The sequence below is a fragment of the Pithys albifrons genome, chromosome 8, assembly GCF_047495875.1.
Source record: "Pithys albifrons albifrons isolate INPA30051 chromosome 8, PitAlb_v1, whole genome shotgun sequence".
Taxonomy (NCBI): domain Eukaryota; kingdom Metazoa; phylum Chordata; class Aves; order Passeriformes; family Thamnophilidae; genus Pithys; species Pithys albifrons.
The window spans coordinates 30,343,527-30,487,705 of NC_092465.1; the positions used below are offsets into that span (position 1 = coordinate 30,343,527).

The 144,179-nt window shown below is 39.4% G+C and overlaps 1 long non-coding RNA gene across 1 annotated transcript; it reads left to right on the forward strand.

Annotated features, from left to right (window-relative positions):
* Positions 1-35,270: 35,270 nt before the first annotated feature.
* LOC139675301 (uncharacterized) lies at positions 35,271-83,588 on the forward strand. Its single transcript, XR_011698468.1, has 3 exons — positions 35,271-35,319; positions 66,740-66,813; positions 83,536-83,588. It is a non-coding gene; the product is annotated as an uncharacterized lncRNA (long non-coding RNA).
* Positions 83,589-144,179: the final 60,591 nt, after the last annotated feature.

Genomic DNA, 144,179 nt, shown 5'->3' on the forward strand with positions numbered 1-144,179 from the left:
TGTGCCCTTGAGAACAGCTTTCCCAAGGCATTTCTGCCATGGCAACATGGCAAGGTAGCAGTGAGGACACTTAAGAGAACCAGCAGCAAGGTTACTGCAGGTGAACCCAGAGCAGCTGAGGACCTCATTTAATCCATCTGCACTACTGGAGAGCTGGCACCAGCCAAGCCCCGAGTGTGCCTGGGCTCAGGGATGGCTTTGGGACAAGCTGAGGAGCACCAAGAGCTCCTCAGTGCAGTCAGTGTGGTGGAGGAATGATTTAGAGAAACTTTCCCTGTTTCAAATGTAGAAAATATTAATCCTCTGAATAAATCATGAGTACACACTTAGAGAAAACATGAGGAAGAGTATCAGCCACTGTGTTCAGAAGAAGAGAAGGAATAAGTGGCAGTAGGTGAAGTAACGGTCTAAAATCATGAGGGACCAGCCAGTTGGGTGCCAGAAGGCACAGTTACAATGGAGAGATCTTCATTTTTGAGGAATCTGTGCCTCTTAAGGGCTCAGCAACACTTGTAGTGCTTGGTATGCTGACCTAAATCAAGCTGACTAGAGAAGTAAATTTACTTTAGTTTGGGTGGGGAGAAAGGACATGTTTTCATATACAAACCTCTTCAGGGATCTGAAATATCTGTCTTTCCTTGCAGTTCAGAGAAATATGTGGTCATTTCTTATACCTATGCACAGTTAGTGGCTCCTTAGGGAAAGAAAATGATGTTATTCTTGTTGCCTGGCTAGAATTTTAGGACTCCCCAGTGGTGTTCCACTTCTGTACATCGTCAGGAGGGCAATTTCCACATGTAGGCACAAGCTGATCAGTTGAAGCCACTATTCAAAGGGAGGTGAACATTGTCTTCATCACATGCAGGACCTAGAACAGCTTTTGCCACGAAGATGCAAACTCTATAACTTTTGGAAGGAAACAGAGCCACAAAGAGGTTGTGCTAAATACAAATATGACACCAGTCCTGCAATAGGGGTGATAGCACAGCAGGAACAGAAGAAAAGTGCAAGTTTCAGTATTTCTTCTAAAGAAATATTTAAAGGAAAAAGAAGAGGCAGAAATGTCAAATAAATGTCTATTAATTATGATAGGGAGAAAGATTATAGTTATATCTGCATGGAAGATGTAAAACCTATTTTACAAAAGGGATTACTAAAAATTTGACTTCAAGTGCAAAAATGTTAAAAGCCTCTCCCATTTCGAGATTTTTCTATAAAAAAGCTGAGAGGAAGTTTTGTTTAAGAGCATAAGGCTTAAGTGCAATATAATTGAAAGAAGATTTAATTTCTAAAAATATAAAGGATAATCAAAATTAAAGAAATTTCACCAATCTCTTAATCCCTAATAGACCTAATAATTTCAAAATATATCTTCCTACATCACCTTTCTGCCCTGTCCTCCAGTATTGATATGACCTACTTGCAAAGGCTATGGAGACGTCAGTAAAATCACCTCCTCTGATCAAAACAAAGGATTCCCAGACTTTCCATGTCTTGCTCTGTCCATGGTGGTAAACAGACAATATAAATAGACTGAGCCCTTTCACTCTTCCTCTCGCTAACTAAAATGCAATCAATACCTCATCATCCTTTCCCCTGCACAGCAGTCCACAGGTTATTTAGCTTCTAAACACAACTATTGAGACTGTCAGTGTCAAAGGAAATGGCAGGATTGCCTTGCACTAATGTGATTCTGCTCCTAATGTGATGGCCTGCAAAAACAGGTTGCCTCCATCCTCGTGATATTCAGGTTGCACCAAGCCTTTAACAATGCATTCCTTTCTGTCCTGCAATTGTTTTCTTTTATTGTGGGAACTGAAGAGGCTCAGTGCTCCTTTAATAATGCCTAATTTAAGATTTCCAGGAGTTATTTGGGCAGCTCCTGTCTGAGAGGATCTCCTAGGGGGATCCACTCAATGCATCACTGCCATAGCTGTAGCAAAGGGAAGAGGGATTTTGGGGCCATGTGCATCCTCCATTGTGCCCAGGGGAGGCACATGGGAGAGGAGGATCTGAAGCTCAGACTCCTTTTAGAAAGCTTTCTATGATCTCCCTTCACTGAAGACTAAGTGACAATTTTTATGGTGTAGGGATTGGTATCCCACAGATCATTGTGTGTTCTTGGAAAAAAGACGAAGGTTTCCACTCCCCCCACTCCCCCACCCTCTCTCTGAGTGACTTAGCCTTAACTAGATCCTCTCAGTTTCACGATGAAAAAGGAATTTAACAGGTGCATGCCTGCTTGATTTGATTCAAGCTCTTTCTTAACACTGCAAGATTTTCACTAAAGACCAGCTTTGTTGTGCTCTGTCATCACAAAGAACAGGCTTTTCTGTTGTTTGGTGCTATTAAACTTTCTGGCAGTTTCTGTGTTCTCCAAAACATCTGCAAAACAGGTCAGATGATCTTGTCCACAGTGTGAAATATAATTGTAAGATGCACAACTCAGAAGCATAAACTCATGTTTAGAGAACCTCAAATTTTGCATGATGGCACTCTCATACTCTGCAAAGCTGTTGACAACTGCCAAATACATTTCATTTATATTGAAGTCTGAGAAAAACATAATTAGCACCTCATATTAAAAAGAAAGCAGCATGCTGTTGACAGTAAGCCAGGAAGTTGATAAACACAACTTCCTCAAATTAAATTTTCCTGAAAAACCTAGATGAGGACATAAATTCTAAAGAGGCTGGTGTTAGCAGCTGTGCAGTGCAATCACAATTAAACTCCAAACCCTAGCATTACCACTTACTCTTACAGCATATATTTTCAGAAGATTTTCAAATTATATCAAGCAAATATAGTGTTTTGGGTTGGGGGCCTCTGAGTAAGGGATGGTTTGCTAAAATAAACACCACTCAAACAAGAAGCATGTGGTTGCTGAAAAACTCTTGTAGTTCCAGAGTTGAGTGTCATCTATTTGTACTGCTTGACTTTCTTTTTGTAACTATATGGAAATGTAGGTTTTGAAAATAGAGATTCCCTTAACAGGTACAGCATATTTAAAAACAGGAAAAGAAATGTGCCCTTAAGTTAAACAGTGCAGATTTCCCTGCTTCTTAGGGGCTGGGGGAAGCCCTGGAAGGCAGGGGGATGTGGCTCTGTGACTTCCCCCATCCTGGCTCTGTCACACCTGCGTGAATGCAGGGAGAGCAAGACTTGAAGTTGCTTGTTTCTCTTCCAGACCAGGGACAAATTTTGACAACTCAGGGGCCTCAACCTTGGTATGTGCTGTTCCTAAACCTTTTTGCAATGTGGCATGACTTTCACATGCTACACATTTTCTTCAGGGCTTATCCTAAGAAACTCACAATTCAGTCTTCCACCAGCTGGTCTGCCTTCCCCTGTCTTCCTTCACTGCCTCAGTCTCCCCTACTTGCACACTGCATTCTTTCTTCCCATGCATTCTTCTTCCTCCTGTTACAACTTTCAAATTGTTTCCCTCTTACTGTGTTTATTTTTTGTTTCATATCCTTGCACTTTATTAGTCCTTTAGTCATTGCACAGATGTATGTAGGTAATTTTTATGTATTTTGTGCCAAGCTTGCCCTTAATAAATATTAAAAGACACACACATGTATGCTCATAAATCTGTGAGAAGATGAAGGGATTGATTTCTAGAAGCACACCAGAAGGCTGCCTGTTTTCTTTGACTTGGTCCCAAATGTTACACCCCCTTCTACCAATGTAAGATTATAGTGGGTGCAACTGCTTCTGGTGCTGGCAACTGCCCTGGCAGTATGTGGCATTTCTTCTGCAAGTGACAGGTGAAAGGAGTAAGAGAAATGTTAAGAACAGAAGCTGCCATTATCATTAATTCCAGCAGTTTTTGTGGCTACCTAGGCATACCTGGTGCAGCTCAGCAGTGATTGCACAGAGCTGTCTGTCGGCAGTTTGTGCAGAGGGTGAAGAAGGATTTTTCATTTCATGCATCATTTGCAACTCCCTTTAATAATTCAGCAAAGTCAATACATAGCCTTGATGCACAGTTAAGAGAAAAAGCCTGAAGCAAACAAAAGTAGGTAATCCAGAGAGTGACCAAGCATAGCTAAATCCTTTTAAGCTTTGTTCCTCCCTGCTCCCCTGCTCTTTTGCTACATCCTACATGAGATCATGTAATTGTTTGCACAAAGTTCATTACAGTCACGAAAAGTTATTGAAATAAACACATAAGGATCTGACCCCCTTGCAGCCCACAGTGATTTCAAGGGATTTTGAAGTGCCTCTGTTTGCTCAGACCATTCATAGTTCAGACGGCTCCTTCCCCCGTGGCAAAAACCAGACACTAGTCTTGGGAGAACATTTAACTCCCAAGAGTAAGAAGAAACTGTCATTCAGGCAAGTGTGTTTACCCTGACCTCTGCTTCCCAAAATGGAGTGAGAGAGGTCAGGAAAAAATGAAGTAATACAGAAACCAGAAATCACTGCAGAATGACCCCACAGCCCACAGTCTGAGGTTAAACAGGTCAGGATCAACTTCCTCAGAGTGACCAAAAGCCCAAATTTGATACATACCCTACTCCTCAGGTGTCAAATTCCATCTTCAAGTTTGGGCAGCCATGTAGCCATCCTAGAGCAGACAAAGGTCTGAACTGAAAAACCCAGACTTCCTACAAGACAAAATACTTCTTTATCCTCCATGGATATTTTCCTTTTAAAGTCAGGAATGTGATATTCAGCCTGCCATAACATCAAGTAAATAGATAAAGTCTTGTGACCTTGACAGACTGCGTGACTCTGCTGAGAAAAATACTAATGTTTCAGGCTTAAAAAGAGAAACAATCATTCCATTAACCTGACAAGAAACCCTAAAAACCCCATAAAACATGTGTAGAGAAGAAGAGGAGTGTGTCTGGGACACAGAGGGGGCAGTGGGGCCAGCAGATTGATAAGAACAAGCTTTCCTGAGAGTGTTTTACTCAAGTACCAGGAATGGTTGCTTTGGGGACTGGGCAACAGGAATAGGACATTTGTTCCCATGCCACTAGATCATTGTGGTTGCATTTTTGTGATAAAGCATATTACTTGCAGTAGTAACTGTTTCTTTGGCCACCCCATTCCTCTTGGACTTGGCACTGGGACGGGAACACCAGACAGCATGGGAGATGAGCAGTGCTGCTCTTCAGTGTATGGAAGCCTGGAATGAAATGGAATAAACACAAAAGCTGCTTCTATGTGCAGAGAAGAGTAAACTTTCTTACTCATCCCAGCACTCCTCAGTTACTAATGGCTTTCATTCCTAACCTTCTTTCCAGACACTACTCATAAAACAAGTCCTCATCAGTTGTGTGTGTAAGGGAGCAAAGGCATTCCCTGCTGGGGCAGTAGAAGGGAAAGCCTTGGCCAACTACTGCAAGAAAGAGGCATGGCTGGACTTGGAAACTGCTTGGGAAAAGGCTCTTGGAGAAAAATGTGGGCAGTGTTTTGGGGGTTAATTTTCCTGAAGGTTTTCTTATGGGAGAGGGGTTTTTTCCTGCTAAGAATTCAGATTTTTTTCAGCTCCTGCTCTATTCTCTTGCTTCAGCAGAACACAGCAAACACATTTCATTTCCTTTCCTGCCTAGTGGGATGCTGAGGAGATGTGATCTCTGAATTGGTATATGTTTCTGCTGGCCCATATTTGCAGCAAAATTTATGACACATGCCAGTGCCTCCACGAGCTGATTGGATACAGCCAGGGAAATGGAGAAAGCCTCAACTCGCTGAGCTTCAAAAAATGAACTTCACTTAAATGATGTATTGTTGTTTTGCAGAAAAAAGGAACACCTGGCTTGTACAGTGGGGAAAAAGAACAAAATGCAACATTCATAAAAATGACTGAAAGGGGACTAGAGAATATGGTTATTTTTGCTTCCACATGAGATAACGTGCCGCAAAACAGGGTTTGCAATTATAATCTGGCATATCTGTTGCTTTTGTCTGACATGATTACATTGATATGTCCACTAATTCAGTTTTAATCTTCATTAACACCTCCTGTATTTTTCAGAACAGATTCATATTGTCTGATGCTTCCCATGTCACTTGGAAGAAGCATTAGGAAATTATTATTGGTTTTCTTATGACACTGGATAATTACTTCTTCAGACATAAAAGTCATTTATATTGTATGAGTGAGATTTTGGTTTTGCTTATCCCATTGTACATCTTCAGTGCAGATGTGCTGGCTATATTCTCAAATAAGTATGAGTAGAGCTGACTCTAGAAAAAAAAGATCTTTGTATGTAGCTTCAGTGCAAAAGAGAATTGCAAATATTTTTAGGTGTGTTAGAGTTTAAAATGCCGAGAATGAAGCACAGGTTTAATTCAGCTAAAATAGAAGTTAGGCCAACTTGCAACTGGACAGAGAGAAGCAGAGGGGAGTGGGAGGAGAGTGAAAAACCAGAGAAGACCCAGAGGTAATCCTTTATCTATTAAGCTATAATGAGAATATCAAATGCAAAGTCTGCATATGTTTGTGTATCTGCAGGATAGACAAGATCTATATTTATGTATACATACACAGAAGAAACATGTAAATCAAGGGATATATTTTTAGCAACAGGATATGCAGTGCTACAACATGCACTAATTTGCCTTTTCCTAAATGCTACAGAAAAGCAAACCCTGTAGCAGATTCAGCATGAAGATATAGATTCCATATCATTCATTAAAGCCAGACCAGCTCTTTGCTAATAAGCAAATAAACACAGCTGAATAAAACACTTCTTTACATGTACTCCTGCACTCTGCATTGAGCAATAAAATTTTTGAGTCATTTTAATGCTTAGTACATGTGATACCGGATCCTACAGCAACATGAGTGAGGTTTCTGGGAGAGCAGGGCTAACTTATGGCTGTCCATTACAAGCATGTAAGTAAATGGCTCTGGCATACGAGCACTGATGTAGAACTACTGCCTGGGACTGTTAATAGTGTTAGTGCCCAGCAATCCTAATTGCAAATGAGCAGCTTCACCTAATTGGTCCAGCAGCGCTAATACAATCAAAGTGTACTCATCTTCACTGGGAAAATGTGATGCCCATTTTGGTCTGTGTTGTTCTTGGAAATATAATTTGGGTCTTTGTTCTTGGGAAGCAGAATCCATTATGATGTATATCTTTTAAAGAATAATTGCTTGCCAGTAAGTGCTGGTCCCAGAAGAAATATATTCTGAATTGATTAGTACTCAACCACCCATTCCTCCACAGAGTTGAGGAGTTCTGTAATATCTTTCATAACTTTTCAATTAGATTGTGATTTGGGAGCACTTTTGTCTCCTGCCATGGAGCGCAGTGAGCAGCAGAAAGGAGCTGTGAATCCTCCCAACCCACTGCTGTGTGGGGATCAACACCACAGGCTTAAAAACTGATAACATGGTATTTTCAAAATAAAGTGGAAATTAAACAGTGTTTCTAAATATATTCCATTTCATGTGTCTCTTGGTTTTTAGTTTTAAATATTTGGTACATGAGTTCCTCAACATTCTGGTGCTTGGAAAGACACTGTCACTCTTGCAGAGATAATTCACCAAGTGCAAGCATCACTGCTCTCCTATTTGCCTGCCTTCAGTTGAATGATCTGCTAAGAGCAATTCCTGAGACTGTTGTGGACAATCCCACCCTGAGCATTAGTCTGCCACTCAGTATAAACCAGCAGATGTCCAAATTCCTGTCAGTTTGAGCTGTGGGGCCAATTATTTTACTTGTGGTCAAACCACAGTTTCAAAATGATTCGCCAACTGCAAAATGAAATAAATTAGCTGGATAATTTGTTCACAAATAGTAATTCCACCAATTTTACCACTTAATTTCCTGTCTCTCAAAATGGAAGTCTGGACAACTCAGTGTATCAATGTCCATACTTTCTGAGAAGTATTAAATGAGAAATTATCATCATAACATATCATCAACAGTTATGAAAGCACCTTGAATTGTATTTCAATGGAGGAGAGGGTCATATGCAAATCACACAAAAGTATAATAACAGTGATTTCTTTGTATTATAGAGAAAACTAAGACAATTTCAAGAGGCAATTTGAAAACAGGATGCTAGGCACACTGCTTTCATCAAACCAAAGAGGAATTGTTTAACAAAGGCCTGATGGTCAGACCAACAATTAGGCCCTGTATCATAATAATAATTATAGTAAAAAATTGGAAAAAACCCAAACAATCAGTACAGGCAAAGAAAATTCCTGACCTGCTCATTCCAAAATAGTACCCTATTTCTGTCTTTTTGAAACAGCAACATGGTGCAGGACGTTTTCAGGACACTTTCAAGACATTTTCAGAATAACAGCCTGTTTCTTTCAACAGCAATAACAAATATTCTATTAACTTTGGGAGAGAAGAAAAAAAGAAGGACTACTATTTTACCTTTAATTCTATCTCTGAATTGTCTACAAGAGCTTTAAAAGTCCCTTTCAGATGTGAAGAAATTTGGCTAAATAGCATGATTCCTTCCCACAACAAGGTATTGTATTCCTTCCCACAGTCTCCCTATGATGTGGATGTGCAGAAAGATAATAGAGCATGTGAAAACAGACTGGAAAACAGGGCCTGTAAAAACATCTCAGGATGCTCTTTCATACAAACAGGTTACAAGTGAAACATCTTTGAAAGCAGCTTTCCAGTTTAATTTAAGACAGGGTAATTTTGCCTCTGATGATTTAATGATGACCTCAAAGTGTGTTTGCATCATAAGGCAACCCTCTTGAGTGAAACACAGAGCTGCGTTTTGGGTTCCAGGAAATGCTTCAGTACTTACTGACACTCAGGAGGTGCTGGACCTTATTTGCTTTTCTCTCTGCTAACTCAGAATTCACTTGCACAAACTCTCTCACGTTCTTCAGAAGAAAACAATTTCTGAAAAACACATCCAAATCAGCTCTTGCCAAAGTTAGTCAGTATGAAAGATCAATAAAATAAATAACAAACAAGAGAGACACCAAGAGTGTCTGATTGTCCCATGGCACTGCTCCTGAGGAGGGGTAACACCATACTGCCTCCTCCTGAAAGCCACATCTCCAGTGGTGCCCAACAGCACGGGCCTGTCCCAGAGGAAGAACTTGCAGGTCACAGGTGAGCACTGTCTGAGGAGCTGCAGCAGCACCAATGGGTAGTGGTGCTCTCAGAGGAGAGGACCCTGTGCTGGGGCAGAGCACCCTCCACTTGGGGATGACTCATGTCACTATGTCACTTCATGCAAATTTATAGCTACCAGTGCACGGGCCAGGGTCTTGCTTACATGTAATTCCCATTTGATTTTCTCTGAGACTGAAAGATTACTTTCAGGAAAAAGCAAACTCCTTATCACTGCCTCCTGCAGCTCAGCTTGGCTCTCAGAGAAGTGGCTTTGGACTTCAAGCTGCTGGTGTGGGACAAACTTCTGATGGGTTGCTTTGGGCTCTTACTAGTAACCACAAAACCCAACACCCACAATACATTTAGCCAATATCAGCGTGCAGAGAAAATCATTTTATATGATCAGCAAACAGCATTACAAGCCCTTGCAAAAGGAATGGAGAGGAATCTTCTGTGTCTTTCAGCTTGTTGTCTGGGTTTTTTAATAGCAGTGCATTGAAGATGCATTAGGGGTGGCATGTGAGATTTTTACAGTTGAGAAAGGATGAAAAAGTCATAGAAGTGGCAACTTGTGGGGGAATTAGAAAAAAGACAGAACTCACATATTGCATAGAATGGGAAATATATTGTTCCACTTCAGTCACTTAACTAAAAGCCTAAACCCAGAATCAAGACACCTTCGTTCCTTCCAAACTCTAAAACTACAAGATGTTGTCCCAGCTTTGAGGTCAGCAAATCCTTGGGTTTTTGTGGCAGTAGTCCCCATTGGCCCCTGACGTGCTCTGTGCAACTGAATTGTTCCTTGGTGTTATGGGTTTAACCAAGTAGGCCAAGAAGTTAGGCTTTAAAGTTCAAACCAGGCCTGAAATTGTCAGCTGACTTCTTCTAGCCAATAATATAATGTATTCCATACCATACTACATCATCTCAAAAGGTATGAAATCCAGTGTGTGAGGGTGGCTTGGTCAGTTCTGCTATGGCCGAGGTACAAGCCAGACGTGATCCAGCTTTTGTCTTGGAGCAGGCTTTGCTCCTGCCCCTGCTGCCTCTGCTGGCATTTTGTTTGCCTTCAGGGAAGTAGAAACATTTTTGTTGTTACTCTTTCTGTTTCTTGCTATGTGTCTCTTAGAGTACTTACAGATCTAGTGTAATAGACTTTGCTTTGTATTAATTGGGGAGTGGGAAGTTATTCCTTCTTATATATATGTAACTTGTGTGAGTGTGTGTTATATTGTAGTTTCCTCTTAATTTTCTTTTTTCTGTATAAATACATTAAGTTAGTTTCAGCATAAACCTGGTTTTGAGGGTTTTTCTTTCCTCTCCCTCTTCTTTTCCCCTTAGCTGGTTGGGGGGGGGAGGAACCCTTTTCACTCTGTCCTGGACAGTTGGCGTTTTGCCAGCTCAAGCCAGGACAGATAAATGGTGCGTTGGCTGGGAAACACTTGGATTGCTAATGCTTTCCCAAGGAAAATATTAAAAGTGCAATAATCAAGATAACTTGTTCTACAAGCAGTAACGCAAGCCTTTTTCTCTATTTGGCATTCAGCTTCACGGCCTAATTAATTAGCATTTGTACAGCACTTGGAAAATATGAAATGCAACTGAAGTGCTAAGTATTATTATTAGGATTAGCAGCACCACCATTTTGCTCTACTGAATACATTTTCCAACAGACTTGCTACAGAAAAAAGTAGTCAAGCCAGCTGAACTGACATGCTACAGATCTGAAATGCACTTAGAGCTTCTTCACCATATTTGATTACAGTAAGCCAAATGGCTGAAACATCTGCATAGCTGTGCAAATTGTTTAAGTCTATTAAAAAAATTGAACCTCGTATAGTACCATTTGTTCTGAATCTGTCAGCAAGGTAGATAGATATTGCTTTGCAGGACAATTTTGGGATTGTTTATGAAAAGGATTCTGAGATGCTTGACTGCCATAGGCTACCTCTCATTTGTATGTAAACAAATACACCATCCAGGGGGAAAAAACTGCTTCCGGAGCTCTTGTAATTGTGTCTTTCTCATTTAGCACAGAAACTGCTGATAGTTAAAAGCCACAAACACTTTAAAATAGGCGACTGATCCTGTTGCCCTCAATTTAAAATATAGCTGTAACGTGTAAACGCAGGAGCTCCTGGGGCACATCTTTCTCGATTTCCATTTTGGTAGCTGCTGTTTTTGGCAGTGCCAAGAGGATATCTGACCCTAACCTTCTGAATCAGTTTTATTTCAAAATCAATGACTTTTACCCCATGCTGGCTATTTGCTACTCACACACTTGCTAACACGTGCATGGGTTAGTGGCTGCAGTCATCATTTCTTCACCCAGCTGCTTAGACCTACTGGATTTTTATTTCTGAGCAAGACAACTTGTTCTGCTCGAGGTAATTTGCAGTAGCTGAGCGCTAACTAGCACTTGGCTGCCTTAGGCCAAAGGGAGTCTGCAAATGGCTGTGGAACTAAATCATTAACTTCCTGCAGTTTGCTTCTCGTGAAGGTCTCAGCAGCTGTCACAGAACAGGATGTGCACCTGAGACACTGCTAAGGAGGTGCACTGGCTCACCTGGGGCAAACCTGGCTGCACAGGAGGCAAACTGCAGCGACCAGGCTTAGTGCAGGAGCAGCTCAGGAGCACTCTGGGAATCTTTTCTGACAGTCCTGCTTGGGAGTGTTACCCACCTCTAAGGGCAGAGGTGACTGCTGGCAGTGCTGACTCACTTTGGAGTCTACTTTGGTACTGCAGTGCCCACACCTGCCTGGGTTTCACAGTGGGAAGCAGAACCCATGGACTTGTAAGAGCTGGACCTCCCAAAGCCAGCTCAGGTATGCTAATGCAAGACAAGGCATGAGGAGAGAGCAGGGGACTGAACAGACACCTTTTTGGACATTTATAGCACGACTATATCTAAATATTTGCTTATTGTGCTGTGAGAATTTCCATGAGTATTGACTCCTACTTCATGGTGTATATTTGTTAATTGAAATAAAATAATAATTATTCAAGTTTATACTTGTCAGTTCCCACCTAACCACAGTTGCTATTGCCGTATTGGTAGGAGAGAGGAGTTTCATTGTTGAAAGGAAGCAATAAATGCCATTTAGCTCAGTCACAATGAAAATGGGGCACCAAGGCAGAAAAACCTGGAAATCATGATGCCACAGAAGTCATTGGGCCCAAGATTGCACCCTGAGCTGTAGAAACTGCCTGATGTAACAGTCAGGTACATATCTCCAGCGCAGGCAGGAGATGGCTCCAAGAAAAATCAGATTTTTTGGGATGAGTCACTTAATGGATATGAGTCCAGGAACAGGAAACCTGACAGCAGCTGTTTCACTGAAAGTCCTGAACATCTGATGGATCACTACAGAAAGATAATGTCCCTAACAGCAATAGCAAGGCAGTGCAACCTTGAACTATGAAGAGCGGACAATTTTCATTAAAAACATGATATTCAATCATAAAAATACTTTGTGGTTTTAGTTCTTGTGAGTGTTTCACCCTCCCCTTCCAAATCCCTTGACATACAGATAACACATCCCTTCAAGATGCATAATAGTGAAATACAAAGATCTTTCAAATATCAAAGCTTTGTGTTGCAGCATGCAGACGGCACTAAAGTGCTGATGAAGATTTGTTTGATAGCTTTCTGAATTCTGGGATATTTCCTGAGCCAGAAGATATATTAGAGAGGCTGATTCATAAAGCAAAACCAGGTTCTTCATTCATTTCATGTGCAGGGTTCAAAGGAAAGACCCTGTGAAAATGTTACAAAGTACTAATAGTACAAACCTCATGAAAATGAAGGAAAAAAGAGAAAACATCCAAGAAACAAAAAGCCTCCAGAAAAACACATAATAGAACTTAAACCCTGCAAAGCTGGTCTTTGAATACAAGATTGGCATAATACATTTTGAATCTTCAGTCATACAAAAATGTCTTTTTGCATATGAAAGGTCTTTGCAATTTTTGCTATCATCACTATAAGCCTCAGATGCATTTGCTTTGATTTGGTAAACAATAAAAAAGAAAGAAAAAAATCCTAAGTGCTTTTCTACAGATGTGTAAAGATGGTTTAGGAAAAAAAAGTTATTGCTTCCTCCCCCATACCAGTTGCAGAAGGAACTGCCTTCCATGACTGGGGTTTGATTGTTCTTTTCTTCCTTTTATTTTTCATTAAATAAACCCTACAGACCCCACACTTTTGACCTGTTTGACTGAGCCTTTATGGAGAGAAAAGGAAGGAAATACAGATAGAAGTGAAAAAAAAGTTAAAAAACTCCAAAATGCCAAACAAGGGCAGTGGAGTACACTTAGTGGGAGACTATGTATCAAAACTAAGTAATAAATTAATAAAACAAAGCATATGCTACTTCCAAATTCAGCCATGAGGAACTATTAATCATATTTTAAAAGACTGTATTTTGAAACAAGCAAAGAAGTGAGTAGGGTTGCAGTTTCCCAAGGATACAATACTTTGAAAATTTCTGATATTTGTAGTTGTTCAATAACTTTTCTGGGGAACTATTTTCCAGTGATTTGCATTTATTTGGTGTTTGGAAAGGGCATGAAAAGGCTGCCCAGAAGAAACGCAGGTCAGTTTTGTGTTCCTTTATGAAAAGTCTATAAAATCAGAGCCTGAACTTCAAGTCCCAGCAGAATTCCACACCAGGTCCCAGCAGCCAAGGGCAGCCAGGTCCCCACATTGCTCCTCCCAAAGCAGCAGCAGCAGCAGCAGCACCTGCCATTTCTGAGCCACAGGATGCTCTGCTCTGCACCCTGCAGCTTCTACCTGCTTCTCAGGCACGGAATGCCATGACTGACACAAGGGGAGATCTGGAATTCAGGTGGAGCAGCAAATGGATCCAATGCTCTCATTCTGCCCAAATGCCATAGCCATTACCTGAGGGGCCTTGCCTGTGGTGTGATAGAAAAGTTGGACTGTAACTATTTTATGGTCAACCACAAAAAATGGCTATTATGCTTGTTTAATGTGTTTTCCTTCCTTGATATGATATCTTAAAGACTAAGCAGAGTTCAAAAAGCTCATTTAATTTTAATGTATTTTATCCCTCTAACCAGAACAATTTTTTCTTCAATTACCTTTAGCAGAAATCTAATCTAGCAAACAAGAACAGCAACAAAATATGTCATTACAAATGATTTTTACAATTTTGTTGTTACTCTGATTTATTATGGTGTCAAGTTTTCCTAATTTTGTTTGCTGATTGCCCTTTTAGGAAAAAAAATGTCTTTGAATTTGCAACAATTGCCAGCAACACCTATGTAAATATTCGGGTGTAAAGAGGCAATTTCAAAAGACATTTAAACAGGGTAAAATACCTGCTTAGATACACAGAGTAATGAACTTGGGTCTGTTTACCAATGGCTTACAGAAAATAATACAATGCTCTACAAGACTATTACAATGTATAGCTGATAGCCAGAATTTAAAGTGGGATAAATACTTTCTGGCAAGGTCATAAAAAGAATCAATGCTGGAAATTTAGTCTTTCATCACAGAACTGTTCTGATAATTGCCAGGCAACAAACAATATGCTGGCAATGACCATTTTTTATGTCCTTAAGAGATACAGGCGTATCTACACTTGCCAGTGCTGTAGTGCTAGAGCAAAGGGTCTATGGAGACAAGGAGCTCCTGGACTTAGTGTGCACTGGATTTATGTTTAGGTTGTGCATTTCTGCCTGTGTTTATCTGGACCTTGGATGTGGACGAACACTCTTCAGGGATGTAAGAGCATTGGGTGCCCTCCTGGAGGATGCCTCCCAGGTCAGCTCACCTCAACAGGGACTTGCGTGGTGCAGCCCTGACTGCCTGATGAAGTGAACCAGACTGAGGCAAGAGGGAATGATCCCACAATTTCCTTCAAAGCCACTGTCTTGATCCAAAACCAGACATGAAGGAAAGTGCTCCTGCCTACAAAGCTAACCCTGCCCAGCACTGCAGTGCCAAGGTGTGACAGACAAGCTACCTCTACAGATGACAGCAGCAACATGCTCATTCCTGGACCATTCTGGAGGGAGGAAAGCCCTGCAGGATCTGGGCAGTCACTTTTCTTCCTTGATTGCTCCTTCCAGACGTGCACAGGGATGGAGGTACTCACATATACTTCCAGCATATTCCCCTGTGCTTGGTCTCTCACATAGCCCCATGAACCACTCACAGTACACTGAACTTTTTTTGGTACCATTTTTGGGGTTCCCAGTGGATAGGCTAATCAGTGTGGCAGTAAGCTCCTATTGCCCCCAGTGTGACCACCAGACCGGAAACATCTCGCCTCCAGCCAAAGAATCTTCTTTTAATTAAAAGGAAGATTCTAAAAATATAATTGCTGTAGGGCATCTACTAGATGCAACCTCGCAGGTTTTTGTCTGGCCTTGATTTCCCTTATTGTATCTCAACACAACTGCAATAAAAGTAATATATGGACTTCCATTTCAGATCCTGAAGAAATACAAAATGCAAAAAACTAGATATATTAGCTTTTCTTCAGACATAAGTTTTGAATCAAAGATGTATACTGATAAATAGAAAATATTTCACTGCTTTGAAATTTTACCCCACAGGAAATGCTATTTTCAAAATAGTAGAGAGTATACAGTACAGGAGGGGAGAAGCGAAAACCATGGAAAGCTCCAGAAACTGGCTGCTTCCTCTGAGGGTGACATCATATAGCAAGTACTATCCCTGGATGATGTACCACATGGTGGTACACATGTAACACATGGTGGAAAATGGTCTTCTAAAATGTATCTGTTCAAGGCCATGTGGTTTTTTTGCCATTACAACTGCCATTTTTTATATTCTTCCAGCTGTATGCAGCTCTTCAGCTCAGCTTAACAGCTTTCCCAACTCTTCCAGTTCAATCCAGTTAACTGTTCAAGTAAAATAAAATACCAAAACAAAACAAAAAACTCCACAATCATTTATTTAGAGTTTTAAGTTACTTAATTTGTGTGATGGCAAAAGTCGATGAAGAGGAATGCTGTGTTGATTGCCAAAATAAATGCGCAACACTTGCGGTGAATAGTCAGTAAAGAGCAACTCAATTAAATTAAACAAAATCTGCTAATCACTTTTTGATGACTAAAAAATTCTCTTTGTAGCAAATAAATGATCTTTTCTTTGAAAGATTGAGGGAAATGATTAATAAAATCAGTTGGAGCTTGAATTTCTTTATTAAAAAATGCCTTTGATTGTATCAGGGCTAAAAATCAAAGTTTAAATCCTATTTCAGAGGAGCCTTTGTGTTTCTACTTTTAAAATTAAATTAAAATAGTGGTAGTTATCAAAATTCTGCTTCAAGTAGTTGTCAGGAATTGTCTCCATTCTTCCTCAAACGTCCAGAGGCAGCTCCTAACTATCCACACTTGGTAAATAAGTTATATAAACAGTACCAGATAGTTTCCTGATGAATACAAATATTTTACATTCAGATGGCTTTCTTTTATTTCGACCCAGGTATATCAAGGTCATTTTATCCTGTATTTGTTGATAAAACAATTGTAACTAGTCACTTGGGAGCAGCATTGGTAAGGCCACACTGGAGGCTTCCTAGCAGAGGTGAAAAAAGCCAAAAACAAACCTTAAAGCATCTCGAAAGTTTCTGCTTTGTTTATTCCCTAAGTGAAAATGTGGGGCTAGAAGCCACGTTTCTGAACTGTGCTTGTTCTCCTTAAATCAGATGAATGCAAAGGCTTTAGAGAAATGTTCTCATGGGAAACAATTCATCTGCAGTCTCTCTGCACTCTCTGAAAATTGCAACACATGAGAGAAGAAGGGTGACAGAAGGCCAGCAGATACATTTAGCTTCTTTTTCAGATTCAGATAATGCCTAAACTCATTTTCTCCAGGGAAAAGCAGGAGAAGAGGGTGTTTATACACCATGCAAAATAGGGTAAGAGAGTTGTACTTTCTAGAGTCTCCACAACCACCTGCAATGGTAAGCACACATTTGGTAAAGTAAAAGGGTCTTTCATGTCCCACTTCTTGGCGATAAACCAAATTTCCTACAAATGCCCTTAATTAGGAAAAGAATTTTCAGTTCATAAGCAGAGACCCTGGACATGAGGTACCACATTCTCCAAGGCTCATACATGCCAAAGCAATTTAGTAGCTTTTCATATTCATTAAAACCCACCTTTAAGTACTTTTTCATAGTTACGTTGGATTTATTACTACAAGTTCCAGTGCATGATTTTTAAACCTTCATAGAGTAAAAAGGTAAAAAGAAACTAGAAACGTTCTTTAGAAAGAAACAATAAAATCTGATGAAATTGTAAGCTACAGATTTTTACTGCTGGTCTAATGCCTGCTTTTAACTGCTAAGCAGCAGGAGGGTAGTTTCTGTTTGCTATCCAAAAGCCAACTGTCCTGCTTAATCCTGCAGTCTAGGGAACTGTAAGGCCTTGGGATACAGCATCATGTGCTTTTGCAGCTAAAAATAATATTTAACAACACAGCTTCCAGTTATTAACAACAAGCTTCCAGTTAACTTTTGGTGAAGCTCAGATGCTAGTCAGGGGATGGAAATTTCTACCCAGTTTTGCACTTGCTGTTCAGCTTCCCAAAGGGAGGTTCAGCACATCCAGTATTTATTGCCCTCAAGGCAGAAAGGCCCCTAGATGCCTTTTGTCCCTTCCAATTAAGTTACCTGCTGTGCTCCCCACATATATGCAAGGAAATCAGTTAAAACTGCCTCTCCTCTCTGCTGCTTTTGTGTTGCTGTCTGAGCAGGCATCATGCAGAGAGGGCCATATGTTGGCCCTTTTTCACTAAACTCAGTTTAATGCTCCCAGTCTTTTCTTAAAATGCGCTGAACAAAGATAGTGCAGAGGACATTTGGAAATGCCTGATGGCAAAGTGGGAGTGTTCGATCCTTTTCTGCTTCACACTGTGTGTGTGTGATATTGATGCCACTTCAAATAACAGATTTCTTTAAGGATCATTTTTTAGAGGGGAAGGCCTCATTTTCCTTCCCTTTGCAGTGGTGTTCTTGTAAAACAAATATACATGACATACACAGACTCTGAAATTTAACAGTATTGCCTGTGATCTGGATGCTGTTATACAGAAGAAAACAGGTAGAGGCAATGAACATGTTTAGATATTTTGCCTTTCAAAAAGTGATCTGACCTTTGAATAAATTTTCACTTGTAACATTTTCAGCTGCAGCTTGTAGCCAGTGATGATGAGCTTGACTTCTCCATTTTGCTTAAAGAGAAACAGAATGCTCACTCGCATGGATTTGAACATGTATTGTATGAAAACTACTAAGATGACCTGAAATACTGTTTTTCTTCTCTGAACTAGAGAATCTAAGCCCTGGTGAACACATACAAGGACAGACTTGATGGGCTGGTGTTGAGTGGTTTTAATCACAGTTCCATTCTCAGAGTGTAATGAACTTTGAAGAAAATAATTTCATTCTGAAATGATATCAAGAATTTGTGGGTTTGAGGGAGATAAAGAAAAAGAAATCAGAAAAATAAAAATGACATAATGTGACCCAACACATCATCAATTGCATAATCATGAAATGAAGTTATGAGATGGGCATTGCATTTGAAACAAGCACTCGATCAAATCTGTTCTGCCAGACCTTATTAGCAAAGCAAACACTCTGGAAATCTGAGATTTAAAATTACTGAGAAATAGTCGTATTGTGTCTCAGCTACATTTTTTTTAAGCTCAACTATAGACAGGTTGTAAGCAGTGGGTTTTAATGCCATCATTTGAACTTGACAGGTAACTGCCAGGTAAAATGAAAGGAGATTACCTTTTGGCAACTGCCCTCTCCATTTCCTAAAGTAAATGACCTTCAACCAGAGCAGCAGTGAAAATCACAGCAGTTTAATCTTAAATGTGAACCCTGTGGTGAAAGAGCAGTGGTTCATGTTATAAGTAGGATGCATAAATGCTTTGAATCATCAGCAGATTAGATGAAAAATGCCACTGTGTTCAAAAAGAACAATTCTTCATAAAGAAATGTAACAGAAAAAGACTTAACAATGTCACAGAGACAAGCTAATGGGCTTCCCTATTTCACTCAGATTCATGAAGATATTGTTTACTTTGTTCACTTTCTCAATGCAGATGATTTTCCATAGATTAACTTTTCATCTACTGTAATTAAAAAAAAAGAAGGCATATATTGGCTGATACTTAAAAGAAAGAGCAATCCCTGTGATTTCTGTGTAGTAGCTTCGCATATCCCTCCCGCCGTGACCTGTACCTCTTCCATGATGTACATCATACAAATTGAAATAATTTCCTTGACATGCTTTTTCCAATTCTCCTGACGATCAGCCACAGACAACAGTCATCCATTTTTGCCTGCTTGCAAATGAGTTTTAGGGCTTTCACCTGCCATCATCCTTTCATCAATTGTTTCAGGGTAGTAGGAATTTTGGGGTATCTCTGTTCAGCCTGTGAAGCAGGATGGTTCACCCTCTTAGGGTTTCAGTCTCTGCTTCACTTTGGGGCACCTAAACCCTTCCTTGCTGCTGGAGAGTTTCACAGCCAGCTGGAAACCACTTCTTATTTTACTGAATTATAACCCATCTGCTGTCAAATGAGGCAGTGGTTGATAAGGTTTGTTGCAGTAACTCCAAAATGCTCCCACATTTTTTGTTTGTGGAGACCAAGTAACTGTTGTTTTCCCTCTGCAACCACTGTTAATAAGGCTGGTGATTCCCTATTCCCTTCCAGGAGATAGGTATGTCTGCTGTATAACAGCTTAAACTAGCAGACCTGGCCCCAGCTGGTCAAGCAGAAATCTTGATCCTACAGCCACCCTAAGGAGTTACCGAGGGTAGCCATGTGCATCATTGCTTTTACAGGAACAGTTCATTCTTTTTCCGAGTTAAATGATCCCTGTGCTTTTGGGGAGCTTGGATTTGAAAGGCAGAGCAGGAAGCAGTGCTGCATTCTGTGCTGCATCTCAAAGCATCCCAGGAGCTGGTGTGCAGCAGGGTCTCTCCTCTCTGCCCTCCCTCCTCACATGTGTGCCTTCTAAATCTGTGCAGCAGGGAATGTGGTTATTCTCTGTGTCAGCGGAACAAATGCCCTTGTCCTTGTATATCCCTCCAAACATACTGACATCCCACCTTTAAGTCAGAGCATGACCAAATTTTTCCTCATGTGAAGGGCAACAGTGAGTACTTGAGTAAGAGAAAAACAGGGCTGCCTTCTGTTCCCAACTCTCTGCCGAACTTATACACGGTAAAAATTAAAAGATGGAAAGGGGGTTATTCCAGGGTTTAACTTCCAACAGCACATTAATGATCAGATTAAGACTGAACAGAGAACCTGGCACATCATTAAAATGTTAATGATGTCACTGAAAGATGTAAAAGACAAAGGATGCCCATTTTGTGTGTGGTTCAGTGATAGATACACTGACAGAAACAATACAAAGATGTCAGTGTCTTTCTAATGTGGTTTTAAATGCCTGATTTTTTTTGGTAGGATCTTTCTGGCTCTGTTCTATGTAATAGGATCTTGATTTTGTACAACCTGATTGCCTTTAAGTCCTTCAGCACAGAAGACTACATTTTGGTGAAGGCAAGCACAGCCTATCAAGGGATGTTAGTGGAAACTGAGCTGTGCCAAGGAACTTCCAACACTGACTGTATTTCTGGGGAAAATTCATTGCATGGAAAGGGCTGGTGAGAATTGGGAAGCTCCTTACATTTCTCACCCCTCTCTGCTACTTTGTGGAACACAAGGCACAAGTCTGTGCAGAGGCGGGTTTGAACAGGGATGTAAATCCCCCCAGAGTCAAAGCAACACTGTGAGTGCAACAGAAGGTGGAAGTCCCGGCACAGAATCTCTCAAAGCACATCTGTAGTTGGCTGTGAACCCGCATCTATCAAGCTGTTCTTCGACATTACAAAACCAATGCACTGCTTCAATTTTGCACTGCAAGCAACTGAGAGCTCAGCTACTTATCTCTGCACCATCAAGCATTTTAGAGTTAATGGCATAACATCTTCTACTGGGCACCTGATCTGATGCCATGCTGATTATACACTTGAGATGAAAGCTCCTTCTGTGAGCCTGCTGATTTCTTTAATGCAGGTCAATATATCATGGACAGGCAGTGCATTGCTTTCTAATCCTGTAGCTACACAAGTTTTCTGGCATTCAGAGTGGCCCTTGCCCAGGTGCTGCTGCATGCTTGAGGAATTCAAGCTTGAATAGTCATAGACAAGCACCACATGGCAGAAAAAGGTTCCCTGTCTGGTACCTCTGCTACAGTAGCACTGAAATACCATCTGCAGCACTTTTTGCTTGAAAAGTGGTGAGGCAGTAGGAGAGGTTCAGTGTGGAAAGAAATAAAAAGCCAGAGTAAAATTATTCAGAGTATTTGTGTATCTATGGCTATCCTGCCTGTGTGTGGGGTGATGGATGGTTACGTGTGCCAAGCCCCTACTTACCTGTAGCAGGAGACCCTTTTCCAGACCTGCTGCAGCAACAGCCCCTGCCTCTTGCAGAGACACCCATTAAATCACCTAATTAAGGTGATTTCCCCAATTTGTTTGACTCAGACAAAAAGCAGTCAGGGATTTTGGTCTCAAACCCGACTGGATAAAAAACAGCGACCCGGTATCAGGCATCAGCCCTTTAGCTGCACATAATCATGGCACTGTGAGACTTACTTTGTACCAAGTCACATAAGTGCTTTATTGGCAGGACAAAGAAGGAATGCAAAAAGCTTTATTTCCACATACTGATTCCCTAAGAAAATTACTTCCTAGTACTTCTTTATTTTCTTTGAAAGGAGTTACACATATTTTTTCTTCATTACAAAAAGCTAAATCTTTCTATCCTCCCAGCTTCAGATAAACTCTCTGGAGCAGCAACTGATAAAGGATGCTCAGAAATTAAAATAAGTGACTTGTATAAATACATAATGAAACAATTGGCAAAACATTACAAAAACTAATATTCCTACTGATAGAATATAGAATCAGAAGTCCCCTTTAATAAAACTGAACATTTGGTTTATGCAGAAGACAAAGCTTCTAAGAGGCTTAACAGCATTAAGAGAATAAACTATTGTTAACTTAATTTACTTTAAAAAAACTTAATCCTGCAACAGTCATTTATTTTTTCTGACTCAAAGGTGCTACTATGATTCACTTTTGTTCCCAACTCCTTTTCAGTATAATGGAGTTTAGATGTGCCTCTGAGACTTTTGATTTACCAAGCTGTAAGTTATATGTTTTTCATTTTTAGACCAGTCACTTAAAATCTTTGCAATGGTATTCTGTGCTGTGAGTGAGTCTATTTTTTTTCTCTTTTTGGAAAAGCAGAAGAAACCATATGGCAAAACTACACACAAGCCTATCTTAACTGTTCCAAAAAGCACAGGGACTTCTCTTGTGATCTTTTTAGTTTTTTAGTAATTGTAAAAGAGTTGTCAAATCCACTTTTCCAATGCTGTTGCTGGAAGCATTACTAACTTTTCCAAGGAAACTTCAGCTAAGCAGTGATTTTTGGCTTGAATTTTTTGGCTTACAAAGACCCACTACCTACCAAATGTCAATCTTTTAGCTTTTCACTGTTAAAAATCACAACTAGTGGTTATGGACTTTGTCATATTTCAAAGTATGAAACCACTACAAAATGGCTATTCAAACTTGGTGTGTGGCAACAGGCTTCAGAAAGCAGAAAATATTTTTTGTATTGTTGGCTTCACTGCTGCTCCTCACTTTCAGATCAGTTGGAATAAGCAACTAGTTTGTCCACAGCATAAATTGAAATTGCAAATTAAATAGTTTCATATTTGCTCCATCTTATGCTACCCATATAGACTTAGAAATTTATTGCATTTAAACACAAATTTCTCAAGTTATCTACAACAGCTTTTAAGAGATACCAAAAGATACTTTGCAAATATCATGTTACTTTTGAGAGAGAAAAGAAACCTACTCAGTGGAATAATTTGCTGAGACTCAATTCAGAAAAAGAATCAGCAGACAAAATCCATTACTACCATCCAAGAGATGTACTGCATCTGAGCCTCTCTTATACATCTTGGTAAGTCTCTTTCTTTCATGACATAACCCAGCACTCCTACACTTCACAATAAATGTGGGTTTTCTTTTTTTTTTTTTTCTGAATGTCTGTTCTGATAAAAGTGTCAGCAAAACTGTTAGTCCTTTGTTACCTATCCAGCTGTTATTCAGGACCAAAAAACCCTCAACACCCCACAGGGTATACATGTATGTATGGCCAGACTTCATGAACAAAGATTTGGGCAGGGCTCTCCCCACGTGCCCTTCCAGCCTGCTCAGTGAATGTTTTAGGTGAGGCACAACGTGCGCAGAACTGGCCCCACTGTTTAAGTCCTGAGGTCCATCTGCCAGGGCCAAATGAGCTTGGACAGTGACAGGGAAGTCCTCGGGACTGTCACAGCACCCGGTACTAACCGGGGCTGACCCTGCTGAGCATCTGAGATCTGACAGGATTGGATGGCAGGGAGGCTTTAACTGCCAGGGGATGGTCCCACTGAGACTCGAACTCAGGTCCTTGGGATTCAGAGTCCACAGTGCTGTCCTTTACACCATGGGACTGCCCCAACCCCCAAGGTATAGTAGAAACATACTAGCTCATAAGGGTCTGTCTTCCTGTGCAGAACAACACGCCCTTTGGCATGCAGGCAACCTGCTGCCATCTCTTGCTCACCAAACCAGCTTGTGCATCTGGGTGACTTGCAGATCCTGAGCTACTTCACAAACAACTGAGAAAAGCAAGTCACAAAAGAAATGAGATCACACTTCTGGCAAGGCATATATGAGTACAAGGATCTACTGCCATTAGCAATTGCTTCTTCAAAACAAGTAGTACTATACTTTAAAAGCACTTCATAGCTTGATCTGAGCTGGAATACACAAGCCATTACCACATGGACTGTGACACACAGTACAGTCCATCAGGGGTCTCTCCTCAGCCTGTGCATCTTGGGACCAATGCTTATGATTAGTTTTGGGGTTTTCCTGGTGGCAGAGCTAACACAGATCCCTTTCACATTTTAAGAAAGGTACACTGGGATGTGATGTTGCTTTTCTGAACTCTGGATGGCCATCCCAGAGGTTCTCATTTGCTAACTTATTTTGTTCCACAGGGAAAATGTACTTGGTAATACATCTAGCTCTTATCTCACAATTTCAATTCTTCTCTTCCTCTTATCTTACAGAAAGTATCCTACAACTTAGATCATTCAGCAACACTTTTATGGCAAGTGTAAGACAAAGAGGAAAGGAGTGAGCCTAATTACAGTCTTAGTGCCACAAATTCAGGCTTTTGATTTCTTTTTATACTTTTGGAACAGAAGCCAGAAAAAAAGGTTGGAAAAATGATTGTGGTATGGAACACTTCAAAGTGCAATTCATATACAATCTAAATAAAAATTAAAAATAAAGCAAAGAGAATATTTGACTATGAGAAGCAAAATTCCCTCACTTACAAGAGTGATATTACGCTGTAACATTTAAAAAATGTATAAATATGTAGTTTCTTGAACACAATGGTGTTATTAAAGCCTTGTTTTTTCAGTCTTCCTGCATACAAGGAGGCCATGCTCTGCACGAGGCAGGAAGGGTAGAATTTGCTTAAAAAAAGACCCTTCAGAAAAACCATAAATAGGAAGATGTCTCTGCCAGTCCATGTCTGGACTAGGATGAGCAAATCTCAACTTTGTTTCAGAAATTTCTTGTATTCTCCCTCCAAATGTTTACTTTCCAGAGTAAGGAAGTTTTGCCAGCAGCTCCAACCAAATTATCATCTGGCTGAAGAGTTCATCCAGAGAAAGTTGGTGATGGACTCCGGAACCCAGAGCAAAAACCTAGGAGTCTCCACATAGAGACAAATGCACTGCTACACCAGACGTAAAGCCCACAGAGAATTTCCTTGGATGGTGCTGTAGGGACATGGCAGGAGAAGCAGCACATACAGGTTTGCCAACCCCTCAACAGTTTGAATCATGGTGGCCTTTGGCTTTGTATGATACACTCCCTCTGGGCTATCTGGTGAGCTCATTCTCTACCTCTTTGCTCTCCACATGTGGGTTTGTGCAGTGCTCCCTTCCCAGCTTTAGTTCACCACTGAGGTGCTGTGGCTGTATGGTGCTTTTTGTGGTGCTCTCTGATGGTGACCTCAGTCATAAACTGGTGAAAAAAAAATCAAAGAAACGCCGTGCTGGCAATGCGGTTTCAGAACTGCTCTGTTTTCCTGAACTGCTGAGAAGCAGGATGCCAACAGAGCATTAGTCCATTAGTTTTAAGTCCTGATCAACATAATTTGTCTTTTTTTAAAATCATCTTTAATACTTTGCCTATAGCAAAGAACCTGAGATAACCACTGGTGAATCAAGAATGGTGGGAAAAACTCAGTTTACTCATACTTAATATTTCAACTGATCACTTTATTCAGTTGTAAAGTTACAACATTTCTTCCTCCTTGACAACTGAGGGAAAAAATTTCTAGCTCTCCTAAAGGCCATATAAAAATTTAATATGGCTGCTTCCTGAGCACCCACCTGCCTCAGTACAAGGAGTTAAAATGTGAGCAGGAAAAAAAAGTTGTGATGCTGCTCCTGTTTTGATTTAAACGAGATATTTATAATAATAATAAAATCAGTTATAACCTGGCCTCTGCAGTTTTTTGTTTCACTTTCTGAACAGATGCACCACTTAGGCTTTTACATATTAAGCAGAGACCAAAAATCTTTGATCTTATCACTGGAAAAAGGATTTTTCTTCAATTATGTTTCCATATGTTTCCACTTCTAATAGTCCATGCAGCTGTATATTAAACAAAAGGCTGTGAAACCCTTGACTAACTCAAACTAAGATGTTTCATTTTATATATCCTAAAGATCTGGCTGTAGCAGCTTCAACTTTTGAATTTTGCCACATTCAGCTATTAATTCTTAGGGAAGACAGAGAGGTGTCTGCACTCCAATTCTAGCTCAGGGCTCTCATACAAGTCTTGCTTTCAGAAGGATTTCTAAATTTACATCTACATGAGAACATTTTCCTTAAATGAAGGAAAAACTGAGATTAACCTTAAATTTGACAACTTCCCTAGATAGTAATTTTGTAGGACGTCAATCTACCTTAAGTGTTTCAAGGAAAACTCTTCCATCTTCCCATGTTAGAGAATCTTCTGCCCTTTGGAGTCAGAGAATATCTAAAGCCTTGAGCCCAGGAAGTCTTAAATGAAGACAGAAAGCAGTACTGTCCTTGATAAACAACATTTAAAAGAGTTTTGTGGGGGGTTAATTATTTTCTAAAGGAAGAAAGATTAATCCAGTTACTAAGTCAGTTCATGAACATGAGAAGAAGAATGTCCAAACCCAGGGAAGAACAGGCAGAGAAAAGTTAATCTTCTAAACCACTTAAGCTTCAAGCTACTACTAAACTATAAATATAAAACTCACAGAAAAAAAGAAGAGACCTTCAGTCAGAGAGAAGGGAAAGCCATTCCAGTCTACATTTCCAGTACAAAATCTCCATCTTTTCCTGTATCTGCTCTGGGCAGTCAACCTTCTCTTAGGCTCCTTTATGACCTGTCAGCTCTCAGAGTTCACATACTCATGTTTAACACCTGGTTTCCCTCCTTCTTGCAAACCAGCAGCAGTGACTTGCCCTCAGGTGCATATATTTTCTTGTTTGGGTTTTTACTGTTTTTTAAGGAGGAATCACCTTGGTGAGTGGAGTCAATAAACAAGTGAATCTGTATCTGGCATGCTTATGTTAACAAGTTTTTTCCCTTTTTATTCTATTTTTTTTTCTTTTAGTGGTCAGGACAAGTAATTAACTATGTTGTGTCTAATTTTCACTTGAGTTGGCCTGTTTTGTATTTAACTGGTTATGATTTCTTGTAGAAGGCACCTTTCTTCCTCCTCACTCCGGAAATGCATTTCCCATTTCCCATAGAGATAAGCGCTCTTCTGTTCCAGCTTTCTTGGCATGCTTGCTGCAAACTTCAGAATGAAAAATAAATGACTATGATAAAGCACAATGCACTGTTTCTGACACATTCCAACAGTTTGCCCAGAAGCCCTTGTGTGCTGTCCCCAGGCTGAGGCCACACACCGCGCCAGGTGAGAGCCACCTCAATTCTTATTTCTTGGAACAGTGTTATCTTTACATACTAAAAATTTCATTTTGTTTTAAAAGCCCCTCCCCTGCACCAGCCTCCAGAGAAGATAAATTTTATCAGCCCAGCGTCAGCAAAGTGATAAATAAGGGCACAGCCTGTTCCAGCATGAGCCAGACACTGAGGCTTGCTTAGCAGCGCAGCCAAGTGCTTCAGCAGCTGATGATTGAAAGTGGAAGCTTAATGGAGTGAATGCGAACAAAGAATTAGAATAAATGCCACCTTTTGAAATAGAAAGCAAGCAGCTAAATGGCTTGGGTGAGACAGGAAAGCAGATGTAGAGCAGAGAAGCAGTTCAGCAAAGCCAGCCTGGATTCCAGATTACGGTTGAGTCATCTTCGTCAGCCAGCACAGTGACAGCCTCTGTCTGGGTGGCCTCCTGCGTGTCAGCAGGTGATGGGAAAAACACATGGTCCTCTTGCAAGAGCTGATTTACTTCAGAAAAGGGTTGTTTTCTGGTCTCCTGAGTAAATCTTCTTCTAATTAAGCATTTTCTATTAGAACATACCACCCCAATTACCTGTAGACATATACTAATCTTCAGACTGATGGATCTTCAGGCTTTGGCAGGATAAGTGTAATCATCTATGAAAGCTTTTCCCAGATAAAGGAGAAGGGAAGGATTTTGTCCTTCCACAATTAATGTAGCTACAAAATCTAGGAAGAGATTTTGCACTGATGCAAGTGAGTTGAACCATGAGAGTACCACACCACTGCAAATCACATCAAGTGATACAAAAATTATGGCACTTTAAGGGAACTGATGCATGTGGTTCTGTACCTCCTCCCACAGGAGTTCTGACCTGGTGGGACTATTCCCTGACCCCACACAGCCAAAAAGGATGACTGGGAAAGAAATGAGTTAGAGAGACTGACCCCTAAAGTGCTGCAATGTGAAGCAAGGGTAAGGTTGCTCTGAATATGGGATTAGCAGCAGGCTAGATGGGCATGGGAGTGGGTGAATTCTCACTGCCTTTGCCAGAGGAGGTTGTAACTTGGCAAGAAGAATGAAAGGTCATAATGCCTAAGGAAAAATCCAGGGGAAAAAGGGCCATTGGTTATGATGGAACGAGCATGAGGAGTCTGACTTGCAAGTCTCAATGAGCCTTGTAGACTAAATACCAGCACTGAGACATGATGTTGGATTTGTGCAAAGGGAAGGACCAGAGATTGTGGTGTGACTTGAGAAGATGAATCTCTGAACCCCAAGCACATACCAAGGATGAGGCACACAGGCTCTGGCTGTGCCTGGCCGCAGTTCTGCTGGGATTAACAAGACATAGCTGGTAAAGTGTCTTCTCTGCCATTTTTCTCCCAGTCGTTGCCTTATAGAGCACATTTGATGAATATGAATAACCATAAGCCACTAAGTGAACAGACCTTTGTGCTGCTTCAAGGCTGTCCATGAAAATAATGGGCCAAATTTTAGTCTAGATGAATGCTCCAGTGGACTTCTTCGTACTTTGCTACCAGAAAGCATTTGGCTGCTGTCTCTGGCAGTAAGGGTGGGGGCAGTGCCAGCTGCCATTTGGATAAGACAGAGACTAATGGATTTCACCATCAAACAACCGTCACTGAAAGCTGTCCAGAGATGCCTGGGTAGACAATATTCATTAGACAGAAAAGAAGAATTTCTTTTCTATAAGAGGGGTTGGAAAGCACTTCATTCCTGCACAGCTGAAGGGAATGGACACTACTCTGGCCTGACTCCTCTCCCCTGCTTCTGAACACAGCAGCAGGGCTGCTGCCTTGTCTTGGCAGTGTTGATGAGTGGTAATTATAAATAACTGTCAGGACATTGATGTCAATATTTGTAGTCAGATACCTGATCGCATTTTGGAAACAACTGAGCATGTTCTGTACTTGCCACACTTTAAAATGGATTAAAAAATTTCCTTAGGAAATCAAATACAAGTCAAGAGACTGAAGTCAAGTCCAGTCCTTACTCATTATGATTATAACACCATTTGACTTGACACAAAGGAGAAACTTCATTCAAATCACTTCCAGATTTGTTTGCAGCATGTGTGAAACTAACTGAAAGCAGCAAGATGTGTTTGCATATTTGAGGATGGAATTACTGCCCACATACCAATGCCCAGCACAGGTAATGCACAGACATTCTTTTTAATGGCCAGGTTTATGCAGCTAATTCCTCACATTCAGCACTGACTGTACAATAATCCTTTTGACAAATGAGTCAAGAGGCAGGGTGCTGCTGAGCATAATATGCGTTATTGCCTCGCACACATCTAGGACATGTAGATGAGTGAGGATTAATAGTCACAATTAGAATGTAAGAGCAGACTGTGGATTGTGAAAATAATTAGCAGGTTCTGAAAAGAATTTCCAGCCCCACAAAAATGTTTTAGTGCAGAACACATTTCGAACGGAAACAATAAAAGAGACTCAGCCATGCTCTTCCCATAATGGTACTTTTGGGATTGTTAGGACAGGATTTGAAAGCTTGCTGGCTCTTTCACAAAGATGGCTCAATGCTCATAGACAGCTCGACACTGCAGACCGTGCTGGGGGTGGCAGGCAGCCACGTGGCTTCCCAGGGCAGTCCTGGTCACATTGTATTGTATCTCTACCTGTGCTCTTCCTGTTCTCAGGGTTGTAGCACTTCATGCTCCCACAGGATTTATGCTCCCCAAGCCCTCATGGAGGAAAATGTAAGTCAAGCTGTAGCATGTGAGCAACCTGACCCACAGGAAGGATGGAACAGAGTCCTTGATGCAAGATCTTGGCAGGTGTGTGGAAGGAGCTGCCCAAGAAAATGTGGACACTCACCAGGAAATGTAAATAATCTTGAAATTGGATTACAAGCTTTTGCTTTTAAAATACAGCCAATGCTATATTATCTTTGGTTGACTTTTGGCATTGAAGGAATGTGGGTTTTCTTAAATTGACATCTGAGACGCCCCCATTTTTTAGGAGTGCTTGGTTTCAGCAGAGACTCTACAGATTCAGAAACCTTCAGCAAGGTGTAGAAGTTGGCAAAATGAGCAGTACAGAAGAAGCCAAACTTCCTGGCCATGCTGAATCAACCTGGCAGGAAGCAGTGCTGGCTGAAAGGCTGAGCTGCAGGATACCAGAGCTGAGGCAGCTCCAGAGCTGACCCCTGAGCTTCTGCCCTTTGCAGATCAGCCACTCTGCAGCTTCTTCCCAGGTGGGCTGTCTCTGGGATTTAAATAACTAAAATGCCATTAAAAAGATCATGAATCATGCTCAGTCAGCAGTAGAAAACATATCTGGTTAGCCTTTCTTTTCTCTGTTTCAAGGTAATAGGTGACTGCTGACTATAATTCCTTAAGAAACTGCAGTCCACAATTTGTCTTTCCAAAAAACTGTCCTCTTATGGCTGTCTTTTCATACTTTCAAGAAGACATGAACGGTAAAAGAGAAACCTAGATAAGAAAAAACAGGGTGGATTTCAGGCAACAGACCTGAGCAGTAAAGTGATGGCTCATTGCCAGTAATTCTCAGGTTCACCTTACTTCTGGCCAGGAAACAACATCCCTCCGCTATGGACCAAGTGTGGATGGCTTTGCAAAGTTTGCAAATCTCTAACTTGCCAATGAATAAAAAATTCTGTCAGGAGAGGAGTGTATAGCAATCAAGTGTAATGAAAAGGTGACAATACATCTTGCCAATCAATAAGAACACTCTCTTTGTAAGAACATATTTCTTATTTATAGATCAGCTACCTTGTGCTGAGAAGGGGACTCAACAGCTTTCAGTCTGTTTTGGAAGAAAGATTGACTGATCAAGTGAAATTACCTGGAATACTTAATCATAGAGATTGGGTTTTAGGCTTTTTTTTTTTTCTTTTTGTGTAAGTACAGCTTTAAAAATCATACTATTCCAATATATTTCCCATTGTTGCTGTCAGTGTGGAGTGTCTAAATGACTAATATATCTAACACAGATGTGCCAAAGGGCTACAATTAAATCACTCTGCTCTCATCTTCTCGTACCAATCAACTTTTTCTCCTCTTAATGAACAGACACATGCTGTTTTATACAGTCTGATTGACTGGTTGATATGAAAACATAAAGTGGCAGAAGCTGGTGAAAAGTATTCATTATTCTCTGTGTTTGGAGCTGCAATAGAGTGAGTAATTGTTTCTGATTGTGGCAGCCACTCTTGTGCTGACTGATGAGCACTACAGCACTGGCACAGAGGTTGTGATAGGATGGAAACTCATTCGTGAGACCTTCAAGGAAGTTAAGGCACCCCTAATGTTTTATTTTAATGTTAAACATGACTTTGAATTGGCATACCTGGTTCATAAAAGTCATCCTCACAGCTTTATAGGGAGCCCTAATTCAATATTATAGCTCAGGAAGCTGAGACAGATGGAGAAAAAGCAGATTTCTCAGCACCTTTAGGCAGCAGAGCCAAAGGAATCTGCACACTGCAGGATTCCCTGTCTGCCACACTTGGTATATACTTCAAAAGGCTCATATTCAATATGAACTCTACTTGTTCATCTCAATGATAGAAATAGATGATTTTTTTCCTAAAGCGCAATAAGGTTGCATCAAAAAAAGAAGGTTGGTGATAGAACCAGATGAGGAACCTCTCATCTGATAAAAGACACCTTCTTAGTATCTATGTCTTCTACAGGGGTAGTAATGACCTTACCCCTTTACTACTGGTCTACAGTCTTTGAGAGCCCCTGGGTTGGGGCAAACCCATCCTGTTTCTGCATTACTCGTAAACAACACTCTACACTGGTTGCAAGCTGAGTTTGCCTGACAAAAAGCGTCTATAGCCAGATGAAGTAGTGTCCATTATCAAAGCACTACACATGAGGTAAAAAGCAAAAGGAAAACAGATAAGTGCTAAAGCAAGTGAAAGCTGTTGACATAGGAGCTCAATACTTATGTTGGAGGGAAGGCACATTATTAAATTATGGTCCTCAAATGCCAAGTGACATCAAACCCAAAATAATTCTTTGGAAATATCTGGGAATTGCAGTTACTTTTAAAGTTAACATATTAAAGAGCAGATGCAGTGAAAAAGGAATGGATTCTAATTTGGGCTAGATATGAAAGCAGTCGTTTCCCAGTGTAGATGGACATGGGAACATGAGCCCACACTCCACACGCCCATGTGAGGGCAGCACATCCCCACGGACATTGGTTTTTGGAACTAGGCAAAACACAAAACAAAAACAACAACAAAGCAAATCACACTTTTCACTCTGAAAGAGCATGAAAGAAAACATTGGAATTGAATGACAGTGCTGGCCGTGTGTGTACATTTTAGTTGCAAGTTCTGAACTAAACAATAGTAATAAACTTTCCTTGAGCCAAGAATCACTTAGAACAAGTGCTGAAATGAAATTATAGAACTACAACAGCTTTTTGTAAAAGAGTTAAATAAATAAATAAATAAAATGCTGACTAATAAGTGTAATTTGACAACTAGTGGTTCCCATAAAGGCTATTTTAACACTGGGTTTCAATGATACAATTACATTAAATTCTTCAGTAGATAATCACAGTTTTAAATTAGTTAAAAATATTGTTGTGCTCTGTGGAGGGCTTTGCAAGTTTAACTGCAATTTTTCTGCTTTCCTTTTTTTCCATCTATTTTTGTTTGTTGGTGGGGACTGCCAAAGTTTGTGTAGATATTAAAGCCCAAGACAGCATCTTAGCTTAGCCATCTGTGAAAACAAAACTGAGTAAAAATATAGCTTTGAATAAATGAAGCACCAAGGGAATTTCATACTTCATATAAATAATTGCAGATATAGCTTGTTGCTATGCAGTTAAGAAAAACATTTCTCTTATCCTTGGTGAAGACTCATTTCTTTAAGAGGTTTCACTTTTAAACATGAAGACAATGAAACATTAATATTTTTCCATCTTTCACTTCAAGTGTACATGTGATATCAATGCCTTCCTGTCTAGTTTGATAAAAAAGAACACAAAGGATCTGGAGAGAGGCAGGAGAGCAGCAGCAGAGACTCCTGGCAGGTGATGCTTTCCAACACCAACACACGCCCCATGGCCTCAGTCAAAGGCTGGGGCTCTCAGCTCTCGTCTCAATTCAGTGGGGCTTAAAATCTGGGTGCTCTATGGAAGGTCCAGGTATGAGAAACAGAGGCTTCTTCTCTTTCAGGGGGTTAGAGGAGAGCTGTAAGGAATAAGCTTTGTGAAAGGGGCACTCACTTCCCAGGTACAGCAAGAAAAGCCATTTTATAATGAGCACATGGGAAAAATGCTGAGGACACAGAAGGGAAAGCAAAGGCAGTTCTGCAGCAGCAGTTTTCCCCTTCTTATTTCTTTTTCTTTCCATTTCAGCTCTTGCAAAGTGACACACCTTGTTGCAGGGCAATACTTGTAAGGGAGGGTTGGTTTAGAAAATTGTCCTTGAACAATTCATCACCACTATGTGTTTAACTATGATCTTGAGCTATAAGACTCCGCTCCAAAGCTAAGCAAAGCATAGACTTCCTGGATGTAATATACAGAAATTACAGACTTCACTGTTTTGTAAGATAAGATGCCTTGAGATGGGCACTCACTCTGGCAGCCACACACAGCCCCTGCCTCCCACCCAGCACGGGCTGTTTCACCCTCATCTCTGCAGAACTACAGGCACAACAGGTCTGCTGGGGGCTGCCTGATGCCAGTGCAGATACCCTAAAAGGGGAAGTGCTTGAATAATTCAGCACGACTCCTTCCCCACATGCTGCCTTCATTTCAACACATAGAAGGAAGACTACAACGATTAGAGCACTTGTGTAATAAGGCATAAACCCAACAGCCATTCTGATTCTAACCATTCTGTTTCTTGTGGAAATTTTCAGCCCTGATTTCTCCATTTCAAGTCCTGAAGAGCCTTTTGTGATCACTGCTTTAGACCTGATTTGCAACACTGCATAGGTTTTCACACTGATCCTTAGCTGCGTGCATGCTTGGAGTGCATATATACGTGTCCATTTACATATATGTGCAGCGGGAATAGCAAAATCAACAGCTTTTTTTCAGCCCCAGAAAAGCTTTACATTTTTTGCTTCCTTGTTTGTCTTGTTTTCCTGAGAAAAACACATTGGACTTTCTTGGCTGAAAGCTGTCATCTTCAATGAAAAGCTGATTATATAGTGGAAGTAAATAATAAAAGCATGATTCTGTCTGGTTGTCTGGGCTAAATTCATGAAAAAACCCCTCAGTTGGCACTCAATAATTTCCTCATGAAAAGCAGTGTTTTCTTAAGGAAATTGTGACAATTTGCCATGGACCAAATTAGTGAAGATATAATCTGTCTTCACATTAAAGATGTTGAATTTGCATGCAAATAATTGTGGCATGAGAACTGGCAGTGACACACAGCTTTAATGATGGTTTGCAGTAAAAATACCAAGAGAACAAACACCAGCTCTACAGCTTCTGCAGGTTGCCAGTGCATTATTATTGCTTCTGACCTTCTAATTGCCTCTGTTTTCTGCTCCTGGCTGCATGGTGAATAACACCAGTGCTCTTTCAACTCCTACGTGTCCCCAGGTGCTCCCCCTTCTCTCCTCTCTCTCACAGAAAAGAAATAAACTACCAATTTAATGACTAACTAGCTTGTACTCTCGGAAGAGTTTCCTGAGCTTTTTTAAAAACGTTGAGCTTTGAACATTTTTCAAACAGAAATCAGTATTTTTGTCTCTCTTTCTGTTAACTCTCTGTACTTGCCAGTGAGGAGCATTTTAGTTAGAGCCCTGTGTGTATGGCAGTACAGCCCCCCTGCCTCTTTCCTGCTGGTAGTGAGGAAAAATGCTCTAGTGGCTGCTCCTGTGTAGTTAGGGCAGTAAACAGCTTACGAAGCACGAGGAATGTCAAAGACTCGGGCGGTGGGCACGGCGCTGGTCACGCCTGGTACCCGGGGGGCGGCAGCCGGGGATGCTGCGGGCGGGCTGCGGGTGAGACGCTGTGCAGGGCACGGCGCCCGCAGCCCCGCTCCCAGGGTGACAGGCACCGTACCACCCCACTGCTGAAGCGAGCGGGATGAGCTCCTGGGACTGCGGGAGGCTGTTCCGAAAAAATATCGTCATGTGAGTAACTGCCAGAAAGAGCGGGAGGGCGAGAGCCGGGAGCGGCAGAGGCGAGCCCCGGTGGTACCGGGCCGATGCAATGCTGGTTCACAGCCATGCGATGTCACTGCGGCCCCACATAAAAGCAGGTACGAGCTAATTTGTCAGACAGACCAGAAAGACTGAGACATGGCCACTTCGTGCTTCGCCTTTTCCCCAAAAATCCCCTTTGCTCTTGCCCTGGCTCGTGCCCCATCCCTTCAGTTCAGTTCCAGCGAGCTCGGGGCATCTCCCTGTAGCACCCGGGTCGCACCGATCAGGTCTGCCCAGCAACCGATGTCGCTGAGGATGCAACACCTATGGGCTGTCAACAGGTCATACAGAAACATAAGACTTGCACCATTGCTACAGCTCCTAAAGTGTGGCTGCTCCATGCTGCCTTTTTCGGAAAAGAGATCAGCAAACTTATTTTTCTGAGAAGCTCAAGTGAAAATTATATAGTCATCTCCTTTAGATTTATAGTCTGCCCTGACATTTAGAAACAGTAATGAGGGATTTTAAGTAGTGGTCTAATGTACCTGTCATGCCCTCCTTGCTCTTATGTAGCTTTTACTCTTGTCTCAAACCTTCTGATTCAGCAACTAGTTTTAGAAAGATCTTCAGTACTAATTTTTTACCTATCTGTAGCTAGGCTTGATGTTGTTCAGCTCTTCAGTGTTGAGAATAAACCTAAACTTTTGCTAGCAGGGAGAAGATTTAATCTTCTGGTCAGTTAAATAACTTTGCTTTCCTACCAAATCCCATGTGCTATCCTGAATAAAAATTCCATCCCATGTGACTCAGGGACAGGTGTGCTTCATCAGCACTTAAAAATTGCTCTCTCCTCAAACTTCCAAGACAATTGCATGTTTTTCACCCTAGATAAAGTGGAAAGTAAATGAGGCTTATCCCTGCAGCAAATCCTTCAGACCACTGGCATTGTCTGCCATGCCATGAGGACTGCAGAGATCCAGATAAGAAAAGCAAGTCTAGAAATCCTTACGGAGGCATATAAATATGCTCTGTATTAATAGCTGTTTATTAAAACGGGTTATAAAACACATTTTCAAAGTTCAGATAGTGACCATCTTAGCAACTAACATCCAAGGAATATACTTAGATCAAAGTTTTATGACCTCTATTTATTACAGCAGATTGCACTACCTGAAAATGTACACTTTTAAAATCTTATTACTATCAAATTCCTTATTTAGGCCAGTGACTTGACATTCTTGCATGAGTGAACATTAAAATTTTTGCCTTTTAACCTCCTAATCCTGGTGCATAAATCTTTTATAACCAATTTTATTTTATGTGTCTTTTTGGTGTTATTGGATTCTTGTCTTTCATTCCAGTCTAGGTTTCTGATTTAATATATTAAAAACTTCAGTTCAGCTTTGCTTTCCTTATTAAGATACAAAAGAGGTAGAAGCTTATAGAGTGCTGAACAAAAATCACTTTTTTTTTTGAAAGAGGGAAATTAAAATGTTTTTATTTAAAAGAAAAGTTGTATCAGCCTCTCATGTGGCACCTCTTTATGGCTGTCACACAAATGCAGAGAATTACTTTTAATTTTGAGCAAGTAGGTTTGTGTGCTCTTCCTTACCTGCTTCTGTTCAGATAGTGAGGTCAAACTGTGCAGCCCTAGTTCTACTGGTGGGTCTCAGCAAGCTCTTGCTTCTCCAAAGTGCTGCTGGAAAATCTCTCCCTGGGGACCTGCTGTCAGGATCAGAGTATGGAAGGATATGAAGCTAAAGTTCTCCTTTACTATCCCATGTTGCCTTCTTCTCCTACCACTTGTACTATATCTGGGTGAAAAAGTAAAATCAGAGCCCGTTCCACCAGCAGGAAAAAAGCAAAAAATAAAACAAAGGCCGAACCCTAAATATTCATAAGAGTATCAAACCCAAGTAAGTCAGATTTGTGTCTCAGAAGTGGTCTGAGTTAAAGGTTTTCTGATGACAAAGAAAGGATGACAGCTAAAAGTTTCAAATGTGATGAGAAAACAGGTAAAACCAGTTTGGTTATAGAGAGTTTGTATTTGGAAAATCCTGGCAGTACTCCCTATAATAGTATGACAGACTAATAGCCTGCCAGATTAGCTTACAAAAGGCAGGTCTGATCTGTCACATGGGTACATCCAAGATGCCTCAGGGATGGATGAACTCGCAATGATAGCAGGATCACTCTGCAAATTAAAAATTTATCCATACAGAATTAAATACTTAAGCCACTACTGGACATAGAAAGAGGGGTGGTTAAAAATACATCTTTTTGAACCAAGATAAAAGTATAGAATAGGGAGATTTTTATCCACATTTAAATGAAACTGACCTTCTTTAAATAAAAAATCTTGTTCATGGCTGAAGTACACTGGCAGTCATATAAATTTGAACATCAAGTAATCTTCCCTGTCTCAGGGAGGTGGTTAAAATTTAAATATATCTATCTCTATATTATCTATCTCTATATTATCTATCTATCTATCTATCTATCTATCTATCTATCTATCTATCTATCTATCTATCTATCTCATCATCATCATAATCATAATCATCATCATCATCATCATCATCATTCCTCAATCCCCTTGTACTCTGCATGTCTGTTATGCAACTTGGCCACATCATGCTCAAGGACCCTGGCAGCAGATGGAAAGAGCAAGGTTGGGCAAACTCAAATTCATTTCATTTTCTATTTGGATGTATGAAGCATAACCCAGACACAAACAGTAATGAAGTACTACTTAGTATTAGTGGCTTAGACTCAGAATTTAACTGCTGATTTAGCTGACAGTGATTTGTATTCAGGCTAAAGGGAATGAGTGAGTAAATGGTCTTTTTGCAGCAATAGCTGAAAGCCCTGACTGAGAAGCTTGCCAGTCCAGGGTGAGGAGATGGCAGCCAGCTGCCTCTGGATGGAAGGAAGAAAATCATCATCTGGCATTGCCATGCTGGGTCATGTGCTGGGACTCAGCCACACCGATGCTGTTTCAACTTGTAAGAAGCTCATGAAATCAATCTTGCAAACCCACACCTGAGCTTTTCAGGTCACCTTACTTAGTTTCTGATTTTGGATTCATCCACATGAAAACCTAATTTGAAGCACAACTGGGTGACTCTTGTCTCTGGACAGCTGCAGCAAGCCAAGGTCATCTGTGAGGGATTTGGGAGACACCTGGGTCCCGGAATGAAGGTTCCCCAAAACTGGACAAGCTCTGAAACCCAACTGTGACCTGATCAAAAAAATGGGATCCTACCAGTTCTGTAGTGCTTCGCACCCAGGGTGGTAAAATCCTGACAGATCTCACCATCATTCCATGTGGTGCTTCTATAATTAATCTCTGGTTCAGCTGCCAATTATTGCAGATGTTTTTCTGCAGATAAAAGGGGATTTTTTCCTCCCCCATTTATTTTTCTGCAAGTTTCCTGACCTGGAAACCTGACATTTTCTGGTTCACACTTATGCACATTTAAGCTCTCCTCCTTGAGTCCTGTTTGGGATCTGTACTGACAGCAAAATGGCACAGACAATAGAGTCTGTGCCCACCCAGAGGAAATGCAAGCAACACAGCCTTGTCAGCATGGTCACCCTCAGTTATTCCCCCTTTACTACCTAAACTAATTTATTCCAGCATCCATTTCAAGTGCCTTCTTTTCTATACAGCATTCTCTGTATGTTACCCAGCTCCACAATTACCCAGTATAGCAAACTGAAAGATTCTCCCCTACCTTATCAGGGGAGGGAATTTTGTGTGTCTTAAAAACCACCCCAGAATCCAGCATTATTTTTCCTTTGCTTGTTGAAAGAAAAGGGAAAAAAAATAGGAAGGAGATTCTCTACAAACTGATGAGCCTGCCTGTGTTCAGAGCACTGCAGAAACTGCCAGAGAATCCTGGATTTGTAGCGGAATCATTCTGACATGAGGCTGCCAAGGTCAGTCAGCCTCGTGCACTGGGCTGGCAAGACAAGCTTACTTACATAAGTAATGGCCCTTGGCAGTCAACTTTAAATTTGGCACATGCTTCTCTCCCCCACCCCAATGTAAAAGAAAAAACATATTAAACTTGTTCTGCCTTAAGCTGTTTTCCCCTCACTTGTTTATTTTCTCCATCTCTTCCAGCTTGAGATGCTCACAACTACTGCTACAAGCATAAAATTCAGCTTTCAGTGAGGGCCTGATGGTTTTCTCTGATTCTTTGGAGACTGCTGGGATTTTATCACATTAATGGTGTAGACATGCCAATAGGAAAGGTCATGAAAATAAGTTGGGTCATCACAACCTAATGCTCCAATTTCATTATACATAAACATTTCTTGTGTCCATCTCATGCCAAAACTGATATTTTGTGTTCTTACCAATGGCAGCTGTTGCTTACAGTGGATGTCACCCTAGGCTGAGATAGATTACTGTCCTTACCTGGTCTAAGTATAAAGACAGATGCACCCATCAGTTGCAAGGCAATAGCACACCTGGGGCTGTTTCAGAAAGCACTGCACTCTCAGGACAACTGGGGAAGGGCTGAGCACCCTGGGCTGGTTGAAATGGGGCTCTGGCCAAGGTTGGGTCTGTGCAGGTTCCAACTGGGGCTGCCTGGAGACATCAGGGCCTCACACCATCCCCAACAACTATATTCAAACTACAAACTCGCTCTCCCTAGAGATGGCAAGTCACAAATGAATAGCAGAGATAGTGAAAAAGTGGTTAACAGGAGCTTTCAGAGAAGAATAGAAGAATGTGGAAATAAACCCCTGCCATTTCTTACATTATCTGAGAGCTGTTCAGCCATGAATTGTCTGTAATAATTAGCATGAGAATATCTCCTTGATGACATTCATACTGCATAAAAGGGTCTGCATTTCCTCCATCAAAGTGCATATTTATGAACAGAATCTCTGAAAGACGGAGCCTTTGATAGTATTATTTTAATATTTTTTGCATATGATTTAGAAGTTTAAACTTCAAGAAGCCCTAATAATAAAAAAGTCAATCAGATTTCTGATAGTCATCTCTGTTCCTAGTAAACACAAACACATATAGGGAGTCACTGTTTAAATATGAAGGTGATAGACTATACAAGATAGAACGGCATGAATAAATTTACTTTTGTTCTTTAATGATCCTTAGAATAGCAGCTTGAAAAACCTGGCCTTGAATACCAAAGCCATTGGTTTCCTCAGTTCCCATTGCTTTCTTGACCCTGGTGACAATGTAGTCTGAGTAACACTAAAACCACTCTGTCTTCTGTGTACATCCATGTGTATGCATGCTACTGCCCCTTTGTTGCTAAATACCTCTTCTTTTAGGTACCTGTTTGCTACAATTCCTCTTGATTTAAGCTTGATCCAAAACTAGACTCATCAAGGGCAGGATCACAGGACTCACCTCTATCAGAGGCAGGACTGTGAGGACATACAACAGACATGCTCCACTAGCTTAAGTAGCTTGAGTAACTTGAGTTTGACAACTCTTCTTGTGTCATACTTACTTAAGATTTGTGAACAGAGCCTGTCCGAAGCTCACATGCTTCTAAATACTTCTATTTACTCAGTCCTGATGTTATTTCCAGCTATTTGTTTTAGAATCTACACAAAGTAGGTGTCTGAAAGTTTAAAGGCCTGCAATCTGAAAGACAGTTTATAGTTACTAAGTGTTTATGGAGAAAATATTCTATTTGTTTACTATCCTTTCAGTAAAAATGTGAAAGCATCTGAATTACCCCAGGCTCAGGCAACTGAGCCTGAAAGGAGACCCAGGGAGGAACTATGTGGATGAACTTGTGTTCAAGAGGTGGTGGGCCGCCAAACCTACTGCCATGGGATAATAGACTCATTTTCTCCCAAACCCAAGTTCTCCCTAACTCATTTGCACTGCCAATTATAAATCATTTTCCCCATAAGCTGCATCTGCTCCTCCTTTGGTTTGTGAGACCTCGATGCCACTGGTGAAGACATCAATCTGTCCATGACGGCTTTGGAGTTGTAGCAAACTGCTGCAGATCTATGAATTGCAATGTGAAAAAGGTTTGAGTTCTCACTAGTTTTTAGATGCTGCCAAGGTAAAATTTAGAAAGTTGAGGAGAAAACAAAAGGAATATAGTGAGGTTCAGACTCTCTGGGAACAGAGAAAGAACTTCTAGAGTGATATCTAAAACAATGCTTTTGCTACTGCATGACACTGCCCAAAGTTCTTCCTACAAGCATTCCACATGGAAAAGCTTCGAAGTTGTCAGTATTATGCAATTACAATTCCTGTAGCTTAACTTCATTTGTTAGAAAGCCAACTATTTTAACTTGCATAATTTCCACATTTATATTATTTAGACAAATCCTTTGACATTTTCTATGTATCTCTAAAGCTCCATTTCTAAAACAACTTATATCTTCTATTATTTAACAATAAATAATCTGTATTTAATTCATGAATGCAGATAGCAGTACCTTCTATGCCCCAACAAAATAACAAGTAGTGCATGTCTTACTCTTAGTGATGAGAACAATGGAGATGAATCCTGGATAAATCTCTGTGCTAAAGAAAATATCTAGTATTTGCTAAACAAGTAACCACACAAGACATCTCAATTTTTCTGAAAATTGAACAGAATATTCTGAATAAAAAAAATCCAGGAAAAAATCTCTTCACACTTAAAAAAATTATGGAAATATGACAGTTTTACTGGGCATACTCAAAAGAGTAATAATAGTGAATGACTGTATTTTCAGGAAGATTAATTATCTTTCAGCTGTTATTTATCTTCTTCAGATGTAAGTTTTTTGATGCAGGGATTGACCTTCAGTGGCTAAATATGTCCTTACTCAATATCTCTGAGAATTATAGGAACAAAATTAGTATAGAAAGATAAAGTATATTTACACTTGTGCATATAAAGAGAGAGTAGTATAGAGACCAGGTTCTGATCAAAATGAAGTTAGAAATATTTTTGAGATCTTCAGTGAAGAATGATATATTTGTCTTGATATACCCCGCTAACTGATAGAAGATTTGACAAAAACCAATGTATTCAACATCAACAGCTAGTCAGAGCTATTCTGATCTTCTCATAAAACACATGGTGTATCTAAGCATGTGCCTCTTAATTAACAAGAAAAGTAAGTTTTATAAAGCATATTTATGATGGACTTTATAGAATCTGGTCCAGAGAAAAACTTAGACCACAATATGCTATTTTCATGCATCTATCTTGAGAATCATTGAGATTTTTAAGACTATATTTAAATTCTGCAGTGTTTCTACCTTTTTATAAACCATGCCATGGTTATCTAGAAATAACACTTACCACATTTTTACACCAGTTTTGCTTGGTTGAAACCCCACAGGGAATGAGGGAAATGAGTCCAGACTCTCCCTCTGCTCCCTGTTCTCCATGTGAAGGAAACCAGGGACTCAGGGACTCCCCTGCATGGGCTGGGCTGGGGCCCCCAAACAGCCTGAATGTACCCACCTTGGAGTCCCTACCACACCAGTGCTGCTTAGACCAGGCATTGCTTGGAATAATCTATGAATGCAGAAATTTAGCACATGTCCACCTTTTTCCCCCCTCCATTCTGAAAGAAAATAAGAAATGAATGGGTGAAAACAGTCAGAGAACAGATAATAAGACGAAAAATATTGGTCTGTATATCACAAACAGAAGCCCTGTAAAATGCTGGTCCTGATAAGAGAACACCCACATCATTCAGAGTGTGTATAAGTGACTGGGTGTTTTTGGAAAATGTTATTTCATCACCACCAGAAATTCTTGTGGGAATACAGACATCAGTTTTGAAGGACGGCTTTTCTTGAAACTAAGAAAAAAATTTTGATCCGAAAAAAGGATAATTGATGGTTCAGGTGTTTGCAGGTCACCTGGGAATCATCCTCACTTTATTCAGGTCTCCATTTTGCTTCTAAAAGAACACTTAAATGTGAATCTCCCAGGTGAACATTTTAACTATTGTCTAATCTGAGATGGGTGAGATTTCACAAAAAGCTTCACAGAGTTTTAATTGCATCCTGACTTTGTGCAGGACATCTTTTGGATGCCTCAAAGAGCTGCTGGGACATGAGAGGACATTTTTGAAGATTGGTGAGGGCCCCTGCTCCAGTCCACTCCTCTCCTTATCCCTCCTCCCTGAGCAAAGCAAGTGAGAACCAGGAGCAAGCTGGCAGTCTTGTGCTTATAAGGGTATCAGAATAAAAATTTATCCGCATGAAACGAGAAAAAATAAATCCTATTGCTGTTAGGGCAGATTTAAAAATCATAGTTGTTTAACTGATCATTCTTATTCATAATTCAGCTTATAACTATAAAAGATGAAGGGGAATATGCCCTACTTTTCCCTTTGTGATTTGACAGCACCTCTGTTGAGTAGCTTTGCCATGAAAACTGATGGTTGCTCAGTTTCCCCTGCTGTTTTTGGGTCTTTTACAACACAAAAGAAGAGAAGAAAATCTAGAAAAAGGAGAGGAGAACACAAGCAAAATGCCTCAGGCAATTAAAGCGCTCAGACTGACTTATGCCAGCCCTTTCCTTGCTGTTTGCCTAAAAAATGATCAACAGGCAATATCTTTTTAAAATGAATATCAAATAAAATGAAGTGTTTGCTCTTATCAATGACTAGAAGACAAAACTGTCTGCTAATGGCTGTGACTAAAGGTCCAAAGTCTGCAATCTACATGGTGCAGGAGCCTTCAGACCATGTGAAAAGGAGAGAAATGTTAAATTAGAGCTGTGAAGCCAGGGAATGGGGGTGAAGTCCTTAATCACTCCTGTTCTTGGTGGCAGCCATTTATTCTTGCTAATGGTGTAATCTCTGGAGGCAGCTCTGATGCCTGGGAATGCCAATGTGATTACACATGCAAACATGCTGTACACTCTTGTATTACCTCTGCCATCTCTGCAGTTTGATGTCATCCCAACTACCTCTACAAACCTTCTCACTGAGCAGCCCCTTCAGGAAGGGTATCTCTGCACAGAGGCAGAAGTCAGACAGCGACACACAGGCAATAGAAATAACCTGCCCAAAAGCCACTGTTGACTCATTCCTCTGTCAATGTATCCAACAGGAGCTGGAAAATCCAGTTTTCCTCTCAAAACCTTCCTGGTTTCCTACACTATTGATTAATCCATCCCAGTGAGTTCAACCATGTCTCTAGATGTTTTGTGCTTGCATATCCTTAACCATTTCCAGTAAGATGGTCTGCTGTTCCTTTTTTCTGATTCATGAAGATTTCCTTTTGCTGCTTCTTGCATTTGTGTGTTGGCAGACCCTTGTTTCCCCCAAAACCTGTGCTTGCTGCCCTGCCTGAATCTGACTGTGCTCAATTCCTTAGGACTTTCCTGGCTTCTTTGCAGAGGTATAATGTCACCCAGAAACTTGTCCTCAAACCAGTTTATTTTGTCCTGTGCTGTGACAGCTATTGATAAACATCCTCAGCTAAACAGACCCCACAGCAGTAAATGTCTCCTGATATGCAGGAAACGCCCTCTCTTCTGCTCAGATCACCTGAAGCTGTGAGACTGAGCTTGCTGTCAGCCAGCTATGATACTCTTCCCTGTTTTTTCTGTTTGCTGAACCTTTACTTTGTACTGATTTCACTCACATTTTTCTTTAATTATGGAGTCATTCTACCTGACAATACTGCTCGTTCAGTTTCTCCCTCTGTAATTTCACGTAAATGCTCTATATACTAAGTAGGATCAATTGTTAAAGGTCTTTTGCTCTGTGTTGTTTTCCATTTGTTTCTCTTGTGTATTCTGGCCAAGGAAAATCAAACAGAGACAGATTCTGCTACTCACTCTTAGTCATGCTGAAAAATGACTTATTCAGGGAAGAGCATTCTGCATGCATAAACCCACCAAAAATCTCTGCTTTGATCAGGAAACAATGCTTGAATACGTGGTACCTGGGGTGTTTCATGTACCTTGTGTGGTTGAAACCAATAAGACAGTAATGAACTATTAAAATACAGTCAGTAGTGCAGGTTCATCTATTGTTTTTTTGAAAGTAATGACCATTTATCTGTTGATGCAGTGCAATTAACTTACACATTTTGGCATCTCACAGCTAAAACCAGTAATTTTATTTTGGCAAGCAGTTTCCCAGACAGGCACTGGAAACTGCTCCCAGAAATTCCCCCACCAAAGAAATGCTTTCCAGCAGGAATAGTTCAGGGTGCCTCCACAATCTCAGCAATGGGATTATTTGGCACATGCACTGCAAAGACATGTCTTCTAGATAAGGTACAAGCCTGACACTCAGGGCTGGAGATCAGCCCAGCTTAAATGGCAAGGCTTGTAGAAGCCACAACCACAACAAGAGGCATGACATGGCACATCAAACCCTGTGTTTGCCTTTACCTGCCATGCACACAAACACCAGACTGCCAAAGACAAGGGACAAAAGCTCCCTCTTGCCCAACCCTTAAGCTGATCATTCACTGGCCTGTGATCAGCAGCCACCTTGTGACCACGGCCAGTGAACTGTCCTAATGCATCCGCTATTCCACACCAAATGCCTAATGTTACATCCGCTCTCTGAGATAACAGGTAGTTTCAGTTTGAAATAAATCTTCCCTTTGCATATATGCAGCAGGACAGGTCTCCCCTCTCCTACTGAAAGAGTGCCCCTCAGCAGTTATGGAAGTCTGGTTGTAAAGTGTTTGACCAAAGGGCCTTTGGCATTTCATTATTTCCTTGCTCAGTCTGACTCAACATTATGGTCCTCTCTGTCTTTTAGCTCTCTGAGGTGAGGAATTTGGCCCTGCAATATTCCAGACTACCTCCAGATAGTGTTTCACTAGGATGGAAGTGGGCACTCCATTCACACCATAGGTGTTAGTACCACCTATTCCTGCCAGCCAGCCCCATCCTGGGAGGGACATGGCTGCAAGAGCTCCCTCTTCCCACCGAGGGGGATGCTCCACAGAGTGCAGCATTCATCCCTCTCAGTCTCAGAGGCTGCTGCTCCTCACCACTCTGTGCCCTGAACAGACAATGCAGCTCGGCAGTATTCACTGCAAGGGGTCAGCTTGTTGGCTGGATTTCCAAATCTCGGGGTGTTATTTAAAACCTTTTGAGGAGATGTGTTACCAGGCTTATATGTCGGTCTCTCCCACTCACATCCAGATAACAGATGACACCATTTAACTGCTAGAGCATATGATCCATCATTCCTTGCAACACCACAGGTGTACTGGCTACACCATATGGCAACTTCTTAGATTTGTACAGCCCCTTTGCATGTGTTCACAGCAAAGGGTATTTATTAATCTGGGTCTGGTGTCACATGCTGATGTGCTTAAGACAGGTCAAGTTTTGTAAGCCTCTCCTCACATGTCATTTTGAAAGTCATGGTTTAGGCTTGGCTGATGATCAGCTGTCAGGGGTTTATGGCCTGCATATGTCAAACTTCTATCTTTCATTTGAGCGGCAGCAATATAACTTTAAATAAAAATTAGTGGTAGTAATATGATTTTTCTCAATTGACTCTAGAAGATTTTGACACTGTTTCTTAGTTGCAGGAACATTTACTTTAATGACTTTCAGTACAGGGAGGGAGTCAGCTCCATCCTGACCTGTCTTGTGCCCTCACCGATGATCCAGGTCCCAGAGCAAAAGTGGTGGCACTGTAAGGGGTGACTGAGTCCCTGCTCCCAACAACAAACACATTCTGATTGGAACTAGAGACCACAACATCACAGGAGCAATATTGGTAATGCTTCAGACAGCTCTTTATTGCTCAGTTTCCTGACTGTACCCAGTTTCCTTTGGGACTTGATAAATAAACTTTAAATGCCTGCAGGAAGGCTCATCCTAGGAGATTTGTGTTCTGATTTGGCAGTCTTTGAGGGGTTCAGAGAAGCATCAATGAAGTGTGACTTCAGCTACAGTACATTGATCTTATGCTCCTCTAGAACTCCACCCTGGCTACATTCAATCAGAAAAGACAACTGTCAGACTCACTTAACCCCCCCTCCCCCCCAAACAAACCAAACCCTAAAAAAATTACCCCAAAGCAATATTAGTAGATCTGATTTTTATTCCATTGGAGACCTGCAATATTCATTTTTTAACTATTTCTCTTTATTTGCACAACATGAAATAAAGGAGATCTAGATATTTTGGGTTTGTTTTTTCTTTTTTGCAGTTATCAATTGCCCATCTCCTTTTTGAAAGTTAAAATAAAACTGGGCACTAAAGATCATTTATTGTTTTAAGACAACATACATCTCCATGATTTAGGCAGCAATCTTCTCTGTGGTTTAGGCATTGATCATAATTCTGTGAAAGAACCAATCAGAGGTGAGCTCTGCTGAAAACCTGAAGAGATTTAGAACAAAAAATTACTTCTCCATTTTATGGCAGATCTTTATTAAAGTGATATTTCCCCTCATCCTCTGAAACCTACTGGAATTTGAAACTTTATTTCTCCTTTTTTATTTAAGTGGACACTTACTTCAACATCTTTAAAGCTATTTAAAGTTCAAATATTAAACATGAATAATTGCCTTCTGATTTCAGTGCATGATGAAATAAAAACTGACAATGCATGTCTTCTGGTGACATTCACACCTGCATCTGTGACAGAGACTTGTAATTTGATGAAAATTAACTTTACTCTGGACTAGAAGGGCAAGTTTTTAACCAGCTTCAGCATCATATTCTGCATCACTTTTTTCCCTTGCATAAGGCATGTGGTGGCAGGTGGAAAAGGTGGGGATGAGTAGATGAAATCTGAGCACTTTTCAGTCCTTTATCAGCTTGAAGCATCTCACTGATTGGAAAAAAAATAAAAAGAGTAGAAAATGGATGACTGAGCATCTTATCACTAAGTTTTTTAGAGAAGCAATAGAAAGGGAGAAGCTAGTTGACTCCATCATTCGAAAGCCCAATTCTCTCTCCCATTTCCTGAAACAATTAGCAAAGAAGTGTAAAAACTCATCCCTGAATTTCCCTTAGCCTCTTCCTTCCAAGCTAAGCACTGCTCACTAAAAAGTTGCAAAGCTCATACCAAGGAAGAATTCTACCTGAGTACTCCAAGCTCAGCTGATGGACAGAGCATGCAAGGGAAACAACAATAATGACATTAGCTGTGTAAACAATACCACGAATTATTCATGCCCTTTTGTGAATATAGTTAAGACCTGTGGGAATCAAAGGATGGCTACTGAAGTAAAAAGTGTATTTAAATGAAATATAAATATTAGATGGAATATTGCATGGAAATACTTTGGAGTCTTACACATCATTTCCAGGGAAGGCAAAAACATATTTTTGAACCTCTTGAGGTGCAAATTCATTAATTAGCACGGATATGAAAGATACATGCTTAGATGTGTCAGTCAAGCAATTATCGAGGAAGTATAATTTGAGAGTATAGTCTGGCAATGATGCTACTTTTATGCTCATTTATATTCACTTAATTGACATTTTATTTAGCAAGATCTGAACAAGTAGAAGCAAAGAAGGAATTTATAGCTCCTGAGTAAGGCCACTAAGGAGTTTGTCTGGGACCACGGCACACTCCCTTGCAGAGCACTAGTGAGGCACAGACCTTCACTGTCCTCATTCCTTGTCTGCTGCCAGAGCAGCTCAGCAAACCTCTTCCCTGGGGCACACTGTGAGCAGAAAATTGTAAAGACTGGCAGAGCTGCTGCCAGGAGAAAACTGTTCCTTTTCCTTAAAATGCCTTTCTCTGAGGTTTGGAAAACTGGGAATTCTACCATCCTCTAGCAGCCGCTCCTGATTCCAGAATTCCATGTAATAATGGCTGTGGAATTCAGGTCAAGCTTTATTCCCTGAATGTTCTTTATATATTAGTGTAGTAAAAGCAGTATGAATGAAGCTGATGTCAAGGACTTAGTCTATTTCCACACAGGATTTTCTGCCTGATGGACTTATTTAGCTAAAATCTGAATAAGAGGATTTCAGTCTATGAAACTTGTTAAGGTTAGAATAGAATAGTTTGTATTTACATTATGTTTGATACACAACATAAATATCCACCTTATAGTTACCAATAGAGTTATTTTGTACCAGTTCTTTGGACAAGATGGAGCAATTAGTTTGACTATTTTATTATGATAACTGGACTCAAAAGGATATTTGTTAAGCTTATTTCCTTGCAAAGGATAAGCCCATCACTAAATCAACTTTTCATGCTCCGTAAGGTGGACATGGGATGAAGGCAAATTTTCACACCCATTCTCATCAGGATCAGACCCTTAGATAGAGACCCTTATTGCACACATATGACAGGGCCTATGTTTTTAGTGTGCTATTTCAAGTGTGCTGTAAGCTCTGTCTCATCAGAGTAATTTTCTCTTTCAGTTTTCCAAGTGATTTTTCAGGACTTTTTCACAGTCATCCCTCAAAGAAGGGCTGGGTAGTGAAGCATAGGAAAGTACAACACGCAGGTTGAAGAGAACCCTGAAGCCTCACAGCCACCTTCTTAATTAAAAAGATTCTGGAAGGCAGCCTTTTTCTCGTGCAGCTTTGCCGGAAGAAATCAAATGACTTCTCCCATTGACTTCTTTCATTCACTCCGCAGACTCCTTCATACATTTGCTGCAGACTGATATCCTGATCTACTTTTTTCTTTGATGCTGACAAATAGGGATCACAAAGAGAGGCTTCCCTGTGAAGCAGAGCCAAGCAAAGGTTTCAGCTCCCTTGCACATGGCACATTCTTTTTCAACACATTTGGCAGCCCAAGATGTCACAGTCAAACATGAAGCATCATCATGCCCCAAAACAATAAATGGCTTAAATTTCTCTTTTAGCCCCCTCAGTGTAAAATGTGCCATAGGATAGGTTATATTGCATGACTTATCACTACTAAACTGAGACCACTTCCCAGCTTGTTCTTTAAATAATCTTTTTTTATTATTATTTATCTCCACCTTTTACATATTTGTTTGGAATTTGTCATTCTGTTTCCCAGAAAACTGAGAGCAAAGCACCTTTTGTAGCTGTGTTCACTGTTTTCTATATTTGTGGCTGAGGAGAAAGGTACGTGGGTAGTTTTTGCCTGTAAACTACTCAGAGTGTTGATGCTTGGGTTGACCTTGATGCTGGGGAGTGAATTGAACTACTTCTGTTAAACTTATGGACTCAGGTCTGTACTCAGCTTTCTTTCAAAAATAGCTGAGTAGCCTGAACATAAAATAACAGAATTGGGTCTGGCAATGTTGTGAACTGAAATATCAGGAAAAGAAGTACTTTTCCCCCTGCTTTTCAGGGATATCACATTTTGGTTCTCTGAGGTATGGGCTAATTTGGGTCTTTTGTGTTAGACAGTCTTTCGTAGTGCTGTGTTCAATTTGTAAGTGGCTTGTAAGTGAGAAAGGCAATTCAGCCAGAGAGAACTTGGGCAATAGCAACAGAATGCAGCAAGTTATTCAGAGAGGAGAAACTCAGCCAGACCTCTCTGGTGTGTCTGTAACACAATTAAATCCCCATAATGACCTTCATTAGGCCCAGCATGTAAGTCAATACAAACAACTTTCAACTTGATGAACATTTTCCCTCAAAAAAGTAACCTTTCAGTTCTGTTACTTTTGTACCATTTTTAGCCATATGCTAAATATTAGAATGCCTCATTCTCATTTACCCTTCACATATTAAGGTGAAAACTCTGACCTAGTGCATTCTAATTACTTGGCTTATTAGCTTCACATTATATCGGTAATGGTGTGATAGCCAACATAATTACTGGGACTTGAAAAATTATACTTTGCTGTACTATTTCATGAACTGTGAGATGGTTCTCTCTTCTTATTAACTTTCTTATTTAATGGGTTGACCAGATTTTTCATCTACCTAGACCATTGATCAAACTGATAATTTTAGATTTCAACTGCAATTAAGAAATTGCCCCCTAAAAGAGTCATGTTTTTAACAAGAAAATACAGGCATTTATTCTTCTTCTGTGTCTCTTATCGATGGGCCACCACAATTAGGTAGTTACTACATGCTGTTTGAACAATGTTTTTGACTCAGAAAGTTTTGTGAAATTTAGAGGTTTTCCTCAAGGAAATTACTGTTGGCTCTTTTATTCTATTGTCAAATTATTATTTTTGTACTCACTAAAATTCTGGTTTATGTTTTTCAGTTAAAAGCTTTTTTCTCTTTCTGGAAGAAAGTAGAACTTCCACACTTTTTTTTTTTTTTTTAGCAAAATGTTAACTTTCAATCCAAACCCAGCAGGACTGACAATGAATTGTTCACCAGCTGAGTCTAGGAGCAGAGACCAGTTCTGATCCCAAATATTTGTGGTTTACAGAATGAAAATAAAGACAAGACTGTTCTTTCTTCTTTTTCTTTCTTTCTTTCTTTCTTTCTTTCTTTCTTTCTTTCTTTCTTTCTTTCTTTCTTTCTTTCTTTCTTTCTTTCTTTCTTTCTTTCTTTCTTTCTTTCTTTCTTTCTTTCTTTCTTTCTTTCTTTCTTTCTTTCTTTCTTTCTTTCTTTCTTTCTTCTCTCTTTCTTTTCTCCAGCCTTGTTGTTCTTCTCTGGTCCTGCTCCAGCCTCTCAATATCTTTCCTGAACTGAGGGGTCCAGAACTGAACACAATTCTCAAGGTGTGGCCTCACCAATGCAGAGTACAGGGGAAGGATCACTGACTGGTCCTGCTGGCCATGCTATTTTTGAATACAGGACAGGCTCCCATTGGCTTTCTTGGCCACCTGGGCACACTGTTGGCTCATGCTGAGCTTCCTGTCAATTAGTACCCCCAGGTCCCTTTCCGCCTGGTTGCTCTCCAGCCACTCTGTGCCCAGCCTGTAGTGCTGCATGGGGTTGTTGTGGTCAAAGTGCAGGACCCGGCACTTGGCCTTATTGCACTTCATCCCATTGGAATCAGCCCATCTCTCAAGTCTATCCAGATCCCTCTGCAGAGCCCTCCTGCCTTCCAGCAGGTCGACACTCCCTCCCAACTTGGTGTCATAGTATCATAGAATCATAGAATCAATTGGGTTGGAAAAGACCTCCGAGATCATCGAGTCCAACCCTTGGGCCAACTCTAGTTCATTTACTAGTTCATGGCACTCAGCGCCACGTCCAATCTCAGTTTAAAAATCTCTAGGGATGGTGAATTCACCACCTCTCCAGGCAGCCCATTCCAATGCCTGATTACTCTCTCTGTAAAGAATTTTTTTCTGATATCCAACTTAAATTTCCCCTGGCAGAGCTTGAGCCTGTGCCCCCTTGTGCTATTGCTGAGTGCCTGGGAGAAGAGACCAACCCCCACCTGGCTAGAACTTCCCTTCAGGTAGTTATAGACGGTGATGAGGTCACCTCTGAGCCTCCTCTTCTCCAGGCTAAACACACCCAGCTCCCTCAGCCTCTCCCCATAGGGCTTGTGCTCCAGTCCCTTCACCAGCCTTGCTGCTCTTCTCTGGACTCGCTCCAGCACCTCAATATCCTTTCTGAACTGAGGGGCCCAGAACTGAACACAATACTCAAGGTGTGGCCTCACCAATGCAGAGTACAGGGGAAGGATCACTGCCCTGGTCCTGCTGGCCACACTTTTTCATATAGGCCAGGATCCCATTGGCCTTCTTGGCCACCTGGGCACACTGTTGGCTCATGCTGAGCTTCCTGTCAATTAGTACCCCAAGGTCCCTTTCCACCTGGCTGGTTTCCAGCCACTCTATGCCCAGCCTGTAGCGCTGCATGGGGTTGTTGTGGCCAAAGTGCAGGACCCGGTGCTTGCCCTTATTGCACTTCATCCCACTGGAATCAGCCCATCTCTCAAGTCTATCCGGATCCCTCTGCAGAGCCCTCCTGCCTTCCAGCAGGTCGAGACTTCCTCCCAACTTGGTGTCATCAGCAAATTTGCTGATGATGGACTCAATCCCCTCATCTAAATCATCAATAAAGATATTAAACAGGACTGGACCCAACACAGACCCCTGGGGAACACCACTGGTGACCGGCTGCCAGCTGGATGCAGCTTTGTTCACCAGCACTCTCTGGGCCCGACCCTCCAGCCAGCTCCTAACCCAGGAAAGGGTACACTTGTCCAAGCCATGGGCTACCAGCTTTTCCAGGAGTATATTATGGGAGACAGTGTCAAGGGCCTTGCTGAAGAGATGGCTGTTCCCTACACCTCAGTGATGAGGAACAGAGAAAATGCCTGGCTGTCTCCAGGAGCCCTTCTTGCATTTCAGTGAACTTTAGACAAAGTCCTCAATGTGCAGAAATGGCTCTTTTCTCTTTTAAGCAGATTACTATGTTAGACCTCCTGAAAGACAAGCATCTACAGCCTTGGCTGTGCCCCCTCAGGACCTTCAGTGCCTCCTGTGGAAAGTGAGTTTTTTCATGGAAGATTCATCCATGTTTCTCGGCCACTAGCCCAGGACTTCTGCCTTCAGGGGAGAAATCCCAGCCAGTCTCACTGATGTCCATGTGTCCCAGACAGAGGGGCAGCTCTGAGGTGTTCTGGAACATTTGTCCTCAGATCACAGAAGCAAAGGGCCAGCGCACAAATACAAGTCAATCGTTTCCAAGGAAATCATCTCAGGAGCCCCTGGATGGAATTAATCAGCAAACCACCCCAGCTATGCTTTCTGGAAGCAGTCACAGTATAACCTCCTGGCTTTTGGCAGATGGACCTGCACTTATGCAATGCTGTGACAGCTGGAAGAGTTTGATGCTGTCTTGACTCAACATATCAGTCAGAAGCTTTCCCTGTGGGGAAACCTATGTGTGTTTTAGGTTTATTTAGCTGGAAAAGAAATTAAGTTGACTCAGTGTTGTGGGGGTTTTTTGTTTTGTTTTTGTTTTCTTTTTCCCTATATCTCTCTTTTTTACTAAGCAGGAAAAGGGAATACATACTTTTTTTTTTTTTTCAAAGCATGCCAAATTAAAGGGAGAGTGGTTGGGAGAGAGACTGACACAGAACTTTCAGGCTCCCTGTGAGAATTTCACTGAAAGGATAAATCCCTTCGTGGCTTGTCCACCTGACCAGAAGACAAAATGAAACTGTGCATCATCACCTATCAACAAAATCCATTCTCTCTGTGCACCTGTGCAAAAAAACCCATGTCCCAGTTTCACAACTGCAGCTTTAAGCCAAGAGGATCCATTGTAAAAATGGCCAGGGGTTATTTAATAAATAATAGCAAATTACTTTTTTAAAGTAGCAGAGAGTACCTGAAAATGTATTCTCCCTGCAAGATTTTAATGGGGTGCTAGTTAATTCTATTGTGCTTGGTGCAATCAGTTTAATAGTTCTGATTTTTCTTGACCTCTCTGCATGAGGAACATTATTATGAAAGGAAGTATATTAAAAATCTTCCAAAAGTAATAGTAGAGACAGAAATGGTAAGAGGCAGTGTGAGCTTGAATGTGAGGCACCGGTGTTAGTGCAGATCTACAGTGGCTTGACACTTGCCTGCTTGAGTGATTAGGGCTCAGTTCATGCTGCATTTGAGATTAGTGGAGGTATTAAAGACACAGCCCTCAATATTAAAGAGGGAGAGGTGAAGGTTGAGAAATTTCAGTCCCAAATTGGATAAATTTACCAAGTCTCTGGCTGCAGTGCAACACTCATTTATTTGCAGGTGAATTTAATAGACAGGGTGTTGAATGAGGAATTACTTCCCAGGGCGGTATATTGAGTTAGGTGCAATCTGCCTAAAGCCAGAACAATAGGTTGCTTTTGTGCTAATTGTGCTTTAAAAATGACTAAATGCAGCTGATATTTTAGGCAGTGTTATATATTTAAATTAATATGAGACTCAAACTGTGTTTTCGGTGTTCTTTCTTTTCTAGCATATATCTCTGTTATAATATGCATTGTGTAGTATATTACAGTGTATCTTGTAGTTTCTTGATAATTTAAGCAAGAGAGGCTTTTAAATTAGCTATTAAATTACCATTCAGAGATCTGATCATCTTCTAATTTCCGTACAAAGACCTCCACAGGGGATAAATCTACTTTGTACTGCAAAACACCTTTTAATAATTTTATGCTGATGACAGGGACTTAGCTAGCAATTGTCATGTTCTTCTTAAAAAATGAATATAAATAGAAAATACAATAAATTGGAGTAAGCTTAGCCTGTAATAGTTAAAGTAGTAATGAAAAAGTCAGAAATACTATATCTGAAACTGGATTGAACTCATGCTCTTCTTTTGCAGCTTTATTGAGTCCTTTTAGTAAAAATACTATGCTGTTGTTAAGTTTTCGAGCCTATAATTGCAAACTCAACATGCAAGTTCAATATATGTTTTTTCTGGTTCCCACGAGTTTGCAAAACTTAAATCTTAAACATCCTTTCATGATGCATGAACTTTGCTCCATTACCTGCATTAGCCTAGCAGAGCTGTCTCAAGTGATATGACAGAGCTATAATTTTGAAGCTGTGTTGTGCTGAGAACAAAGCAGCATTCAAAACTGCTGGAACAAAATGCTTTTCAAATGTGATTCCTTTCTCTGGGTTTACTGCTCTGTGTTGCCATGACCATTCACCATAGGCATGTGGGCTATTCTTTTCTCATTCCAGCTGCACAAAAAAATATAATTCCACAGACTGTAAGCTGTGATCCACTGCTACAGCAGAGGATAAGGATGCTTTTGTCTATCTCTATAATGGACTAATCTATTCCTAGGCAGGTTCCAGAGTGTATTTCTAATAAATTCTCACTATCAAAAATTACTCAGACATATGTAACCCCCAAGGATACCATTAATTTTGCTTCTATACAGATTATAGCAGACTAATTCTTTGTTCCTCTTGAGGTTCCCACAGATGGGGTGTAACTACATCTGTTGTTCAAGGCAAGCATGTGCCTCTCTAAGAACAATATTTACCTCTCAAGGTTTCCTTTCCTCCTTTGTTCTTTTTTTGTCCTCTAACACTCTCAGAAGTTATTGTTATTGGGTACTAATTTAATAAAAATGCAGGAGATTCTGACTGAAATGATAACAACAAAAGCTATTCAATTGTTTTTCTGTGTAATGACTCTGATCGAAATTCTGGTCACAGCAAAAGTCAAAGGCAAAATTTCCTTGGCTTCTGCAGGGGACTGGAATTTCATCTAAGGTGAATATTGGTTTTGATTTAGACACAAATATCTTATAACAGTTTCTGATGCGCAAGTCTCGTCTAGCATAATACCACATTAAGCAAGCCAAGAAACTGTAATCTAAAGGATATTGTCAAGTGGAGGCTGAACATATATTCATTTCAGATGCTGTATGCTAAAAACAAATCTCTTTATTTGGCATGTGATGTCTACCAAGAGATAATGTTATCAGGTATGTCCTGTGTGCTGTAGACTATCACTTTTAAGGCAGAGAAGGAGAGCCAAAGAAACAGCAACATAGCAGGAATGAAAGTAGCAGTGGAAGAGAAGGGAAAAACTGTGGTAGGAAATGCCTTGTAAATGGTGTAGAGATGTTTAAAAAATACTTGAATTCTTTTCTAATGCAGCCCTCTCTGTGAGCAGGATCTGTCCTTTCTGACTGCCTTTTCAAACAAAACACATGTAATTAAATCCCAGGTTTACCTTGTGTGTTCTGCATTTCCCTATGCACCTATGTGAGAAAATGATTGAAATGCCCAAATGGAGACACCAAAGGCTGAACTAGATAGTTAGCTCTCACTATTTCTGGGAACAGTTGACAGCAATCCCTTTTGAATGCACAATTTCCTTTTAACAGGAAGAGCTATCTTAGTACTGCCTTTTAAAGAAAGGCATAAAGCAATCTAATATATATATATATAAATGTACATACATATATGTACCTCTATATATGTGCATGTATCTACCTACCTATTTATATATTTAGGTTATGTGTGGGAGCAGAGCAAGGGTTTTTTCCTGTTTTAAGCAATTACCTAACCTATCAATATGTATATATTTCAGCACTTATTTTTTCTCTCCATTAAGCCAGACCTTGAATATACATGTTTATTTTTAAATAATCGCAAATTATCCGTGAAATGTTAAATAGGATAATGAACTCATTAAGCATTAATTGCTGAGGCGAGCGGCTCTGGTGACAACATGAACTGTAGCAGAGCTCTCTAGTGCACTTCACAGGGAGAATTCCCAAACTAAGGGAAATAGAAGTCAAGAGAGCCACCAGAACCCTGCAGCTCACAGAGCTGGGAACAATGTCCAAATCTCAACACATATAGAAGAAGCCCTTTGGGGAGCACTGGCAACCAAGGCACAGCACAGCAGCTTGCACAGCAGGGTGGATATCGAAGCCCTGCCATCTCCACCAGGGAGCAATGATATCTGCCTGGCAAAAACCCACAGCCTCTCCAAGCTCTGCACCTACCATGACTGAGCTGCCCAGGCAGGGCTCTGGCAGGAAGACATTGCCACCCAGGTATCATGCTGCCATAAAAGACAATAAAAATTGTTTCTATAAGTACATCAGCAACAAAGGTAGGTCTAGGAAGAGTCTTATCCTTTATAGGTTCTAAGAGGAAACAGTGACAAAGGATGAGGAAAAGATCAAGGTGCTTAATGCCATCTTTGACCAGTGTTTACCAATAAGACCAGGTATTCTCCATGGACCCGGTCCCCTGAGCTGGAATACAGGGACAAGGAGCAGAACAAAGCCTCTGTAATTGAAGGGGAATGGTCAGTGACCTGCTATTCTGCTTTGACATGCACAAGTCTATGGAGCCAGATGAGATCCAGGTAAGGGTACTGAGGGAGATGAAGTGCTCACTGAGTCACTTTTCATCATTTATCAGAAGTCCTGGTGGACCAGGGATGTTCCAGTTGACTGGAAGTTAGCAAATGTGATGCCCACCTATAAGAAGAGCCAGAAGGAGGATTTGGGGAAATACAGGCCGGTCAGTCTGAGGTCAGTGCTATGGAGGCTTGTACCCTGCCTGTACAGGGCATCCAGGTGAGCAGAACAGGTTTAGGGAATGCTGGTCTTGCCAGACCAACCAGATCTCTCTATATGAAAAGGCGATCCACTTAGTGGATGAAGGAAAGGCCAGGGATGTTGTCTAACTAGATTTTAGTAGAGCTGTCGGCACCGTTTCCCATAACATTCTACTACAGAAACTGGCTGCCCATGTCTGGGACACTGGCTAGAAAGCTGTCTGGATGGCTGAGCCCAAGGAGTGGTGGTAAATGTTGTTACATCCAGTTAGTGGCCAGCCACAAGTGGTGTTCTCAAGGGCCCAGTGCAAGACCTTTTTATTATCTTTATGGATGATCTAGATGAGGGTATTGAATATACCCTCAGTAATTTCGCAGTCAAAACCCAGTTGCGTGGGAGTGCCAGTCTGCTGGAGGGCAGGAATGGTCTGCAGAGGGTTCTGGACGGGCTGGTAGATGGGCTGAGGACAACTGTATGAGGTTTAACACAGTAAAGTGCCAGGTCCTGTCCTTGGGTCACAACAACCCCATGCAGTGCTACACTGGGGCAGAGTGGTTGGAAAGAAGACCAGTAGAAAAGACCTTGTGATGCTGGTCAACAGCCAGAAACATGAGCCAGCAATGTGTCCAGGTGGCCAAGAATGCAAAAGGTATCCTGACTTGTATCAAAAATAGTGTGGCCAGCAGGTCTAGGGCTGTCATGCATTGAAACAGGCTGTCCAGGGTAGAGGTGGAGTGACCTTTCCTGGAGGTATTTAAAAAGCAGTAGATGTAGCAGTTGGGGACACTTGGTGTACTTGGCAGCTCTGGCTTAATGATTGGATTCAATGCTTTTAAGGGTCTTCTCCAATATAACTGATTCTACAATTCTAATCACGTAACATAGTTCAAGCAAGAAAGCAGCCTATTCACACACATTGCTTGTGAGTGACCATAAAACGTAGAGCCATTTGAGGGAACTGGGAAAACCAGCAGTTAAGGTGGTTGCACAGGACCTGAGAAATGACAGTGCATTTCATCATCCCACTGCAGACGTTTCTGTGCTGCTGCTAAAGGATCCTGCCTTCCTTCACATCATTAGAAGAGTGATAAAACATCTCAGTGGGAGGGGAGGACAATAAGCGCATGGCAGGGCTTGGGGGATGGTTGGTGACACATCTAATGAAGGCCATTAACATATCACAGTTAGATTTTCATGGAGCAAGAGAAAAGTCATTAGTCTTTTTGTGTGTCAGCTGGCAGAAAGACTGGAACAAAGTTACTTTTCCTACAGGAATTTGAATTCACTCAGAACAGAGATCTTCTCTTAAGGTTCTCTTGTCACTTACCCACAACACACAAGGGGAGAGGTTACAGAAGCACTCATCTGTTTGAAGACACAGTTAGAGAGCATGCACTTTCCAAGTTAGGAATATTAGTTTAGGTTAAAATTGCTTAAGCTAAAAAGTCAGTGTAAATATTTCTCTTTAAAAGACACTTTTTTTTAACTCTTAAGTTTTAAATCCTTACTAGCATAAGGAAAAAAAAAATCTTGACATGAAAAACAGAACTATTTCATGTCAAGGAGAATATAAAATTTTTCTTGGTGAGAAGGATTATTTTACTGAAAGGTCTTAACAGTAAGTGCTATTTAATCAAATCTAGAACAAAATGGCCAAGCTTTTTGACATTTGTTTTGTGTAGTTCTAGTGACAAGGTGTTTATTTCACCAGAAAGCCTACATGTATTTGGGATCCTAACCTTGCAGACACTGGCTAGGTCAATAAAAAATATTTCATTAATTCTTACTTCTTTTGCAAATCTTTTCAAAATTTTACTCAGCAATTTACTTTTTACTTCACAATCTCTGTGAATGAGAATATTCTTTCAAACATTTGTAATACTGAAAAGAACAATTTTATTCATTAGTTCCTTAACAACCATCTTAAATAAATTATATTTCAAGTAGCTATACATAGTATCTTGCTGTTAGATAACACTATTTTTTTAAGTATTTCATAAGATAAGGGAATTAAATGCCCAGTCTCTGACTTGAAACCTCAGATATCCTGAAGCCATATTTTTGCTTCATCTGTATTGTGAAGTCACATCAACCAGGGAAAACCTCTGACAACTCAGAAGGGTTCAGGATTTGCACTTCTCTGTAGTCATTCAAGCCATGACAAACTGAGCCAATCTGAGAACATCAGAAATAGGCCATCATTGAACTAGGACAGTAAATTCAATCCTATTCACACAAGTGTATGGCATCCCAGTGCATAGAGAGGTATGGTGTGACCATAGCTATCTTCAGTTTCTGAAAGACAGTGTATTAAAAAAATGGCCAATTCATGGGTGTTTTTTATTTTTGCATTAGATAAGTGGCAGTGCTTGGTTATTATTTTTGAAAAATAAGCAACAATAGCAGACCAAAAAGGCACTGCCATGAATTCAGGTTGCTTACTCTAACTTACCCCTTTCTAAATACAAGTAGTGGTGAAATACAAATCTGACATATAGGAGAGCACATCAGGATTCAGAGGTGCACATGAATTACAGTCCAAATATTTCTGTTATTAGGAAAAAAAAAGAAAAAAACCAGCAAGCTTACACCTCCAATCATCTCTTTTTACTTATTCTGTAAAACTCACCAGAAATGTGTATTTAAAAGAATAAGAAGTGAGATGAATTTTAAAATTGGGTACTTCTCCAGAGATGACATTAAATAGTTGCTTGAAAAGTTGTTTTTCAGGGAGTCCCAGAATAGAGTAACACTCCTACGCCGTTTTAGAGAAACATACTCATTAAAGAACTCTTCCATTAAAATGGTGTTCTAATTCTCTCATCATGTCTTAAACCTGTTTTTTAAAATGTCTAGCAAAGATTCATCATTTCATGAATCACCTAGAGAGGCAATACTAGGAGAATAAATGGTCTGTTTTTCTTGTTTCCACCAGGAGTTAGAGCTGGAGGAGAGGCTGTCCAGCAGAAGAGGACCTGTGTCACCAGAAGCACTAGTCTCCTGACGCTTGTATATCTAGTTATTATAACTAAGAGCCCTTGTGAATTTCCACTGAGCTATTTATGTTCCCAGTGCAAAGTAAAAATAGACAAAAACATCCCTTTCTGTGTCAGAGAATGTTATTCCCTTGTAGTCGCTGGGTTGCTTTTTGCTATTACTCAATCCAATAGCACAATCCAGACTGCAGGAAAGCTCTTTGCTGGGCAAAGCAGGTGCAACCAGCAGGTTGTGAGGCCTATTTGTTTTTCACTGAAGACAAGGCAATATTGCTTCTTTTGTGCTCAGAGTGTGGGACAGTCCAGGTTTTCATTTTGCACTTTGCTCTGTCAAAGTTCTAAAAGAAATTCTTCATACAAATATGAAGAGGTAAACACTTTATTGACTTGCATCATTCATCTTTTATCTAATGTAAATTCACTAAAAAGAGAAAGAAATAATAATTTTTTCTAAGAATTGCTGAGACAAGTTGCTTATTTTCTAAAACCCCAAATGTGCCTATTCAAAGTCAGGCTCAGGATCTGGTTATACATATTTGCAGATGGCAAATTATCTGTAGTTGATGGATTATCTAATCAAATAGTTATGGGGAGGAATTAACTTTTTTTTTTCCCTCTCAAGGAATGAATGCATTTCTTCAAAAATATTGAAAAACTGAAAACAGCAGTAGCCACAAAAAATTAAGACATGTTGCACAGGAACAGACTTGTTTTCCTAGACCTCTTTTTCACAACTAAGTCCTATCAGATGGCAATGTTACCAGCCGTAAGTATAAGTAGCTTAAAATGACCTCAGCCACACAATCTGCTTACTCAAAAATGACAAAAATTATACCCCTCTGTCTTGTCATCTTCTACTATGGTAGAACTGGAGGTGCATGTGTTAAATATCAATTCCTAATTACTGGCACAAAATATTAGTATACCACCATGCTGCCATGGTTTTGTGTCCTTTATAACAAGAGAACGTACTGCAATTGATAAAACACTTGCAAGGAAAGAGATAGCAACCAGCCTGTCCCATCTTTTTCTTCATATGTTCCTGTAGTGTTTTTCCTTCACTTTTAAGTGCACTTACTTGCATCAACAAAGACTTGTCCTAGTCAAGTCCCATCCTCACTGCTGAAAGAGTCAGAGGGAATGAGTCCTCTGGCTCCAGGCACTCTCAAACATTAGGAAGAGATCCTTTGAGAAGAGGTTGAAAGGAAGACATAGAAACGTTTTCATTACAAAGGTGTAAAAATGTCTTCTTTGTCACATTCTATTCTCTCCCTGCTCCAAATCTTGGCCATGCAAATGGCTGTCTCTGAGGGCCTACACTCAGCTTGCTCATAAAATTGTCAACAAGACAACATCTGCATTTCGCTTTCTTTCTCTAAGTCAGTTAAAATGATAATAGCTCCATCTGCCATCACCTCCAAAACTGACTAGAAAAAAGAGCTTACACAACTGTTTCATGCAACTGATAGCGTATAAATTTAAACATTGGGTTGCCCTCAGATAGCCCAATCTTTGAAGGAGTGGATTTTGAATAAAAATATACTCATTAATAAATATATAATCTTGCTTAAGAGCATGAAGGTGCAGGAAATCACAGTCAACCCTAAAAGGATTCCTAAACTGTCTGGAAGAAAAAGTTTTGAATGAAACACTCCAGCTGATAAACATACCAAAAAGGGCATAGAGCAGATCTGTAACTCTCACAGGAAGACAATTTGATGGGGAAGATAAAGACTGAAAGCTGGTATAGTCCACCTAAGTACTGCATATGTCAGGGGGTTCAAAATATAAGAATGATCCTAACAATATGAATCCTGGACTAGATATCAGCATAGAAGATTATTTTAATAGGAGGTACAAAGGTTTCAAATGGAGCTCATCTTAGTGGGGAGGCAGCATTCAAAGCAGCACTTCAGCTCCGTGCTACAGTTACTGGGTGGGAAATTATTCCAGGGTTGCTATTTGCTATCTCTGCAGTAAAGACTTGTATCAGGACTTGCCCTGTAAAACCATGATTTTGAAGAGATTTATTACCACAACATCAAAAAGTTTTTTTCAGGGTTATATTTGATTCAAATAACCTCTGTGTGATAGGAATCCTTATTTCCTTATTTCACAAGTTTGGAAGATGTAAAACTTACTTAATTTTAGACTATGGATATAAATATTAAATAATTTCACATTTACAGGTTTTGGAGATTGCCATCTTGCTCTAAATCAGTAGTGACTTAATAAATGAATTTTGTACAATAGTCAAGTTACTACCATGGTCTAAATCAATGCTGATATAAATTAAACTGACAAATATTTATATTACTATCTTGCTCTGGATTCCAGTATTACTTAATCAATAAATAGGGTTGTGATTTGTGCCAGGTGGCTAAAGCACAGAGAGAGTTTCCAGCCTAAACATTTTAGTACATATACTGACAAGCATTTACAAACTAGTCTATAACTACTTAGCTGCTTGGTTGGGGTGAATCACTGGGATATTTTAACACTGGTAAGAATTATCTAGTTACTACCACATTGCAGTAGAGGCAGCTCTGCTACAAGTATTTGCTCTCACTCAGCATCATTCAAGCAGGTATAGTCACAGCTGAGACCAAACCATTAATTTTCTGACTTGAAAAAAGAAGCAAAACCAAACAAAAAACAAAATACATGTCTTTTATCCTTTTCACATCCTTTCAAATGAAACTGGAAACAACTATTTAGGATACAACCCAGAAATATGCCAGAGGAACCTCTGCATGAAACCCTAACAATGATTTTAGTTGTCCCTTTAGTCACTCATTCCATTTTCAGATCTAGTTTCACAGAAATCCCCCCAAAAGACACTGCTTTGAGAACATAGGTGTTAATTTAAATATGCATCACACCATGCTGCTAATTAAGTTCCAAAATGTAATTTTTTTAATAGAAAAAGTTATTCACAATTTTTGACCATTTCAAATCACTACAAAATCCCTAATGTGGGATTTAAAATAATGACAAAAGTATCTGCCAAAATTAGGGACTGGAGGCAAAATATATTTAGAATGTGCAGAATAAGGAGCAAAGACATAATTTCGATGATTTATTTGCTCTGTAGCAAGTACCTACGAGTACCACGACAGTCCTTGCCCCAAGCACTGAACAATTACAATGCCATTAAAGCAAAATGCTTTTAGTAGATGACACAAGTCAAGCCTGTATGGTGAACACATTGGATTGTAGCACTACTGTTAAAATATCTCTCAAAATACCCCTTGAGCCACAAGAGAAAGCAATTTTTCCTCTAATATTCCCCACTCACAACATGAAGCCCTTGAAAATGCACAGGAATAAAGTCTGGGACCTGATCTGTTCAACATTTTCTTAAAGTTCATACCAGATTGTTGTGTGTCTCTGATGAGATTTTATCTTTTTAAGCCCTATACTCTTTTATTTGTTTAAAAAAACCCAACAAACAAACCAACAAAAAACCCCAACAAAACCCACTCATATTCTCACTTTTAATATACTAGACCTTCACATTCCTGACCATTTCTTTTTTGGAATGACCTTTCATTACTTTTATTACCTTGTTAAGAAAGGACATTTTTTTCCCTTCAAATCTTCTGCAGGCCATCTTCATGCACAGTTTTTAACCAGATTCATATAATCTTAGTAATGTATCAGTCATTCCCAGGCATGTCTGACAGCCTGTGAATTTATTGGGCTCGTAGTCTGGCCTGTGACTGACAGAAAAAAGGATGTGAAAACCATTTGCACAATTTAATACATGGCACATTCAATACTACATTTGATAACAAGAAGTGCTTTCTAACACTCAGCAGAGGGAGAAGATGCCAAAATCTAAAAATGCCCTTTTGGGCACAGTGAGGGACATTGAGCATTTTGCCCAGTCCTGTATCTGTGTCAGGGATCATTTGTATCTGGTGAACAAGAGTCTTGCAAAGTCATTGAAGAGGCATTTTCATCACATGTTCAGCTGGCTGTAGTACTGAGGATGTTTGGGAATTCACTCAAACACTTTCTGTGGACTCCCACTGCTGCTACTAAAGAGTAACACTGCTGGCAGTGTCCAGCTAATGTTTCATGCCGAGAGACAGCTCTGCTCTCGGCCAAGGATGAGCTCTTTATCTTCTGCCCATGACAAGTTTTTGCCCCATCCTTTCTGTAAAGACTTTTTGCTTATTACTTCTACTTTACTTCATGAGCTTAAAGTTTTGCTTAATGGTCTACTTTTTTTCCCATCTCCTTCATTGACCAAGAAGAAAAGCCTGAGAAGAATGATATTTTTTAGAGATGTTTCTGTCATCCCAGCCACGTCTCTTGCCTGCTTAAATCACTGTAATTGAGAGTTACTATCTTTGAATTTGCATAAATCCTTATTTTTCTCTGTTAAACATTTTCTAATACGAATTCAAAATTTGCTTACTTTTTATTTTACTTTAGTGCTTTGTTTTTGCAAGTATTTATTTTTTGTTCCTCCTTCTTGATAATGCCCCTTATCACATTTCCATTTAAAACAAAGTGTATGTTATAACACTATTCTAAGTCTGACCTTTATCTGGATCTTGAATACCATCAGTAATTAAGAGCCAAAATTGTTTTATTGGGATAAATAACAGATTGACTCTGCATATATTAACCTTCCTTTTTTTTTTTTTCTCTCTTTCAGTCTCTCTCATATTTAAATGAAATTACTAATCCCTACTATCAAAGTCAGATGCATTTGTCCATGGCTTTCTCATTGTCCATAATATCAGCTTTCTTTTTATTATCATTTTCTCCAAGGGACTGTGTCTTGTTTCTATTGTTTGTGTCTTGTATTAGTCAAGTTACTTGCTTATCCAGTAAGATGATATAAATTCAATTTATGTGTGCACTGGACAGCATCATTCCACTTCCTTTCAGGGCAATATCAAAAAACACTAGGAAGAGTACTCACTCACCTCAAGCTCCCACCATTCACCCAGGGCAATATATTTCAATTTCACACAATATTTTTTGAAAAAAGGGCAGAAGTACAATCTAGTGTAAGACATGGAGGAGAATATTCTTATTGGTCTGTCTAAAACTAACGCATGTTTCATGGATTCTAAAAAAAAGTCTGCAAAACGCTTTATGATTAGAAGCATCATTTAACATGAACAATTACCTAATAGTTTGCTGGTTCCTAGACCTTACAGTACAAGCTTCAGAAAGGCTTCTTTATAGTTACAATAAATATATGCCTTCTCATTAAAAAACTTGTACTAATGGAAACATCACAAATATCACAAGGACATTGTCTTGATATGTTAATATAATTTTTTTACTCTGGCTACATTCCTCAGATATCCAGAAAACTCCAGACCAGATTTCACTGACCTGAACTTAAATTTTCTGGAAAAAAAGTCTTCTTAAATTTTGTATGTGAGAAAAAAGTTGCTTTAAAACCTCAGAATTCAAGACAGTGCAATTATTCAAAGATGAAATAAACACACAAGTAACTTCTATATCTCTGCTGCATTATATTGCTTTATTAGTTACTGTCTTCTGTCCTTTTTCAGGGCAAGCAACTGAATTACTATTGGATAGAAGGCTGGCTTTTCTTATTCCATACATGCTGATGAGAACAGACCAGGTATAGTCAACATTAAAAAAAATAAGCACCAATTCTTCCCTCCCTCCCTCGCTCCCTCCCTCCCAAGCCTTTGGACAAGGTAATAATCTTTGACAAAGGTGGTCAGAGGCACAGTTTGCAAATGAATGTATTCTGTCCAGGAAAGCAGGAACTCTCCAGGTGCAGTGTTGCTCACAGACAGACGTGCAAAGTGTGCACTGTGTAATGAGGGTGGTAAAGCCTGTAGGTATATTTTTTAGGGAAAAACAATGGGAGTACTGCCTGCCATAAGCCAGTAAATAAAGTGGCCGGCAAAATAATGATACTTTGGACCACACCAAAAAAAAGGGAAATAAAGGAATTGGAGTTGAATGAAATGATTCAGACTCCTTGTACTTGGGAATAAGGTTGTCTTCAGTTTCTTTCCTCTGTTGCCTGTCATAATGAGAAACTTCTACAAGTATCAGATATTTTTAACTCAAAAAAAATGCATTTCCTATCAGACCTCCACTGCCAGGCTGAAACCCTGTTCTGTAAGAAATCCTTCCACTTCCAGAAGTAGTGCTACATATGAACCCCCTACAGGGTATTGTACAGTGCCTCTATTGATAAAAATCTCACTCAGTCTACCCCACAGTTAGCTTGTCTCTTTTCAGGGTTTCATACCTTAAGGTTTGGTCCTGCTCTGATCAGCTTGTCCTCCCTTCTGTTGCTGTCACCAAGAGGTCTCCTGCTCACAGCAAAAAACTCCTGCACTGCAGCCTTTAATCTCACCTCAATAGCATGATCTTCAAAGTTAGCCACTTTTTCCTCTACTACCATCTTCCCTCCCTTTTTTTGGTCTACACTGCTGTCGATCCTCTTCCAGGCCTAGGACAAGAAGCAAGAAACAGATCCCATTGGGAGATGTCCAGGAGAGGAACACAGGCTCCCTACCATGTACTTAAGGGGTTAAGGACCCCTCCAGGAGGAGAGCTACAAGTGAGCATTAAGGAGAACAGCATGGAGAACAGGCATCCTAGGATGCACAGTGAAAATTCTGCCATTATAATTATAAGGTTGTTATGGGTTCACCTAGGTGGGCCTAGATTTGGGCTCTGAAGTTCGGGCTAGGCCGAAGCTGTCAGCTGACTTAGGCTGGGCTGAGCTAACAGCTGACCTCTTCTAGCCAGTAACTTTGTATTCCATACCACATTATGACATCATCTCCAGGGAAGTAGGAACCAGTGTGGGAGTGGTTAAGGCAGTCGTTTCTTAGCCTTCCTCTTGGGAGGACACACGATGCTGTCCCAGGGGGGATGGAGAGGACCAGGCCCACCACTGGCTCACAGGGAATCTCAGGAAAGTACAATGTGTTCTTCTGGGTCTCTCCTTTCTGCTTGAGTTTCTCTTCCTGGGGAATAAGTTAAGATAGTAGAATTTGTGTGTTCATTAAGAAGTGAGGAATTTGTTGTTGCAGACTTGTGTGAGTGTATATTTGTACTCTTTTCTAATTGTCTCTTCCTTTCTGTAACAATATATGTAGTTTTAGTATAAACGTGGTTTGAAGTGGTTTTTTCCCTTTCCCCTCTCTTTTCCTCCCTTTCCTTGGTGTTAGGAGGGAGGCTTTTCTCTCTGTTCTTGGGGGGGGGTTAGCAGTTTGCTGTCTCAAACCAAGACAGGTTCTCAGAGATAAAGGGTTGCACAGATTTCTGGGCAGATCGATGTCAAAACTCCAACTTTTGTTACTGGAAACACAAGTCCATGAGCGCTTTCTGGCCATGTGACCATTCTCAACACAGCTCTTCAGCAAGCCTTTCCTTACTTTAGCCCAGGATGGTGTTTGCCAGTGTCTGGCTGTGCTGATGAATATCTCTCTGCCCTCCTCTCCTGGAAAGCCACCCCAGCTCAGAAGGGAGGGCCCCCGGAAAGGGAGCAGCTCTAACATCAAGCCAGCGCTCCCTCTTCAGATGTCCTGGGTAGGACATTCCCAGTGGGAGTGGTGTCCTATACAGCCACAAGGATTGGAACCTGCTCCATTAGGAATCTACCATCCAGTTCTCATTTTGTTTCTGTTATTATAAGGTGAGAGTCAGAGATAGAGGGTTTTCTTGGATTCAGGCTGAAAGTCCTCTGATGATACATTCTTACTTCTCCCAGACGTCAGATGTTTCTGATAAATACATTTTGGGTTTGTTTTTAATAAGACAATTTAACCACTTTTAAGCCTTTGAAGGCAGAGGTGAATTGTGTCAAACTTTATTGTGATTTATAGATAAGACTATTCGGTTTTATCACTGTCTGGTTAGATGGTGCTGCAGTACGTGACAGCCTGCTATGAAATTTTCCCTCACCTTCTAATAAGTCCAGACATTTTTTTTTCTTATAGATTACAGTTGTGAAAGACAGAAAATGTAAAGTACTGGAAGGTCTGCACTAAAAAATAATGATCCATTATAGTGACATCCTTAACTACTTCTATCTGCCTGTTATGACGCTCAAAAATACATTTGGGCAAAGATTTCTGATATCATTCAGGACATGTGGAGAGTCTGGAGTAATGAGGAGCTGCAATATGAACACACACAAAAGAGAATTCACTTTTCTTCCCAAGTTAACTATTTCTGACAGAGGAGGCAAGCTCAGAATTGGTATTTGCTGTTGTATGCAAATATTTAATCTGTCCTTAAAGAGTCAGCTTTGAAAAAAAAAATACAAAACACAAAAATATTTATCACCACTGACTTTGTCGGTGAAATTTCATTTAAGACATTTATGTTTATTTTTAATTGAGCATGAACATAACAGCAGTGAATGTCATAGCTCCATGGGGAACATACCAGGTTCTGCAGGGCCTGTGCTTTTCTTATACTGAGAAAGTTTCTGGAGAAGTTTCTCCCCAAAGCTCTTGCAAAGAGAGCATTGACCTTATATATACCTCTAGCCAATGTAAAAGATTGGCCATGCTTCCTGAAATAGAAAGCAGTAGTATAAGTACGTAATATCAGTGTTCATCTTTCTACTGAATAACTAAAATGTATCTTTTTCAGAAATTATTACTTTAAGCTGTACAAACAGCAGAAAGAAATAGTCCATAATGTTTTAAAATGTCACCCTCACTTTTCTGGTGCATTCAACCATTCATATTTCTGTACATTCTAAGAGCTAATCAAATTCTACCAAAAAATGGATTTGTCAGAAAGTATTTACCTTGATAAGACACATTAAGTGATGAAATAATGTAGTCACTGGATACTGTTAGAACACCCTTGCTCAAGACATCCTATTCAGTCTTGTCACCTTGGTATTTTCCCTTCCCCTTCCTGCATTTGCTCTTGACTTTACCTGCCTGTAACAGACCATGACTCACTCTTGAGTCAAAAAAATTACTGCTACATCTATCCCTTCTTTCTTGTTTTTGTATGGCTCTACCACATTTTTATCTTTTTAGTTTGTCTCTACAGTGTTGTTTAGCTTGCTTTGCACTCCTTTTTCATCTCATTTCTTATTTCAGAAGCTTCTTTCAAAATTCTTATTGTCTTTTTCAGAACTTATCAATCTTCCCTTTTGTTTCTCTTCTCCATGTTTGTCTACCTTCATATGTCCCCTGGTATTTTTATGAAGCATTCACACATGAGCTTCAGAAATTTTGCAGCCAGAGCATCCCTGAGGGAGCAGGGAGTGAGAGAAGAGAAGTGGAGGCCCTGCTCCATATGGCTGGGAGCTAGAGGGGTCTCTGCCCTCCCGAGAAATCAGTTTAGCTATTTGTCTGATACCACATTCTCCTACAGTGCCCTCTCCTTGCCTGTGAATCATAGCCACATACTATATTTTACGTGACATACTAAGGTGCTTCTGAGACAAACCCCCAACAGGTGCATCCCACAGATTAAACTGCGTTCCCCCTCTGAACTCCTGTCTCAGCCTTTTCACAGCACTGGTGGTTTTCAAGGCTGACCAGGTTCCATTGCTCAGTCAGCAGGCAGAAAACCACAGCAGATGGGCTACATGTGTCCTTAGAGACTAATGAGGAACCGAGAATAAAAATAAGTATTATCAAAAATAAAGGCATCTATGTCATATAACAAAGACCTGTAGCTCAGGCGCCACCTTCATTCTTCCTGGATTTTAATTTTTGTGGTCAGAAACAATTGAATCAGCTCAAAATAGTGATTTAATCACAATTTTTTTTCATGTGTTCTGTTCTATCTCACAATTAGCCCACTCACTAGCCTCTGACTAGACCAGCAAGAGGCCAAAATGCTGTTCAACTTATAACACAAACTTTTTGTACTGTGTTTATTTTTACCTTTGCATTATTTTCCTTCTGCCCATTTATTTACACTCCCTGAACCTGCATAGACACTTTACTGAGATGTACCTTGACACTGTTATGTCCATTTGTGTTCTTTTTTTCCCCCCTGGAGTGACTATAGCGGCTTATGCCTGGGACTTGCCATCAATGACATGTCTAATCATTCAGTTGTTTCCCCATGCTCTGATACAACAGGAGGCAGAGTTGTCTTTCTCCAGAGCAGATCAGTGATGCTTCCTATAAATTATTTATACATAAACTGTTGAAGAATAACAATAAAATAGACCTAACAGAACAGGATTTCATTTACAGTTCAGTTCATAGGTTCTCCTCTATACTTTTTCCTTCTGTTAAAACCATACAGATCATCAAAACATAGAAATATGATTTATTTTTATTTGTGTAAAAGAATCTTTGCCTCCATCAAGGTTATTATCCCTCCCATCAAGGCTAAGATAATTCTATACCAGGCAAAACATATTTGTATGGTAAGAACTTGTCTCTGGTTCAAAGAGTTTTTAATACAAATAAGATATACAATTAAAATAAGAGGAGGAAAATGCTTCTGTTGCCACGATATAATACCTCTCTGGGTGAGAGGGAGAAAAAGATCAGATAGCGTAAGAGAAATTTTAAGTGGGTTTGGTGGCAGAGGCAAGACCTGCCCTGGGCACCCCAAAGGCAAGTGCACTGCCCCTACCACTAAGCTCAACCTGCTCTAAGCTGCAGCCCACCAGAGATTGCATTAGTTTTACTCCACCACAGGAAATCATCAGTCTGAATCAGTTTTGATGGTTTGCATTTTTTTTTTTGTGATACAGTGTCATGGTGAAGTGTCTCAGAGAATGACACCTTTCTCCACAATTTTTAAGGTGAGGGGAAAACACCATGATGAGACTGGAAATCACACTCCCAAAGAGACTTGCCACTCAAATTTTTTGTAAATTCATAGTATGTGTGGTTTAGTTGAAGAGAGCATCATCCTCAAATACTGTTGAGGTGAAACTCTTGGGAATGATAGGAGTCTGAATGAAAATGTTGCAGTGTATTACAAATAAACCCAGCATTCATTGTTTCTCTCCTAAACCACCCAGTCCTGTTACTTACAGCCGGAGCCCCCCCACATGCTGCTCTTTCCCAGTCACCCCAATATTCATTACAAATCTGTTCCCACAGTCCTGACACTGACATTCTGAAAGCAAATCATCAGCTCTCTGGCCTCTCCATTTTGGTTGACATCCAGCAAGACAATGAACCACTGTGACAAATTACTAACATCAGAAATCCCATCAAGGAATATTGTGACAAATAGAAACTCTGCAATTACTTCTTTCATGGCCCTCAACACTGTCTCCACAAGTGGCATCAATCAGACCATTCAAGATATGATTAGACGGTCTCTGAAGCCCCCTTTACACTCTCCAGATGTGCCATTACATGCTTTACTTGTGGGGAATTGTTATTAATTTTAATATAGATCTTCTAATCTTGGATGATATTTAGTGTTTCTTCCCCGCTGTTCTGTAGTCATGGCCCTTTTTGTCAGGAGAGAATCACAGAAAGGGTCTAAAGTGCATCTTTTCTGGGGCAGCCTCAAGTAATTTTACTGAAAAATATATAAATTATCCCCTTTATCATCAATATTAGCTGTCCCTGAGTTCCATTAGCTTTTTATATAAGTGATGACAGTATATCCAAACCAGATTGCTTTAAAAAACAGTGTACACAATGCTCAAGGATTAAGACATAAAAGTAGGTAAAAATCTGTGGGGTTAAATTCTAGTGCAGTTACTGTACCTTGTGCAAATATGTTCCAAGAAAATTTTAGAAGAATGAACTCTGTACTAATCATAATATTAGGGTTAGCTATATTATTGATAAAACATTAAAGTAGGTATTCAACTTTTTAAAAGACGTGAACTATCCTTAAGACAGTCAATTTTTAAAACAGCAGAATCCAAAGAATTCCACTTTTTTGGTAAACCTTCAAAGAACCCCCATGAAGTCATTTGGGAAGTTATATAGCACTTTTAAAACATTATTGTTACTAAATAGAAAAGCTGCCCTAACATTTGTTGTATTTCCCCAGCTACATGGGACCAACTGTGCCAGACCTAGAGATGATCCACATAGAATCCTAATTTCTTTTATATTAACCTTAACAACACAATTGAAAACTTTGTGGCTGCTTGTGAAGACCTGACAGAGCTACAAAGACCTCCCTGAGAGGCAAGCATCAGCATCACAGCTCCTGCTTTCTTAAAGCATTAATTTACAACATAAGGATTAAATAATGAAGTTTAAGGGATACAGATCAGGTTTTACGATGGAACTGTATTAGCGCACAGACAGACAAATTTATCTTCAGTTGGTTCTAAAAGAGAACACTTGAAAATTAGCATATGCTGCTAAAGCATTGCATAATGAGCAACCATAATAGTTTGGAGGGTTATTTATTAGTTCAATTTAGGTATGAACCTAACACCCTTCTGGTACTCAGATTTGAGTAATACTGTCAAAGCTGTCAAGAGTTAGAGCTGGGATAGAACTAATCTATACTTGGCCATGCCACATCTGGGGTCCACAAAAACCAGTAATTCCAGAGTGTCAGGAATCTTCCAGATTTTAGTCTGATAAGCAAGCTACACACGTTTTCAATGTGCAATGAAAATGAACTGTTATCAAGTGCTACCCTGTGAGACATAAGTTACTTTGACTATATATGCTCCCATTAAGAATTAACAATATTTTAGATCTCATGAGATGACTTCACCATTTAACAGCATTTGTAATTTCCAGCAATTTCATGCTTTGTAATAGAAAACACACTACAAAAATAACTGGTGAGTTGCTAATATTCTTTGTATCAAACAGAAAATTGCTTCATGTGAACAACACAGGCTTGCTTCATGTTTTCACACTTCCTTTCCACTGAGCTGAAATCACTTCAGACATTTCCAGCTGTCAGTTCTTGTCCCACTGGGGATCTGGAAGATGCACTGAGGTGCCTGGAGGGTTTTGGAGAGAAAAGTCATTGAGTGAAAAAAGGGGGCTAATAGACACTGGCAGAAGAGGCTTTCTAGGTTATAGGCAGTGTGGTCTGGTGTGCAGAGTGAATATACAGATGTTATACAGGTCATATGGATACCTTTCTTTGAGCTTATTTCCTAAACTTGTTTACATGTGTTTACCTCTAGAAGATCCATATTGGTGACTGTACAGCATATATTTTAAAGAGATAGATTAGAAGAGGCTTTTAAAGTAGGTAAGAATAATGGGATCTCCCAGAAGGCTTGGCACAATCATGCAATAAAGTCACACCTGTGCTTCTCTACTTGTCAGGATCATCTAACAAAAAGGAAATAAGAAGTGATAGGTAGTGGGGAATCTCCTTTAGTTCAAAGAGATTTATGATTTCAGAGCAAAAGTTCGTGACATGTCTTTTCAAACCTCTGTCATAGACTTGTGGCTAAGCTCATTTCTGCTCATGTGGCCCTGAATCATTACAGATTGTTGGCTTTCAATGAGAAAAAGTATTTATCAGGAAGGGATTTGTGCTATCTGATGGGAAAAAGCCAATTGATTTTTTCAACCTGCTACAACAGGTGCTCTTGAAGCTGAAGTTATTTAATGTGCTCAAATGCCACAGATTACCAGTAATAATTCAATTAATAATACTTTATGCATTCAGTAGCAGCTTACACACAGCATAAGATATTGAGGGATGAACCAAGACAGTGGTTTAATGGAGTGTAGCCATTGCATTCTTAGCATGTTAAAGTACTTAGCTGGGGAAGAGATCAGGTAGAAGTGGGATGAAAAGCACATGGTAGTATCACAGAATCCTTAGTTTCACTTGCATCAGCAGAATGAGGGTATTCTGAATGCTAGAGAACTTCAGGACTCCAGAAAATGGATCAGAAGCTTTTTAAAGGTAATTCCACTCACAAAGTCACTGAAGCTGGAAGGATGAATTTGGAGATAGGTGTATAACTCCATTAGTTGGTATTGTTGAAGAGCTGTATGCTTATGAGTTTTGAGTAAAGAATGAACACCTGGTAACTTTTCTCAGACTTTATAAGAAAATAACTGACTTGTACCTGAACCAAGTAAAATCTGCTAGCCTTACATGGTTAGCTTGTCAAAAGATTAGAAATTCTTTATAATGCTGGTAAACCCAAAGATAGCTTGGCCTCTCATTACAGCCTGATTTTTCCATCTCAGCCAGATGAAATTAAGAGCTGGAAGAAAGAAAAATGGAAAATTGTTCTGACAAAAGACTGGTATAGAACAATGTAATGGTTGGGTATAGAAGGCTGTGTGGTAATGCATTATACTTGCATATTTTTTATTGGTTGCTAGTCTTGACAGCCCTCCTCTTGTACACTGACTCATGTCCTGGCACCACATTTATAATTTTACCGTACCTACAAAGATGTGGAAAATGCCTGGATCCTCTTGTGTTGTGGTGAAGCTGTGCTTTCCAGCCTTCCACACTACCTCAGGTTAAAGGACTCTTGAAGATGTTAGGAATACAGCGTGCTATGAATCTGGCTTGAGCCAAAACTAACCTAAAGCTTTTACTTTTTGTCCTATACTCTTTGGAGGAGTAGATGGACAAAGAAACGAACAGCACATTTACAATAAAATATAATGAGATTAATCTCTATAGTAAATGTTTCTCTTGCTGTAGCTTAACAGTATTTGGTTGCTTAAAGACAGTGAAGTCATTACTACTCATGTGAAGTATTACTCTATCCTGTGGGTAACTGATGTTATCAGGGTAATGTTATCAGTGTGTGCTCCAGTATTTCCTTTAAAATGAGGGCTCTTCTGCCCCACCATACTGATATCTCTGACATTAAACAGTGACAGTAGGGGCTAAAGGAGTTAAGAGAAGGCTGATGAAAATATTTCCCCCAGTAGTAGGCTGGATCCCAGCTGGTGTGTCTGGAGGTGACTTTTCTGCTACTTGGGAAAGTGGTCATCAAACCTTGAGAAAGCTACACAACCTGATTCACATGAACAGCCAAGCAAGGGCACAAATCAAGAGACTGATGGGAAACAAAGGGTGGAATGGTTCATGAAAGTCATGTACTACAACATGGTCAATCAACCCAAATGTGCACACCTCAGTTACCACGGGCTAGCAAACTTGAAACTCAAGAATGCACTTGGATTTAAAAGGCTTTAGTGAAATAGAGGAGGCAGCAAACACTTGACATTTACTAAACATTTAAAAGAATCAGCTGTTTGCACTTAAAAGTACAGGATAATCCTTCCTCTCCTTTGCTACTGGAAGCATTCAAAAATGGATCTATGTTTATGTGAATTCCCCTTTTCTACTACGGCAAACGGGTATGGCTTCTATCAGCCAGTGAAGGTTTGCCATTGGTTCATACTGATTTGCCAATGAAAGCTGCCAACAATAACCAGATTTCTTGTTGCTTTAATTGTGGAGTTTTGATAGCCATACGTATTACAAAGCAGCTGAAGATGATAAAGAAACTTAATTTGGTCCATGTCCAAGATGAACTTCTCCTCCTCATATTTTAGTTCTTTTCACACTCCCCTGCCTCAACCACTTTTCATCCTGCCCTCATTATCTACTTCTATACCACATGTTAAAGCTTAACCTAAACCCTATCAAAGTGAAATGTAAAAACTCACTGAATGCAACAGACTTTGGATCATGCCTGCAGGGATTAATCAGTATGGATATGGATCGTGTCTGTGAGCTGCTGAATGCCCTCAGATCTCAGTAGCATCAACAAACCTCACAGGACCAAGTATGTAGCTGGAAGGTGGTACCAGGACTGACAGAAACCCGAGACATCTTGCAGCTTTTGGGTTTCAGAAGGTGTTGACATATTGATCTGACAGCCAGAGAAGCTCATGCATAGATATGGAGATGGTCTAGGAAAGTATTTCACAGGATAGGAAACTTCTTAGGCCCATCTCAAATTTTCATTTAAGTTATCTTAATAGGCTTTTCTCCTGAACCCTCCTGGGGGTCTAAGGAAAAAAAAAAAAGATAAAAATTAATTCAGGTTCATGTTCTTTTGTGACTGCTCCTACTGAGCACAATAAACTGACATGCTGCTTTTAATTAGCATTTAGTTAACTGCTCATTTTTGTGCAGAAACTGTGCACCAACTCCAGTGAACGCAGAGGTGCTGAACTGAGGACAGGAAGATTGAGTGGAATTATTTAAAAAGCAGCCCTTTAGATTCAGTGTTCAGGCTCTATCTGATTTGAAACTGCACAGATAGAAACAATGAAATTTGAAAAAAAATTTAGTTATTGTTGATAAATTCATCTTAAGTAACAAATTTCAACTCACTATCACAGAATAGAATCACAGAATATTCTGAGTTGGAAGGGACACACTAGGATCAGAGTCCAACTCTTAATCCTGCACAGGACAGCCACAAAAATTCCACTTTGTTCCTGAGAGTGTTGTCCAAACACTTCTTGAACCCTGTTAGGCTTGGTGCTATGACCACTTGCTGGGGAGCCTGTTCCAGTGCCCACCCATCCTCTGGGCCAAGAGGCTCTTTCCTAATATCCAACCTAAACCTCCTCTGATTCAGCTTCTTGCTGTTCCTTTGGGTTCTGTCACTGGTCACCACAGAGCAGAGATCAGTGCCTGCCCTTCCTCTTCCCCTCATAAGGAAGTTGTAGCTGCAATGAGGTCTCCCCTCAGTCTCCTGTTCTCCAGGCTGAACAGACCAACTGCCCCCAGCCGCTCCTCATACTGCTTCCCCTCAAGGCCCTTCAGCATCTTCACTGCCCTCCTTTGGACACTCTGTAATGTCTTTATATCTTTCTTATATTGCTGTGACCAAAGCGGCACACAATATCCAAGATGAGGCCACACCAGCGCAGAGCAGAGTGGGACAATCCCCTCCCTTGACCAGCTGGTGATGCTTTGCCTGATGCCCCCCAGGACACAGTTGGTCCTCCTGGCTGCCAGGGCACTGCTCACTCAGATTCAACTTGCCATTAATCAGGACCCCCAGGTCCCTTTCCACAGTACTGCTTTCCAGCATCTCATTCCCCAGAGTGTAAAAATGTCCAGTGCTGCCCCATCCCAGGTGCAGAATTTGGCACTTTCCTCTTGTTGAACTTCCTATGGTTGGTGATTACCCAGTGCTCTAATTTGTAAGGTTTCTCTGCAGGGCCTCCTTGCCTTTGAGGGAGTCAGCAGTTCCTACCAGTTTTGTGTCATCTGCAGACTTGCTCAGTATCCCTTCCAGTCCTACATCCAAGTCATTTATGAAGGTGTTGAAGAGCACTGGGCCTAAGTTGAAGCCCCATGGAACTCCACTAGTGACTGTGCATTAAAACATAATGGGATCCTACCACCACAACACCCACCCAACCCAAACCTGAGCTCAACAATCAATGTCCAAAACCATGACAAATAGCACATCCCATGGTGAAAGCATTACATTTACAAAGCTAAGTGATAAGGTGATTTCATCAGCACAAATTCTGCACAGTCATTGCTCTTACCATTTCCATTTATCCACTCAATAGGATAGAAACTGGTGCCTTGAGAGACCCCAGAAAAGTACCTACCAGCAGAGAGAGGCTGCACCTCATTTCAGTATGGCTGCATGACTCAGCTTTTGAAAATCAGACTGTGTAATTTCGGAACACTGGCCACCTGTGAGCCACAGTCATTCCTATACCATCACACAGCCAGAAATCTTGCTAGAACATTTGAGATGAAGAAAATCCCTCATTTTGTTATCACAATTCACATGGCCTGCTTCTTGAAAAATTAAAGATCAACTTGGCAAAAAAGGGAACTAATCCAGATGTTGGCTGAATTCATAAACAGGGTAATAAGTTTTCTCTACAGACTTGGAGATGGGCATCACCACATACACAAAATTACAAAATGAGCTACTGCATGTGAAACTTGCATGCCTGTTCAACTGAGGAAGCATCACAGCTCTTGCCTTTTCTTTCCCAAGCTGGGAAATCCTGAAATAATATTTTGTTTCCAAGTTTAAGAAAATATTGATGACCTCCTTGTTTGTCTCACCTGCTGTTCTTGGTCAGTATTCTCCAGAGAGAAGTCTGAACCCAGGGGTGAGCTGGATTAATTAGAAGCCACTGGAAATTTCCCCATATCCTGCCTTTATTATCATGGGAAATTCAACCACAGAAGGTGTGCCATTTTTGAAATAAATGTTTAGTAAGTTTTTCCAGTTGGAAACAAGGCATTTATGCTTTTAATTTGAGTGGGAGAACTAAGAAATTTTTACCGTAATTTTCTATTAATACTTCACTAGGAACAGCAGTGATGAATCAGGAGTCACTTACATGGCCTTGTGCTTCAATTATGAAAGGCAAAATAAAAAGGTGGACCTGCTGACCCTCAGCATCAGATTGAGTGCACCCTCAGCAAGTTTGCAGAGGACACCAAACTGCCCTTCAGGCATGTGGCTGGTGTGCCTGAAGGACAGGATGCCATCCAGGGGGACCCAGACAAGCTCCAGAAGTTGGCCCATAGTCATGAGATTTAACAAGGCCAAGCACAAGGTCTTGTCACTGGATTGGGGTGCACCACCATAAACCCAGAAGAGCAGGTCAGGTCCTGTCTCAGGTGTGATTTACAGGGCTAGACATCTTTTAACAAATATGTCTAAGGAGACATGAAATGCCACCCACAGGGACACACTACCTCAAAAGAGAGGGGACTGTTTTTGACAGGCCTATTGCAAGAACAGAAGTTGCCATTCTGCATCCCTGTATTTGTCTGCTGTGCAGCCACTGCTGAGCCCTGAGACCTGTGCTGACAATTCTGTACTGAAGTTGTTCATGTTCTCTCAAGTGCTGCACCAAACCCCTGAAGATACTGACTTTTCTAAGTGTAGCTTCTTGTGCCTGAGAAAGTCTGAGTAATAATCATCACTGAATATATAACTTTTTACATACCTTTTAAAATCATGTCATTTTTGAGAACTGAAAGGTTGCTGGAGGGTCACTCAGTACCACCAGAGTATCACTTCATTATTATAAGCATGTTTGTATTATTTTCATTAAAAAAAAGCAAAATGGACAAAAAAGGGATGCACTATTGGAAAATAGTAAAAATTGCAATTCAAGATATTAATCACACTGAATCCTGTGAGGTTTTTGGCAGATAATAAATGGGTGATAGATTGATCTCTAAAATCACATGCATATTATGAGCATAATCCTCACTTTAATGCAGGGTCATAGAATTTTACAGCCTCATAAGCTTGCAAGGTTTCACCTGGAACATCAAAACAATTGCTAAAAGTGTAATAAATTCTACAGCTAGCCATCTGCTTACCCTCCTGACCTTTCAAATCTTGTAAAAACCCATGCTCATAATTTTTCACTCTATGAATTTCAACCTTTTTTTCTTTCTTTTTTTTTTTAATACACTATGTTCAGAAGGTTACTTCATCTTTTCCATGTAATAAAGAAGATCCATTCCATTTGATAAAATGTGGCAATAGACATTTTTTCTTGAAAGTACTGAGTGCTATCACTAGAGCTAATGGGATTGGAGGGCATTGCCAGTTGTTTTATCTGGTTGGAAACATTTATTTTGAGTCATGCTTTCTTGGATGGGTTCACCCATCAGTCCCTACTGGAAATTACATCCAGCAACTGCTTTGGAAGAAGGTTAAATAGCACCAGTGTCCGTTTCCTATCTTAATTTCTGATGTTGTGAATCACTATGCTTTGTTTATCTGAAAGTCATAAAGGTTAAGGTTTCCTATTTCTCAGTACTGAACTATCATATCTGTCTCTGAAATTAATGTTTCTGTTCCAGCTAGACAACTAGGAATATAAAACCTATTGGTACACTTTTTTAACACATTGTACTACACCAATACTCTACTATTGCCAAAACCCCTATGCAAGACATGTCACATTTCAAAAGTGACACAAGTTAATAAGCAAAATATTGCAAATATTCTCCCTTGACTGCACTGATATGAAGGAAAACCAATATGAAAACATATACAAGAGAAAATTAAAATTATCAATGCAAAGAAAATAAATTTGGTCTTACACATATCAAAGTTTAAGAAAATACACCTTGGAGACAGCAGCAGATAGAAAGAATACAACAAAAAAGCAACAAATCTTAGAAAAAAGTAGCAAGCAACAAGCAAATGACAATTCAGGGCAAGGGCTGTAGGCTGATGTTGTCTCTGTGAAATACACCAGAAGACAACACCATGTTAAGGTAAAGGAGTGCAGTTCTCTGATGTTTCCATAGGTGGAAAAATAATATTCTATACCATCTTCCTCTAACATCTATTGCAAGCTTAGGGAAGGACTGCTCTCTCTTCTATGTCATAGAGAGACCTGCTGTCCCTTATGCTGTAGAGGTCAAACACTAGTTGAGATGGGATTAAATCAACATTATCTGATAGAGACTTTTTCCAAAAATGATTCTTCTATTTCTTTTAGGTCCTGTTTCCCCCCACACCTTGCCCCTCTCCTCCCCCCTCCCCACCTCATACCAGAGGTGAGAACAAAATTCATGCTTTTCTTCTAGCTATTAAAGAGCCACTGGTTAATGTTCAGAAATACAAGCAAGGTGAAGAAATAATTGTTATTCTCTCAAATTAGTTTTGACAGTTCTTTCAAAGACTCTACATTCATCCTCAGTGATGAATAACTACAAAAATTATAAATCCACATGCAATTCTGAAACTGGTTTGATTTTCCAAAGAAAAAAATTAGATTAACATTACCAATTCTCCCCTTCAACAAATTCATTTATAGTCAAGTTATTTTCTCCAGTTTCCTGACAGGGTGAAATCTATTCAGTCTCTCCATATGGCTGTCTCCCTTAATAACCCTTGAACTTCTTGGTCACTTTTAAAAAGGCATAGCTTTCAGAGGTGTGAAACTGCTGCAAACATAATGAAAACAGTTGACTACTGAAAAGAGATCCAAATTATTGCCTTAGCTGAGGGAAAGATCTTTTCCCATTCTCAGAGATAAGAGCCAGCAAATCAGCACACACGTGCTTCGAACGTGCCACAGCAATTTGTCCAGCCAAATATACTGGGGATGCTAGAGGGAGATAGGCTTGCTGCAAGAGTGAGACTGTCAAGGAATAACGAGAGAACTAGAGGAAATGGGTTGCAACTGGCAGTAAGATCATATTAGAGAACATAAGGCAAAAATCCATTGGAAGAAGGATTTTAAACTCAGGTACTGCTCAGAAAATAAATTTTATTGAAAAAAATAATTAGACTACATTACATTAGTTCATCTCTTTATGAACTTTCCTTTAAAATAGTTTTAAATAAAAGGTATAGGTCAGTGTTTAAAAGAAACAACATGAGAATATCTGCCTTTGCACAATACTGTAATGTGCAGGAAGGACTGAACAGAAATCCACTTACAGGAAGCATGCAGTCAGAATATGTATTAGGAGAAAGAGCTCTCATCTAGTTGGGATACTGGACATACTCAGTGAATTAAGGTAACCTACTGTTCTGTTTGACAGCAAAATTTTATTTTGATAATAAATTTGTCAGTTGCACTACAGTAGCAAAGTACTAAATACAAACCCTCCATAAATGTGGATACTTCCAGAAGCTCTGCCAGCACAGTAGAGGGCTGACACTGATGGTTGTAGAGAAGGACATCTGAAGATAACCACTAAGAACATTTCAGAAGAAGAAACAATGGGTTAAATTAGCATTATTTCCTATTCATTACAGCCAGTGAAACAGAAGATGAATGAAAGTAATCCTGCTTTCCCTCTGCTACAGTCGCAGTCACAAGGCTGAGGTACCCAGCCTCAGTTTTTGTTGGTTTCTATGTGATGTGCTGTCAGTTCGTGCAGCTTTTTTTGTATTATTTTAATTAGGAACCCCATAACTTCCTCACAGTAAATGTGGTCAGAGACAATATTATTCCGTATGTTTCCTATGCCACTTCTTGAAGTCAACAATGCCAAGATGATTTCAGAGTGGTTAAGTAGTTAAACCCCATGTACATGCAGTACTTGAAGACATGTGAACCCATTCTTTTTGCATCTAGGTGTGGCATTAGCTAGTGAGAGCTGAGATTTCATCTTTCCTAAAATATCACCCTTTTAAAATTTGTCTAAGTTTTTATCCATTACAAAGCTTATTTTCTTCTTGTATAGGCACAGAATCCTTTCTTGTGTTTCTTTTCTATGAAAAAAGAACAGCCAGTGTAAAAGTTATGTTAAACCTCTCTTCTCTTTGGGTTCAAATTGGAAAAAAATGTAACCAAGCTTAACTAGTAACCTAGTCTTCAAGGATAGCTTGTCACATACCATGTAGAGGATTGGGGGTGGCCTGGCTGGTTGGTTTTCTGTTCAGTGAGTAGTTCCAATGGGATACAGGACAGATATTGTTCACTGCCATTTCATTTTCTCACATTTTACATTTGCCTCTTTCCAGAACATCCACAGGAAAAGAACAGACAATTCTTGGCTTTCTACTACAGCCAACATTTGTCCAGTGTAATTCTATGGGGCAGAGAACAAACAGAAGAACTTTGAATTCTTCTCTTCATAAGTAAAACACAAAAAGCTTCTCCTGGAGCAGATCCACCTTGTGAGAGTCCCCCCAGAGCAGCAAAGGAAAGAAATGGCATTTGGGAACAATCTCTCCTTAAGGATAACCCAAAACGGACTAGGGGCCACATATCTCATGTTATGTCCTCTTTGGCCACACAGCCTTCAATAAGGAAATGTGGTGGTTGGGAAAGGACAAGTAGTCCTGGAAATTAATAAACACCTTGAATATCAGCAGCAGTTGCCATAGCAAGCACAAAATCACATGTAGCATGCAGGTCACTGTGCTCTTTTGATCTCTTCATTACTGACAACAATTACTGCTGATAATTCTGAAAGACATGGGAAATTGTGTCCTTAAAGAAACGACATTAAAAATTTAACAAGGGCAGGTTTGAAACCAAGAAGAATGGATACTAATGGCACAGTAATTGAGTAGATCAGAGCTCATGAAAGCTAAAGGGAAAATTACATGCTTAAATGGATAGAAAAGGAAACAAAGTTCAAATTATGATCACCCACAATTTCAATCATTCCACTTCTCATTTACTCACCTGGGGGGAATGGATGGCAGTTGAAATTTATTTAATGGCACAGTAGGAAACTGGGCTTCGTTCTTCTTCACAGTAAATGTGAGTGAGATTATGTCAAACATTTAATTCCAAGAAAGCAGAAACTTTACTCAACATTACAAACATAAAAAGACTAGAGGTTCCATTTCTAGTGGAAAAAAATGTGCCACATCTAAGCAGTCTAAGTGACATTGCGATTTGGAAAGTCACAGAACGGATTGCTCAGTAGAAAAGTGATCTCACTGGCACTCTCTTAGTGGCCCATTAGCACCACAGCCTACAGTGGGATAAACTCAATTTAATAAAAGAATATGTTCAGTGTTTGATACACTTGGATCCAGTTTCCTTCAACATTCGTGCCTCACTACAGGCAGGGTCCCTTTCTGTCCTGGGGAACAAACCATATGTATATGCAGCTCTACTTAGAATCATGCACTCGGACAGCAGCACAGATGCTGCAACTCTTAGGCACAAAACAACCATGAAAGAGAAGTTCATCAGACTTTCCTGTGCATTAGGTTCATCTTCATATTTCAGATCTACATATGCTGGCATTACACACACTTCAGAAACATGCTCCACTTGCACCTTCTCTTTTTCTGTGAGACACTTCATAGTTCAACGTCCCTTGAAACATTCCTGTTCCTCTGCACTGATATCAGGTTTGCTTAGAGGAAAATTATTTTATATGCAGAGGAGAAAATCACAACTGTTACTCAGCCAGAATACAGTTTATTAAATGCAACAAAATAATATCTTGTTATGTTGTGAGCATATGCAATATTATAGTCACACATCCCTTAAAAAAAAACAAAACTAAAACCCACATTAAGTATTTTTATATTTACTGCATATAGGTTTCACTGTGTGTTCTACTAATTTGGTTTTATCCTTCAATAACGTAATGCTTACACATTGGAATTCATCCTGTAATGTAGTCACTGTATGTAACAAAATCTTAAAGATCAGATTCAATGTCAAAGCCTGACTTCTAGGAATTGCATCCCTAAAGGAAAAGAGGAAATGAGAACAATAGAATAGACCACGGAGGTGAATAATTATTGTTGAATGAAATATTAATTTTTTTCACTGGTCTGATTTTTTGCCACAGTGGACAAGCTCACTGAAAATCAATACAAATCATTATTAAACAAACAAATTGTTACTAAATCAAAGACTAGATTTAGAATAACATAAAATATATATAAATAATCCATATGTGCAATTGTTGATTTTTAAAAATGTAAACTATTTAATAGCATTGACTAACTAAATCAGTAAAATTAGATTCTTGTACAACCTTCTGTGTCATCCTGGGCTGCCTTTCCTCTCCAAGTTACAAAGCTGAAGGTTTGATTCTGCAATATGTGTGCCCTCCAAAAAGGCCAGCACTATCCAAACCCAGTTTTAATAAGATCTCTTCACAGTAAAATAGAAAGACCTACTTATAACTTTTCCTCTTTGTAAACAAATTCACTTTGAGTCCAGATGAGGTTTTCACTTTAAAGTGGATGAAATGGACCTAATCCTTCAGCCTTGTCAGTCTTCAAGACATACATGCAGCACTTTGTTTTTCAGCCACACTATGTGCACCACAGTGAGTAGGATCCTCATCGCATCCAGCTCAAGACACAAGAAAGTTGTCCAGCAAGGTGAAAGACTCACAGAAGATTTTGAATTTCTTGCAAAGCATCACTTACATAGTTTATGAAAGGATTATTAAAAAAATAGAATAGGGGTAAGATAGGTTGCTATAGTAAATAACCAAAACAATGGTGTAAAGTTTGTGTTTGCAGACTTCACACTAGAGGAATATAGAGGACTAGGATGCCAGCATTAATACTCATGGCATATCTTTGGCATGTCATTGTCTATAATGACATTAATCCCAAAGGCCAGCAGCAGGATTGCTTTACAGACTGAGTCCTTGATCTGTCATCTGTTTCACTGCACAAAATGTCAACTTGCGCTACCTGCGTCTGCTTCCCTATTAACATTTCAAATGGCCCCCATTCTCTAAGAAAAGAAATACCAGAAACCAAAGAGAATGCTCAAATCTATAGTCACATCAGTGACACTAGGCAAGCCAGGAAAATATCAAGATGTGGTAATGTCTCTGGAAGACGCAATAATGAGAAAAAAATGGGGTACTATTCTCGTCAAAACTCTAGGCACTACCCATGCATGCCTGTGCAAATGCATGTGGAAACAGCTACTCCACGAAAACATGGCAGTACCCCCTTGGAGAAGCAAAAAACCTAGAGAAGTTTCAGAATGGGGAAAACTTTATACCTATTCACTGAGATACCCACCTTGTCAGGGTTATTTCTTGTATGCTCATAGGGTAATTCAAACAACTAGCAAAAAAAAATCATAGAGGATACTTTGGCTTTCATTGTTAGATATTCTCCTTAACATCTTTTCTTGCCTTTGGGCCTCCTTTTCTCCTCGTTCTTTTCCAAGTTCATTCTGTTTTGACTTAAAATATCCATAAAACATAGAAAATGGGGAAATTTGTTGGCTTGCTGAAGTGAGAATCATAAATATTATTGAGGATAAGATCCTCAGATGATGCAAATGTACCACAACTGTAAATCAAGAACCCCCGGTTGTGTACGATGGGCAGCTCCCACACTCCCAATTCCTTCCATTTGCCTACAGGGCATTTGGGATTTCTCTCTTTTTTTTTTTCCTTCCCAATGGAGAAGGGGGAAATGGGAAGGGCTGATCAGTTTGGGGTTGGTCTTTTTGAAACCTATACTCTCCTAATCCAGCTATTTACTTAAACAATGACAGCAGATGAACTAATAGGGTAATAGATGCTTAGACAAATGACCTATGGATAGAGAGCTGCCATCACGTCATTTGACTTTTTAAAAAGCTACTTGCTGGATACAGACCTGTGGAACAGGAATTATCAGAACATCTCTGTATTTATTAATACATTAAATGCAAGCTGTATCTTGCCCCTAGAATATGTATATATGTGTGAGTGAACAGTAGCACATTTTCACTTTTTGTTTACCAATCCTTAAGCTAGAAAGCTAATATTCCAGGGTACAGTTGGCAAGTGTCTGTCCAAAGCCATACTGCATGAGGTTCTGATTTGTGAAGGACTCAAAGGAGGTAAAAGACTTAAGTTGCTTAGATTCTTGGGTCTGCCAGTCTTTATTCAAAGTTTGGGGAAAGCCTAGACAAGAACAAAATAGCAGAACTGAGCACTGTGAATTAGTGGGACCCTCAGAGCAGAGATTTTGCTACCTATGGGTTGCTGCACAGCAAGGACAACCTTACTCTTCACTTCATGGCTCACATGATTACACCATTTTTAGTGGCCGGCTGAAATGAATTTCCCCTGTAAAAGAAGTGTTTTATTTTCTATTGACTACATTTGCTAATAGTTACTCATTTCTTTTTATGGTTAAACACAACTCCACTAATCATACAGTTACTCACTTTGAGAGAAGGAAGTTGTTATAACATTTGTTCATATTTATCATTATGCCAACAGTTTTATAATCACTATAGTAGTCTCCATGCTTACCATCAACCATATTATTATACTATACAATTTTTTCCTCAGTGCTTGACATCTCTGATTAATAAAGCTAAACATTGTAGATGGCCTCTAATTTCACAACGCACGCCTGGATTTCCTTTGCATGCATCAGTGTATTCTGTCTAAATCCTCATTCTCCTCACTCTGTTTGTAGGAGACAGAAGCTGTGAGCATCAAAAAGACCATGTTACCTGGTAACATGTACCTTCTTGAATTGGATTCCTAGTCTTGTTATGAAGACTTTTTCTGACACGTGTAATTTCTGCTCTTTCACATGGTCTTCCCTCACACAGTGCAGGAGCCCTCACCTTTGGTAGCTATTTCCTAACAATCAGTGTAAGTGGTAACATCCTCCTTTTCTCCTAACACTCCTTCTTGCCACCCTGGAGTTTCACATGATGAATCCCAATACATTCTTGTCATTTCCTGCTGTGTGTTGGTTACAAACCCCTGGTCAGACATGTTAAAGCATAATATGCTAAATGCCACGTTTACTCACGTTTGATGAGGTTTGGTTAGTGATATCCTTTTGTACCATTCTGCATGTTCACTCTGCTTTTCACACTTCTCTGGACTAAATTGACAACTTGAGTTCTTCTGACACACCTGAGGTTCTCAGAGTAGTAAGCTTTCACAACATACTATTAGACACTATAATTTATGTCCTTGATTTCTATTTGTCTAGAAGACTGTCTGTGTCATACATATGTATGTGTATGGCCAGACTTCACGAACAAAGATTTGGGAAGGGCTCTCCCCACATGGGTGTGCCCTTCCAGCCTGCGCAGTGGATTTTTTAGGTGAGGCTCAGCGTGCACAGAACGGGCCCCACCCTTTAAGTCCTGAGGTCCATTTGCCACGGCCGAGCGAACTTGGACAGTGACAGGGAAGTCCTCAGGACTGTCACAGCACCCGGTACTATCTGGGGCTGACCCTGCTGAGCATCCAAGATCTGATGGGATGGGATGGCAGGGAGGCTTTGAACTGCCAGGGGATGGTCCCCACTGAGACTCGAAATCAGTTCCTTGGGATTTGTAGTCCAGAGTGCTCTCCTTTACACCATGGGACCGCCCTTGTCATACATGAAAAGCTGAAACAGTTTGATTGCTACTTTACATTCTCAGTCATCAAGACATATCTTTTCTGTTGCTCTAGAGAGCAGTAACAAACACACCATCTCTTCTCATTTAAAAATAAATACAGACCATTTTAGGGTATATTATTTTACGCAGATTCTAATTCAGTATTCTTATCCCACACTGAAAATCAGAACAGGGAAAGACAGAGATTAAATGGGGCAAATCCAAGGCAGGACAGAAACACAGATCTGTATATAGAAAGGCCTTGCTCTGTTTTCAGAGTATACAGGCATCTGTAGAACAGACACAGTTATGAATGTTTGTGTGGTACTGAGACTTATAGACTGTTAAAATCTTTGAAAAAAAAAAGGAATATTTCTTTGGCCTGCGAGTGAAAAAAATAGCACTGACCCACAGCATTACTAGTCGTTGCTCTTATGACTCTAGAGGCCAGAGCAATGCCATTTTTATCCCAGAATAGTCCACTGTACATGCTTGTTTATTTTAGTTGGAAGAAGACTTTGAGCACACCTCATAGCTGTGTGGTCAACTTCCAGGTTGACATGCTCCCCCTTTCAACGGTTTAACTCATTGAGGCAGACCCCTTTCTGGTTGAATGGTTCATGTTTGGACTTGTTTGGAGGTGACCTTTTTGTCCAAATTCAGCAGTGTCATTCCAACGATTACTGAGTCCCCAAGGTCAGGAAAACAGACATTTTCCCATCAGGTTCCAACTAGAAATTGTGTAGGAAAATAACGAAGGCAAGAAGCATTTGGCATCCATGACAGCTGAATCTAAGATATCTCTCAAGAATGTCAATCTGTGGTATTTGAGTCAAGAAATTATATGCAATATGAAAATATCTTTTAGTTAGGAAGATTCCTTCCCAAATAATGGCAGGACATGTTGAGTCTTTGTCCAAAATCTTTTAATAGACTCTACTAGCAGAGCTTAAACTAGCATTACTTACACTGTGTGTATATACAAATGTTAGTGTTGACTTCAGTTCCACATTCCTAGTACAACTTTTCTTTTTCACCCAGAGGCAGATTACTTGCAACACACTAAGTTGTGTGGCCTCTTCTTGTCCTCCCCAATTCCCACAGAAACCCTAAAAGTGAAGGATTTTTGTTTGTTTGTTCATTCCCTGGGACAAGGCAGTGAGGGGAACCTTCTCTGTCACCAAGTGATGTTACTTAATAACTCCTAGCTACCAGGACACCAAAGGACAACTTAAGAGGGAAAAAAATGAAATATCAAAAACAAGGGAGAGGTGATGGATTATTCTGAATGTTTTGTATCCTGCACAGACCCACTCAACATGCCAGCTTTTCCAGGGCATATTTGAAGACTGTGACATTGGATGGTAACACAGTTTTCCCTGCACAAGGAACAGGAAAAAGAAATATCACAAGTAGGGGGGAAAACCCGCCCAAAATCTCTCTTCAACAACAAATGACCCAATTTGTTCCTCCCCAGTAACTGCAGAAACTTGGTACAACTTTGCAAATCTATGTCATTGCTGCTATGAATTCGTTACTTTAAATGGAGCCTCATTTTTCTTATCACAAGGCATGGCAAATTACCTGTAAGTAGTTTTGGGTCAGGTACACCAATTTTCACTTTGAAGCTACAATTATTTTTTCCAGCTTTCACTTACTCTCGCAGAACCTTTCCTTACTGTAAAGAGAGTCAGCATATAATAATTTGCATTGCAAAGAATGTGATACAGCAATTAATACAATGAACATCTCAGATCAGATTCCTTTCAGTTTGAATCTCTGCTGATACTTCTGTTGTTGTTCTCTAGATCACACCCTCAGCTCCTGGATTTTGTAGAACTGGGCAGCCTTTCAATTGTCTGACCTTTCAGTAAGCTATGTTTTCTCCAGATGCTAAAATTGAATATAATTTCACTTTATTCAGTATTAAGAAGCTGTAAACAACATCATTGACTATTCTTGGCAAAGTGCCTGAATTAAATAGGCTTCTTAATGTATCTTCTATCTATATTAGAGCTATTTAAAAGCAATAAGCCAAGTGTGCTGATGATAAAAAGACCATTTTTCATTCATCTATTTGCTTTTAAGCTCCATATATTCCCTGTGAATATTTTATTTAGCATAAGCAGTTGCCAATATGAGCCTTTGTATTTAAAATACATAAATTACTATCTAGCTTTACAAAGAAACCATTATTTTCATGAGCAAGACTGTCAACTCTCTTCTTTAGATAGTAAAATCCATGCCTATTTCCACTCTAGAGAAAAATACTTAGTTGGACAACTGATACAACAGAAGTTTTCTTTGATCTGCTTCTACAGGTCTGATCACTTCTGGAAAATATCAGTTATTATTCATATAGTTGTCCAAGAGAATTTTTTTTAACTGAACAGATGTTACTAGAAAACTTGGAAGAAATTCATGTCAAACCTTTGTAATAAGTTATTGTTCCCTGTAAAACCAGACAACAGTAGTCAGTAACCATTGTTATCATTGTAGGCAGACCATCCATAACTGATGGTTAAGTTCATTTATTACAGCTTTTTAATGAGCTGATGGATTTGAATAATCAAGTCCTGAATCTTATATCTTGTGGATATTTTAATTTCTGCTGTCAGTTTCTTCTGCTTGAACCAAGCAGGTAACATAACTTTTATTTCAAAACTTAAATTTACACTTATAATAAAAAATCCAAAGAATCTTACCTGGCTACATCAAAATTATTATGCTATACCATAATATATTTATGTAGGGTTTACGAGTAAATGAGAATCTGTATCAAGATAGCATGCCATGGGTCAGTATTGGGGGACCTATTCACTTTTTTTACTACATTTAAACTTGCCCCAAATCAGAAAGATTCAGTTACGAATCACAGAGGCCCCTTTCCCACTTTGTTAACAGAATTATGTCAGGAGTGAGTTTTCTGTTTTATGTTTAATAGATATTGTGAATGAAGTTGCCAAGTTTATACCTTGCTGTATAATGGAGAAAGAAAGAATGACAAAAATTAAGGCCCAATACCAATAACTAGAAAAATACTCTGTCTAAAGACTAACAGATGTCCACTTCTCAATTTTAGAAGGTTATACAAAACAAAATTAAAACAACAAACACCAACCATACACCAATCTGGAGTCCAAGAATGTAAACTCTGAAGAACAAAAATATAATTTCAACTCTTCCATATCAGTAGAGAGAAAACCTTTCTGAAAATCTGGAAGCACTTCACTGCTTAAGAGCTCCAACTCTGGGTTTTCAGATGGCAGTTTAGGAGGACCTGAGGCTGATTGTACAGCATGTGGAATACACTGGAGATAGCCAGGGTTCTTCCTACAGTGCAGTCACGTTGTTGAGTAATTAAATACTTATTTGCATCTTTACCCAATAAAATTTTATATAAAAATAGGTGCTGATAATGTAACATTATTTATGGATAACAGCTGTCATATTCCCCAGCTGTTTCCTTGTTGTCTGCTATAACATATGTTAATTTAAACTTTCACCAAATGTCATGGATTGTTTGCAGTGCTCCAGCTGCAGCTTGGCAAATTTTTCTTCTAGGTTTCTGTTGGCTCTGGAAGTGATTACACAGACAACCCATAACAACATAAACAAGTCTTGTGTGGCTGCTGAGCTGTTCGTTAACCCAGCTAAGTGAATGTTTGCTGGAGGAAGCAACACATGGATAAGAAGTATCTCTCTTATTTTAATTTTCTGAGGTATTTTTGGATGCTGTCAGTGGAGAACATGCAGGGAACACCTGACTCAAAGGAATCTTTAAGGAAAAAATGCATCACACTGAACACTATTTTATTCCCTCAATGGTCCCAAGTTAAAATAAGTTTAACCTACATTTGTAGATAAATTGTATTCCAAACATGGTATCAGAAGTGAGATGCTCAGTTTACAAAGGCAACAACAAAAATTTTATTGACTTAACATAGCAGGACTGGGTGACAAAGTTTACAATCAATAAAAGGTTGCCACATAATATGAAGAGAAGAAAAAATGCAGTACAAACTGAATATCACAGTCTGTGCACAACTTCTAATGCACTGCATTGCACAGCAGGAAAAAATACATAGCAATGAATAGTCTAAAGCAGGAAACTGAAGGTGGAGAAGAAAACATCAAGAAGGACTGGCAGGACTTGTCAGGCACATTGGGTTTGTTTCTCATGGGAAACTTTCAATCAGAATAAATACCATCTACATGCTGAAAACAAAGGCTGATAGAGAGTGGAGGCTCTGATTTCTCATATAACAGCTTTTGCCATCCCTTCTCTACCTTGCTGCCTCTTCCATAGTGGGAAACTGGCATTTCTTTGAAATATGCAAACAGTAAAAACACCTCCTGCTTTCTTTTTCCTTTATGATGCCATCAGTGTTCAGAAATAATATTTAAATCGCACTAAAGGTCAGCCTTGGCAGACAGAACAACTTATATCTGCTTTTCAGAGCAGGGTAAAGATCAATATACAGAAATGGACCTTCCACTTATGTAAATGTACAAATGATAAGATGATGCCAGCAAGCACAATACAAATATTGATCAATTTAAATATGAGAGTAAAAGGAAAAGGAGAAAACATCATCTGTGGTGACAGACTCACAAAGAGGCTGGCAGCAAATAAAATGGATGGTGAGATTGGAAATCATTCTTTTCCTTATTATTTATTTTTCCTTAAATTAGCTTGATATTACCTCTCTGCCTTTTCTTCCTGTTCTCAAATTACATTTTAAACTTATCATAGAAAAATTTTGCAATATATGGAATGTGTTTTAGATTATTATGATGTAGAGCCTCTATAGAAATAGAGGATAGCAGAGAAACAGAATTCTTATATTAAGTATACTAGATATACAAGATATTTGCTGTGACAGAAAAGGAAGTTGAAAATCAAAGTTGTCTTGTGCTATGATACAATTTACTACAGCCTAGCATTTTGCATTTAAACCAATATCTGTAGAAACAAAACCAGCAATGTAGGCATAAGAGACTGCTGTTTTGATTTGGGTAAAACCATGCACTTATACATAAGTCCAAAGACCCCAGGCTTTTCTTGTGTGGGTGGCTTTATGTCACTGTCAGTGTGACCAGCCAGGACCAGCCTGTGGGACTGACTGTGAAAAGTAGCATGTGCCTGCACTACACCGAAGGAACAAACATTCCCCACTCCCTCAGTTCAGACTGGGACATTCCTCCACTCACTTAGATATTCCAGGGCATTCTAACTTCTCTTCAGTAAGGATGTTTGCCCCAAACAATTTGGTGTTGACCAACAAAGAGAGGCTCAGTATCTCTGCGCATCTCTTCCATGGACCTCCTGTATAACAGGTCTACATGCTACTGAACCCCTCTAAGGTAAAACTCTTCCCTGCAGCACCATACACTGAACCGAGAGCACTTAATCCTTCCTTATCAGCAGCACTCCTCTGCCAAAATTTGCTGAAGTAGAGAAGGCTTCTAGCTTGTTGATATTCTGCCAGCTGACACAAAAATTAAATTTCACCCGGTTGAATCAGCCTCATTTAGTCAAGGGTCATTTAATTTTTTTTTTTTAAAGCTCCATTGCACCACCACAGTTAAATGCAACATTTTATCTCTGATAGAGTCACAGTATCCTTAATATTGACTGAACCTCTGAGCACAAAGCTTAAAGGAATGGATATTATTAAAGACTGATTTCACAAAATGATGCTGCAGGAAACTCATTACAAATTGCCTTTTTATTTTTCTTTGCTTTTAATCCTTCGATTCTGAACACCAAGTCTGCTGAAATACTCTCTTAACTTTCCCCTAGAACCTTTAGATCTCAGATTACCTGAGATGTTTTTTTTTGTTTAAAAAAGACTGTTCCACACTGTGGCACACACAGAATCCTATGATTGTGCACATTCAAATTCCTCTCTCTAAACACAATACATAATTTCCTTGAAAGTCTAAAGAACTTTTCCAAACACTTGCTCTACAGGCAATCCCAGATGTAGAAGAAATCCAGATGACTTTGGATCACATACAGAAGATACATAGCTTTCCTGTGGTGAAAAGGGATAAAATATTTGGTAGTTGTTTTGAATTTATCTTCATCACGGATTTTCAATAGCACAGCGTTGGATGAATTGATGTTAAGTTCCTGCCTACATGAAGTAAAGAGGTGATCTGTAATCATCTCGTCCATAAAACCATGATCTACACTTTGGAGGAGAGAGTAAAGCTGCAAATCAACTCAAATTTCCCCATTTTCAAAATGTAACTCCTGAATGATCCATCACTTAAAAGCAGCTGGAGGACAAAAATTCTAGAAAATTCCAGACAGTATTTGAAGTCTCTTTCCATAGAAGATGAGACTTTCAAGACAAATATCAAAAATAAGGAGACACACTACATCCCGCTTCAGAATACTTGTTTGTTCTTCAAAGCTGAATTTTGTGTTCATGATTTCCGGATTAACTTCCATAATAAAAACAAATAATGTAACTGAAAATAAAGTGCTTTCTGTGACAACTCAAAGTTGACTTCTCCCTGTAAATATAATTACTTTAGACAGAACCCAAGCACTTTATTTGCCCCCAGATAGGCATCCCTTAAGATGCAAAGGCTTTTTCCAGCTTGTTCTGGTCCCACATTATAGCACTCTTCACCAAACACAGTGGCAAACATGAGACTTTGTTGATACTCTCAGTAATGAGACAAAGATAAAGGACAAGGAAAAGAGTTTGCTTCCACTAGTACCCACAAAAGAACTCTGTGCCAGCCTTGTAGAATAGTCCAAACCTTGATAGTGCTCCTGTTACAGGTAACACATATACATCATTAAAATTATATGTAAAAACTTACTGGAAGTCTTTAATATTCATCTATTTTATTATAGGAACATTTGTATCCTTAGATTGTACTTGTATAGAAATTATTTCCACAAATTATTCCAATACAGCACTTATTTTCAAATAGATGATGCTGAAAGCACTTAAGTAACCTCAGTGTGTCTTTAAGGCTGCAGAATGCATTATGGGTTTCAGAAATATGCCATAACTAAAGACTTATTCTAAAATCATGATTTGACAAAATAATCAGACACTGACACATTACTAGACCTTTTTGTCAGAGCATCAATATTCAACTGAAAAACAGACAAAAAAAGAAACCATTGACAGAGTTTGAAAGAAAGTGTATGAGCAGAGAAAGGAGAATATCTGAAGGAGCATGTTATTTGCATTATAATAAAATAAGAATTTTTGTGAAAACAGCAAGTGAATTTACATGAATGGGGTGTCAAGAACAGTACTGAAAACCTTCAAGGTATCTCACAAATACTGCTGGGTAGAGATGTTAGGATTAGTTCTTATAGAGTAATGAAGAAAAAAGGGGGAGACTGTCACTGGAGCTACTGCCATGTGATGATCCTGTCCTACATCTTCTAAACCTTTTACAACTTTCCTGTCTTGCAGGTTATGAATAAGTTAAGACTTTTTTTCTGTGGAAACTGAACCACATCTCTTTGAACTCCCTCTATAAGAGACAGTTGACTCTGGTGGCCAGCATCACTGTCACAAGTGCTGCATCTCTCTCCTAGCATGGGTCATCACAGGCAGGGACAGGGACCTGTCTGCAACACCTTCCACCAACTGCTGGGACCTCTGAATTCAGCTGCTGTGGCTGTTAACTATGCATAACTAACAGCAATCACACCCCTTCAGCCAGTGGGCCCACTGTTGCTGGATATTTCAATACTAATTCTAGATGTTCCATGTACCCATATGTTATGGAAAAAACTTCATTTAGTTCTTTGGCTTGGGGAATTCTCAGGATACAAACCAAAAAGGCCCCAGGGAGGAAGATGGCAGTCAGATGAGTCAAGTGTAGGACACCACAGACATGTCCTCTACACTGCCAGTTTCTGGTCATGAGTGGCTAATAGAGAACATAAATACCACAGCTCCAGTGAGATAAGAGCCCATTCCCATTTTTAAATACATTAATTTCAGCAGTAGATAGAGTGAAAAAAACCTTGCCATTAAGACAAATGTTTCTTATTATAAAATCAGAACTTTTTGCTAAAGAGTCTGAAGTTTTGTTTCTGTGCTTAAAGGCACCCTTGAGCAGGACAGTTTTCCTCACTGTGTCTCTCCAATCTCTGTAGCTGCAGAAGCTGCTTCTCAAGGTTGCAATCTCTTTTAGGGCACCAAGACAGTGTCTACATTACTGTAAGAAGTACTTGACAAAATATTTAATAAATAAGCCTGAACTAATCTTCTTATCACAGAAATCAAAGTCTTAGGTCAGTGATTCCTCGACCAAGACAGTGTTTTTCTAACTTTAAACCCACTCTCCAATGCTGTGAACAGTTTGGAGCCTTGTCATGACAGATCTCTGTGTAAGGCCTCTTCCTAAGCTTTGAGAGTAGCTCTGCTCTCTCTCCACTCTCGGGTTCAAGACTTTTCCCCACTCCTGATAATCTTCTTCTTTACTGCCTCTGGCCAGTTTGGCTGGTCAGCTCTTCACCAAAGCTTACATCCAGTTTTCATGTCTTTTATGTATTTTCTTTTTTTTTTTTTTCAATTGGGGAGGAGGCAAAGGCAATGCTTAGACAAGGCACTAAAAGAAACTTAAATCCTCACACTGAATCCCTGTCCAAAGTCATATACTCAAATTCTGTCAAGCCCTGCCTTTTCCTTCATAAGAAAGGATTTATCCTTGGATTACAAGGGCTTCATTCTGCTTCCCATCTCTATCTTGCAGCTCAGGAGAGTGGGTACCCCAAGAACAACTGGTCTTACTGTTAAAGACTAAGGCAAAGGTGACATTAAGTTCTGTTCCCAAACAGCAGCTTCCATAGGGTGCCTTCCCCAGCTGGTTCCCTCACCAGCTGTGCCAGGAATTTATCTTCCACATGCTCCAGAAACCTCCTGGACTGTTTCCTCTCTGTTGTATTTCCAGCTGATGTCTGGTAGGTTGAAGTCTGTTTGCCACACAGTGTAGTGGCTATTAAAATCTTTTCTTCATTCATTGTGTGCTCAAGCAAAGAGCTGCACAGACAATTTCACAGTGCAGAAAAGCCTCTTGACTTTGACAAGCAAGAACAAGCATGTGCATGGTCAAACAGTGGCTGAGATCAGTCGACAAATAATGGCAAAGAGGCAATAAGAGAGTTTATCAAAACCAAAACAAAATGTCTCAGGATAGCAAGCAATCACCTACCTGATACAAGCATGTACTAATGAACCTTAAAACATTTTCCATGGAAAATACATTGAATGAATAATAAAACACGTGCTGCACTATGCAACAAAAACCAACTTGGTATAGAATATCTGAACTGTTCTGTGACTTTCTGCAGAAGGTGTAAATATGTCCTTGTAAGGTCTAAGTTGCAACCCATTTATTTTTCAGCTTTCTTCATAGAAATGCCTTCTCTACAGGTGAGAAATATTGTCATCTCTGAAAACCCCTTTACAACTCACCATAAACAAGTAAAGTTTCAGAACTAGTAGCTCAGCTCATTTTTGTAGAAAACTCCTGTTGAATACATCATTCAGCAATCCTAACAACTCCTGAAGGCATCTTAGATTTTTGTTTTACCTTTCTAAATAATTTTAGTTTAAATATTTTACTATTTGGGATTCTCATCTGGTAGTCATTAACAGATAAACAAATGACAGCTCTCAAGTTATCCTGATTAAAAAACCCCAAACCCTAATTCTCATAAGAATGCAATAGATGAAGCACAAATATAAATACAAAACTGCCCTGAAAGCATACTACATTCTCCTAGGTAGTGGGTCACTCTCCTCTTGCCTTTCTCTAGAGAGGAACTGCCAAGGAGCTGAGCACACAGAGCCAGTCCTCTTCCCACCATCAGCTCTTCTCCCATGGCCAACTGCTCACTCATTCCACAATCACCCCACAGCACCAGGTATTTTCAGGGTAACATGAACAACTGCAAGTCCCTTTTCTGACCCAACTGATGTCAAAAGACTATTGCCAAAGAATCTTGTCCAAAGTTTCACTCCCTGTGAGCTCTGTAAAGTTGCCTGGTGTTTGAAGATGCTTGAATAATTAATTGACTCCTTGAGCTCACAGTAAGGTGCATCTTATAAAAACACATGGGCTGGCAAGATCCTTTTATTTGTGTCTCTGCAGGTGGTTTCTTATGTTGGCTGAAAGTCAATCCAATATTAAACTATACTCAAAGATTAGATTTTTCCATACTAAATAATTGAAGTTAAATCAAATGATGTTTCTTTATAACTCTTGGGATATTCCAGTTACTTGCTTCTCAGAGGATAGCAGAAATCTACATTAGCTCAGTAACCAAAGGTAGGATGACAACTGCATCTGGTACCTGGAGGGACACTGTACTAGTGAGCACCACGGTAAAGCAGGTAAACTTAGTTCTGACTTCTGGATCAGGGTCCACAGGGATAAAGGTGGAAATTGTGATCCATTGATGGATCAGAAAACACTGAATGGCTGAAATGCAAGGAAGAAATAAATGGATAGCATCTCAGAAGGATAAGTATAAAAGCTTATCCAAGCTCTAGAAGTAACAGTCTTTTACTTAAGGAAAAAGGCCCCCCAAATGCTTGAGCAAATAATCAAATATTAACAATATATGGAAGTCTGTAACTAAACCTGTGTCTATAACTGCTTTGGAGTTATTCCAGAATAAATCTAACTCTGTTGTTCCCAACAGCACTCTAAGCAGAAATTATAAAGAGTTAAACACTGAAGCAATGATTCATATTCATGTATAATCACTTTAAACACTGAGTTTGGTTACTTCTAACGTTGCCCCTACTTTAGCACACAACATGACTATATATTTCAGCGTTCTTTTGTATTTCAACACTGTATGTAAAACAAAGGTTTTGAGGATGAATTATTTAGCTCACTGCAGAAAATGTGCTTTAAAATCCTCTTCTTGGGGACACTGAATGCATTTATTACCCTGGAAAAATTCAGATCCAGCATCTGTTGTCCTGTGTGTTTTACTGGGTAATGATGACAGCCTGTGGGATTTGTTTGCAGCAGGGCTTTCTGGATTTATTTTTTTGTTTGTTTTCTTTTGCTTATTTCACTCAAAGACAATAGGAAATTGAAAAACATTATTAATATTTTAATGGAACAACTTACGAGATTTTGACAACTTACTGATTAATTCAGGCAGTTTCCAAATTGCCCTCCTTTAGAGAACTATGGTATTACAAGACAAAAGCTAAGGAAATGAGGGGAAAAAAATAAAGATTTTGCTTTTTTTCCTCCTCCCCTCCAAGTTGCCTGTAATCTGATTGTGTAATTTTGCTTTGGGACAGGAATCCTGGCCTACTTCCTGAAACATCTTATCTAGGAAAACTAAAGTGAAGACTAAATTCATAGAAGAAATTGGTGGAAACTGTACTTCACAGATGGTTCTTGAAAGCAGGGAGGCTGTATGTATGCACGTGGGCATTCATGACAAGGCTGTATTTATTATTATAAATGGTTTCTTGCACATCAGTTAGGAGCAGATTTTTGTTTCATTACTGCAACCAAAAGAAAGGCCAGGCTTTCAGAAAAGGACACTTCTCATAATTTTTACCCCTCAGAGTAAGAGGAGGGGCAGCTGCTTTGTGTTTTTTTCAGAGGCAGAGCCATGCCTTCCTAATGAAGAAAAAAGAAGTAATAGTTTTTGTGGGTGCAGATAGGGCACTAGGGGTAGGTGGGGAGAAGAGCACAAATTGGTCCCCATCTTATACTACAACAGAGAAGGATCCAGACAACTTCTTGAAAAAAGAAGATGTTTTTGCCTACATGACATCCCATTGGCTTCACTTTTCATCTTTCAAGTTCTCTCTGTTTATTGTAAGCCCTACTGGACACATTTCAGTAGTGTTTATGTAAAGAATACCACACTCATTCCAAAGGGGAATTTGTTAAATGTCCTACAAATTGAGCCAAACATCTGCACAGTTAAAAGGATTTGTACAAATCTGAGCAAATGAATCCAAATTCTTTAAGACACACCAGGGCCCCAGCACACTCCAGGGCCTTCACGGTTAACCTCTGTTCCACCTGCTGAAATGATTCTGGAGAAGATGAGAAGGTTCTGAAATCAAATCACTAAAAAAAGGGAAAAAAATATCCACAGAGGGGGAAAAGTTTTAGGAAGTTCTGTAGGTTACAGTTGCCGGGGAAACCACTTTGCAACAGCCATATGGTCAGAAAATCTATTTTCTTTGTTCTCTAGGGGAAAAAAACCATGAGGTATTTTGGTGCAGAGAGGAAGAAAAATCCCACAGAACTTACAGAGAAAAATATTTGCACAGATACACTTAATCACTAATGAGAGAAGATAAACGACTTGCCAAACTGAGCTACAGAGATCCAGCACTAACTAAAATATTAATATAGGGGGTGCGATTTCCTTTCTGCTCTATGTTAGTACTTCGAAATGAGCAGCTTCCCTTGGTATCAAAGCTCTGTGGTGTAAGTATGAACTCCATAGGCTGAAAGATGATCCCAGCACTGGCTTTAATTTTCTTTGTCATTGTTCTTCTTGCTGCCCTGTGCTTCCCACATGAGCCTCTCTGCTCTAGGAGGGACCATGCCTTTTCAAAGCATTTGCCTTCCAACCTTCCATATTACCAGATTTAAGCAGAAAATTCAGGGAAGGGCTGTAGGGAATCTACTGCAGCACGTTTCATTTCCAGACCAGCATATGACTGCTTGCAACCCTGGCAGCATTGAAGACAAGAGAAGTTTCAGGTCCCTTGGCTACCCTTGGTCATCAGGGCTCTCTGCCCTAGGGGGTCTCTGACACCTGCCTCCAGGCCTGGCCTCGGAGAGACCACATTTGAGCTTGCGAAATTGCACCAAAACAGGTTTTCCCTGTGCAGTGATGAAGAGTGGTCCCAGAGTCCCTCACAGCTCTGTACAAAGAGCTGATAAGCCTGTTTAGTTTGGCTCTTTGCTCATGAAAAAAAAAAAAACAACAACTTATTGGACTAAATCTCTTTCAGCTTACAAAGGGTTTCCCAGTAAACTGTTTGGAAATATTTCCAATGTTATCTATGCTGAGATTTTTGGAAAAGCTGTTTAGTTCCCTAGTAATAATAGCTTAGTGAATAAAAATGTCCTTGAAAATAAATAATCTGTGAAATGGCAAAGATGTAAATAGTCTGGTTTTTAATGACCACAACTGTTCATTTCCACTTTACAGAAAGAGATTGCCTGTCTGTTCAAAGTTTTTGCTGTACTCCTAGAGTAACATTAACAAAAATGTTAATGATAACAAACCTAGTATTTTCTGGTCATTATGAGTAATGGATACTGACTTGTTCTTCACAGTGTTCTTCAAAAACCATCTTAAATACATACACAGTCAGAACTGATATTTTAAATCAGAGTTTACACTGACTTTGCTAGTGTTATAGACCTGCCAAAGAAAAGCCTGAGGTAGAAACAAATGCAGACTATACCCCAGATCTACTTCTGATCTTCTGTTTACCTGCATGTTAGGCAGCAATAAATGATATCCTAACTTACTCATAAAGATGGTAACTCTGGGATTTACTGCATCAATAGTGTAATGACAGTCTCCCCTTTTCAAGCTGGGTTTTGGTGGGCTACTGAGACATGGTTTTCAGAGAAAGTGATAAAAGGTACATTGGTACCAGGACATAGGGATTTGTATTATTCACATCTGTAAATATTTACAGGAATAAAACAACTGATGACAAGGCTGGCAACTAGGAGAAAAGGATGTACCCTTTTCTCTTACACTCATGCTGATATTTCATCTGAACGTTGCACCAAGCAGTGCTGAGTGAATTAATCATAGCACATAAGTCTCAAAATGCCCTGCTGCCTGTTATAAGACACTGTTGTTAAGACATTAGGAAGGATACTCAGAGCAGGAAATCTGGGACTCAAATTAGATATCTACACTCTGTGAGCAGGGAAATGTTTTCTAACAGCTTCAGCAAAAGATGCCTAGAAATCTGACATCTTCAGAAGCAAAGAATTTTATATTTAATTGAAATACGAATTTCTGGGTTTTTTTAGTTTTGGGGGTTTTTTGTTTGTTTTTTTTTGTTTGTTTGTTTGTTTTTTCTTTTGTTTGTCTGGGTTTTTTTGTTTTGTTTTGTTTAGGTTGTTTTTTGGTTTTGTGTTTTTTACCAAGCCTTACATTCATTTTAAACCACATTCTGTCTGCCTTGGTGTTCCTGGAAAGTCTCCAGCTCAGGCTCTCACTTGTGGCCTTCAACCAGGAGCTGAGCAGCTCACAGCCATCCTTGGCCCTCAGCAGCTCCTGCCACCTATTAGGCTCTCAGCCAGCACTGAGGTGCAGAGGACAGAAAAGTTTTCTGAGATGTCCCAGACACTTGACCCATTCTTCTCAATAATCTTAGTGATTGGGCAGACTACTGTGAAAATGGCAGTAGGAGTATTTTTACTGAACCTTAAGATTTCAGCTGTGTAATTAAGCTTCTAAAGGTTATGGTTAAAATTACCACCTGAAAGGACACCTTGGGGACAATCTCTAGATCAAAATGTTTAAGACTGTCAAGAAACCAAATGATAAGTGAGAGTGAGGACAAGCCAACAGCAGTGGCTTGTAGGCAATGTTGTTAAAAAAATGATCTTAAGTGTCCCTGTTATTCGCCATGTCAGTCACCTCAGTTTCAAGAGAAACCTTTGCTACCTACTTAGCCCAGCCCATTTACTGTGGCTTACCACTCTCTAACTGAGATCTTCAGTTTTCCAAGCGCACAGCTAAAGACCTGGTAGCTACAGTGGACTTTGCTGCCAAATGAGATCACAAATTAACAAGTCATTGAAATGGTAGAGCTACTGAATTTGTTCTTGTTTACTCAGACCTTTTCTCAGGCCTACTGCCAAGCCTACCCATTTTGTCGAAGGAGTGACTTGGCAGTAGTTTTGTCCCCCTGAATATTTATTCTGGCAAATTTAGCAACTGATCTTCTATTACCTGGTGCTTTTGCATTAAAATCCCAGTTGAGGCTTCCAACTGAGAGCAGTTTGCATAAGTTTCTGAATTCCTGCTTGGCAATCTTTGCATCTCGTTCCTTTTGACGAACATGAAGATCGCTCCTAGCGATACCTGAACCTAAAATGAACCGGGTAATGTATTACAACTTTTAAGCTTGCCAGGCAGCAGAGAAGAAATTCACACCAATCCCAGCTCTCAGAACAGCTGTTGTGACAAGGTGATATTGCTAAGAAGTCTCAAAATAGAAGCCAAGGCAACTACTCTCCCTGTAAGGGTTCTGCTGTGTTTTGCAGTCTCCAGCTGGAATCTAATTGCAATTTAAACCCAGAGCACAAACCTCACAATATTTTCCACTTTTAAAGTTTTTTTAAGAAATCAGAGAAAATTAAATAATAAATCATAATCTAGATTTTCTTAGAATCAACATGGATTCCCCAGAGATACACTAATTTCTTTATCTATCCAATAAAATTTAGTGAACTACTTTTTGTTAAAATACCAAGGTGCCAAGGAAAAACAGTACTTTATTTCACATACTTCCCATGATCGTCTGTGGGTTTTTTTCGAGTCAACAGCAGATGCTAGGTGTAGATGAAAAGCTAACACACATTTTAACAGATATGTGTTATTTGAAATAATTTCATATTTGAGGAATTCTTCCACGTCTCTCTCAGTGAATTATCTCAAATAACATTCTGATAATAAAGATGATTGACACAATTGTATTTATACTTGCTGCCTGTCTACCCTCCACTCTTAGGGGTTGAAGATTGCTGTTAAGGGTATTGTGAGCACAGATTTCTCCATGCAAACATGATACCAATTGTCATGCATGAGTGTATTTACTTATTTATTTTTAAACTAAGCTATCTTATTTCCATCCATCTGTATTAACAAGGTATCATCTGCGTAGTTCATTGCGGCTCTGTTGAACATTTGTTGAGGAAGGCCTAAATGTTTCTGCTTCTTGATTGTGTGCTGGGGATAATCTACTCATACAAGACAAAAAACAAAGCAGTTCATTTTTCCTATCCCCATTTGCAATAAAAAATGTAAAGCATGAGCAGCTGATGGTGGCAGAAATCTTAGGGTTTGGAATTCTTCATGGACCAGGTTGCATTTCCTGTGCTCATTTTATAATTTTCTTCTCAATATAAATGGCTTTCCCCTGTAAAGACATATCTCTACAATCTCATGTATTGTGTTTTTTATTTGCACCAAATATGTCAGTATTTATTACTATTTCCTTAAACATGCACCTTGATCAGTACCCAGAAAGAGCATCATAAAATATTCATAAAATTGTAACCAATCATTTACCATGAAATCTGTTAACTTTTCACCCTTCCTAAGCCATCAATGTATATGACCCTGGAACATAAACCATCTCTTCCTAATAAAGATTTCAAACATGGGTGGTTAGGTTTTCAAGTGTGCTCTTTTTCACATATCGTTATCCACAGAATATGCAGAGCAATGATGGATTTCCTGTTTCCTCTCAGCTGAGGAGCATCTGCCTGGTGTGCATTGGGCAGGAGACCCAGCTGACCAATTTAGCCTTAGCAGAGAGCCATCTGAACTGGTGTGTCACAGCAGCTGTAGCTGCAGGACAGCAGAGGCCAGCCGAGTTTGCTGCAACAGGAAAGCCTGAAACCTGGATTTGAGAAAGGAATATCACCACTCACTGGCCCTGGCAAGCAGAGATTCCCACATTAATCTTGCTCAGAGTGTGTTTCAGGACAGCTGGAAGAGCACACCTCAGGCTGTGCTGAGGTTTTCCTAAGTGCTTTTGCTCTGACAGCACACTATATCATGACAGAGCGGTGTTTGGTATTGACTCATTTTAGCCATGACAACAACAACTTTCAGCAATGAGACTGTAAAGAGATCTGCCCAGCAAAATGAAGTACAAGAGAAATGAGGCCTCATGTAAATATTTGCTCTTCCCTTGCACAGAACTACACATTTGAGATACCTTCTAGATAGACATATCACTCTTGTCCACCTCTGGAACACTGCTTGTGGAATGGCAAGGGACAACCAACAGGACAGATGAGAAGAACCTCGTACTCCTTCTTTGCGCTACTTTGAACAGCACCAAGGAAAAGCCAGTCTAAATCCAGTTACTGACAACATGAGAGAGAAAGAGGGTCCTTGATGGTGGTGACAGTTTGTCTGACTGAACTACTGTGAAATGCTCAACATCTTCACATCATTTCCTCAGTAGTGAATGATGAGTACACGTAATTCTGTGTGTCCAGAGGGCTTGGGTGTTCTCCATTTCTGAGTGACCAGACTGAATGAGTGCTATGAGGCCTTCTTTTGGAAATCTAGTCTTGGCTGTCTAAAAAATTGGGTTATTTTGAAGACCAGACACTGTTTTTAAAGGTTCTTAAATATCCATCTGTGTAAGGAAAAACCAACACACATAGGAGATTCCTCAGAATTTACCCAAATGTTTTTCTCAGTTTCATCTCCTATGCACTCCTTACTGAATATATTGCTTTAAGAGATAATGATGAAAAGTGAGATTTAGATAGAGCACATTTTGCTTTGAGGCAAATTTATGCATTTTCTTATTTCATAAATACATAATAAAATTCATTGTAACCTGCATCTTTGGTGAGATTTATCTCTGCTCTCTTCACCTATAACCTCTGCTCTTCTGCTAAGATTACATTAAGATATACATTTCATTTGGTAATTGACACTATTAAGCATAAAGAAGATGTCAATCTAAAATCTTTGCTTGCATTCCTTCCTACATAGACCAAATTTGCCATTAAATAAAAAAAAAACCCTTCTGTTAGTTCAGAATTTCCCAGGCCAGTGCCTTTGGCCCCATATACAGTAAAGACAGTTTCTCTCACCTTTTCTGCTGCAGACAGAAATATTTAGTTTTCGTCTATCATTCAGGTTTTGAAGACAGGTCTAAAAATCTCCATTGAAAAAGAACAGAAGTGACTGAAATCTACAGGTTATTTTTGCTTCAGTGAAACAAGATGATTGACAAACTGCTGCAATTAATCCAGCTCATTCCAGTAACATTAAACACCTCAAAACAAGTTTCTGAAAGAGGGGTTATTTTTAGCTGAGTGAGCCTAATTACCCATTCTAGGTAAAGTCAGTATTTAAAGAGATCTCTTCACATAGCTACAGATGGGGGGGAAATAAAATTCATAGAAATTTTGATCCATAAGAGACCGTTTGTGCTGTGATTATTACTTCTTACCATTATTAGCAAGAAAACAGGGGTCTTGATCCCTTTCCTATTATCATTTTGTCAAGTCACTTCTCAAAGCTTCAGCAATAGCTTTCTTGATGTACAGTAACAAATACCGCAAAGAGTGGTAGTTTTGTTAAGTACAAGCACTGTGCTGACATCCTGGATTCAGCAGAGGACTAACCTACTTGTGTGTTGTAACTCTCCCTTTGATCGTGATTCATCTCTGTAGCAGTAGACCACAACCTTTTGCTCTCTTCATGCTCTAATGAGGACTAAACTAATTTGGGTTATTGCCTTAATATCATATGATGTCAATGGTAATAGTTTAATCAGTCTGTACCTTTTTTTGACTGGCCACACTAACTCTTTCCCATTCAAATGAACTCTCAGAGTTAATTCAGTTATTATTTTTTAGATGGAGACTATTATTAGCCTTCCATTTTTATTTCTTCTATAGACTTACTCCTGGAACTGCCTTTCAAAGAATGTCACTGCAAGCCAAAGCCAGTAGAAACAGTGTTTTTAGATTAACAAAAAAAGGTTTGTGGAAATTCAGCTGCGTTCATTCCCAGACCAACAAAACTGGGATGTGTTATGCAAACTGCAGCATTTCCTTCACTGTACCCATTTGTTGACTTGTTATATGTTAAACAAGGAAGCAAATACAAGTGGTGAGGCATTGACTTGACCCTGCATTTATATCTGATCCTCAGGATCAGATAGGGGCCATCAGTGGTTTAGTTCCCCTGTACACAGCTCTGAAAAAACATGTAGTGATAGACAGCTCCTGAGTCCCAAATCTCTGCACTGAAGTGCATAAAATCAAATGTTCAGTGCAAACAGAGGCACTCAGAAGTGGCACGAGGGTCACACAGCACCTGGCCAAAACTCAGCTCAATTCCCCATGTCCATTTGGCTACGTAAACTTTCATAGGTTTTTCTTTTAATTTAACTTACTCTAGTTTTGCTTCAGCCTGTTCTTAAAAATGTCTCCCCCCCCGAGTTTATTATCATTTCTAGCAAACTTTGAGACTGCAGAAATTGAAATACAAATCCAGAAATATGCTGGAAGTTCTGGAAGTTTACATGACTGGTACAAAAAGGGTTACTGCACATCCGAACAGTAATTACAGGAAAATACACAAAACAGACCTAGAAGGGGCCTCAAATCCACATAGTCCATTCTTTAACCCTGAGGCAGAAGCATTTTAATCCAGACAACTGCTGACAGGCATTTGTCTACCTTATTTTAGGAGACTCTTCAAAAAGCCTTGTGAACTGATAGCTATTTAAATTACTATCCCCACCTTTCAGTAGCCAGTTTTCTTCAAATCTGTGTTACAAACATATTAATGCTTATCCAATACAGACTGGACAGAGAGAACACTATGTTATCTAACTCTTTCTAGCTAGCCTTTGAGGACTATTGTATCTATTTTTACCTTACAGGAGGACCTTACAGCAGAGCAATCAATACTCTTGTCAAAAACCAGCTATACTCTTGAAAATCCTGCTTATTCCACCTCCACTCAGTTAATGTGCCTCCAAATCCTGTAGTTACAACAGCAAAGCTAATCTGTACACAAGATAGCACATATCAAGGCACCATTCATAGTCACTACATTCTGTAATCAAAGATAATATGCAGGGGGGATAAAAAGAAACTTCTAAACCCCATGATCAAATAGATGCAAACCTAGCAACTCCCCCTGCTTTCCCCTTCCCCCGTAGGCTCTGGAGTGCCTAAAAGGGAGGCTGGAGAGCTGACAGAAGATATGGTCTGCCCTAATTTGTGGAAGTGGCCCATAACTTTGGTTACCAGACAAGCACTTAATTCACTCTTCCTCTTTCAGGTCTTGAAATACAACATGCTGCAGCTGAAGGCCATTTCACAGTCCATGTCAAACACAGTTTGCTGTATATGCATGTGGGGATAACAAGGTTGGTTCCCATCACTTGGCATCGCCCAGAACCTATCATTTTAATGTGATGGACTGTGACACATGCCAAGTAAAAAGCATACTTGAAACAGTGAACTAGACATTTTGAGACGCCTTTAAACAGAAAACATGCATGTAACATTCGTAACAACATTGGGGTGCTGCTTTAAAAACTGCAGAGAGGCACTGAAACCTTTGGAGCTCACAGAGATTGATCCAAGTTCTGGATCCATTTGGGGCCACAGAAGCCAAGCACCTAGCCAGATACAGGAGTTTTAACCTATCCTCTCAAGATGTTGTAATTGATAGATCACAAACCCTTTTATTCTGATGGACACACACCCTTGTACCTGGAGCATTCCCAGAAGCATCATCTGTGGCAAGACTGTATTATGATAATTGCAAAGTTACATTAGACTGTGTGGAGTCTGTGTAGCAACGTTAAATTAAATTTCTCATTGGCTTCAAGGCTTGCTATCTGTAATTAGTGGCTTCTGTTCTTTATTACACTGATCAGTAGTGCAGCGCTATTCATCACCACAGTCTTAGTTAATTATCCTTGCTAATGATTTTCACTGTGAAAATAATCTACAGGTCCCATTTGCAAAGATTGCTTTGTGTTAAAATTATTTGCTGGTACGGTACCATCATGAGCTGACAAGCTGTGGGTAGAAAGTTACTTAGCCTGTAAGATGGCAGCTTAGAGGATGCAGTCAAGAGAGGAAAGTATTATAATTTCAATTTGGCATTAAGTTCATGACTATTATCTGCCAGATGTGTGAGAGGGTGGGAGCAAGATGTCATAACAGCATGCTGAGGGGAGCTCAGCTGGAGGTGACCAAAATAGAAAAAGGAAGATTTTAAACATCTTTGTAGTTTAAAGCAAGCACTGCTTGTGACTACTGCTAGTCTTCTTATAACAGCCAAAACATACATTTATGGCTAACTAGCCATACCTGTACTTGGCAAAACATTTACTCTGAAGTTTAAAGCAGAAGTGCTGAGTGATTTTTGTGCTGCAGATGAGGGGTTTAGCTAAGGATGTGTTTTGGTAAAGGTCAGCTTTGTCTCAGAGAACTGAGATAGGGCTACTCTTTCTCAGGCTACGAGAATAGAGCTGGCAGAGGACAGCTATGGTTTACTCCTTATGCAAATACATGTGACAGAAGATCCTTGACAAAGTAATCTATCAGAAACAAACAAGCTGTGTTTAACAATTGCTTTTGATTACCTAAACCTCTTAATAGCTGTAAAAATCCAAGGATGAAATTTCTCATGCAATGAAAATAGTAGACTGTGAAATTAAACAACAACAGTCTGCCACCTGCCTTTTGCACTCAGTATTTGTTCTGCACCTGGAGATATGAATGCACCACACACATCAATTTACAGTGCACTCTGTTCTAGTTAACACAGTAAGGAAAGAGGTGAAAGGACTTGCAAACAGCTAATGTCATTTGTCTTTGGAAGACATTAAAGGGTATAGGAAACCACCATTAGTACAGGGGCTATCAGAAAGTGTATACATTTCACCAAGAAAACAGAACCTGCTAGAGGGGAGAAGAGAGAATGAAAAAGGACAAACTTAGTGACAGGTGCTTTTCAGAAGGAGTCTGTCTCTTGTGACTTTACTGAGTAAAGTCAGTAAAGGTGAGGAAAGCCAAGGCACAGCTGGAGCTGTGCTGGCAAGGGATGCAAAGAATAACAAGAGCTTGTGCAGGTATCTCAGACAGAAAAGGAAGGTCAAAGAAAGTGTATCTCCCTAATGATCAAGCCTGGAAAACTGGTAACAGTGAATGAGCAGAAGACTGACATACTAAAGTTTGCCTCTGTTTTCACTTGTTATCTCTCTTCCCACACATCTTGAGTGAATGGATGACAAGACAGGAACTAGGGTGACATACATTGCAGAATCATGAAGGAATTGGCTGATGTAGTCAGCAAACCACTTCACCTAACCATCAGGATTTTTTCAAATATAAGGGAACAATCATGGTGACTGGAAAAAGGAAAACATTGCATGCATTCTTGAAAAGGGCAGAAAGGTGGACCCTGGGAGCTACTGGGCTGGATGGGGAAGATGTCCCTATTCATTGCAGGTAGGTTGGAGTAGAGATCTTTAAAAGGTACTTTCCAATTCAAACTATTCCATGATTCTAAATGTGAAGTCAGTTTTAAAAATGTATAGATTTCTATCTGTGAAAGAAGGGATGACTCTGGAGCAGAACAGCTCCACATCTTCCAGCCTCTGTGAAATGAGGGCCTTGGATACTTGATTCTTGCCACAGAGCACTTCACAGCTACTGCCTGGCTGCAGACAGCAGCGTGGATCTTTCTAGGGCATCGCATATTCAGCAACAGTAAGAATCCTACGAACTGTAAAATTTGTATCTAGCAGAAATACTCAGAGAAGGAGCTCTCAACTCTTTAAAAGTGAAATGTCACTTTATTATGAAACAGAGTTTCACAAGATGTAACACATGAAAGCCCATTTTTAGAACTTCAAGTTCTTGTAACAATTAACATTTGTCAGTAGTCATTAGTAAACACCTCTAGAATTAACCTTTAAAGTTAAACTAACCCAGCAACCCCCTTCTCTCTATTTCTACCAAGTCTTACTGCATACACTCATTTGTTTGGTCTCTCATAAAATCTGATTTCACCTATAGCATGCCATGTGTATTGCATATAAACTACAGAAACACCCACTATACTGCAGAGTGTCAGGAATCCAGAAGGTGTACCCAAAAATTTAGTGCTCCACAAATACAAGCATTAAAGCAGTTACACTGTCAGTGAGGCTTTCACTAGCACAGACCCGTGAAATTCCTGCAACTACTTTACTGTTGAGCACAAAACAGAAAATCCTCCTCTCTGTCTCTGAAAACAATCAGGAAGATTACTGTGTAGCAGTTCAGGTGACCACACATCTGTGGTAGCCTCTTTTTGTCTTGGCCTAACTAGATCAACACATTTTTAAACACCCAGGGGTGTTGAACACTTTATGGAGGGCTAACTGCTTATTGCAACTCTGCAACACTTGCAGCTTGGAATATGTAGTAACTTTTTCATCCTAAGTGTCCAGTGCCTAAACCCACAGCTTATCTCAGGTGCTTGATTTCTCCCTTTGAATAATACTCCAAAATAAACATGTTTATAGTTCTGTGTGTTTTCCCACTTCAACTGCTGGGAGCCAAATGAAGTGTGATGTTGATTTCAATCTGCTTTGCATAAAATACACAAAACAGACCTTTGCAATTCCAGTGCTAGAAACGGCACCAAGCGAGAACTGCTTCAGCAGAGGCTCAGAGTCTGCATCTCCCTGGTAACTGGTTTATTGTGTCTTGCTGATGGTAGCAAGCTGTCGAGGTTGATTCTCCCCTCTGTGCCAGAGAGCTGTGCTCAGGTGCCTTGTGCTACTGAAACACTGCTCAAGGGTTCCCTGGACAGATTAACTCTCACCTTCTAGTTAAGGCAGTTGTGCCACAAAAGCAATGCCAGGTACACCAGAGGTCAGCTTCAATTCAACCAGTGGAACAGGAAGTGGGTTTCCATCTTGTTTAAATTAAGCCAGACTGTCAGGGAGTACTAGTCTGGTTTGGCTTTCAAATACATACCATAGTTAGTGACAATACACAGCATAGTGGTCTCCTAAAGAGTTAACTGGCATTATTTTTCCCACAGCTGCTCCCAGGAGCTCCTGTTTAGCTTCTGGGAATTTACTGAATTCCAGCAGGTCCTGTAAATGGCAAGATTACCCTGGGACATTGCTACTTTTACCTCCTTGGTCCTTAACTCACCAGGCCATTTGTACATGAGCATCACCTTCCCTCCTAGCCTTCTTTGAACTTAGACACGTGGTTCAGCCTGCAATGGCCTCTAAAGCAGATCCAATGCACATGAATAACTTCTGCCTATGAAGTGTATCTTAGGCAATGCTTTTGAATGATTTAAAAGTATAGAGAATAAGTCATAGGAATGTATATGAGAAAGTCTGAAAGAAGCACACATGGCTTGCATAGAGGGGGAAGGGAGCAATGAAAGATGCACTGTAGTTCCAGCAGCAGTGCATTTCAAGCTTGATGTGAGCATGAACATTTTCCAAATGTTGTGAATAAGAGGTGAGGGGAAAGATAATTTTATTTCCCTTAGAGAAGAGAAAATGTTAACAAACACTAGACAAAATACCCATTTGCTCTATGGTTTAGCAGGAATAAATTAAAAACACTGCTTTGAGAGTCAAATACAACACTTCTGCTCACAATGCAGGACAGATAGGCTGAATAAACTTTGCTGCGACATTCCTGAATCATGATGCTGGAAGTGATATTCTGCAACTGATTCTACTTGCATTGCTCTTTAATGTCTGGCATCTGAAGCTTTTTAACAGTCTTTCACAATTAAGATGCAACATTAAGGACCACAAAAGAAAGAGGGCTCAACAATGCATTTAATGACACTCAAGTAGTACACCAGTTCAGGTAAAATAGCTAGTCCTTAATTCCAGATTTTACTGGCTTTGCATCTATAAAGCTGGACAAAGTGTCACCTCAATCTTAGTGTTGTTTCAAAGTTACACAAACACCCTTCCCTCCTCCTCCTCCTTTCTCAACCTGAAAAATTGTCTTCTAGCTTAGGATCAGAAGTATAGAAAGAAGAATTATAAATTTCTTGCCAAGTTTATACCTTTCTGAAAGCCTTCACTGTTAATGAGACTTTTTGTTTCCTACCAGAAGCAGTCAAAGACTACAGAGTGTAGTTAAGCCGTAATAACTCCATGCAAAAAGCAGCCTAAACACTTTCAGCCAGACATTAATCCTAGATGGTTATGTTGCTTGACTTCTCTGTAACATGAGAAAAATATGATGAATTTTCCTAGTGTCACGTATTTTGTTATTTATTTTGGCTTTCCATTAGTCAAAAATCTAACTACTCACATTATACAGGACTAACACATCTGCTGAAGGGTATACAAGTCACCAGAAGTAATAAAAGTGAAGGGAGAATAGTGCTTAAAGTGTTATTTACAATTTAGTTATTTATCAATAAATGGCAGCTGTGTACAAATACAGTAGGTTTGAGCATTTGAAAAGAAAACTGGTAGTTTCCATTACTGATAAATGAGATGAAAGGGATTCTCAGTAAGATAGCAAAGATATATTGGTTGAGAAAGTTATTAGCTTTCCTTTTCCCAGTAAACCATGGATGGAGGCTGCCACTGACAATACAGCAGATGAAAACCTAAGGAAGGTGACAAGGTGGGAAGGCAGCAAGCAGCCAAGAGGCAATCAGTTTACTGAAAGGGGTCTAGCAATTGCAGCAGTGTCACACACCAAGTCAGTTTCCACCTACCTGCAGGGAGATGACAACCTTCACCAACCCACTGTCCTCACTGCATCTTTAAGTGATTAATTTTGAGCTGCATGTAGGATGTCAAATGCTTTCTGTTGTCCTCCTTTTAAAAGCAGAACCAGGGCATTTAATTAATCTTACTCTGGTCATTGCAGTCAGCTAAGAAACTTTCTGCTTGGAGATAACTGGGCAAGGTTTCACACTGGAGAGCCCCTCCAACCATTTCCTCCTCATTTAGACTGAGTTCCATGAATGTGCCAGCGTGCTCCAGCTGCAGAGACAGACACTGAGCCCTTTGGCCTGCTGATGACCGAAAGCAGAAAGGTGATGCAAACATATCAGCATTAAAGCACCAAGCAAAGCTGTGGTGCTTTAAATATGTCTGAGTTGAATGCTGAAATACATAGGAAAATATTGCTAAAACAAAAAAGGTAGTCAGACAATGACAAAGTGGAAAGTGAAAAGGTCGAAACAGTGTGTACTAAAACTAAGCTATCTGCTAACATAATAGCATGAACTCTGCTTAAGTAGCATTAGGTACTTAAACTTCTTACTTGAAAAACACTCAATTTACAGAAACAGGAAAGCATTTTAAACTACTTATCTTTAAAGAGGCAGGAAACCTTGCTAAAAGGAGAAAAAAATATTATCCCACACTTAACTTTCCCTCATAACTTGGGATTAGAATAAATTTTTCTCGTACAAGAAAAAGTACACTCGAACTGCAAAGCTGTTTTCCCCCTCAGCTGCAGTAAATCTGCACATCCCTGCCTGAGCAAGTAAAACACCGCCAGCTCCCACCAGCTGGAGAGCTGTCCCAGACATTCACACCCAGGGAAGAACATGGCATGCTGCACTTTAAATAGATCATACTCTTAAATATTTTATTGGACTTGAGCAGTTCAGCCACACGTTATGTCTTTCTTTGAAGCAGAGCTGATGATGACAATTATTTTTCCAACTTTCTATGATACCATAAACTCCCAATTACAGCTTCATTTAAAGCTTGGCCCACAGGATTAACGTGGCTGCTGGGGTAGGCGTGCTTTACTCTGACCACAGGAGTGTTCACATGAGGAAAGACACAGCCAGTTGAATGGTAATCCTAGCACACCTCAATATGGCAAATATCTTCATACAGTGACAATTTTTTTTAGAGTATAAGCCCCCAATCAAGTTCACTGTTCAGAGTGTTGGGTTATTTTTTTTCCAGCTTACCATGGTGGAGGGGTTATAAAGAGCTGCCTCTGGACTCTGAAAACTGCTAAGCAGTTGTGAGTAAATGACTTTGGGCACAAAGGGACCCAGTGGTGCAATACACCAACAGTTTCATTTGTGCTAGTCACCCATTGCCACACTGCTCAGCCAGCTTATCTGATGACATAAGCAAAACAGATTAAAGCTTGCTTTTGTTTTGAACTGCCTTCTTGCTTCCTGAACATTACCCTCATCCTTTCAAAGGTTTTAGATAAGAAGTTATTGGAAGTGTAGTTCTTCTTATTGAAAAAAGGTTTAATGTGTGTGAAGAAAAAAGAAGGTTTTGTAGTGATAAGGTAATAGCTTATTTTAGGTAACATTACAAATTATTAGCATCTGATTAATTATTTTCCCTTCAAAAAACCACCATTGTGAAATTCTTGAGGAAATTAATCCTTATTATTGCCACACACATTATAAGGAGACATGGACTCTGCTTCAGAAAATCATGTTTTGTTAAATTTTCTAGTATGTTTTTACCAAATCTCCTTATTTTCATCTTTCCAGGGCACCTTCCTTCATTCTGAATTAATATCTAACAGCACATAATGCAGACAGAATGCCACAATGTCACAATAAATTGTTATACAGTAGTATATAGATTGGTGATAGTGTTTCATATCCATCTTCTGTCAGATATACCAGGAATTTGAATCATAAACAGATTTTCCAATTCTTAAAAAAGAAGAAACAAAAAAAATCCAAACCACAAGAGATTCTCAAAAAAAGATGGGCCAAATCTATGTACTTATTACTGTACTGAAAAAGAGGATTCCTCGGATTCTGTCCTCTCCTCTAGGTAGTTTTAGCAATCTGGATAGTAAAGTAAGGGTTGTCATCTGAGCACAAGAGTTAAAGGGAACAGTTGGTTGGTCTATCAAAGGGAGAACAAACGTGCATATTTCTTTGGCAGCAGAATAAATGTCCCAGCTTTCCTACTTAGACAGAGTGATAGATGGTACCCAGAAGAGGACAAATATAGATGAAACATAAAATTTATAGAACAGGATTAGTGGCAAATTTCAGTACTAGGCTTATGTTAATATTTCTCATAGTTGGAATAGAATATTCACAACTCTTTCAAAATGCAGAGGCATCAGCATAGGATGTGTGTTAACAGAGGGATAAGAAAGGCCCTGAAGTGTGGGTTGCTTTGTTAAGATGGCAAATCTTACCTTCTACGAGGGAGAAGTAAGAGCAGACATGGGCAAAGGAAGCACTGGTGAGAGCTGACACTGTTGGCTCTGAAGTGAAAGCCAATGTCATCTTTCTGGTTTGCAGCCAGAAGAGGTTCTGGACACAGCAGCCATCCAACTATGGGCACCCTTCAGCCTCTGACAAGTTTCAGAATACTTCTGATAAAACCAACTTGCTTCATGTTGAAAGATAAATGCTGCCTCTAACTATATTCTCTAGCCATAAAAATGTTAAGAATGTTAGCAAGTGACCTGGACTGGAAAATTCTGCATTTCCTTATTTTTAAACATAATTTAATGTAATTTAAACTAAGCTACATTATAACAAAGAAAAATATTTACATGTCACCAAAAAATGAAACTATTTTCTGGAAGTTATCTACTTTAAAAAGCTGCCATATCAGACAGAATCTTTTAAACTTTCTTGGAAACCTGTCACATCATTAGATAACACATCTGCAAGTCAGTGATAGAGCCAAATTAATTTAAAACTAATGATAGAACTAAACATTTATCCCAGAGTCTTTGACAAAGAAGCAAAGATATTTGTCAAACCTTACTTTGTAGGAATAATTTAATTTTGTGAAAAGCTGTTTTTCAAGATACACCTGTACTAAGTGACTGAATAGCAAAGTACTTTGCTACATAATATTTTAATTTACTAATAATATGCATATTTTTAACATTTTACTGAGCTTTTCTGGCGTTATTGATTATAGTGACATTAGGCTTCACCATGTCTTGCATGTCAAGACATCTGGAGCTTTAAGAGCTGAGCTAATATGCCAGATCTCTGTGCGTCTGTGAAGAAAGACCACTCTTACTGCCTCTGCACAACAAGCAACACTGTGAAGATTCCAAAGCAATCCATAATTTTCCTTTTTTATCTGAAAAAATGGTAAATATAACAGCATTATACTAGTATATATGTATACAAAATAGTAGATTGGTTAAGTACTTTATGCCTGATTTCAGAACAAAGCCCTCAAAATTTCTATTGAATTACATTAACTTACAAAATTCCAAGTTACAATCAGAAAAGCAAACTCCTTTTTCAATGCTTTAACCTTTTGACCACTGTACTTTGTTTCATTGCTTAAGTAAGGCTAGATAAGATAGAGGAGAGAAAGTGTATCAGAGGAGGTCAAGAAATAAATTCCCCTCACATAGTCACATACACCCCATTTACAAGAGACACTTTCATGGCCTGGTTAGCAGATTTTTCTGCTCTTCTAGAAGCTTTGCACTTCCTCAGTAGATAAAATTATAGACAACTCTTTTAGCTGAATTTGTCAGTTTAACACTGTCATGAACATTAAAAGTCACCTTTCTCAGGAAATCCCACAAAAATTCAGGAGAGAAACACCAATATGAAAAATGTAGATGTCTCTAGATAGCAAAGTATTTCCCTGATTATAAGATATAAAATTCAAGCGACAGTGATGCTCTCATATCAGCATCTAAGAAATATCATATAATGATCTGTGCTTTCAGAGATGAAAGAAAAAACAAATGTAAGAGACACTAAATACAAGCAGGATGACAGAGAAAACTTGTTAAGTGTTGCTTAGCAAAGATGCATTTGTGCTATTTGTGTAGCTGACACACACATTACCTACTTTGATAGAAGAATCATTTATGTATCTAAAGGCTTTACCATGTGAGGATTCTGATACACAGCTGACTGGTTCATAGGAAGCTAGTCCCCCTTTAACTTTTGGTTGTGTACTAATATATAATAAAAAAACCCAAATCCAACTAAAACAAACACCTAAAAAATCAAATAAAAAAAACCTTAAACCACCAGTTTTGTTTATTTCCCCATCTTTTATTACAGTTAAAATAACAGAAGGGATGTTTGACAGGAATTTTCTTCACTGCTGTTTGTTTTTTAACCAATGCTTTCTGGATTATTTTTTGGTTCATGGTTGTTGTTGTTGGGTTTTTTTACCTTCTAACATTCTCCAAACATTGAGACCAGAGATAATGCAAAGATGCTTTATATCTCCAGCTTTTCTGCCCTTAAACTTTCAAAAACTCTCCAGGTTAAATGGGAATTAAAACTCCTACCATTTTGAGGATCTGGACACCTCTCCAGAGCTGCTTAGAACTAGGAACTGAAATACATCGATAGCATTGAAACACAAACTGAAAACACATTCTAACTGAATACAACACAATGTGATTTTACTGGTGTGACATTCTGTGGAAAAAGGAGCAGACCTCCTGGTTATTTGTCTGAAGTGACAACATTAATTTGTGACAGACTCATCTTTGCTATGGATTTGATCATGTGCTCGTTTGTTGCTACACAACGTTTCAAGCCAGCAGCAGCCTGGTGTATGGCACAGGGGCTGTTGCTCACACACACACCTGCGCTGAGGCAGAATGAAAAATCCATCTCAGTTTTCTCTTTTTCACTGAAAGTAGACACCTTTTCTCCACCCATGGAAGCACAGCATAAACTAAGACAAACATGAGACAGAGTTCATCAAGAATTCTATTGATGTAACCCATTAGAGAATTAATTTTATTTTATTAATATTTACTGGTGGCTCTTTTTGCATCATTTTCATTGCAATCTTTCTCCTCTAGTAGGTTTCCTTTACTATCATTTACTCTAAACACTGAAAAACTCCAAAGATGGTTTACATCAGCAGCGACTCACAGGGTGTGTTCCCACAGTTACTCAGCCAGAGCTAACAAACCCATGGGGCCATGCAGACAGAAAAGCCGTGTGTGAAAGAGGCAGTGGCAGCCTTTGACACTGTTCAGTGGGATCAGCTACTGGGCCATTGCTTTGCAGCAAAGCGTGTAAACCACTGCTCACCAGTGCTCAACCGGCCAAGGCTGTAAGGAAAGAGGGCAAGGTGCACTTGGAGCCCAGTAGCAGCAGTCTTGGAGAAATCTGTTTCCATTGCCATCAGAGGCAGAGTTTGCTATGACGGCCACCACATTATCTGTTGCATTGCAAATGTTTCATGTGGTACAGCGGCGTCAGGGCAAACAGCTAATGATCACTTCTGGTAGCAAAGCTCACATTTGCCCCTCAGCCAGCAAAAGACTTTGACAATGACACAGGATTTTTATGCCTAGGTCATCCATGTCACTATAATCTCCTTCATGCCAGCATTACATCAATACAAGATTATACATCAAAACAGTAAATAGCTCAATCAAGTCACTCACAGACAGTGACATGAGGGAGACTCCCCTTTTACAGAACAAAAAGAAATAAGACTGATTCTCCGTTAAGCACTTTCCACTAGCTGCATTTGTTCAGTGCTCCAAAGGGTAGAATATACTGAAGTAAGTGATGCTGAAAAATATTCTATTCACAGACTAAAAATATCTTCATATTCAATCATTAAGATTATGAAAATGCACAGGGTTTTTTTTTCTATTCATTAGAAATTATATTAGATACTTAGCAATCAGACATCTGTCTCCCATTCTCACTGTACAGCAATAGTGTGCTTTCCCTCTTAGGAAGTTGCCAGACTCGAGTTCACAAAGAGCACAAGTCCCTCTGCATGAATCAAGAGCTTTGGAGGACACAGCATTGCCAAGTATTGCTGTGCTTCATCATGACACACTCAGGAAGATTGTGTTTGTCAGCATCAAGTGGTCTGTTCTCAAGTACTCGTATTGATACAGATCTTTGTGAATAAATATCCCAAACCAAGAAATGGGGAAAACACATCTCTGTTGAGGTCTTTATCACTTCTTTATTCCGGTATCTCTTTCACCTGTCCTCCCCAACTAAATAACAGTTAGAGCTGTTACAAGTTGCCAGGTTAACAGTGGCAGAATTTCACTGCTGCACAGCCTTGTTGTGGCTACAAAGCAGAAGGTCCATATAATGTGTATGCTCCATGAGGCAGCATCCCCTGTGGGATGTGTGCTCTTCTGGGAGACACCCAGAAGAGCACACATTGCTCCTGCCTTCAGCAGCACAGAGAGCACACCTCACAGGAGCTGACCCAGGTAAGGGCAAGGTGCCTGGGACCAGCCAAAGCTCATGGCTAAATATCGTATAACATGCTGTGCTTTTCCCAAACCCCTTCCACATGTCCTTAAATAGTAAGTGGTTGTACACACAGAGGGTTCATGCAGCAAGTACAGACTGGCCCCTTCTAAATCTCCATACAGGTCTCTCTTTTAGAGGAACCAAAATTCATTCCCTAAACCCAGCTGCATCTTCTGCATAAAAATACCTCCCAGCCTGGCTCCAGGATGCTCCCACACATGCTCATCATCACTGATGTTGTTTTCTTGTTCACCTTTTTCATTCTGTCCACCATTGATTTTTTTTAAAGTGCTGTGACAAAAACTCAGCAGCCTGTGAGAGAAACACCCACTGCATTGTTATTTGCACATTTCCTTCCATGTATGTCTAACACAGCTGTGTGTTTAGTGCAGTCTTACTAGTTACTATATATTGTTGCCTGAGTGTGCCTCTAACTTCTATTAAATTAACAAACAAAGCAGTAACTTCAATAAGCCCTATCTTACTAGGTAAAACCAAATCAGAGTAAGAAAAAAAGCCCCATAGCATGGAATTCTTCTAGTAAAAAAGTTCATTTGTTCAATAAAAACCCCACATTTAGATGTTAGACATATAATGCAACAGTTTAGATATAAACATATAAGGCATATAGGCATATAATTTGTTTCTCTAAGCCTCACATATATTGTCAGATGCTTACCAATAAGTTTCATAATGTGTGATATTTGTTTATCTGTGCATATTGAATCAGTGCCACTTCTATGATTAAATAAAACCTTTAAAAATAGCATAGGGTTAATAAAGCTATCGAATGAGCTATCATATACTTTTCTGCAGTATTCTGAAAACTTAGAAAATACTATCCCTTCCCTACGATAAATAGCTATCAGATGCAATAACCTTACTAGCATGTGGGAAATGTGGACCACAAACACATTCTCTAAACTGAGATTTGACAAGATTTGTAGTGCAGAGCAAAGCATACAGCTGGCTTACAAAGCTGCTTATGGTGGGTACATGATTTGCAACCACTGAATTGCTGGAATGGGACAGCAATTTCATTATTGTGAGAAAATCTTTAGCCATTTTAAAGAGAAAAAACACTGCAAGAAGCAAAACATTTATCAATTTCCTGAAACTTGAGACTTTTGTGAAAATGAGAATAAGTCAGTAGCTTTCTTGAATCAATAAAACCTGCTTCCTTCTGAAGGTTTTATGCTTCATTTTCACACCTAGAACTAGCATGCTTCGGTTTGACACTTTGGAGTTCACTTGAAGAAAGGCTTTGATCCATTTTTAAATGACTTCAGGTCTTGTTATCGTGAACTCTTTCATTGTTTAGTTGATTGTGATTTTTCAACCCCTTTGAGCCAAAAAAGTATTTTGAATTTAGTATTTTTCACAAATTTACAGGTGCAAAATACCTCTGAGTATAAGGTAAAAAATTTCAGTAGATGAAGCCAGATGTGTAGAATTACATAACAACCCAAATTTTACTGACTCTTCAGGTAAGCTGTAAAGATCAAGGGAGTTGAAAAGCTGCCTCATAAAGTCTGTGCGAGTTTTGAACCCTCTTTCTATCACAGGAACATTGGGCAGTCCTTGATAAAAAACTTTAAACAAATCCTTTTTGATGGTCAAATGTAAGAACAGTCATATACGGAGACATCAGCAGGCTTCAACTAGAGGTTTAAAGATATACTTTGCACCTAAAATCCAAAAGCATCATTACTTTTATCGAGATGACCACCTCACACAATTGTGCCACACAGAATCACCTCTCAGGAAGCAATATCAGATATGATTGTCTATCATTTCATACCTCCACTTGCATAAAAATTTGCTAATTTTTGTGATTTTGCTGTTTAGGGTAAGCCAAGACAAGTTTTTGAAGAATGAAAAAAAAAACTAACAATCCAAAAAGAAAAAAAAAACAATCAAGGAATAGTTGTTTGGAAGCATGTAAAATAATAGGATTGTCAATACTCATAACTGTGATGGTAATGGATCAAGTAAAGTCTCAGTAAATACAGCAAAACTTCGTCATGCTGAAAGGCAGCCTATACAGGAAGGCAAAGTCAGCAAACTGTCTGATCCACCTGGAAGCACCCACAGAGATGACCTTGGCAGATAGTACAACAGGCTCTGTTGAAAGCTCTGTTTTTCCTGACTAGCATCTGATGACATTATCTTCAAATAGGTCTGGGCAGGTTTTGCTAAGGCTGGATGTGAACTCCACGAACTGAGTGATCACACTGAAAGGATGTGGCTCTTAGGCAGAGCTGGTAGATTCCACATAGGCACTGAACCCAGATGATGTATCACACAGTGAATATGTACATGTGCAGGAGGAGTTGTCATATTAAACTAGAAATGTTCAGGCAAATGAGCTGCTCTATCACTACCTCAGATAGTTGAAGGCTGAAGGATCATATGCCAAATTTAAACAAATGTATGCTGCATTTCTTACACAGGTAAATTATCTTCCCCATTAAATTTAACAAGTGATGATCTGTATTATTCATCACATTAAGTTTTGAATCCATTTAACCACCTAAAGATTGCATTCCAGCTTAATTAGAAGTGATGGGCCTCACACAGGAATTGCTAGGTGAAATTTCTATGGTGTATATAAAGCAGAAAGCCCGAGTAGCTTCTAGCCTCAAATCCAGTGGCATCTCTAAACTCATGTAATGAGTGTTTGTGCAGCATGTTATTTTTCACCAGGTTTAAGATTTTAGTCCCAGATGCAGTCAGCAAACCTTTCTCACTGGCCTTCTACTTACAAATCTGGCATTGTAGGCTGATGAAAGGGTTAAGCTCTGAGTCCCACCTCTGAAGAACTGCAGACTAACACATAAAAAGTTCCCATCACCCTCCTCTTCAGGAGTTATTCTCCAAACAGGTTTGTACACTGTTTGTTTGCTGTTTCTCTCCACCCCTTTGAATAGCTGGTACCATCAGGAATTGCTACAAGTGTGTCCCAGTGCTGAAGGAAGCCCAGCAGGAGACTGGCTTGGCCAGCACTCCCCCTCCGAGCAGGGAGAATTTGCTACAGCAGGAGGTAGGGTAGGGCAGGACGTGCTGAAGCAGCCCCTTACCTGCACAAGGTGATTTAGGACAGCAGTGGCTCACACAACACTTCTGTTCAGAAATCACTCCTACAATTTATTTAGAGGCCAAGGCAACTAGAACTGTGATTCCCCCTCCATTTCTCCCAGAGACTCCCCTAAGGCACAGCTCCTTATCTTGATCAGCAGTTTAAAGATAAAAGTATCTTTGATTTTGATTTGGTACCCTAGCATTTTCCTTAAGAAGTTAAACTGATCAGCAGAAGCACAGTAAAACAATGCACAGGACACTTATTTGCCTGGGCTCTTTGCCCAAGTACACTGCCCTCCAGTGTAGGAGAGCCTGAAGGGAGAATCACTAAATTTTAATATTTTTGACACTTTTGGTACAGATATGACTTTGTCTAACATGTTTTCTTCATCTCCATGAACAGTGCCTTTGATACACCATTTTAGAGCTAAAACCAAAGCCCCTTTTTTTTTTTTAATATTAGCTAGATTCTGACCTCATCAAGAGCAGGAATTAATGGTTTTGTTTTGAACACATACATAAAAGATCATTAAAAAACTACCTCTTGTGGTTTTCACACCAGCATATGGTTTAGCTTAACTGCATAAAGATAAGACACTCATACTTGGTAGATTATCCTCTGTGCCATGTTGCTAAAGCAAGAAAAAGCTACAACATGCTTACTGATACTCCCCAAAAGAGTTAATGGAAAGATATCTGACATATGGGAGTGGTGAGAGTTCACTCCAACACGAGGAGGCACAAAAGACGAAAGCAGTTATCTGTGAAGATACTAATTTATCCTGATAGCAGCTTTAATAACAGCACAGTTTTTCCTCTTAATGTCACTTCTGCTGCATTACTTTCTTTTCATTGCACAAAAAGGTTAATTGTTAAAATTACACTTCAGAATAGAAAATAAAGTTAAAGATGACATCCAGCTTCTGATACTCTGTTTAACCACCAATACAAGCTGGTACAGTTTCATTGAATAAGAGAGAACTTGGGGAGCAATGCACAGGAAAGTCTGAACATAGAAAAGGGAAAAAAGTAACAATAAATCGGCCAAATGACACACAGTTAATACCGAAAAAAAGACAGTATCAAAATAAGCAAAAACCAGTGCTGCCTTCCACAAAATTAAACAAAGAAATTGCTCAAAACCACTGTTTACTGTTTCTTTAAACACAGTCCCAACATCAGTACACTTTACTTCTCTCTTGGTTTTGTTCAAGTCCACAAAGAAAGTCTACTAGGAAAACAAGAGGTATGAAAATCAAATAGATTACTTATGTCAGACTTGATTCTCTCCCTTGTGGGACTAGTAAAGAAGCAGAGTTGCCTGCTGGAGTTCTATTAATGCCAGCTGCTGTAAAGAAGGAAAATACCCACCCCTTTCTGATTCAACCTGTGAAAGAAATCAATGATGGAAGACTGTACTTCATGAAACTTGTCTTTTCTTATTTCTCTGTTCCCAACTTGACAGTTATCTACCTCCATTACCCTTAGTACTTTGCAGCTCCCATTCTTAGCTGTCTTCACTATCTGCTCCTTTATATGAGTTTTCTTTCTGTTGTGGTTCCATTTATTCAATATTTGGAGCCAAATTATTGGTACAGTTTTACATGCCCATAGGCTCAAATTAAGGCAGATTGTTGCTCTTGCCATTCAGATGCTCTGCACACTCCTACTCTCCAGCCCAGCTCTGTGGATGTTCTGTAAATGCCAAACCAAGTTTCCTTCCTTCTAGCAGAATCTTTCAACTGCTCTGTCCTTACCCTGTATTTATCACCTTTATGTTTTATGAACCTTTCAAAAAGAAAAAAGCCACCCACAGCACTGTATGAATTCCCTTTTTCTTCCTCTTCTGCCTCCCACAGTCTCCTTTCACTTTAATCATTAATATGGTTTCAAACTACTTATCTTGATGATGAGCTTTAAGATATTCATCCATGGTCAAAAGCCAGAGAAAAACATTCCTGTTTCTATACATACTAGTTGTCATTATTCATTCAGATTCACCAAATTCTTTCATCAAAACAAGCTTCTTCCTTTATCATCTGCCAACCCTAAGAAACTAAGCCCCCTGGGAGCTCATCTATTCTGTGAAATGCTGTCTTGGATGTGCCTTTATTCTGTTTTTTCATAAAAATAAAAAGTTGCAGAAGATTTATCAGTGAAAAATCATGAACCCTTGTGAGTGTTGTCAGACAAAGAGAGAGGAACAAATAATCAACTTCATTGTTCAAGGGTTCAAGATGCAGCATATGGGCAGCCTTGTTTACAAGATTCTCTCAGTGCCTTTCAGCACACTTGCATATAATATAAATCTCCAGCTACAGTCCTGCTATTTGACTAGCTATAATCACCATGACCCTCACTTTTACCTCACAAAAAGATGTTTCATTAGAAGATACACTTATGTAGGTATATACAAAAAAAAAAGGAACAAAACTGAAAGACTATGACAAGACCAAAAATATGTAGTTTTAAACATATTTTTCTTCAGAAGCAGAAATTTAATCTGAATTTTAAGAGTGGCAGAGATAATTAGCTCAAGAAAACACATACTTTCATTATTAAATTTAGCCACAGGATCTGTCAACTGCATCACCTGAGTGATTTATATGCAGACAACAGCAGGGGAAAAAGTGAAGCAAATATCAACAGATTCAAGTAGCAGGTATGGATTTCATTTCTGTGAAGAACCATAAGGTAAAGCATGTTATTCCACCAGAAAGGAGCAGCCATGGGTATTGCACCAATTTTAGTGCCCGGTAATGGTCTTTGAAGATTTTATTACCCCTCTGCCTCCCAAGTTTGTACCCCGATTTCACCTTCAAAGCTGAGTAAAACACAACCACAAGAGTCTTTCTATGCTCTCCTCCTTCCCCAGTGCCCAGCTGGTGAGCATGGAGCCCATTCAGGGAGCTCTTCTCACACACACTCCACTCTGCAAATGCACACCTCTACAATACAAATTTACTTCTCACAACTGACTCTGGGAGGGTGGGACAGTCACAGAACAAAGGAAGGAAGCAGCACCAGGGAGGCAGCCTGGGAGTTACCATCAGAGAAGTGACTTTGTGAGACACCCAGGGAATCCTGAAATAATCAGAAAGATGTCGTGCATTACCCTCTCTGCAGTTCCCTTACCTGACAGTCAGGTTGGATCTGGGTGGACTCCAGGGTGCACAAGTCACATCAGGTAACTTTTCTGATTCACAATGAGAAATATAAAGCAACTCAACAAGGACAAGAACGCCTCCCCTTTTCTTAGGACTTAAGACATCTCCTTCAGATTTTTTTTTCAACATTACCCTACAAAAGCTAGAAACTACAAAAGGACTAATTCATGAAGCAGCAGTACTGAACTAAAAAACCAGGAATCTGTAAAATAATTGCACAAAAATACCTTTAGAAGACAACAGATGCTCTTTCCACTGAAAAAATCCAGAAACCCACCTAGCTTCCTGGGTCTTTTGTTGCTCCAGTGTGATTTGTGAAGTCTCACAGCTGAGTGACCTACTAAAGGTCTCCAATAGTCATGTATGTATTGAGGAAGGGGAGCTGGAACTTCCCAACATGACAGTCCCATGATCAGAGACAGCCTGTGGGGCACAGTTTCCTGTCCCTGCATTAAGAAATTTGTTGCCTTGTTGAATTTTAGCTATTTCATTTGCAGAGAGGTAGAAAGATGTTATTTCAACTCGCTCCAGACTTAAAGAGCTGGATAACTATTAGTTTTATTTTCACATTTCTTTTTCTGTTAAGGATGTAAATTTATTACTGACAGCTTCCCAGTTTGTGTTTCACCTTGTGTTCCAGATTAGCACTGAGAGCAATGGATGCCAAATATAAATTGGTATTTGTTACTATCAGACCACTCACAATGAGCAAGAACCCTAATTTGGTGGTGTCAGCAGTAAATTTTATTGCATAGATGTTCAGAGCTGCTTTTCTAACTGTCTCTCAGAAGGTATAAACTGCTCTCAAGGAACTGGTGAGACATCTGAGGGCAATGATGACCATGATTTCACAGCTGACATGTCTTCAGCATTTGCAGCTGCAGGAATTTAAACTTTTAATTAGCACAGCAGCCCCAAAGTAGCCTGATTTGGATCATGCAAATCCAGGTGAAGTGCTCTGCTCCATGTGACATTACAACTTTGTTTAGAATTTGTAATTGTTGGACATGAAAGGTCCTTGAGGCTGACTGTTAGTTGTAGTTTAGAGGAAACCATTTTTAATGAGACAAAGAAGATGTTTTTACAGCAGTGATATACAGTTAATAATGTCATTTATGGAGGCTAATGTACCACCATTAAAATGAGATGCAGAGTTTCATAGCTGCAGCTATTGTCTAACCAACAAATTTAACTATTTTTTTTCTCACAGTATCTATCTCTATAATTTTATATCTAGTCTCTCCATTATGGATTATTTATAAGTGGATCTTTCCCATGATTTTCAATGGGACACAATGGCAGACAATTGCTATTTTAAGAACAGTGCCTCTGCTGTAGGAAACAGAAATTTCTGCCCCAAGTACAAAACTATGTAGTAATTATTCCTTTTTTTTAGAATAATTTAACTCTACCAACCCTATTATCCTTCTTCAATCACATTGCAGTTACATGTGCACCTTTTCTCAGTAAGTCTGAAAAAGAGAAAGTATACTCCAGTTTGTGGGTAGTGATGAATAGCACTCATTTGGCTTCCTAATACACCCCAAGGTGTCAAAAATATTTCATTAATAGATAAATTAAGGTCCAGCTTGCAAAGAGAGACTAGCAGAGGCAGGGTAAGACTATTAAACCCTTGTATTGCTGTGATGGAAAAGCTGTAGTCTGTTTTTTTGGTTTTTTTATATTGACTGAATTGAATCTTCCTACAAACTGTTACTGAATCTCCACATTAAGAGATACCTCGTGCTCCTTCTTTTTTTTCCAATCTTACCTCACCCAGTGTTGGGCGCTTTTTTTGCCTTTTTTTTTCTTTTCTGCTACATTTTCTGCTACATGCATTTCTCTAACTTTTAAAAGAAAAAAAGAGTGATTTTCTTACTAACTCTAGCACACTGTCAGCTGAAACGCTCAATGAGAAACCATTTTTCCTCAGCAGTTTGCCAGTTTAAATATCTGTGCATAGGTTTATTTCATAAACTACATTGTAAATGAGTTGAAAATGCTCAGATCTTTCTAACCCCTGCAAGTTTCTGCTGACTAAGGGAGCCCAAAGTCTAGACCTGAGGATGTTTATTCAGCACCAAAGACCTCTACCAAAAGAGCCTTCTTGTTAAATAGACCAAGTGCTGAAATAATGCTCAGTCTCAAATTAACAGACCTGGTCTGCACACAAGGTTTTACTCTGCTTGCGGAAATGAACAGTTCTTTGCTTCCAAAGAACTAATTATAACAGCACCTGGCAGCATCACTGGAGATAGAGGCCTGTCAGCAGTTTCTCCAGACCCTCTTATGTAGACTTTTATAGCTCAGTCATTTAAATTTCCTTCAGCCTTAATATAGGTTTTTTTAGTGGCATTTTTGTCAGATATGCTTTGTATGGTCAAATTCATTTGTTCAGTCCATGAAACAGTGGTTTTGATAAAACTGCAGATGTGGTCTGCAATTGATTATTTTCCTCTTAACATCTCTAAAAAGTAAGATTTTCTAATGAATTTATTGGAAAAGAACTGATTATGTCTGTGCACACTTGCCAAATACATCCTTTGAAGCTTTTAGGACTTGGAAGGTTAGGAGGCACATCTTCCTTGAAATGACTGGAGTATAGTTATAATATTTATTTATAAATATGTAGCAGTATCAAACAAAATCAATCTTAAAAAAAGCAAGTAAACCTACTCCCTAACCTGACTATACACTTTTTTACCCCATATATGTTATGAGAAATTGCACAGTAGATCAGATGCTTGGCTGTAAAAGGATGGCATTTCAGTAGGGCTCAAGCACCTTTCTCTAACTGGAGGACTGAATTAGGGCAGAATTACATCCTCACTCCTGTATCCACCTATCTATTTTTTTTAAAGAAATGAGGTTAATTCAATTATCAGGGCTATTATCTCTCCCAGACTGATACAGTATAATCAATTCAGCCTTCAAGCTTGAAGAGAATTTATGTCATCCAGCTTTGCTTAATCCAGCTGACCTCTCCATAATGAGAAAGGATTTTTAACACTACAGAAATGTTTTATAAAAGCTAGATAAGGAAAGGCTCCTGATTGGCTGTTTCCATGTGGCCCACCTTGTTAGTTTTGCTTATGTAACTTCTGGTTGTCTTAAAAATATACAGTTAATAATTTATGTAATTCTATTTCAATGTGCTGATTGAATTGTTTACCAGAGCTTTTCTAATGCCCCACTAAAAAAATAAAACAGAGAATTACTTTTTTAAAAAAAATAAAAAGTTGAAACTTATGTCTAAGCCACTCTTCTAGCACTTTTGCAGTTGTTTTTATTCTAACTCTTGCATCCAGCAATATGTAAAATGTGTGCAATATGGATGGCATTGTCTTGCAAAGAAGGGATAGTCTTTCTCCCTATGTAGGAAGTGTTGCACTTTTGAAGACCATCCAGCTTGTATTAACAGGTACAACTCAATCATTGTTCTGCAGAATTTATGGGGTTTGGGGTGGAGAGAATTTCTTGATCATCTGGGAGCATGGGAACACAATCTAACTTTCTCATTCATTACATACAGAAGTAGTTAATTCATTTTACTGTTTTCTGAAAATATTAAGGCTCTAGTTTTCATTTTCATAGCTAATCTCTTCTCTACTGGAATAATTTTAGTACCGTTTCCTACTTCTGCAGTTAGCTTAACATACTTTTTAAATTAAAATAATTGAGTTAATATAGATGCATTCAATTTTCTTGGATGTTCACCACAGCTCTGCTCCAAGTGTAGCTCAAGGATTGTCTTAGTATTGGTGTGGGACAAGGTCAATGGTCAGCCTTTAGAAGCTGTGTAATGTCAGATTTGTCTCTTTACTTCTTACACATCCTTTCAGGTAGGCGAGCCTCTCGAATTCCTCAAACATCAGAAAGTAAGGCAATTCAGTGTTACTAAAGTGTGTCTACCAAAAATTTCTGGAGGTTGTAGAACGGTTTGCACATTTATGTCTTTATACACATCAGTCCCTTTTTCAAAAGAAAGCTCACAAACACATTGTGCAGTAAGGTTTTCCCTCTGACTTTGCCCAGGACTACTTCAAGAGTGTTGATGTGACCTATTTATACAGAACCAGCAGCCGCTGAAAGTGGATGAGAAGGACCACACAGGGGATGAACACATATTGAAAGTCCATGACTGTTTCCAAGACTGTATTAATCAGACTCCTCTTAATCCTTCTGGTAACCTGATAACTTGTCTTAGTATTCCCATTATAAGTTTTTTAATTATTAATTCACTAGGACAGAGGTTACAGCATTGGACGATACATCAAAGCCTTCCACTCAACTGTGACAGAAGAATCACCAGAGTCCGATGTTGAAACTCTGTGTGAGATGAAGTTTTTTCCTTTGCCCTGAGGCAGAGTCAATTATTTTTCACTGGCAGTGGTTTTGTGCTAACCCTGTGGATAAGATTTATTGGATTTGGACCACTGGTTGTTAAGCTCCTGATCAAGAATCCATCTATCGCATTGTTACAGTGTGAGGCTCCTCTTTTTCATCCTTTCTTAGGCCTTGCTCTGTCCCACTGACATGTCTTATTTCCCAACTAAACTCTTCCCCAGCAGGTTTTTATTTGTTCCTAACAAAATTTATTGATTTGAAATGATATTTCAGAAAATTTTCATCTCTCAAACTAACAAACTGTTAATATATATGTACCAATCACATCCAAAATAAAAAAACGTAGAGGAATCTGATTTTTAGGATGTACAATATGAAAAAAAATGCATGGATGCTGGGAGGGTGTGACGGCTATTTCAAAGCAGGAGCCCTGTCTGATCCCTCTGAGGAGGCTCACAGGCTGTGCTTGCCAAGCTCACTTGCCTGTGGATACACCACCCAGATGTGCTCCAAAGTTACTGAATTTAAGCACAGCCTAGTTCTTCACTTTCAAAGATCCAAGTGCATACTCCCTTCTTGTGGAATCCAAGAATGCATGAAAAGCACAGCAGCCCAGGAGAGGAGTAAAAACACCCAAGTTCTAACGCAGAACTCTGTCATTCACATGTACAACATTAGACTTTCAGTGTTTTCCTAAGTGCCATTACCTACTAACTACTATCTACTAAGTGCTGCCAGTATTTTTCTTTTTCCAGAAGAATTAACCAAGAGGTAGTTCCTGACTTTGTAGTCTGACTCTCATGCCTGGAGGTGATTTGCTTTTATCAACTATGCAGGACCTCCAGGATCCCAGCTCACACCTCAGCAACTTAGGATGAACTCCGGGAGGGAAATCTGTGTCATGTCTCCACTGATTTGGGTTGCTCAGAAAGCAGCCAGGCCCTTCAAGCATTAACACATTATAATTAGCAACAAGACCTAGCTCACATGACAAATTATGTTCCCAAATCATTTCCTAAACCATGATATTCACTTTTTAATGAGCCATTAGAAAAGTAAATGCAAACCTCCAGGTGTGAATTCTAAATGAAAATCTTTAATAGGAAAAGATATATAACAAAAAATTATCGTCTATTAATAATACTGAGAGAATTAGGTGTGGAAAGTCTTTAAAATCTAAGCCAGAGAGCAAGGTAAAGGGACATTACGTTTGGCAGTTGAGCCAGAAATATGTGTGTTTAATACTCCAGCTGAATGACAGGCAGGACAGGCAAGAAGGCAGCAGGAGGTTAATGGGGACAAAGTTGATTAAGGAAAGGCAAGGAGCAAGGACAGAGCCTGCAAATGGCCCTGCAATCCCAGCAGGACAGATCTGCATGGACAGGAGAGCTGAGGGAGATGCTGCTTCCTCCCCTCTCATCAGTGCTTATCACAAATGATTCATGCTTAGTGGTGTCACAGAAGAGACCAGAGAGTTTAAGTGGTGAGCAAGAAATGTGAAGCAACATCTCCATAACAACACTGTGCCAAATATGTCAAGAGGTATATTTATAAATACGTAAAATAAATATATGTTTAAAAAAATATGCATTTATTTTTATGAGCAATCCTGGCTAAAGACTTATTACCTCCACTGCTACATAAATCAGAGGAGAAATACATCAAATTCATAGTCCAGTGTACCCTTATGTCATGTCAATACATGCCAGGACACAAACATATGTATATAAGACATATAAAGCAAACCAAATGCATTCCAGACTATCAGCAGATGATTATCTATCCTTCTGGTCCATTCAGGAATGGACTGGGCACAGAGACTGTATATATGTAGGAAAAAGTATATATTTTCCTGTGCATAAGATAAAAATTTAAAAAAAGATATTTTAGAACATTTCTAAGTAAATTCTAGACAGTTTCTCTAAACTCCGTTTATTCAAGTTTTCCCTCAGTAGATATTTTTTACTCTGTGTGCTTCTGAGAGTCCATTGCAGATCTAGTGAGAGTTAACTCGGGCTATAATGAATTCTGCTTTTAGCTTGGACATCCCTAGTTTGGTCTCCAAGAGGATGGTTATTGCATATCAAAGGATATAAATAAGACTGTGTGACTAATGAAGCCAGCCTTGTTGTCCAGATGGCAAGGAATGATTGGAAGTTTTGAAAAAATTCCACAGGCAATAATTTGTTCACATAAGTGATCTGACAAACACTTATGAATAAGGAATGAAGTAATAAAAGTCACATTCTTCTTATGGATATTTTTGTAAAACTGAAAAAAGGTTAAATTTTTTCAATAAATGATTCTTTTTAAGGAACAGCTTGACCAGATGCAAATAGAACAAATAAAGTGATATATGACCCCACTGGGTAGCCATTAAAAAACGTATTGGAGAGCAAACCACATGTGTTTACTGGTAAGGTAGGGATCATTTGACAAAAATCTTCAGCAAAAAATTGGTGCTTAAAGTGGGGAATGACTAATTTGCTACATTTAAGTTGAAATAGTGGTCTAGTACCAAGCAACATATTGAATAAACTGTATTAAAGTGCATTCATTTGCCTTTTCTGGTAATGACCTGCTCTGATATATATATTTAAAAAAAATAAAGCATGAGAGGCAGACCTTCAAGACTAAATTTTATCAAACTAAAAGCATCCTGAAGACTGGAAAACTACAATGCTGTGACTGGAATGAGAGTTAGGGAGTTTAAAATGTCTTATTCTCTATACCTACCTGTTTTGTTTCTGAGACTGCTTAACATAAGTATGTTAAAAGGAGAAACAGTGGGCTAGAAAGAATTGGAGGTTTCTGACATCACTTGGCCCATGGTAGTAAACCCAAAGTTTACAGAACTTGCCTGGTATAATTTTGAAGATGGCTTTCAGGAGAAACCTGCAGCTTTAACACCTGCAGTCAGCCCAAAGACATAGTTGTTCCCCAAGCATTTCTTATCATTCTTTCTTCAAACAACACAAAATAAATGGAGCAGCTAAACAAGCGGACAGGAGTGATATAAATGTCCTAACTTTGCTGAGGGATGATGAAATCCCCTGAAGAACGTTTTGTTGACAGGCCTGCTCTACCTCAGGGGTATCAAAGTTTGTTTGGCAAAAAGGTTTTTTACCTGCATCTGTGATGGCATAGAAGAAGATACTTTAAAAATTAAATTGGGAGTTTGTCTTAGAAAATTCTTGTTTATTATCAATGATTGCTTTTATGATTCCTAAGGAAATGAACCTTTTCAGAGTTTTATGAGAAAAAACAGAAGAGAGAGAAGCAGGTGTCTCTGAATTAGGCATTCACTCCTCTGGATCTGCTGTTTCCCATATTCAGACTAAAAGGCCTATTCCACTTTGTGTGAATAATTAAGTATGTGGTGGGTGACAGCAATGGCTGCTGTGCATCCTGGTGATGCACAGCTTGGTGAGTAAAGCACTAGAGTAGCTTCTGCTGTATCTTTGCCATGTCAAGTGTTCTAGTTAGGAGGTTCTTACAATGGTTTCTAGCTCCTATTTGATCTGAAACACCATTTAAGCCAGTAGCCATTTTAGCAAACCAGTATTTTCTGATTAAAAAAAATCTGAAAGACCACCCCAACAGCCTCTGCTGAAGATGTGAATCCCTGCTACTAAGACTATTATAAGCCTGTTCTCAGATTCGATATAAGTATGTGCTTGTTTTGGGAACCACTCATGACAATCCAGCCATTTGGAAAAGTGTTCTCGTTTCAGCTGTTAATTTTCTTCCTAGTTGCTATTAGTGCTGTGATTTGGATTTAGGGTGAGAATAATGTTGATAACGCACTGAGGATTTAGATGATGCTGAGCAGAGCCTACTCTAAGTCAAGGGATTTTCAGCTTCTCATGCAGCCCTGGCAGTGAGAGGGCTGGAGGCACAAGAAGTTGGGAGGGGACACAGCCACAGCCAGCTTATCTGGACAAAGAGCTATCTACTGGACAAAGGGCTACGTACTGTCTACTGTCAAGATCAGCATATAAAGCTGGAGGGAGTTGGTTGCAGCCCACTGTTTGGAGACTGGCTGGACATTGGTCTGTGGGTGATGAGCAATTGATTGTGCATCCCTCATTTTGTATATTTTTGATATTATTATCATCACTTTTTTTCCATTTTATTAGTCTTCCTTTATCTCAACCCATGAGTGTTATCTTTTTTCCAATTCTCTCCCCATCCCCTGTGTGTGTGTGAGCAAACAGCTGTCCAGCTGCCTGCTGGGCTGAACCACACCACTTCCTAACTGACAGGCTATTAGAAATGGAGAACCAAGGGCACAAATGAGGGATGCTCTGACTTCTTTTGAAGACATCAGAAGTATTACCTTTGTCTGTTAAGGGAGTTGGGATAGGCCTGAGCCAAAACTCTAAGGACCAACTTCAAAGTGATGCTCTTAAGGGTCACTAATTCCATGTTTCATAAAGGTAGTGTGAGATTTTAATTAACATATTACAGTTGCTTCCATCAAACATGTTTAATGTCTTTTACATCGCAGATTTTTCTTCTTCTAGAAGTTTGTTGACTCTTAAACTTGTGTTTGAGCCTATATTCTTCAATGAGCCATGGTTATCAAATTCATGACATGATTTTGAAAGTAAGCCCAAGAATTTTTAGATGTATAAATTAAAAGAGTTTTTCTCTCTGCTAGAATAGCAGAACAGTGACTGTTCTAAAAAGAATGGCTGCAACAAAGGAGAAAAAAGTTCAACTACATCTATAATCTAATCTAAATATTGCGATTAATGCCCTTCTCTTTTCACAGCCAGCTGTGTGACACTTCTCCATGTTATGCATTTTTTAAAACTATCAACTTCATAGATTTCTTTTTTTCTATGAAAATTAATCACACCCCTGAATGCATGGATATCATTAGAAAAGAATCAGTCCTAACAAGCTCTGAGCATTGGAGTTGTTAGTGTTTGTGGAAGAAAGCCAATCTGGCAAATAAATTCTGTTAAAAAAATAGCTTAAAAGCTTGTCATTTCTGCATTTATAAGAAAATTAATCAGATGCAGAATTAAATAGAAAACTAAATATAAAAGTAAATGATAGGGAGAAGGCTAAGTAATAAATTAACGTAAAAAAATTGTATTTTGAATCAATCCCAGGAGAAAAGTTCAGTGTTATTAAGCCATCCTTATTCACATTGCCCTGCCGGAATGCTCCAGGATATATGTAGTCTAGACAAAATACATGGAATACATACATACATGTATTCTTCCTAGATATAATTACAAAGGTATGAGCATATATTTACATACAGAAATGCAGATATGTACATATATATAATGATACAGATAGTGCCTACAGTCTATGGAGTGTGGAGGTTGTTCAGCTCCATGCTGAGCTCCCCCTTTCACCTTTGTTCTAGTGATAACAAACAGCAGAGAAAAGCAGTACAAGTGAGACCACTGTATGAGTGACACAATCTTCTCCTGAGTAGCAACCCTGCTACAGTGTGTTACTGTAAATGCATTACTAGAAGGACTAGGGCAGTGAATTATTCTTCCTCCGTGGTTACTTTTAGGCCTATTTTTTATCTCCTTCCTCTCTATATAACTGTGTACAGCCATGGCACTGGCAGACATCCAAAATACAGATGGCACCAGAAGCAGAGGACATAGAGGCCAATAATTCATCTATTGCACTTCCCTGTTTGATGCTGGAGTGGACCAGAATAAAGCTAAAAGGTCCTAAGGACAGTAAGGGTGGGCAGAGCAGGTAAACATATCTAGAAAGCTCTCAGAATTATGAATACAAATAAGAAACACCTGATGTGTTGTCACTACTGGTTGGGAGACCTCTGGGTCTCAAATATGCAGGACAAATGAAACCAAGCAGCTGCTGGCAGTGGAGGCAAGAAGTGGTGGTAGCCAGGGTGGCAGTGTGCAAGGTGTGCCTGTGGCAACTGGTTGTCACTGGGACAGGCAGCTCCATGGAATGGACCAAACATGCAAATAAAAACAGAGACTGTCTGGATTCCTCACTGAGATATTGTATGAGCACTGAACTGATAACTTGAACTTTTGCACCAAATCTTGCTATGAAAAAAGATTTTCAAGAAGATTATTTTAGTTGTTTTTGAATACAACTACTTCTCCTCCTCTTCTTCTCCTCTTCCTCTCTGTTTTCTCTCCTCCTCACCATCATCCTCTACCCTCCCGCTAATCTGATGCAATTAAAGACTACAAGATGCTCTGATAAGTAAACCAAGATGGTAATTCTTTATCAATGTCCTAATGAAACATTCTCAACAACATCAAGCCCAGGACCTGTTTCACACAGGAGGTACAGTAAACTTGTTCAGATGAAAGCTTGCTGTTTGAGACCTTGTCAAAGTACAGCTATCAAATCAATTGCTTATCCCTGCATAGGATGATCTGGCTCTTAGCAAGCATCAACATGAAAAGGAAAAGGTTAAAATAAAATAAAAAATTGGTTAATGAAACTGCTTGCTAATTTTATTTGAGTGACTGGGTTTTATTCTATTAGGGAGAGAAATTCACATACAAAAATAGCACAAGAAAAAGCGATCCTAGGAAAATTTCATAAGAAAACTTCATTTCTACAAATTTCGGCATGTCCAAAGTAAAGCATGGACACTTTAAATAGTGCCTATGTTGTGCTTGACCTCTAGTTAATTTGCTGAGCAGATCACATGATGTTGAAGCTGTATAGCATGATAAGAAGCTGTCTTGACTTAAATATCAAATTCTAGGGACCACTTTAGGGTATAAAAGGCCTCAGTAAACAGACATTTTTGGATCGTTTCCTTCTGCATACAATACACTACTGAGGCACTTCATGCATCATTTAAACTGTCTCCAAGCTGGCAACGCTCTGTTAATTTTCTTAATTCAGCCACAAACTCAGAAATGTTCATCTTCTTTTTATTCTGCTTATAAAAGCTGAAATGCTCTTCAAATCAACAGTGACTTTGGGGACAGGTGATTTTGTAGGTTTTTTCCCATGTTATCAGTAAGTGTTTTGTCTACTGGTTTAACAAAGGCTTTTAGTCTGCACAGCAAGTTGTAGGTTTTTTGCCCACATTGCACTCAGGAAAAACACCATTTTATCTAATCAGCAGTGCCAATAGAGATTGTTCAGGTTTTCAGAGTATACTATTGAACTGTCAGGTTTGTCCATTTCCCCCCAAAACAGGCATTTTAAATCCCCTCACTCTTTTCCTTTCTTCTTTCAGTGGGATTTTCATTGAGTATGTCACTGCATTTGGGATATCTGCCCATTTATTGCCAAACATTCCCACTTTTACTTCCTCTGGCACAAAGTCAGGACATAAAAACTACACAGGCACTTTTAGATCCTAATTTTGTGTACATACTAAATATCCTGAAAGACTTAAGTTATACTCTCAGTCCTGTGATCATTATTTTCTGAGTCTTTCTAAAACACAAAATGTGGTCAACAACTCCTTGCATGGAAGTTGTTTGAAGAGACAAATTTCATCATATACCCTCTTTGAAATGTTTGACCTCCAGTTTTTGGAGATAAAAAACAGGTATGAATTCATCATGGACAATGGGGTATTTGCTGGACTATTTATTGCCTCTGTACCTCAGTATTAATGCAGATAGAAAAAGTATGAAATTTGAGAAATTAATGAAAGAGTTATAAATGTGTTGTTTTGTTGCTTTGAACTTACTCTTTCTGTTCCCCTTATGTCTCCCAGGTTCTTGTTTTTGAGTACTCATTGCTCAGGTGAAGTATGAAAGACAGAAGATGTATTAAAGACACTATGACCTGACAAAAGTATTTACCATTGTTTAAATATTTAAAAATGCTTATCCTGTTAACTGATTATGACAGACAAGTATGAACAAATACATGCCATCGTTCAGAAAGTAAAAGCTTCTTCCTCTAAGTATCCTAATTTTCATAAATAGGCATGTGTGCTGAAAGACTCATTTTTTTCTTTTAGAAGTCACAGTGTGTAACCTGGTATGGCTGCATTTAACCATGACTGAACAAAATCCAAGAATGACAAAAGGTGCTTTATGATTCAGTCCAACCCAATCTATGTATTTCTAATGCAAATGGAGACATTCAGGAAAGTACAGTCTTAAAAAGCTTTTTTGAAAGCTTTCTTATCTGCAGAGATGGATCCTTTTTATTGCAAATGCTTTGGTTTTGTTTTTGGGTTTTTCTATTGAATGGTATTTGGTGGTTTTTTGTTCTTTTTTTTAATGTCTAGTAGACTTGTAAGAGAGTTTATATTACTAAAAGTCAAGCACTGCTGAATTGTGGGTATAATCACATAAAGTATCCATTTTTCTGTGCTGCCTCTTTGTCTTTAATATGTCACAAGAGTGCTCTTTGATTTGTAAGGCTGAATTTCTCTTTAAAAAATAAATTATCTTTCAGTTTTAAGCCTTAAGTTTCTCAAATTTACAAGCTCTACAAATGGTGCAGTCACTTGTCCACTAAGCTTTCATGACATGCAAACTTTATTTCCAAATAAGCTTGTGCTGCCAGGAACAAGGAGAATAAAACATCCCAAGTTCATGGGCTATAATATATCAAGACCTACTGTCTTAGACTTGGGTTCCTTTTCCTCTGCTAAACTCTTATTAAGAAATTCTGAAATAGCACCGTTTCTTGTGCTTGCTTCTCATGCTTATCAAGACAAATGTTTTTGATTACTGCTAGACCAGGCTGCTGCAACCATGCAACAATTGTGTTATCAGTCATTTTACTATCAGTCTTTATACCTCATCAGTTAAAATACGTTTTGTCCCCGTGGTGTAATTTCCTGGAGTTTCTTTGCGGACTTTTTATAGAATTAAATTAATGAGTTCTGCTGGCTAAAAGAAAACACTACATCCACAGCTCCATTTATTTGATGAATCCAGCTAAACACAACTCAGCAATTTGACTTGATTAAATGGTTTCTGACAAAATGTTGGAGTTACAATGAAAGAGGCACTTAGCAGGCTGTTGTATCTTCTATCCCGTGCCTTTAAGGTGATGGCATCTGGTTTTATAACACTCTATGGTAATTTTAATAATTCCAACATTATCAAAAATATCAAGAAGTCATTTTTTGTGTATGTTTTTCAATTTCACTAGGCCTTTAAAATAAAACTAACTTTATCAGTTAATCTCAAGAAAGAACATTCATATATCAAATGACAAAATCTCAATAGACATAGTATGTTTTTCTCAACCTCATGGTTCTTGTCATTAGTTCTTATGTAAAACTTGAGAACATGAAGTCATTTAAACACCTTGAGCATACTGGTCTCCAATCACCTGCCAAATGGGTTATGCTAGCACATAAATGTATAGCCAGTGCACAGGTTGTATTATTTATCATAATACCAGAGAGAACTATTGCAATTTGTATGCCTAGGCAAGTTTCTTGGTCTACCTGGTATCATACTTCCAGGTAATGAATCTATCATTTTGTGCAGTTTCAAATTTCTGATTTTTTTTTCAGCAATGGAAGTCCATCTTGTATATAAACCTGACTTTTTCCTTCTAGCACTTAGTGCATAGGACATCACTCCTGAGAGACAGAAGAATCGTTGGAAGAACCACTGTCCAAATGTGATGCTCTGAAGGGATTTTCACCTCTTGAAACTGCTCTTTTGTTCCTCTTCTCTTTCCATAATATGATGTTCAGTTCTCGTGCAACTGCAAGCAGAGCTAGCTCACACCAGACAGCTTTGGATACACTTATCCAAATGTTCAAATCTGTGAAACCATTTAATGAAAAGACCTATGAGAATTATCCAGTGTATTGAAAATGGTACTGTTTATATAATACAGAGTTTTTTATATGATCAAGCAATTATTTTCCTGCAGACTTTGCAGGTGATTACCAAGAAAGTCCCACTGCCACACTTTGGTGAGGTTTTATTAAAAGACTTGCTCATGGTCTTTTTTGTCTTCATAAAAATCAGTGTCACAGAATCACAGATGTGGAGATGTTCTGCCTGCTTTCACATGGATGGATCAAAGGTGGTAGGCAAACAACTGAAAAGAAGCATCTTGGCATTTTATTTGGCACATGCACAGGAAAATTGCTTAATAGATGACAAGACTGTTGTGCAGATTTAGTGCATTGCATAGAAACATTCTGTCTGGGAAAAGACACTGTGACTGCCTGTAAGAGAACTCTTCTGAGAACTTTGGATTTGTATAGAAATGACAAACTAGATTCCTGAGGGCCTTCCCACACCTTGGTGCTTTCCTAAGAAATCATTATACGTACATTTCTGTTCCTATTTTCACTATCTTCTGGCTCACTAAAAATCACCCATCACATTTACTCTGTCCATTCTTTGTTTTTCATGTGGGCACATACAGGTATTTCAAATATATAATTCCATAAAGTTCTTTATCCCTTTCACAGCAGTTTATAACTGTGAAAGGAACAGTTCAGTCATATACCTTGCACATTCACCATCACAGACACCATTGTAGGAGTCTCTGTGCTACCCAGGCAAGAAGAGAAGATATCATGTACTTATTTATGGTCTGAATACTGAGGTTGGAGGGGCCACAAACCTACCCTTTCCAGACCAGAAGAACAGAGCGCAGTTTCCAACCAGGTGCCACTGCAGGAAGAGATAGCATTTGTTGTCATTCAGAGTACCTGCACTTAACATGAAGGATGATGCAAACCCAGCAACGAAACTCACAGACATTAAATTACTCTGGAATAGGCTCTTATGCTGAAGAAAAAGATTTTGTGGAGCCCTGTTGCTTTCAGGAAGAGTCTTGGGGAGATGAGCAAGACAGAATGTAACAAACCCTAAATTTTAGACATCCCTTCCCTTGATTCTGCCTGCTTAGATGCTTCTTTTACTACTGTTGACTTTTCATCCTCTACTGCACAAACCCTTCTGGGGTCTGTCTCTTGCCTTCCTGGTGCCATCCCTACTCTTGCAGACTTCCTGGGGAAGCAGCAAGTCTCCAAAGTAAAATAAGTTGTCTAAGTAATCTAAGACTTTCCCGTTAATTTTAACTCAGTGTAACACATAGGTCAGATCTCTCTTTGCACAGAACTGCTAATGAACTGATGAGAAATTTGACCTTTTAGGTCCATCGAGATGCAAGTAACTGGGAATTCACCACATGTGATCAGACTCTCTGGTTTGGGTGTTATTATCACAGGCAAAGTCATGCCACAGGCCAGTATTAAAAGACAAGAGTTTTATTACTGCTCACTACAAGTAGGATCAAAATGCTATTGATTTATGCAAAAAACCATCCATACTTTCCTAAAGCCTTTGAGGTTTTTTATTTGTCTTTTTAAGAAATCTGAAACTAATGCTGGAACATAGCAGCCCTTTCTGGTTTTGCTCCATGTACTTTACACCATTGACATTAAGAGTTATGAATAAATGGTAGAGAGAAAATATATACAAATACAGGATTTAGACTAATCTTTGCATACTGCAAAATATCACCTCTCCAGTGGGTGCAGCCATCTAGGTGTTATTTAGTTTTATTTCTCTCACTGATTTTATCCAAAACATGCAGTATGGGATTTCCTACTATGAATGGCAGTGACGTTTTTTTCATTCCATCTTATGCTGTTTTTAAATCACTTGATTTAATAGTTGCTATACTAATATTTCTAATTTTCTGCAGCAAATTAGATTAGATTGAATTTGAGGCAAGCGTATTTACTTATTCTGCAATAAGATGAGGCCTTTAGTCATACAAAAATCTCTCTCTGCCAGTGTAATATAGGCTAGTAAATCATCCTAGTGACATGTCTGGCTTTGTTTCTCTGGAGCAGACAGTGTTTCAGGGGTTTCTGTCAATCATGAGAGCATATGTTTTTCCTTGTGGATATTTCCATCCACAATTCAGGGTGTGTGTGTTCAGAGATAACAGCTGATCTAATTTCATACAGGAAAATAAAAGCATTCAGATAAGGTGAGAGGGTAAAAATCTGTCTGCTGTGTGGCAGCAGAGATCAGATACACTCTTCACACACTTTGCTAAAATTGCCATTAATAACCAGGGATGAGTGAGAAATGGACTTCAGCTTACTCTTCTCTGAACAGTTCTCCAGGCCAATGATTTTTGGTGCTAATTGCCTAACAGGAGTAGATGTAAGTTTCTTTGTGGTATAGTGCCATCTTTCACAGAAAGTAGTGTAAGTGCCCTTCTGTGAGGTCCAATAGATTATTCAAATGAAAACCAATGCTGTGGGCTACTGTAGTGTTGGTTTTCTGTGATTCAATAAATGGATGCAATTTGTTTTGAGATATCTTTTTTTCACTGACACCAACACAGCTAGTTGAGGAGTGTGCTAGGTTTCCTTTTTTTTTCCCACTCTTAAGATTCTGAGGATCATGACATGCAATTTACAGTTTTTATATTTGTTATTTCGATCTTGCCAGAACTGGGCACTTTACATCCCTTTATTTTAACCCATGGCTCACAAAATTCTTCAAGTCATGACATCAGGCTATGGCTCATGATTCACTTCTGTTACCAGCTCCAGCACCCACAGGATAGCAGACAGGTGTGCCTGTCTGGATACCACTGTGTTAGAGACTTTATCTTATCACAAAACAGAATCCAAGATCCATTACTCTCCTAACTGGACTAAACAAAACATCTGTGCTTGTCTGACACCTTTTTTGAGGTAGAAGGTCAACACAATGTACAACAACTCTTAAAAGTGCAGCCCAAAATCAAGAGGGTGCCCTTGAAGCAGCAATGG